The 144,179-nt window shown below is 31.0% G+C and overlaps 9 protein-coding genes and 1 long non-coding RNA gene across 11 annotated transcripts; 2 read left to right on the top strand and 8 right to left on the bottom strand.

Moving 5' to 3' along the window:
- Nucleotides 1-32,786: 32,786 nt before the first annotated feature.
- Nucleotides 32,787-45,575, bottom strand: LOC147805249 (uncharacterized). The gene is made up of 2 exons (XR_015428609.1): nt 45,462-45,575; nt 32,787-34,017 (listed from the first exon to the last, which is right to left on the bottom strand). It is a non-coding gene; the product is annotated as an uncharacterized LOC147805249 (long non-coding RNA).
- On the bottom strand, nt 35,550-45,465 carry LOC107440049 (alpha-latrocrustotoxin-Lt1a-like). The gene is made up of 2 exons (XM_087149762.1): nt 45,063-45,465; nt 35,550-38,348 (listed from the first exon to the last, which is right to left on the bottom strand). The coding sequence occupies exons 1-2, from the start codon at nt 45,397-45,399 to the stop codon at nt 35,635-35,637; spliced, it is 3,051 nt and encodes a 1,016-aa protein (XP_087005888.1). The 5' UTR covers nt 45,400-45,465; the 3' UTR covers nt 35,550-35,634.
- Nucleotides 45,576-57,586: 12,011 nt separating the features above from the next.
- On the bottom strand, nt 57,587-60,640 carry LOC122268876 (alpha-latrocrustotoxin-Lt1a-like). Its single transcript, XM_087149393.1, has one exon. It carries the CDS (start codon nt 60,638-60,640, stop codon nt 57,587-57,589), a length of 3,054 nt encoding a protein of 1,017 aa, XP_087005519.1.
- Nucleotides 60,641-65,317: 4,677 nt separating this feature from the next.
- LOC147805248 (uncharacterized) lies at nt 65,318-65,746 on the top strand. The gene has a single exon (XM_087149392.1). It carries the CDS (start codon nt 65,318-65,320, stop codon nt 65,744-65,746), a length of 429 nt encoding a protein of 142 aa, XP_087005518.1.
- Nucleotides 65,747-68,094: 2,348 nt separating this feature from the next.
- On the top strand, nt 68,095-68,634 carry LOC147805247 (uncharacterized). The gene has a single exon (XM_087149391.1). The coding sequence runs from the start codon at nt 68,095-68,097 to the stop codon at nt 68,632-68,634; it is 540 nt and encodes a 179-aa protein (XP_087005517.1).
- Nucleotides 68,635-75,665: 7,031 nt separating this feature from the next.
- On the bottom strand, nt 75,666-78,713 carry LOC107440051 (delta-latroinsectotoxin-Lt1a-like). Its single transcript, XM_016052830.4, has one exon. It carries the CDS (start codon nt 78,711-78,713, stop codon nt 75,666-75,668), a length of 3,048 nt encoding a protein of 1,015 aa, XP_015908316.4.
- A 3,031-nt stretch (nt 78,714-81,744) lies between these two features.
- Nucleotides 81,745-104,589, bottom strand: LOC107440045 (delta-latroinsectotoxin-Lt1a-like). Its single transcript, XM_087149761.1, has 2 exons — nt 99,272-104,589; nt 81,745-84,921 (listed from the first exon to the last, which is right to left on the bottom strand). Exon 1 carries the CDS (start codon nt 104,457-104,459, stop codon nt 101,406-101,408), a length of 3,054 nt encoding a protein of 1,017 aa, XP_087005887.1. The 5' UTR covers nt 104,460-104,589; the 3' UTR covers nt 81,745-84,921; nt 99,272-101,405.
- LOC107440043 (delta-latroinsectotoxin-Lt1a-like) lies at nt 86,942-89,995 on the bottom strand. The gene has a single exon (XM_087149389.1). The coding sequence runs from the start codon at nt 89,993-89,995 to the stop codon at nt 86,942-86,944; it is 3,054 nt and encodes a 1,017-aa protein (XP_087005515.1).
- A 6,019-nt stretch (nt 104,590-110,608) lies between the features above and the next one.
- On the bottom strand, nt 110,609-110,956 carry LOC147805246 (uncharacterized). Its single transcript, XM_087149388.1, has one exon. It carries the CDS (start codon nt 110,954-110,956, stop codon nt 110,609-110,611), a length of 348 nt encoding a protein of 115 aa, XP_087005514.1.
- A 7,366-nt stretch (nt 110,957-118,322) lies between these two features.
- stau (double-stranded RNA-binding protein Staufen) lies at nt 118,323-143,288 on the bottom strand. 2 transcript variants are annotated; one of them, XM_087149759.1, is made up of 12 exons: nt 142,717-143,288; nt 138,533-138,617; nt 136,674-136,927; nt 135,141-136,010; nt 133,485-133,631; nt 132,956-133,099; nt 131,980-132,034; nt 131,252-131,371; nt 130,170-130,259; nt 125,657-125,799; nt 122,714-122,898; nt 118,323-120,507 (listed from the first exon to the last, which is right to left on the bottom strand). In XM_087149759.1, the coding sequence occupies exons 2-12, from the start codon at nt 138,606-138,608 to the stop codon at nt 120,384-120,386; spliced, it is 2,208 nt and encodes a 735-aa protein (XP_087005885.1). In that variant the 5' UTR covers nt 138,609-138,617; nt 142,717-143,288; the 3' UTR covers nt 118,323-120,383. The 2 variants fall into 2 exon arrangements, with proteins under 2 accessions (XP_087005885.1, XP_087005886.1); XM_087149760.1 differs by having other exon boundaries at nt 133,485-133,625.
- Nucleotides 143,289-144,179: the final 891 nt, after the last annotated feature.

Here is a 144,179-nt window from a genome sequence, read left to right as displayed (position 1 = left end):
TTCTGATTTTCACCGGTGAATGTCAACAATCACATGGTCGCTTTGATGAATGTCCGAAATATTTGTTACATTCGATTTGATATGAATTTATTCGTGGATACAATTACAGTTGTTTGATATTTTAATACTTACTGACGATAGATCAGAAGAAACATCAGTGTTTGCAGTATCAGGCCAAACATTTACATTTGCCCGGAATTTATTTGCCCGGCATACCCTACACTGATGCTTTTTAAGGTAAAGTGCCACTGCCCGGTATACACCAAGTATCGGGCAAATATATACCGGGCAATGGCACTTGACCTTAAAAAAACATATGTGAAGGGTATACCGGGCAGTGGCACTTAACCTTAAAAAAGCATCAGTGTAGGGTATGCCGAGCAAATGTATACCGGGCAGTGGCACTTAACCTTAAACAAACATCAGTGTAGGGAATACCGGGCAAATGTATACCGGGCAGTGGCACTTAACCTTAACTGGCTCGGTATACCCTACACTGATGTCTAATCTATGGTCAGTAAGTATTAACATTATAAATATATCAAATAACTATAATTATATCAACGAATAAATTAATATAAAATTGGATATAACAAATATTTCGGACATTCACCAAAGCGACTATGTGATTGTTGACATACACCGGTGAGGGTCCGAATGTACAAGAATGTAATGAAATATTCGATCTTTCACCTACGTATTCGGTGTTTCTCCAAATTCACCGGTGAAAGTCAACAACCACTTACTTCGGTCATTCACCGTAACACACACACACACACACATATATATATATATATATATATATATATATATATATATATATATATATATATATATATATATATATATATATATATATATATATATATATATATATATATATATATATATATATATATATATATATATATATATATATATATATATATATATTTATGTATATGCCGACCAGGTGGCCAAGTGGTTAGCGTGCCTGACTGCGCAGCCGATGGTTGCGGGTTCGAATCCCGCTCAGAGCATGGATGTTTCTTTCTCTCTCTCTCTTTGTCCTAAGTTCTTTCTCCTTTGTGTGTGTGATTGTGTGAATGTGATCCGCCCTATAAACGGGTCTGTGGTTGTGTGACGTAAGCGACGCTGTTCCACCGCCGTGGCTTCGCCACAGGTGCCCACTGGGAAACGAGAAGAGAGTAGCAGTTCTGGCATTCCTGAAGCCAATGGGTCAAGGTCCAAAGTGTCCGCCATTGGGAATATATATATATATATATATATATATATATATATATATATATATATATATATACATCCCATGCAGCATGAAAGGGCAAATAAACGTTAAAAATCCGTTCGTCCGTTATAAGGTTTTGGGCTTACGTTAAAATTACGTTAATTTCACGTGATGATTTTCACCATTTATTATGTATTGTTATTATGTAAAAATTGATTCACTATTTTTTTATATTGCAATTATCGCTCACCATACGAGTTTATAAAAAATAATTTTAATATTATAATTAGTATTTTCTACTTCAATCAACATGAAATAGAAACGATTATTTTTGGTTAATTTTGCTAACATTTATTTATTAATTTCTTACTTTGCAATAATCGCTTACCGTATATAAGTTTTTTCAAAATAATTGTCAAGAAATGTGTCTACTTTTAAATTCCATGTTCTTACTGCATGAAAGAGGCATTTACTTTATTTTAAAATACTGATTTAATTTTTTTTTCCTTCCAAAAACTTCATAAAATGTAAAAATAGAATTAAAGTATTTTGAAAAATTTATTAATCTTGATTCTTTAATGTATATAATATTTATTAATGATAAAAAAATATACATATCAAAAGACAGGTAAAAAGATAATTCTCATAATTAGTTTTCGTAATAAAATTTAGTGTGGGAAGTAAAATATTGGTTGTTATTAAAATACGTTTTTACACACAACAACGTTTTTACAAATTTATTAAATTTTGCTTTGAATCTTGAATTTTATAATCTGGAAATTGTTTAATTATAAAATCTTAATTGCAATAAGTAAATTATTTATGAAAATCATATATAGTAAAAAATAATATAAATTTATAAAATATAAAAAATAATATAAAATAGCATAAAATATAAATAATAATTGTAAGTTTTGTTGTAATGTCAGAAAAATAATTTTTTTTATAAGCGCAAGTAATGATAATTCTTTATTTCTTTGCAAAATATTATTTATGAGTGAGTTTTTGTGTATGTGAAATTGAAGTACTTTTAAAAATAGTTAGAGCGTTAGTTCGGTTTATTTTTTCGAACTGTCAGTTTCAGGCTTTCTTGCATTAAATAGTCTGTTTTTTTTTTTTTTTTTTTTTTTTTTTTTATCATATCGGGCAATAATGTTACATAACAGGGAGTTTTAGTAAAATTTAGCTAGAGACACAATGCTTGGAAGGTTTTAAATAGTTAATGAAGTTAAATAAATTGTTTTTAATTATTTAAATCATATAAATAAAAAAGAAAAGGATTTAAGTAAGGAAAAGAGAAAGCTCCTCAACAATTGAAGTTAAGACCTAAATTTTGCAATGCTAATACCTAGTCCCTAAAAAAAACCCACCTTTAAGAAGAAAAAAAAGGTCCCGCAGTGGACTGATCGTTAAGACACGGTTCCCAGTAGATCACCGAAGTCAAACATCACTGGCTGCGGTCAGTGTGCGGGTGCCACTTGGATCAGTCTGCGTAGGGACCGAGGGTGTGCGGTATTGGTCCTCGTTAAACTGTGCTACCGTAAAGTGCTCGACTTCCCGCGCATGTCGTCGGGCTACCGAAGCGGGGGTGCCATCCCCTCGCAGAGGATCAAAATTGTGATGGCATGTCTTCGGATCATCCTCCGGGATGTTTCCCAGACCATCGCCAATAGCCCATTGTGCAGTTCTAGTGCGACGTAAATTAACAACAACAACAAGAAAGAAAAAGAAGAGAGAAATTAAATATTTGTTTTTTCATATTTTGACATTAGTGCGACAAATTTTTTTCTTTGTTTTTTGACCAAGATTTTTTCATTTAAGCTTAGTTCCCGGTTATTAGGGGTTTTAAGGGCCATTCTAGTCCTTGACGGGGGCGGTGCTCGATCCTCGACACCACCGAGTACATGCGATATATGTGCTATTAAAATCTGTGGAATCGAGAGGCCTGTGGTCGATCGCATTGCTGTGCCAAATGTACAGGGATCTGGAGAAAATTTCCTACCCCTTCAGATTTAAGTCTAAATGGATGATAAGCCTAATGTACAGCTCTAGTGCGACGTAACTAAAACTCCTACCTTCATTAATTCGTTGACACATTATCTGTTTACACTGTGTTATCTGGAAATACAATTTCAACAAAATCTTTTTAATATATACATACATTGCTTTTAAACTGAAGACAAATATCAGCAAGCGAAAAAACAGATTCATAAGAATTTACTTTTTTTTTTATCTAAAGCACTGAAGAGGGAAACGGAACGTTTAACGAAAATGGATCCTTCCAGCTAAAATTAAACATAAAATTTTTAATATATTATATGAAAATAACTTGATCCACTAGAAATGTTAACAACTTGACACCCTTTTTTACCCTTATTGTTATAATCAAGTTTTCAAATCCATTATATTACCTCTTTTTTTTTTTTTCTCCAAATGAAATCGTGATTTAAAATGTGCTTTTTATTTAAATGTGTATTTTTTTATGTAATAAATATTTTATGAATTTTTTCAAACTATTATTTTTAACACGGTCATCACCAACAACTAAAAATGATACCTAAATCATGAGACCATGCCTTTATGCATGCCAATTAATGTATGTAAAATCTTCACCCACGCAGACAAGAAAAACAAAAAATAAGCACGAAATTTGAGAAATAACATGTAATCATGATATAATAAATAAAATTAATCAGAGATAAATAAATGTACATGTTGATCCCATATTATGTTAATCGATAAAACTTTTACATTGGTGGATGTAGTTAGATTAAATCTTTTTGATTTGATGGAAGACCTAACGTAGAATGTATTCTACAATATCTTTCTTACTCTCATTTCGGATTAAATGCAAATCCTACAATTTATGGTTCATTGATCAGCCTATATGATGCACAAAAAAATCAATGTATATTTTTAGTTTTACAGTTTTAAAATATAATATAGTTAATGTCTCATTTAGTTAAATTACTATAGTACGATCCTCTAATTCCTAACGATTGGAAATGAAGTTCCTGGTTAGAGGAAGCAAAAAAGTGTAAAGTTTTAAAATAAATAATCACGGATTTTAAATAATCTTGTATGTCTTCCGAATCAGTGATCTTAATTTATAATATTTATTCATGTTTATCTTTTAATAATAAATTATTGTTATAATAATTTTACATTTCCAGAGCATAAAACAGCAATTTTTATGAATTCATGAATTCATAAAAATTAAAAAAAATCATTAAAATCGAGTTTTTTTATGTACAAGCTATTCAAATAATATTACACTAGTTAAAATAAAATACTATTATATCTCTGTAATGAAAATAACATTACATAACAATATAATTCCATTTTTCTTTAAGTCATGAGGTAAAATAGTAATAATTTTTTAAAAAAGGCTTGACAGTAGGCTTAAAAAAGGCTTTCTCTAAAAGAGTTAGACTGACTAGTTTTCATTAATTTATTATATTTTCTTGCATTTTACTGTATACATTTAGCATACTTATGTTCCAACTTTTTATTTTAACAAAAACTATTAAGTAAAATTTACGTTAAATGTCTAATATTGCAGAAAACTTATATATCTTGTAAGTTAGGTAGTTCATGCAATGGAAATTATCACTACTACAAACTATATGAATTACAGTTTGACAAAAAAATATATATTTGTTTTGGCATCTTTAAATAAGTTTTAAAAAAATTCGATATATCTGCTCTATACTTGTTCAAAAAATTTTTTTTTTATTTTTTTGCAAGGGTGTGGAATGTTGGTAATTTTGTTTTGCTCATATATATATATATATATGCAGCATTAAAACAGATAATTTCTAATTAGTTCCAAGCATAAAATTATTATTTTTTGAAACAATTTTAAGTTTAAAGCTGTTCCTTCGTATTGTTTATATAGTCCAAAATTGCTATACAGCATTACTCCAAACATTCTGTCATGTTGCTACAATTAACTAACACCATTGTGTTCCTTTCATTTAATCACATTTTTCGAAGAAATATTTATTAAAATATTTCTCCAAAAACTGTGTTTTGTGTGTGAAGTTTTTTTTTGAAATTTTTTTTATCCAGTCCTTTTAAAGTGGTTTAAACAAATAAAAGTTTTTACTGCCCCCAAGCAACCTGATAGTAACATACTAGGGTCAAGGAACACAGAACCTATTTTTCCCACCCTGGAATTTAATGCCCCACCATTACTAAGAATTCCGTTGTGGAAATGAATTTCTAAATCACCAAACAGCTTTCTAATGTATTTTGGAGTAAAGTGTTACGTTTTAGCAGCGATTTTCCAGAAATTAAAGAATTTTCAAAATAACCATTAACCATTCACCAAACAATCATTCTTCACTTGAACTAAATAATATATAGCTTAACAAATTACTGAATTTGTTAAAATTACTCCTTTTGTATATTAAAGATACTGTTAGTGTTAAAAGGCATAGTATTTTTACTGTTTTAATAAATGAGAAATTAAAAATTACGTAACTGAAACTAATCGAATTGTGTTTCTGAACTACAAAGTTCTTGCAAAATATTCTGAAGAGGAATGAAAGTTGCAGCCAAGGAGCAATAAAAAAATGAAAAGAATGAGAGAGGAAAATAAAATTCTGATGATAAGTAAATAAACAGAAAGTATAGGACAGCTTTTAGGAGTACTTTACCTGACAACGGGCGCATGTCGTGGCAAGTACTGCGGTTATGAGAAAAAGTAATTTCAAATAGGGGTGTTTTGTGAATAGTTTTGTCTTGATTTTAGGTCAGCGTGGGTAAACCAATTGACACCTTTATTCCTTCATTGTTCCCCCATTAGAAATGTGCTCTTACTTGTTTCCAAAGCAGCCGACAGCACCAGACTAAAAGTCTGGAGGAGTTCTCCTCAAAGCCTCACGAAAAATAATTTTATGTTTTGTTTATAACTTACTGCTGGCTTCAATGTAAGATTTAGTTAGGATAAAAAAAAATTATGCAATATTCTAATTCAGATTTGTGCTGTATATGTATGTAATTTTGTCGTGTAATATGTGTCTAAAATTTGTAAAATAGATTTTCTTATATCTAAGTATTTGGATGTACTCAATCGATATATACTTAGTAGAAATTCCATGAAAATAATATACAGTTTTAATATTTTTTTTAAAATTTTTATTTAACTGTATTTAATCTAGTCAGTATTGCTTCGTTTCAGAAATCTACTGTTGGTTGTAACAATTTAATATTATTGTCCAGTATATTTTTTTTTCATATGCTAAAATATTTCTTTGTTTTCCAGGAACATTGCAGTGAAGAGGTGATAGTAACAGCGGGGTGGAAGAAGTTATGAATGTTTCAGATCTGTGGCGATGTGTTATAATTGTAAATCTATATATTGTAAATATATTGTATGATAGTTGTAAAATAAATAAAACTTAATAAATCTTATTTGATTTAATGTTTTTTTCTGTATTTAAAATTATTTAGTTAACTGCTCTTCTGGATTAAAAATTGTAATTTTACGAACATAAGATTTTAAAAAAATTATAATTTTACGAACATAAGATTTTAAAAAATTTTAATTTTTGTAAGTAAACAAATCAAATGGTAAATTTGGTTAATATTTTTTTTTTTTACTTCGTGTGTGTGTAAAAGTAAATTTTAGTCAAATTTTTCAAGCTAAAAACTAAAATATATGCATTAAAAAAAATAATGAACCCAAAAGCATTCTAGAAGAGTAGATAATTTCCAGCAAGCAATTTGGAAACATGGACTTCAGGAGAGCAGTAGATTTCTTAATTATTAATTTAAACTAAAAAAAAAAAAATATTTTTTCCATAGGGGTTTGGAAAATCATGTAAGTATTGAGTCATTTTTTCTTGTACCAATTCTTTATATTACAAACTTTTAGGAATGAAAAATGTAAAAAATTCCTGAGAGACATGAAACTTCGTAAATAAACCAGTATGCTGCTGTGAAGAGGTAGAAAGATTTGCATTCCATATTCGTTGAGTTATAATTTGAATTGTAAAAATTTACAGAAAGTGTGAGATTAAAAACAAAAGCTTTTTCTGGGATTCTAAAAAAAAAGCATGAATTTCGGCTATTCTCCATTATTTTAGTTTTAGTTCGAAAAGAATTAAAAGTTTTTTTTAAATAAAAAGTAAATGCTATATTTTTTAGTGTAATTAGTGCAGCGTAAACATTAAAATACGGAATGGTTTCTTTCCTTCTTAGTTAAAAAGAAAAAAACTTAAAATATGCTATTGTTAACAATTCGGTTAAAATTACGATAAATTGAAATTAATTTAGTTAAATTTACGCGAAAAATTTATTAATTCACCTAGCTCAAAATAAGCGTTAAAAATATTGATATATAAGCGTTAATAATACGTAAATAAAGCTCAAAATAAGCGTTAATAATACGCAAATAAAGCTCAAAATAAGCGTTAATAATACGTAAATAAAGCTCAAAATAAGCGTTAATAATGCGTAAATAAAGCTCAAAATAAGCGCTAATAATACGTAAATAGTATGGATAAAATACGTTTGTATTTTGGTTAAAATAACGTAAAATGTACGTTATTTTAATAAAAATAAGCGTTAAAAACACGTAAATATTCATGGTGAAAATAACGAATTTATAGAACCAAAAATATACGTAAATAGTTTGGTGAAAAAAACGTAAAAAATACGTTAAAAATTGGTTACGAAATTCACCTTAGTCAAAATAACGGCAAAAATCGGTCATTTTTACGTTAAAAACAACCCAAATATAAACGCTTTTTTACCTAATTCGTGACTACCACTCGAAACGGAAATAAAACGTTTTAAATAAACGTTTTTTTGCTCTAAACCTTGAGGCATATTAACGTTATTTTCGCGTAATTAATACTTATGTCTGCTGCATGGGATATATATATATATATATATATATATATATATATATATATATATATATATATATATATATATATATATATATATATATATATATATATATATATATATATATATATATATGTGTGTGTGTGTGGCCCTTGCTAGATCTCGGGGGGTTTAAATTAAGGGAAAAAGCTTAGTGCCAAATATTTTATTAATATACATATAGCACACGGACAAACAAATATAAATTTAATTAATTAAGAAAAGGAGAAATAAGTATAAGGTCCATTCAGTTCGAAGTCTGAGCATTCACTGGCTTGTACGTGGTGGCGCTGTTGTAGCTTAGCGATGTGGGTGCTACAGTCTCCCCCTCTGGCTCCGACGACGTCTCGGTGAGGAGCCAGGAAAACTGTTGGGTAATAGGCTATTTGTTTACTGTAGGAGTCTTAGGAGGTCGACCTCTTCTTTTTATAGGATTGATTGGCACGTTTGCTTGGAAATTTTCATGGCAAGGACGCAGGGCAGATGTGTGATAAGCTCCAAGAGAAACGTGTGGTGTATCAAGGTTTGCTATTTCATAGCTTGTTGGAGAACGTTGCGCTAGTATCACGTAAGGTCCATCTCGACGAGGTGCAAATTTAGCGGTGATCTTTTTGGCCTTGTTGCTATGAGGATGTAAGGTTACCCACACGCGATCACCAGGTGTGTATTGGGGACATTTTCTTCTTTCTCGATCTGCATATTTCTTTCGTTGATCTTGTTTTTGTTCAACAATGTCCTGAATTTCCTTCGAGATATTAGCGAAGTTTTTTAAATACGGGGTAATTTCAGCAACGAAGTTGTCATTGTTGATGATAGTTCGTAGATCATGTTGGATGTCATCAAGGGTTCGAAGCTCTCGTCCGAACTGCAGAAAAGCCGCTGTGTGTTCTGTGGAGGAATACCTTGCTGTATTTAGGGCAAATCGAATCATTGGGAGTTTCTGTGCCCATTCATTATGTTTATCACCAACCAAGATTGCCAATCTCGGTTTCAGATCGCGGTTCTTCCGTTCCACGGGATTAGCCTGTGGAAAGTAAACAGGAGTAAGAATTTGGGTTATGCCAAGAAGATGGCATACTTGCTGAAGTACAGAACTGACAAACTGAGGTCCATTGTCACTTATGAGTCTTCTGGGAATTCCGTACCGTAGGAATACTTCTTCCATTAAAACAATAGCACACTCCTTCGCAGTGGCATTTTGGAGGGAAAAGAGTTCTACCCACTTTGTAGAGGTATCTTCTACGATGAAAATCCATTTTTTTCCATTTGATGTTTCGGGCAGAGGACCAAACAGGTCAATCGATAAGGTTTCAAAACGTTGAGAGTGTACTGGGGTTCTTAACAGACCTGCAGGTTTTTGATTGTTTGGCTTAAATCTATTGCAATCGGGACAGTGTTTCACATAATCAGTGATGTACTTGCGCATTCCAGGAAAGTAATATCTGGTTGAAATTCTGTGAAATGTGCCCTCTGCACCATAGTGTCCTGCGGTTGGGGCATCATGATGTTCCTTCATCACTCTTTCTCGTTCGTGAATGGGGACGACTAACTGCGCTTCTTCCGAATCAGAATCTGGGGCGTAACGGTGTAAGACACCTTGGTTCATGACATAACCTGTTTGAGTCCAATTTGCAAAATTTTCGTCTCTTGAACCACTTTCAAAGCTGTCTATTATTTTCTTCACATCTTCATCCTTTAACTGTTCTGCTCGAACATCACTGGCTCTTTTAGTTGGTAAGTCCACGATGATTGTACAGATTTCACAGGTCGCTTTTTCATGCACACAATTAGGACGGGAAAGCATATCCGCAATGACATTCGCTTTACCAGGGATGTATTCAACTTTTAAGTTGTAGGATTGTAGCTGTAATGCCCATCTTGCAAGACGACCTGTAGGGGATTTAAGGCTCAGAAGCCATTTCAAGGGCTGGTGGTCAGATGCCACAGTAACTTCCGCTCCTTCGATATATCCTCTAAACTTTTCGAGTGCCCAGACCACAGCAAGTGCTTCCCTTTCTGTTGTGGAATAATTTCGTTCTGCTGGAGTTAGCAAACGGCTTGCATACTCTAACGGATGCTCATCTGGACCGTGTCCCTGAAGAAGAACAGCACCTAATGCATAATTGGATGCATCGGATCGTATGACAAAAGGTTGTGACTCATCAAGTTGCTTGAGAACTGGTGGAGAAACTAAACATTTCTTAAGGAATTCAAATGCAGACTGTTCCTCTTTACCCCACTTCCACGTGGTCCGCTTTTTGGTAAGATTGCTCAAAGGACAAGAAATCGCAGCAAATTGAGGAATGAATCTTCGATACCAGCTGCATGTTTGTAAAAAGGATTGAATCTGTTTCACATTCTTTGGTGGCGGGATACTAGCAATGGCCTCAACTTTGGCAGGGTCTACTTCGATACCGGAGTTGGTAATATAATGTCCGAGGTATTTGACTTTGAAACAAGAGAAATTGCACTTTCCTCGGTTAGCATACAAGTTGAATTGTTGAAGACGTTCAAACACTAAACGAGATGATCTTCAAGTGTGGGTGACATTACTATGATATCATCTAAATAAGCAAGGGTGTTTACCTTTAAGCCATTTCGAAAAATGTCTATAAGCCTCTGAAATGTTGCAGGGGCATTCTTTAAACCAAAGGGCATTCTTTTGAATCGGAAAACCCCAAACTGGCATACAAAGGCAGTTTTATCTTTGTATGCCAGTTGATGCATGTTTATCTGATAGTAACCGGAACTCAAATCAATAGTTGACATGTATGATGTATGTTTGGCTTTATGGAGAAGGTCGTCCATACGAGGTAATGGGTATGGATCTGCTTTGGTGACCGCATTAAGCTTGCGGTAATCGATGCATAAACGGAATTCTCCATTTGGTTTTGGAATGAGAACTGCAGGTGAGGCATAAGGAGAGTCACATTCCTCGATAACTCCTGTAGCAAGGAGTTTTTCAATTTCTTTTCTTAAGATTTCTTTTCTGGCAGGAGAGAGTCTATAGAGTGCCGATGCAATTGGAGCTGAATTCCCTGTTTCGATTCGGTGTTCGATATATGGTGTAGCATCTCCCCCTGGACGGAAGATATGCTCGTAGTCATTCAATAAAGCATTGAGTCGTCTTCTCTGGTTAGAGTTAAGGTTTTTCCCTTCATGTGGTTGAAGAAAAGTAGAATTCTTTGTCTTACTGGTCTCAACAGAGTCGGCAAACTGTTCTGTAACCCCTGTTTGGAGTGGAAAACTTTCTGCTGGTGTAACGTTATTCGTAACTTCAAAGAAAGGGTCTTCAGCTTCTGGCAGACTTTTGCAGAGATTCGCTGGGGTAGCGTCGTCCACAATTGCTGATAAATGATTTTTGACTTCCGGTTGAAGTACAGTCGGCAAAAAAAAAAGATATCACCCTGAATAACTTTCGTTCTAATGATCGGATTTTCACGAACTAATTGTTAATCTTAATGGTTCCTGGGGGTGACCTCAAATATGCTAATTAATTAGTGCTAACTATTAATTAAGTTACGAAATCAGACACAAAAACGTACTTTCTCTGAATAAACATATATTTTTTCTTACATATTTGGATTTTTAACCTTCAAAATATAGGGGGTAGCCGCAATCTGGGAAATATGGTCCCCATAGTTTGGTCAGGAGAGCGATCCAAAGTTCGTACCCCTTAATGTTAATTTCACTTTTTACGTTTTTAGTCATATTTTAAAAACTAATAAAGCAATTCGAAGAAAATTTCACCCAGTCATAAAACTCATTTACCCAAAGATAATTTAACGAAAAAAATACTTTTTAATAATTGTTAATTATTTTTTATTATTTAATTAAATTAAGGATGAAAAATTTTTGAATTATAAGGTATGAATTTTTTTATACCATATTAATCTACATATTTTTCAAGTGAAAAATCTAAAGTTTCAACTGTTTTTATTTATTAGAAGCTGAGAAAAATTAAAATTAATTATTTTTAAAAAAATAATTTGGCGACAATGAAGAAATGATTAAATGGAGCGATTAATATTAAAATGTGATAAACTTGCGAGGAACTTGACTTCGCGCGCTTAGCATAAAATTTCATTCATATTTTTTTCGCTAATAATCGTTTGCTTATCTTTTCATTTTTATTTTTTTAAGCTATAAAATACGATGTTTCTTCTTTAGTCGTCTAAAATTCTATTTGCAATTTAGTAAAGAAATTTGAATAAAACATTTTATTGAATAAAATACATTTTATTCAGAGAATGTGGAGTTTTATAAAAGCATGCTTCTGATAGAATATGATTATACAACAGATTGTGCTTCTTTAATGTGATTATTTTTTTTTCTCAATAACTGATAAAATTTCAATAATATACATACGAATGAATAAATTTGGAATAAAATATTCATCAATTTCTTGAATATATATTTTATAAATATTAATAAAAGTACGCAGTTAACATTTTTAAGCATCTCTCACAACATCGCAAATTTCTCAAAATCTTATAGGGTAAACTAACCAGTGAAGGAATACTTAAGCTTAGCTTGTCTTTAAAAAAAATCATAAAAATTTCAAAATTTGTAATTTTAGCTAAATGACGTATTTGTTATTAAATGCATGTCGACATATTTGTTATTAAATGCAAATTATGTAAAAAAAATTTAGATAACTTACATAATATTGTTTTAAGCTTTTGGTGGTTTAAATAATAAGTAGTAAGATAACCAAGTGAAGGAACAGTTCTTAAATTGAATAAACACTAAATTTTCCAGTGAATGAACACTTAATTTTGAGAATGTTTGATGCTCGTTAGGAATCCTTAGGCAACACAGATATCTGTCGCCCTGTAGATGCCTGAATTGACTGATGTTAACACAGGCGGGCATTAGGAAAAAAAAATCTTTTAAGTTTTCGTGCCCCCATTTCAGTAACTTAAGGGCCTTACGAGCTCTGTTTAAAAAGAGAGTATCATATCAGATATATATATATATATATATATATATATATATATATATATATATATACAAGTATATATATATATATATATATATATATATATATATATATATATATATATATATATATATATATATATATATATATATATATATATATATATATATATATATATATATATATATATATATATATATATATATATATATATATATATATATATATATATATATATATATATATATATATATATATATATATATATATATATATATATATATATATATACATATATATATATATATATATATCATAGTAGCAGTTTTGGTGGTAAATGTAGCTTATCGTTGTCAGTCGTAACCTTTTACAAAAGAAATAACGCAAAATTCTACAAAAACTAATTCACCATTTTATTATTCTTTTTCATCCATTGTTCAAAAAAAAACCAAAACAAAAAAAGAGATGATCATATCTATAATATCAAGCTTTTAGCTCGCAACATCAGAAAATGCGTGTTATTACATCACGTGACCCTGACACCTTCCCCCCAGAGTCATATTAGATCCAAAGATCGAATATGGCAAATAATTTAAGGGTCACACTTTACACATAAACAAACTATGTTTCACATTCACCCAAATATTCACTGAATCTTAGGTTTAACTTAACACTAGGTATTTACTTTAATCACCTAATAATAATAATAGGAAAAAATGTTCGGAGTCTTATTTTAGTTTATATTTACAGTCTGGACAATGCATCTGCATTACTAAGTTTCGATCCTTTGATGTGACTTGCCTCAATATCATGGCGTTGAATGGCTAACGCCCATCTCTGCAACCTCGGGCTTTGGGGTGTCGCACTCGTCAGAAATACTAGGGCAGGGGTCCCCAACCCTATGCCCGCGGGCACCATGGCGCCCGTCGATCAGTCCAGGTGTGCCCGCTGCCTGTGCCCAACGATAAAATATTTCAGTTTTCCATTTTCCCCTAAAATGCTATGCAAATTTTTTTTTGCTTTTTCAATATTGGTGATAAACACATCCAAAATAGAAATCGCCAGGAAAACGACCTCCATCCCCCAGATATAAGCACAAAGCATTTATTTCATCATTTTCTCCAAATAATGAAGCGCTTGCCAGTGAAATACAATGCCAAAGATCACACTGACTTTATTTTATATATTTTATAAATAATTTTTATATTTCGTATGTTTTGAAACCTTTTAGTAATCATTTATTTTGCACAAGAATATTAATACTAATTATATTCATATGTTAAATTAATTTTTAAAGTTAAGTTTCTTGTGCATTATATGTAGTGCGTCGTTCATCGATCGTTGTTGTAGAACTGGGCATCTGAGGCCTAAATGGCCCTTATGTAGTGCGTCGTATTACCTATGTCTACTAACTATAAATTTATCTTGAAAAAATAAATGGTACCCGCCATTCAACCAATATTCTGGTACTTGCTCTTAGGTACAAAAAGGTTGGGGACCCCTGTACTAGGGGATTATGATCAGTTAATAAAATAATCTTAGCACCACAGAGTAAGGTTTCAAATCTCTGCAAAGCCCAAATAATAGCATAAGCTTCCCTTTCAATTGTAGACCATTTCTGTTGAGTTGAATTCAGCTTCTGGCTACCGAAAGCTATGGGACGAATATTTCCTTCTTCATCTAACTGACCTAAACAACATCCGACCGCATTTTGAGATGCATCCGTATGCAAGTAGTATGGTTTCTCTATGTCTGGGACTTGTAACTCTGCGATCTTACATAGCGACGTCTTCAATTCCTTGAATGCCTTCTCAGCTTCTTCGCTCCAAGGAATCTCATTAGGAACTTTCTTTTTAGTAAGCTCTGTTAGTGGAAGAGCAATCTTTGCGAACTTTGGAATATACTGCCTGTAAAAGTTGCATAATCCCAAAGCACTTCTCAGTTGTTTTTTGGTTTTGGGTGCCTCTAATTTCTGTATTACTCTTATTCGTTCTTTGTCAGGAGCATGTTTACCTGAACCAATAATATGTCCTAAGTATTTAACCTTTTGTCTAGCAAATTCGCACTTTCTCAAGTTCACGGAGAAATTAAAATATTCCAATCTCTTAAAAACTTCTTCAAGATGAATCAAATGTTCCTCCCACGTATCAGAAAATACTGCTAAATCATCGATATAAGCACAAGTGAAATCAGACATGGACTGAACCACTTTAGACATAGCTCTTTGGTAGGTTGCAGCAGCATTTCTTAATCCAAAGGGTAATACATTCCATTGGTACTGGCCTCGGTGAGTTCGGAATGCTGTGAGGTGTTTGCTGCCGTTCTCCATCGGTATAGCCCAATATCCCTTCAACATATCTAGCACAGTAATGAATTTCTTCTTTCCTACTAAGAAATTCAACTCCATCATATTTTGCATTGGATATGCATCCGGAACGGTAAGAGCATTCAAACTTCTGAAATCAATGCATAACCTGATTGTTCCGTCTTTCTTATGAACACATACTACCGGGTGTGCTATCTCACTTACCACCGGTTCAATCAGTCCTAACGCTAGCAATTCATTGATCTGTGCATCCACTTTCCCCTTTAAGTTTTCTGGTATCTTATACGTTTTTGGTTTCATCGTATCCTCCTCAGCTTTCAGCTTTATCGCATGTTTCCCAACTTTAGCTATCCTTATCTTCCCCGAAAACAACGTTTTGCGTCTATGTAAAAGATCTTTCAATTGATTTTGTTGCATTTTGGGTAAGTAATCCAAATTTAATCCTTTCAATGCTTCATAGCTTTCCACATCTGTAGGAAGAGTTGGTGTTTCGTATATTTCACCAAATTCATCATCAATATCATAGACAACTCCAACTGTTTGAATTCTCGCTTTGTATTCTCTCATTTTGTTAACATGCAATAATCTTAAATTTCCTTCAGGCATTTGCAAATAATACGAATTCGGTTTCACTCTTCTAATTACCTTTACTGGACCTATCCATCTGGCATATAATGAATTGGATGAATCATGCATTAGCACAAGTACTTGATCTCCTGGCGCAAATTCCCGGTATTTTTTCCTTCTATTGTAATATTTGGCATAATTACTTTGTTGCACATCACTTGTTAACCTTGCCTTTTCGGTTGCTATTTCTAATTTTCCTTTTAACTCTTTTAAATATTCCTCCGCTGATCCTTTCATATTCAAAGGTAAAAACATATCTCCGGCCCAAATTGACTTCAAGATAGATAACGGGCCTTTCGGTTCTCTCCCGTACATTAGCAGAAAAGGTGGTACTCCTGTAGTTGCATTTGGAACTTCTCGATAAGCCCATAGTACAAATGGTATATGTCGATGCCAATTTCTTCCTACTTCTCTAATAATGTGATGTAGCATATTTTTGAAAGTTTGGTTCCATCTTTCAATCAATCCGTTCCCTTCCGGATGGTATGGCGTTGAAAATCGCGGACAAGCTCCTAAAACCTTCAAAAACTCTTGCGTTAAACTTGCCGTAAAATTTGTCGCATTATCCACCACGATTACTTCTGGAATTCCTGTCCTACAGAATATTTCGAGCAGTGCTTCACATGTATTCCTTGCCGTTAACGATTTGAGCGGGACTGCTTCAGGCCATCTTGAATGTTGGTCCATCAAACAAAGGATATATTTATGTCCTTGTGCTGATACTGGATCTAGAGGACCAACTAGATCTACGTTCACCACTTGGAATGGAAGTTCAGGACGTGACACAGGTGTTATCGGAATTTTGTCTACTGAACGAACAACTCTTCTACCTTGGCACCCATGACATGAGCTACAATAAGCTTTAATTTCCTTGACCATCCCTGGCCAATAAAAGGAAAATTTAATTCTTTGAATTGTTTTACGAGCTCCTAGATGTGCTCCGAATACTGACTCGTGGGCAATTTCTAGTATTTTACCTTTTCTAATTTCGGGAATTACTAATTGTTGTATTCTATTCCCGTCCAACAGCTCTTCATGGCATAGTATATTATTTTGTATCACATACCCTCCTTTATTTTGCTTCCCCAATTTCCATGCTTCTTGGAGAGTATCGCAACTTTGTTGTTGTATCTTGAATCGTTCGGTTTCATTTCCATTCTTTTTATCACCGCATTCACCTACTGTTGGCTCCTGCTGCTCTTCTCCGTCACTTGCACTCATATATAACTGCTCCTTTCGGGAATCTGATCTTAGCTTCATAGCAGCAGTAAAACTGGGATTGTATACTCTTTTTTGTTCTAATAATGCCTCATAAGTTTCAGCATCCAACAAAATGTCAGCATTTAACCCATTGACGGCTGCTATCATCGTTTTAATTATAGGCGTAATATATCCTTCCGTTACCAAAGCGATTTCCACTTCTTTTAATTCAGCTTTTAGACTTTCGCCAAACGCAGGTTGTAGTATTATATGTCCTTTGTAATCCACTTCCTTACCCACTATATCGTTTTTAAATACACTTATTTGTGCACCAGAATCTACTACAGCTTCGTATTCATTTCCATTATATGAAATTCTAACTTTCTTAAGGGCAGCTATTTTTGGTTGAACGCCTTTACATTTTTTGTTTCCTATCATGACTTCACCGTTAAATCTTGCAGTGACTACTTTGCTTTCGATATTTCCATTTCTGAGTACCTTAACTTCGGATACTTGCCCTTCCGATACTTGAACCTCGGCCACTTTGCCTTCAATGTTTCTTCTCCTCTCTTTATTATCTCGACAAAATCGTGCCAAGTGTCCTACTCGTCCACAATTAAAACATGTGACTGGATTTTGGGAAGAACTCCGCTTATCAATTCTGCCATGGTTGTTATGCTCATGTTTATATCCTTCTCCCAATGTATGATATCTTCTACTAACCATGTTTGGTTTTTCCCGGTATAAGTTCCTATATGGTTGAGAAGCAATGAATTTAGTAGTTTGGTTATATTTCCTTGCATTCTCGTACTCATCTAACTTCTCAGCAAGTGTGTCAACTGAGCAAATTCTACTCCACTCATCAATAAAATGATTTTGTATGTCTCCAGGTACTCGTTCTTTTATCTGTTCGACAATGACAAGTTGTTTCAGGCTGTCGAAATCATTAATTTTTAGTCCCGAAACCCATTCGTTAAAATAGTTCGCCAATTCAAATCCAAAATCTCGCCAAGTGCTCTCAGCCGCTTTACAATGTCTCTTAAACTTTATTTTAAATGCTTCTGGGCTCAATTTAAACCTTTTCAATAACATACATTTTACATGTTTATAATCATTTGCTTTTTCTTCAGGCTCCCTTGCAATTAAATTCGCCATTTCTAGAGGCAATAATCCAACAAGATGCGTTACCCAATCTTCTTCTTTTATATGGACTCTTCGTGCTTGTCTTTCAAACAATATTAGATAAAAACTTATATCACCTTCTTTTGGATCAAAAGTACGCATTAATTTTTGCAATCCACCAGGTACCTGTTCTCTTGTTTCTTCATTTCGAGAGCTGCTCGTCTCTCCTATAGTACCAGTATGTACCAATGAAGCTTCTATCTTCAACCTCTCCAATTCATATTCCTTTTCTTGCCGCTTTAATTCATCTTCCCTTTCCTGTTCTCGCCGCTTTAATTCACCTTCCCTTTCCTGTTCTCGCCTCTTTAATTCATCTTCCCTTTCCTGTTCTCGCCGCTTTAATTCGTCTTCCCTTTCCTGTTGCTTAATTTCATATTCTTGTCGCCTAATTTCATCTTCTTTTTGTTGGCGCTTTATTTCTTCTCTTCCACTAACTATTCTTTTTAATAATTCCTTCACAAACTCCTCTTCGTACTCCGTACTTGCCAATATAATCTTCTTTAATTCGGTAACTCTCATGTCTTCCGTTGCCGTTTCTACTAACTCTTCCGCCAAACACTTCAAATCTACTTTTAAAGCTCTTCCTAAAAATGCCATTTTTCACCTACTACTTTCTAAACTGCACCTTCTTACAAAAAAAAATGCCACTTCCTAAACCAATTTCAAGACAATCTAAATAACTCACTATCTTCCATCAAACAACTTGAAATTCATAGAACAAACAACTACCAATCTTTTATTTCGAAATCCATTGGGGTTTCCCCGCGCATTTGTCAGTCGTAACCTTTTACAAAAGAAATAACGCAAAATTCTACAAAAACTAATTCACCATTTTATTATTCTTTTTCATCCATTGTTCAAAAAAAAACCAAAACAAAAAAAGAGATGATCATATCTATAATATCAAGCTTTTAGCTCGCAACATCAGAAAATGCGTGTTATTACATCACGTGACCCTGACAATCGTAATTGAAGAATATGCTGTGCGACATTTTATGGTGAATTTGCGAACGTAAGTTTCAGAATGTATCGAAACATGTGGATGCTATTTGTTAATCATCTTTATCCAAAGAAAACCATGTAACGTAAATATCTAGCAAAATGAAGCAATTTTTTAAACAATGAATCATACAATATGCAACATATTATTTCAATATCTTATTCTTAAACATAACATATTTCAATGTTTTTAAAATGCCACTAAACATTCAGCAATTCATTGAGTTATAGAAAAAAGAAATCGTAAATTACAGAAAACCTTGTGAATGTGCATTAGAATTACTATACAATCTACATTTTATTTTTCATGCACTTTTTTTTCCTTCAAACTTTCATGCCTAGAAGACTCGATTAAAGCTGTAAAAATCATTATCCCTAAAATTTTGTATATAGCTATTATAAGTTATGCTAATTTGATTTTAGTATGAAATCCTCGAATAAACATAGCAAAAATAGCATAATCTAAATAATATCAGATAAAAAGTTCATGTATTTAAATTCTGAAAACTTATAAATCGATTCAAATTTTCTTTTCAAAAGAGATTAAAATAATTTTTTATTTTATTTATTTATTTATTTTTTTTCCTTTTTGGACATAAATGAACTTAAAAATTGTCTATTGCCTAGAAACTTCGAGGTGTTTTCTATTAACTATTAATTAAACCTCTCAGAGCAATCACAAAACATTATTTCAATTTTTTTACAGTCAGAAATTGGTTGCCTAGCAACCTAGTAAAATTAAGCGTTTCTCTTTTGAATCAGTAAAGGGTTATCTTAAAATATTTATTTGCGCAGGCGACTTTTTTTGGCGGTTTTCTGGACTATCGCCAAATATATAAACCTTTATTGCAACCCAATTTACGACCCAATTGTTTTAAAATTTTGTCTACCCCCTCTAATTCAAGTGTCTAGATTCCAAATATGTAAAAAAAAATATATGTTTATTCAGAGAAAGTACGTTTTTGTGTCTGATTTCGTAACTTAATTAATAGTTAGCACTAATTAATTAGCATATTTGAGGTCACCCCCAGGAACCATTAAGATTGACACTTAGTTCGTGAAAATCGGATCATTAGAACGAAAGTTATTCAGGGTGATATCTTTTTTTTTTTGCGGACTGTACATCAGGATTTTCTGAAATATCGAGTTTCACAAATGGGAAAGTTTTATATGGCCTTTCCCTGAAGTTACGAATTACACTGGCGCCCAACGTCTTCTGTTCGAAAATAGTCTGAGCGTTTGCTCAATAATTTTTTCAGGTAGAAAACCAGGGAAACCCTTTCCAGTTCATCAGTTGTTTCGGAAAATCCCTTTCCTGCAAGAAAACAAACGATTTGTTCTGTACCAGTGGTACTGGTTTACCTGAAGATTGAATAAAAATACTGTACAGGGTCCCGCATCCGTTGATAAGTATACTTTTATAGTAAAATATTAAGTTAAATATTTTCAAACTATTGAAACTTTATGAAAATATTAGTGTTATGTTTAAAGTGTATTTGTGCAAAAGTTTAGAAACTGCATTCTATATATTTAAGCATTGAATTTTCTTCTTAAGCGATGTGGGTGCTACATATATGTATATATATATATATATATATATATATATATATATATATATATATATATATATATATATATATATATATATATATATATATATATATATATATATATATATAAATAGATCCTTCATTTAGATATTTTGAAATTCTGCATGTATTGCTAACTAACACGTTTGTAACAAGACAGGCGCAAAGTGACAAGTACAATGCACACAATAAAAAACGGACCACCTTGAAAAACTTTTAATCTAATGATCGGATCTTCACGTTCTACGACTCATTCTTATTAGCTGGAGGGTGTGACCTCAAATATGCTATTAGTAAATGTAGACGATATTTTAAGTTAGGATGTTAGATACAAAAACGTGCATTCTCTGAATAAATATACCTTTTTTTCGTCCGATTCGAGTTTCTGACCCCCAAAATAAAGGGGGTCACCTTAATCAGGGAAATATGGTCACAATAATTTGGTCAGGAGATCACTCCAAAGTTTTGAACCTTTAATGTTATTTTGACTTTTTGCGTATTTCTCTACATTTGGAAAACTTTTTAAGTAAATTCAAAAAGTTTTGCTCACAATTTTAAAATTCGTTCATCCAAAGGTAAAGCCATGTAGTAGATATTTATTATTTTATTAATGTTTTTTTTAATAATGCTCGAAAAATTTTTTAATTGTAAGATATGCAATTTTTGCATCATTTTGAAGAATATAAATTTTATATGGCAAAATACAAAATTTGAGCGAAATCGGTCGAATAGTTGTGGAAAAATCGAATTTTAAATATCTGACTTTCTTGAAATTCAATTTCTCAAGTACTTTTCGACCGATTTCGCCAAATTTTATATTTCGTCATTTAAAATTATATTCTTTGCAAAAATGCAGAAATTTTATGTCTTACAACTCAAAATTTGTTTGACCATTATTAAATAAAATAACAAAAAATAATAAATATTTACCAACAGTTATGGTGTAGATCGAATTATCATTGGATAAACGAATTTTATAATTATGTACAAAAATTTTTCAATCCACTTAAATAGTTCTCGAGATATAGCGAATACGCAAAAAGTAAAATTAACATTAAAGTAAAATTAACATTAAACTATGGAGCGCTCTCCTGACCAGGGAACATATTTCGCAGATTGCGGCTACCCCCCCCCCCATCCGCTATGTTTTGGAGGTGGTCAGAAATCCAAATTCGTGGGTACAAAAAGTATATTTATTCAGAGAATTAGTTGAACAAGAAAAAAATTTGTTTTGTTTAATAAGATCAGTAGTCTGATCAGAAAATAAAACTGTCTGGAATAAATTATTCGAATTGAATAATAAATATATTTTCTAATCAGTCTGAAACAAGATCTCAAAAAATATGTTCTGTGGAGCCCTAGGGTTCCATGGAAGCATCACAGGGGGTCCGAGAGTTTAGACTTTTTTTTTTAAACTTGTAATATCTTTTAAAGCAAGGAATTACATTTTTCTAATGAATGTTTGGAAATGACAAAACTTAAAAAATATATATATTTTTGCCAATAACAACATAGTGGACAAATTAGGAAAAAAATGCATACTTATAAAAAAATTCTATTAGTATTTCTCATCAAAACTTGCAATTCAAAATAAAATAATCAATACCAGTTAGAGGGTTTTTTTTTTTTTTTTTTTTTTTTTTTTTTTTTTTTTTTAAGTAAGGGCAGTTTGAAAACAAAACCCAAACGGGAAAAATTTTTCAAGAAGAAAATTTATTTTCAGATTGTACATACATTTCTTCTTTTTTTTCAGCATAGTTGCCAAGTTTGTTCAAACGGTTATCATACCTCACAACTAGACTTAGAATACTCTCTTCATATAAACTTGCCGCCTGCTCCATTAACCAAGAGGTCACGGCTTTTTGATGTAGTCGGCATCGTTGTAGTGTTTGCTGCAAAACTGATGTTTGATATAAGATGAAAATCCCACAGCGCAAGATCTGGGCAGTATGGAGGGGTGGTCCAAAACTTCCCAACCAAAAGAGTCCAATAAAGCTTAGATCTAAGCTGTGGAGAGAGTCATTGCCTTAGAGTAGCAAAATTCCCTTTCAGCATGGCAGGGAAATTCGCTACTTCACAAATCTGCCAGTGAATGTATGCAGCAGACAGGTTTTTTGCCGATTAAAGGCGTGCGTGGTGGACGATTTGTTAAATTTGAACATTTTAAAGACACAGAAATGACAGTACAGCTCACCTGCACGGCTTTAAACTGAGCACAGCAGCTCTCTAGGAATGCCGGGACTCGACCCAGGCCCTTGTTGCTGCGCACGCGTCGCCTAATAGTCTACACAGCAAACGGCCCTTAAAAAACTACCCTCGTATATAGGATTCTTTTTCTTTGATAACCCACTCTAACAATTCCTTTTCGGAAACCATAATTATTCCTTTTCTTCTTAAAAAGTTTATTTTTTATAAGTTAGCATTTAATTCTATATCATAAAAATTAGTTAGCCTTGAAAGGTGAGAAGAGGTTTGGAGATGTTATTGGAGAAAGCATGTTTTTTTTAGTATCACGCGGATCACAGACCGGAAATTGCCAAGACTTGTCGATTATTTTGCCATAGATTACGATACGGAAATCTCCCCCTATATTAGACGAATTATATTAAAAAATCATACCCTATTTCTCCACCCTATTTCGAGAGTGATAAGTCCGAATTTGACAAAAAAAAATTTCCTTTTTTAGAAAATGTGCGTTTTTTTGCCAAAATAAGTATATTCCGCCACAGTTACAGTTAATTCTTATGCATATGACTGAAATGGGTGGTTGTTGACTTCCGCCGGTGAATGTTGACAATCATGTTGTTGCTTATGGTCACATATGATCACATATGAACACGGTGATCACGTATGGTACACATTTGTCCGGTATACCCTACATCAATGTTTAAGGTCAAATGCCACTGCCCAGTATGAATTTAATCGGTATTCCGAACACTGATGTTTCTCCTTATCTATCCTCAGCAGATATTAAAATATAGAATAAATATAATAATATCAACGAATAAATTAATATCAAATCGGATATAACAAATACGTCGGACATTCACCAAAAGCGGCTATGTGATTGTTGACATTCACGGTGAAAGTCGACATACTCTTGACTTAGTCATTCTCTGTAACACATTTAAGAGATTTATTTGAAATATTGCCAAAGTATTTTCAAGAATGAAGATCCGACCAGCCGTTCGAAAGCTATAAAAATGACCCAATATATTTTCTTTTTTTTTTCTTTGCTGATTGTTGACTGTACAGTCCGCAAAAAAAAAAACGAATCACCCTGAATAACTTTCGTTCTACTGATCGGATTTTCACGAACTAAGTGTCAATCTTAATGGTTCCTGAGGGTGACCTTAAATATGCTAATTAATTAGTGCTAACTATTAATTAAGTTACGAAATCAGACACAAAAACGTACTTTCTCTGAATAAACATGCATTTTTTTTTACATATTTGGATTTCTTATCTTCAAAATATAGGGGGTAGCCGCAATCTGGGAAATGTGGTCCCCATAGTTTGGTCAGGAGAGCGATTCAAAGTTCGTACCCCTTAATGTTAATTTCGCTTTTTGCGTTTTCAGTCATATTTTCAAAACTAATGAAGCAATTAAAAAAAAATTGCACCCACTCATAAAACTCATTTACCCAAAGATAATTTCATGCAAAAAATAATTTTTAATAATTATTTATTATTTTTCATTATTTAATTAAAGTGAGGATGAAAAAATATTGAATTATAAGGTATGAATTTTTTTATACCATATTAATCTACATATTTTTCAATTGAAAAATCTAAAGTTTCAACTGTTTTTATTTATTAAAAGCTGAGAAAAATTAAAATTAATTAATTTAAAAAAAATAATTTGGCGACAATAAAGAAATAACTAATTGGGGCGATTAATATTAAAATGTGATAAACTTGGGAGGAACTTGACTTCGCGCGCGTAGCGTAAAATTTCATTCATATTTTTTTTCGCTAATAATCGTTTGCTAATCTTTTTATTTTTATTTCTTTCACACTATAAAATACGATGTTTCTTTTTCAGTCATTTAATAATTTATTTGCAATTTAGTAAAGAATTTTGAATAAAAAACACTTTATTCAACAAATGTCTAGTTTTAAAAAAGCGTGCTTCTGATAGAATACACCAGATTGTGCTTATTTAATGTGATTATTTTTTATTTTTTTTATTTTGTTTTTCAATAACTGATACAATTTCAATAATATACATGCGTATGCATAGATTTGGAATAATATATTTATCAATTTCTTGAATATATATTTTATAAATATTAATAAAAATACGTAGTCAACATTTTTAAACATCTCTCACAACATCGCAAATTTCTCAACATCTTATAGGGTAAACTAAACAATGAAGGAACACTTAAGCTTAGCTTGCCTTTAAAAAAAATTCATAAAAATTTCAAAATTTGTAATTTTAGCTAAATGATGGTGTCGACATATTTGTTATTAAATGCAAATTATGTAAAAAAAGTTAGATAACTTACATAATATTGTTTTAAGCTTTTGGTGGCTTAAATAATAAGTAGTAAGATAACCAAGTGAAGGTATTATAACATTAACGTGGAAAATGTTACTTTTTTCAGGCATGGAATGGAAAGTAAAATATGTTTGAATACATAATTTTAAAAAAATGTTTTTCATTTTTTTCTCACAGTTTAATAGTCCGTTCTAAATTATGAATGTTTATCATTGTGTAATCTGATGATGCTTTTATTATTATTATAATTCGATAATTTTTTTGTTTAATCTTTTCCTGATATTTTTTAAGCTTTTTTTAAAATCTTTTTAAGTATTTTTTCTCTCTTCGTCATGAGTAATTTATTTCTTTTTCTTTTGATTTAACCTTCCTCTTTTTTCCAAATTTTTGGCCAATGTAAATGTATCTTCGAAATTTCTTTTGATTTTCCAGTTCCATTTCCAGAATTCCTCACTGGATAATAAATGAGAAAAAGGAGTTTCGAAGTTTGAGTAAAACCCATCTCTCATTGACTTATATCTAGTAGTTACTTATGAAACCAATCGTTTTTGCAACTAACAATGCCTCAAGAGGACTTATCTCAAAATCAGTTTTCAAGATACTTTCATTATTAATGTTAGTTGTCTCAGCTTCAGAGCCAAAATTTGATTATACAATTGTTCTTTTTGAAATAAATTCTTCAATATTGAGAAAAGCACAGGCTATTGGATATTTGGGAGATTAAACTTTTCTGTTAATGTTCCTTTAAAAATTTGCAACATAACTTGTGAGATTTCCTTCTCAAGCTTCTGAAGAAATAGCGCATCGTTACTCTCGAAGCATGTGTTTTGTTGATAAGTTGTCTTGCTCATGAACTCTTGGTGTCTGTTTTGCATGCATTTGTTACAGTCAACGTTTTCTACATGGAATGAAAAAATATCGCATTTCATAAAAGCATTTTAACTTCATCAGTTGATGCCTCAAATCTTATTTAAAAATGGATGTAAAATTTTCTAGACATATTGTTTTACAATTCTTTTGTTTTCAAGATCTAACGAGATTTCCAAGAATTACGTAGAAAACTAAATCAGAAAATTTGTTTTGAGGAACAAAACTTGCTCAGTTTCAAATTGATATGAGATTTATACCTATCCAGAAGAAGTAAAATATGGAATTTGATTGCATTTTTAATTAGCCATGGGTAGAAACAATTGCAATATATTTGTAAAATGTTGCTGCGGTCATCGTTTCATTTCATGAATAGCTTTTTCCAATGAAATATGTAGCAGGGACTGATTCTGTAATATCTCAACGAATTCTTCTGTAAGGAAAAACTACCAATGGAGGTACTTTTTCTTTCCTAGGTACTTTAGAATATAAATCCTTATAATTTTTAAGGCCGCAGATTTTTCCCGTTTAAGGGCAGTATTCAACTCTTGTTTCATTCGCATTGTAAATGCAATCACTTTATAAAAGGATGCCAGGGCTACTTCCTTCCTAAAGATTCTCTGAAGTTCTTAAAACCAGTATTTCGAATATTATTCTCTAAGGGAAGTTTTGCCTTTTGAAATTATCTTCGCATTGCACTGAGTTATCGGTGGATGTCACCTTAAAAAAACTTCACCCATTTTTCACCTAGATAATTGTCTTTAAATGGATTTTTTCTACCAGTTCCCGTTAGGACAAAAAGAGACGGCAATAGGATAATAATTTAGCTAATTATTGGCACAAAATCCTGCAAAGATTCCATTCAAGCTTTTATTATTATATTTAGTTATTATATTTGGTTAATAAACATAGTTTATTAAGGTGTCTAAGGTATGATGTAATAACTAATCACTACATTTATAAAAATAAATAATGAATTAATTATTATTATAATTCTTTAAATAAATTTAGCAATTAAATTTGCATATTTAAATGAAATTGTTATAGGAACTATTCATACAACATTTAACTGAATTTTAGGAGTCCTCTATGTCGCTGAACTACTAATTATCCATGTAAAATCATATTTCACACATACTATTCATTCACTGGGAAATCTATTCTCAGTGAAGGAACATGCCTGTTCCTTTACTGGTTAGAAGTTTTTTTTTTTTTTAAACATAATTTTGATTTATAATGTGACAAAAGGTACAAGAAAATTAAAATTTTTCTTTTATTTTCATTAACTTGAAAAAATCCCAGTAAAGGAACACTTGTTTATACATTGGTTTATACATTGGTTTTTCATCGTTCGGTAATCCAGTTAATAAACACCCCCTAATCTCAGTACTTGCTTCTGTTATGATGCTTAAAATAAATAAAACGTAACTTCAATGACCATATTTTGAATTCTTTTTTTCACAATGAAAAGAAAAAGCAGTATTATATGCAATTAATTGTAGTTTAAACGGATAACAACAAACACTGACCTTATAATTTTGTCAAAGAAACAAGGCATTGAACAGATACTAACAAATTCAAAACTTTTTCCAGAGAAGACTCAAAGACCAGATAACTAAATGCATTGTTAGAGGACTTCCTATTGTTAGGTAGTAAGCTACTCTTACCAATCAATCTAAATTGAAACGTTTAAAATCTTATTTCTAAGAAATATCTATGAAATGCTCCTTCATTTATTGGTTTACCCTTTATCATCCTAATCTTAAAAGAAATTTCCGGAAGTGTATCACAGAACTATTTTACCAACTATTTAATAAAATTTTAACATTTTAAAATTCTTATTCTTTTCCATTTTACGTTTATTATTCCTTCATTAATATACTAATAATTTTTTTTAGAACTTTAATTTAGATTTTCTTTAATTTAGGTTTCCTTTTCAAATTATAGTCAAGTTTTTTTAAAGAATTATTGTCTGCTAGCTAAGAATAAAACCTTGTTAAGAAATTAAAAACATTCAGCTGTTTAAAATTATTTAATGCAAAACAGCTGATTATTTACTTAGCATACTATTTTTTTGAAAAAAGAATATAAATTATTGATTGTCTTTTTTTTTGTTTCTTGTGACTTCAACTTAGATTATCTAAAATAGTGTTCATGTTTTATAAGTCACTACAAAGAGGATAAAGATACCGAACATAAAAAGCTGTGGAATACGTAGCCAATTTTTTCAGTGTCTTAAAATATCTCAGTATCTTAAATGTCGTCCTACTATCTTAGTTGTGAAATTAAATTTTTAATTATCTGACCACGTGTGATTCACTAATTATTTCATTATATCTTTTACTCTTTATGATACCAAGTAGATTTTTTTTTCTGATAATATACTAAACTATTTAGTTTAATTTTTTACTTTAGCATGATTTCCAAGATATTATTGTAGTATAATTTGTTATCAGGAAAATGCCTTATTTTGTTAAGCAGGAAATACTAAAAATTGAAATTTGTAAGGATTCCGAAGCTGTGCCAATTTTAGAGTCATCTGATTTTTAAAAAAAAATGCTATAAAAAATACACAATTTCCGACCTTATTTTAATAAAAAAATTTAAAAAAAAAACGTGGCAAGTAGGCTAACATACTTTTTACAGAAACTGTGAAAACTAATTTTTCCTATATTTCGTCAAAAGAGGATAAGAATGATATTGCTCCAAGGGACCTACTCAATAATTTCACTATTTCCAGAATGAAATCTGTTTGATCGAAACATGTTATTCCTTGAAAATTAAGACGAGGGAAAAATTAACTTTTATTACTTATCTAAGCTTATTTCATTTATTTAATGATAGCGGTATTAAGGTTAAGGATATGCGTCGGAAGCTCCGTTTATTATTATACTATAAATGCATTAAATCATGTAGCTTGAATAATTTATTTTAAGTAAATTATTTAATAATTTTAAGCAAATAAGGGTGTAAAAATAAACTCGATCGAAATACTCCGAAAGTATACCCTGAAATATATGTCGAATAAACTTTGGAATCGCTATATAAAAAATACCTTTTAAATAAAATTAAAAAAAAAAAATTTTTTTTTTACTGCATTAATTTTTTTACAAAGTAGTGAATTATTTTTTTTTTCAATCTAAGAACCTGTGCCTATAACATATGTAAAACTTATTTTAATATCGAGTGAAATAATTTAATATGTTGTGTAACTAAATGGATAATCCCAAGAAACTGAATCGAAAATATAAAAACTTCATTGATTTAAAAAAATAATAGATGATAATAAAAATAGACATGTTTTGAGCGTCCAATAATAAAAGTCACAAGTTATCCAAGCCTGACAAGTCTTGAGAATGGGCGATTATATTTGAAAACTCGAAACATGTCGACTTTTACTTCCCTCTTCATATGTTTTGAAGCCAGTTGAGTTTTTATCGTCAATTATACTGTTTTACATTTGGGTCTTGATTATTATTTTGATAAGGATTTTACACTAGTTAAAGTAAACATATGCATTTTAATATTTTATCAGGATTCATATGGTCTTTAAAAATGTAAGAACATCAATATTGCAAAAGTTATATTTAACTTAAAGATTAACATTTTGACACCAGATATTTTGAGTTAATGAAATTAAATATTTTATCTCTTAAGTTTTTGTGCCCCCATTTCAGTATCTTAAGGATCTTACGAGCTCTGTTTAAAAAGAGATCATCAGATATATATAAGAAAGCAAAAATAACCATAGTAGCAGTATTTGGTGGTAAATGTAGCTTATCGTAATTGAAGAATATGCGGTGCGACATTTTATGGTGAATTTGCGAACGTATAAGTTTCAGAATGTATCGAAACATGAGGATGCTATTTGCTAATCATCTTTATCCAAAGGAAACGATGTAACCTAAATATCTAGTAGAAGGAAGCGATTTTTTAAACAATGAATCCTACAATTTGCAACATATTATTTCAATATCTTATTCTTAAACATTACATATTTCAATCTTTTTAAAATGCCACTAAACATTCAGCAATTCCTTGAGTTATAGAAAAAAGAAATATCGTAAATTATAGAAAGCCTTGTGAATGTGCATTAGAATTATTATATAATCTACATTTTATTTTTCAAGCACTTTTTTTTCTTCAAACTTTCTTGCCTAGAAGACTCGATTAAAGCTGTAAAAATGATTATCCCTAAAATTTTGTATATAGCTATAATAAGTTACGCTCATTTTATTTTAGTATAAAATCCTCGAATAAATATAGTAAAAACAGTGTAATCTAAATAATATCAGATAAAATGTTCATGTATTTAAATTTTAAAAACTATCATAAATAATTTATAAATCGATTCAAATTTACTTTTCAAAGGAGATTAAAATAATATTTTTTTTGCTTTTTGGACAGAAATTCCCTAAAAAAATTGTTTATGGCCTGGAAACTTCGAGATATTTTCTATTAACAATAAATTAAGCCCCTCCGAGCAATCACTGAACATTATTTCAATTTTTTTACTATCAGAGATTGGTTGCGTAGCAACCTAGTAAAATTAAGCTCTCCTCTTTTGAATTAGTCAATGGGTTATCTTAAAATATTTATTAGCGCAGGCGACTTTTTTTGGCGGTTTTCTGGACTATCGCCAAATATATAAACCTTTATTGCGGCCCAATTTACCACCCAATTTTTTTAAAATTTTGTCTACTCCCACTAATTCAAGGGTCTAGATTCCAAATATGTAAAAAAAAATATATGTTTATTCAGAGAAAGTACGTTTTTGTGTCTGATTTCGTAACTTAATTAATAGTTAGCACTAATTAATTAACATATTTGAGGTCACCCCCAGGAACCATTAAGATTGACACTTAGTTCGTGAAAATCCGATCATTAGAACGAAAGTTATTCAGGGTGATTCGTTTTTTTTTTTGCGGACTGTACATATTGAGCGTTGTTTGAGTAGGGATTAAATGACGACCTTGAGAAAAAATTTCTTTTCTGTCATACAAAAAGTTCTCGCCATCTATTTTAGTTTCAGTACTTTTCAAAACTAAGAACTAATAAATGATAGTGGTAAATTTTTGTTCTTTTTCTCTCGGATCGTGCGGATACGAATACCCTGTAAAATTCCGAATCAAGTTACGGTAAAAGCTACAGGCTCTCAGAGTGCCGGCTCTTTTAACACGTTCACGCCGGGGTGACCCACCGGCGGGTCGCGCTAGATTGTCTCATCGGGCGGCGCACCGGAGTAAAAAACTGGTAACAAATAAATTTCATTTTTTAGTTCTTTTCCTGGAATAATAAGAATCCATAACTACCAATTGTTTTTAACAAATGCAATTTTTATATTGAATTGCTTCTTCGCCGTGATAAATTTTCTTGCAGGGAATTGTTATTGTTGAGAATAGATTAACTCCTCCCGAATATTATCCAATATTGAAATAGTTCTAGCAATATTTTCTCTTTTCCGTCCCGCTTTCAGGCGCAACACCCGACGTGTTGTGAAATCCATTTTTTCCGGAGCATCTTGCAGACTAAAAAAAATCTGATTTGTCGTAATTTGTACAGTAATAATAAATTGAATTTGGCAGTAATAATTAACTGACTCACTCTAATTAAAGAAATATTATTGTAAAATTTAATTTTGCGGAAAAAATGGATTTTACGAATGACACCCAAATTACCGGTACTTTTACCGTCATTTGAGATACAATGTAGTAGCGTGACCATCCATTACATTAATTTATAAATGGCTTAACTCTCCATTCATCTAGAAATAAGTGCAGTCTGAAATGCACGTAATCTTGATTAACTATTTAGAAAAAGCTTTATTAGTCTAATTAAGTATGTTCAGTAAGATTTATTTTTAAATTTGAATCGCTATGAAATATTCAACAAATTCGATGACCAAATTTAATGGTAAGCCGAATGCAGTATTTATATAGAAAGCTGTAATAATTAATTGGATGTCAGTGTTTTGATTAATGCTCTCATCGAGTTTTCTCAGTTGATGATTCAAACCATTCATATTTTAGAGATACAATAGTGAAGTGAGCAAACTGTTTTTTGACAATTTGATGACAGAAATTTACAGCACATGATTAAAAATTTAAATCACTTAATTTACAATATATATAATTAATCACTTTAAAATCGACAAAATTTTAGAACCATCAATGCAATTTTATTCAGTTTACAAAGCTAGGAGGTTTACAAAATTATAGGCGATTGTACTTATATTCTATAAAGTAAATATTACCTATCCATGCATAATAAAATTATACGCTTTTATTTTTTTGACAATATTTTAAAATTAGGAATTTATAGAGTTTAACCAAACTGGAAAATTAAAAGGTGCATTAATTAATTAACCATTGATTGTTAATCCAGCAGATCAAGCCTTTTGGTGGATTTAAAATAAAGACATTTCAGTAAAACTGGTCGAAAAATGTCATTTTAAAAAAAAATTCGATAATTTGATTTCAAACATATATAATACTTTTGGAAATCAGCAGTATACACAAATTTTCATCTTCAGAAGGGAATTACATTATTCTGTGTACACTATTTACACATCATTCTGTTATGATAGCTAAAGATATAAATGGAAGAATTTGCTGAATAACATTTGAATGAATAATAATAACAGGAAACTGTTTGCAACACATCTTTTCCTATTGAGATTACCTATTATTCTCTTTTCAATGGTAGTTGATTTTACGAAAACAAAATTGATTGTAAGCAGAAATATCTATCTTTTCTAGCATTAAAATTTCCCAACTGCTTTATTGAAATACAAATTCATTGTAGATCTTGATAGGACTTAAGAGAGCTAAAATGGTAAATACATTAGATTTAATTACTGAAATCTTCCAGTAATTACGGAAAAAAACACTTTCATTTTCATTTTATTGAAATTTAACATTTTGCTTTACTTATCTAATCTCGTAACATCAAAACATATGGAAAAAATTGAAATGTTCTTTAGGATTATCAAAGTCATTTAGCATCATCCATCTGTTCTTGTAGCATCAAAACATAAGGAAAAAGACTCGAAATATTCTTTAAGGTCATCAAAGTCATTTTGTATCATTTAACTGTTCTTGTAGCGTCAAAACATATGGAAGGACTCGAAATGTTCTTTAGGGCCATCAAAGTCATTTTGCATAACTCATCTTTGATGTTCTTGAAACATCAAAACATATGGAAGAATTCTAGATATTCTGCAGAGTTATCAAAATCATTTTGCATTTGATATTACTAAGATCAGAACGTATAAATGGTTTCAAGATATTCTTATATCTACATCCTATCCAATTAGGTGCTGAACATTTTTAACGAACAATTTAGTAGAAGGGTTCTGGAAAAGTTTTCTGGTCTTCAAAGTTTTTAACTTTTTTACTTTTTGTGCATATTTTTAAACAGAGCATGAGAGAGGACTAAATATTGTTCTAGATCATCCTGTTATTAACTTAAAATATTTAATAATGCTATTTTTGAGACCTTCTACAAAGAATCTCGAAAAAAGTATAGGGAATCCAATTTAGCTATCAAAATATAGATGAAATAAAATAATAAATTTGCGCTTGTTCTTTTGCCTCTGAAAATTAGACCTCTCATTTAAATATTCATTTTAGTTAATTCCTCATTTCTCTATTGAGTTTTCTAAAAAGAAACATAAAAGAAAAAGAAACAAACTACAGCAATAATTTAATGAAAAATATAATTACAATGATAATTATAATAGTAACTATTAATAGTAATCATTACATATATAATGATTTATGTGTGTAAAAATAAACTAATCAAATAACTTAAATCTTACATTCAAAAATTCATGTCCCCTAGTATGTCTTTTAAAGTATAAGAACAATGCAAAAGCTCATGAAAAAAGTTAAACGAAAATAAGATTATTTCTACTTATAAAATTAATATTCACAATTACATATTCATTATTATATAAATGTTCATTGGACATAGTTCTGAGGATTAACCATTTACTTGAACAAATAGAATATAAATTATAAATTTATCTTTCCTAATAATTTTACATTTAAAATAATTATTTCCACCATTAGCATAAAGCAAATAGAAAAATATTCTGTAAAAAACACGTGACAAAAATATTTATTATTATACAGTTTGTGTCTGCTTAATGGAAAAATGAATACCAATTACTCAAAGTAGAACTGAATATAACACATAGGTTACTAAGTCTAACAATAATGTGCTTTAAAAATATATATGAGTTTCTGTGTACAAATTGTCAAAAAATCATTTTTTATTAGCAAATTCACACTTTCCTAAGCATATGAAACAATTTGTAAAGGAAAAAGCACTTTATGAATAGTCATTATTCATATAAAGTCTCATTCTTTTCTATTATTTATGGAATAAATAAACAAGAAATTTACATTCTACATAAAACTTTTTATAGTACACTCTGTCCCTTTTTTATAAAAACGTTCTTACAAAATAAAATATTTAGGCAAAAATATATTTGAGGGTGCCCCCTTAGCGAAATTGGCGACTTTTGTTTGGTGCCATTCCTGTTCGCGCAGAACACATAATAATGAACCAAACAATAACAAACTAAACAATAATAATGAACATAAAAATGAACCAAAAATAATGAAATAAAAATTAATAATTAGATTAATAAAAATTAACCAAAAAAATTCATATTTCATGATAATATAAAAACGAGGTAAGCAAATACTATTTACATTCCATTATTATTTACTTTTCAAAGTTTAGTGACACTTTTTATTTTAAAATTTTATTTTTCTGAAATTTAATTTTCTATAATAATTCAGAACTTATTCAGTTTTGTGAAACATGCATAAATTATACTTTCGCCAAGTTTCGCGTATATGTATTTCCCTCTAAATTCTTTCAAGTTTTTAGTTATTGTCTTCGAAGTTCTAATTAAATTTAAAATAAGTTAACTAAAAACACAGCAGTAATGCAGAAAGCGCTATTATGAAAAGAATAACCTAGCTGTTTAAATTAATTTGATTTACTTATATACCATCTTCCACATAGGTTTTTAAGAAATCACAAACTCAATACTTTTGGAGTCTAATTGGAAATTTTATATTGATACAATTATCACGGTGCATGCCTTTTTTAAAATTAACCTCCTTGATTTATTTAGCCAATTTTTTTCAATCGAAGAAAAAAATTCTTGAACTATAATTAAGTTAAATTATCTTTCTATTATTAATTTTATGTAATAATCTATTTTCGTTTAAATCAGGCTTCCTTTAATGACGGAAGGATTTAATAGTGATTACGATAACAGGCCTGCGCGACTAAGTTTTCAAAGTTACCTTGAATTATTTTCTTGGTAATTTCAGCTGATTTATTTTCAACCATTGCAAAAATAAACTTTTCAACTTCCTGTGGTTCTAAAGTGGAGTACTTGTTTAAATAAGTGCATATTTCTTTTACAAGTTTGTAATCATTTCCGCTCATAAAAGCCTTGTATATCTTTGAATGAATGTCAAACAGATCTCCATCATTTCCTGCCATTTCCATGATCTTTTGCAAATTATCCGTGATGTTTAAAGCTAGAGCTCGTGCATCTAACAACGATTCAGAACCAATCACTGCAGAATTGTATTTTTCGTTCGTCACTTTCCGTACGAAGAGATCCAGTAAAAGCAAGGCACCGTTTACATCTACTTGTGTTAGAGGTTTAATATTTTTGAATTCCAAATTCTCTTTTGGTTTATTCGAAATTAACAAAGGTCTTAAACTATTGTTTTCAAGCATGCCAGTAAGAGTGAATCCCCGAGCAGAGTTTTTAGAATTTGATTCAATCGAGCGGCGGAAATTGCCACAGCGATTCTTCTTCTTTAGTAGATTTAACATCTCTCCCTTTGCTAGTTGACACGCCTTAGTATCATTTTCTTTAGCAGACTTTCCATTATTCAATTTTTGATTTTTTTCAAATGTCAGCAAATCATCAATAACTTCTTTTCTATTATGCATAACTGCGAGATCAAGAGGTGCATTTTGTTTCTTCGTTTTTTCATACACTTTTGCTCCATTATCCAGAAGAATTTTAACAATATCTTTCAAGCCAGCCCCGGCAGCTAAGTGCAAAGGAGTCTGATTATCGACATCTTTAGCATCTACATTGACCTTTGATACCACATTTTCATGCTGCCCAAACAGATACTCCACCCAAGCAGTTTGCTTAAAAAATACGGCAAAATGTAAAGGAGTCCAATGTTTCTCGCCTGCTGCATCATTAAGCTTAGATGCTTTTTCATCAAACATTAAAGAAGATATTAATTTTTCAACCTTATTTCCTTTCATAGCGTCGTAATGAACAGCTAACATTTGTTGATTATCCTTTGCATAGATATCAAATCTGTTATTTTGAATAGCTAAATCAATTACCTCTTCCCATCTATTCAGTATGGTTGCATAATGCACAACTGCTAATCCATTGTTATCCTTTGCATTTAAATTTGTTTTTCTATTTCGTATTAGTGTAAGGAAAAGCTCTTTATTGTAATTTTCATCGGTTACAGCATAATGCAAAGGAGTGAGACCGGCTACGTCTTTTAAATTTGGGTCAATTTTTGAGTTTTCCAACAAATCTTCTACAATTTCGTCGGCATGGTAACGCACAGCCAAATGCAGAGGGGTTATTTTATATTCCTGTCCTTGTAAATTAACGTTTGCTCCGCGATTAATTAGCCATCGTGCAAAAGCGGTCCTTTTATTTTCAGCAGCTAAGTGAAGAGGGGTGAAGCCGAGTCTATCTGGTTTATTAATGAGAGAGCGGTCTTTTTCTAATATCTTACGTAACATAACAGATCGTCCAGCAATAGCTGCCGCTTGAATAACGGTTCGTTTACCCTCAAACACTGCCTTAACATTCGCGCCCAATCTAATGAGTCTAACCATGTTACTTGAAACCTGAGACTCGCTGAGGGAGTTTTTAAAAGCTAAATTATATAAATCCCTGTGGACATCTCTAAATTTTACTTCTGAGCCGCCAGGGAGGATATATGCCAATTCTGCATCACCATCATCAAATTTTCGGAAAACTAATCTATTCATATTGCTCGATTTCCGGAATACAATATCCGGGTTGGCTATGTTCACTATTTCCTGCGGTAAAGTCCAGCCACTAACTTTAGAATACTTACCGTCTTTTTCGAACTGCACCGCGTAGCTCACCTGCGTGCCTTTTTTCCAATCCAAGAAGTTACTACTACTGCGTTGATTCCCAGTTCTGGAGTTGAAATCAATATCCATGTTTTTATCTGGGGTGGTTTCGAGTACATCTAATGAAAGTGCTGCAATCTTTTGCTTTAATTGATTAAGTTGGGTGATGTATGTTCCAATATTTTCGAACAATTCTTCGCCAAGATCTTGCTTGCTTTTGTTTTTTTTCGCTTCGCTTAATATCTTTGTAACTCGGTCGATTATACCTTGCTTTTTTGAGGAACCATTAAGAATTAATTTGAAATAGTTGAAATCAAAAATAAGACGACTGAAATAGTTGTTGAACTTATTCAAATCGCCCTTTTGGTAAACATATTCCGACATATATCTAAGTTGCTGAACGAGAGTAATAACAGTTGATGCGTAAGTCGTAACTCCAATGTTGAGTCCGGGAAGGGCGATGTTTGGTTTGATGGTATTCTTCTTGTTAATCACTGCAAAAATGGCCTTATACAGACTACCTTGGAGTCCGATGTGATTGTAAAGAGATGAGTCAGATTTAGTTGCTACTTCTTGCTCGATGATATAAACGTATCGATCAGGAGTCGCTAACCTTTTGTTTTCTTCACCAAATGAAATGGATTCGATCGCAGTTTTTATTTCTGAAACTGGATTACTAGCATCTAGATCCCCTATTTCTTTCAATACCCTCTGAAAACTATCGCTCATTTCCTTTCTTGCCTCTTCTATGTTCTCGAGAGTTTGGGTTACTTTTGCATTCACTTCCTTCAAAATTTCAGTTTGTTCCGTGTAAGAATCGTCGACAATAGATGGCGCTGCGAGATACGAAAAAACTTAAGAAAAAAAAAGAAGCTGGGGGGTTCTCTAGCTTGGTGTGAGAAGACTGGAATGTTCTATGATGGAGCGCGAAGTTTCATCGATTATGTGATTAATTACTATTATTTTCTATATACTTCATGTTTGTGTCGTGGCATAAGTATGCATCTAAATAAAATCGTTTATGCCAAGAAAGGTTTATGGTGAAATCATTTCACATTGAAAAATCTGAAAAAGAACCTGCGAAATATCACTGGCGCAGCCGCCGAAGATGATGCAGAACCAAAAACCAGGTGAGAGCTCACTTTATATTTGTAAATGTATGCTCCCATAAATAAGTAATTATAATTATTTGGGCGAAAATTATGCAAAATGGAAATTAAATGTTTGTGTTCCGACATGGAACATTAATTTAGTTTACTCGTCAGAGTACGAACACGCCAGTGTTCTAAAGTGAATTCTTTTACTCGCCAGAGTACGTAGATAGCATATTTCTAAAAAGAATTTGGTTGTTCTTGTTGTTTTGATTTTCGTCCCAAATAATTGAAAATTTTATTTCATTATATTGAATTTATTGTGGTTTTTAAGTTCTGTTTTGGAAATTGTTGGAAGCACGCCAGTGCATAACATATAGCGTGGTATCGTAATTGAAAATTTTATTTGATAAAATTGAATTTATTGTGGTTTTTAAATTCTGTTTTGGAAATTTTTGGAAGCAGCATAAAATATAACATTGCAATCGTATTTCGAAAATAAAGAATGCTGAATGATCTATTATTTATATCAATTAAGATTTATTAAACCAAACAAAAAAAAAGCATAGGTTGTATCAAATAACGGAATATAATTTGGCGTCAACCAACCTTGGAAGTCTCATTCTAAAACGATTGTTTTGTTTCTTTTATTTTTGCATAAAATGTTTTTTTTTATTTCTGAAAGAAGAGGCAAGTGTCTTTTAATAAGAAAAAAAAAATACAAAACTGAGTTTGTTTTATTCTATTTGATTATTTTGATATTGAATTGTATCATTGTTGAATTTTTTTATACGTATGATATATTTTGTTTTCGTACATTTTAATGAGAAATTTATACGAAAGTTATTTATAAATTTCTTATCGCATTTAATGATTTAAAATATTCAGTTAAAGTTTTCATTCTCACGTAGAATTTGATTTTTGTTCTAAGAATAATTATTTTGGTTAAAATAATTTTTATGTTTTGAATTTGTGAACTTGTAGGAAAGTATATATTATATCTAGTGTAAACAAAGTATTGATTTAAAATGTTCATAAGTGTTAAGGTTTATTATATAACAAATCGATAACTGAATATTACAAAGTATTCTCAGTATTTTGAGGTTGTTAATTTCGTTTTGAGGTTGTCAAAAATAGACATTTTCTATAGATTTGTGAATGATGTTCATTTATGTGTTTTCTTTTAAGAAATTATTGGAATATTAATTAGGAAGTAGTCAATTTTTTCCGTTAATTTTTTTTTTATGATTGAGAATTATTAAATTTAAGGCATGGCATTTTTGGGAAAGGGTAAAAAGGAGGATTTGATAACGTTGGCCACCGAATTAGAAATTGATGTGGATCCAAGTATGAAAATTATAACACTAAAAAACAAAATAACACAAAATGACACATATGATGAAGCGTTTGCCAGAGAAATGTTTTTCTCAATTGTGGAAGAGAGGAAAAGGAAGGAAGAAATTGAGGAACAGCGAAGGAAGAAATTGAGGAACAGCGAAGGAAGGAAGAAATTAAGGAACAGCGAAGGAAGGAAGAAATTGAGGAACAGCGAAGGAAGGACGAAATCGAAGCTCAGCAGAAAAGAGAACAAATGGAATTTGAGTTGAAAAAACTTGAAATTGAATCCCGTACTCAACTAACTCAAACTTCATCGCCCAATGGAAACGGACAACATAACGTTGACTTAATTAAGCTCATTCCTAAATTCAAGTTAAGGGATGATGATATCGTGATTTATTTATCTTTATTTGAAAGACAGGCTAAAAGAACAGGGATTGATTCTAAAGACTGGGTGTCATGTTTATTAACTTTATTGCCTTCTGAAATCATTCAACTAATTGGTAGAGAATCTGAAGAAAAATTTGAAGACTACGAATACATTAAGGCCATCTTATTAAAGAGATTTAAATTGAATCCTGAAAGTTTTAGAAAAAAGTTTGTGATGCACCAGAAAAGCACTGAAAAATCGTGGAGGGATTTTTGTTATGAAATCACGAATTATTTCGAAGAGTGGATTGATGGACTTGAAATCAAAGACTTTGCCAGTTTAAAAAATCTCATTATCACTGATCAACTTAAGAAAAAGGTACCTCATGAAGTAAGAGACCACCTTCTTGATGAGTGGGCAAATTTCGTTTCTCCAACCAAATTAGCGGATAAGCTTGACGAATATGACAGTGTACGTAATGATTCAAGGAAAACAACTGGAATTCCCTCAAAAGACAAAACTAATGAAAAGTGGCGACCTCGTACTCCACCTTCAGAAAGAAATTCAAGAAACAAATCATTCTACAAACAGGGCTCATCAAGCACATATACACCCCGTAAGAGTGATGAACTACAGAGGTCGTTTTCCAAACTATCTTGTTATACTTGTGGAAGAGAAGGCCATACATCCAGATTTTGCCTTAAAAATCGGCAACCTAGAAACACTCCTACAACTGCCCAAAACAATTTAATCCAATCGTCACCACTCCCTTTAGAAAAAGAAAAACCAGAAGTGCTAACTGCCAAGATTTCTATTCCTGTCTCAAAATCCGTGGATATATCTGGAAACATAGATGATTTAAAACTCGTCAGAGTTAAATGCGGAAACGTGGTTCTAAATGGCATTGTAGACACAGGAGCCCAGATATCGGTAGTCCGCGAGAAGTTAGTCGCCGACATACCTTGTGAAGGAGAAAGTAAAATAGAGATATCTTCTGCTTTCGGAGAAAGCGAAGTCACTCCACTGAAAATTTTCCAAATGAAAATAAATGACGAACTTCATGGTAGTGTACCTATCACCTGTGCTGTTTCAAAGAAGCTGGTAACCGATTTGCTGCTAAGTTCTTCAGCTTATGAGATACTGTGTGAAAATATTGAGCTTTGTCACAGTAATCTTCAATGGAATACCTCTTCAGAGGGGGAAGACTCTAGCGACGAACCATCACCATTGAAAGAAAATACTTCAAATTGTGCTGTCATTACCCAAATTTCACAAAAAGACATTAAGAATGCAAGAATGGAAAATGACACTAAATTGGATTTTAAGACTCTTCAAGAACAAGATGAGAGTCTAGAAAAATGCTTTGAATGGGCGAAAAGGAACAAAAATGCTTATACAGTTCAAAACGAAATTCTACTTCACTCGGAGAATATTTGTGGCGAAAACATCAAACAAGTTGTGTTACCCTTAGAGAAAAGAACAGAAGTTCTGAGAATGGCTCATGAAATTCCTCTTGCTGGTCACCTCGGTGAGAAAAAGACAACTCAACGAATTAAATATTCATTCTTCTGGCCTACTATCAAACAAGACGTTAAGAAGTTCTGTGAAAGCTGCAAGGAATGTCAATTGAAGCGAACAATCACATATAAAGATAGAATTCCAATCCAACCTATCGTCAGACCAGAAACACCCTTTGAAGTATGGAGTGTTGATTGCATTGGACCGTTAGAGCCACCATCCAGAAGAGGTCATCGGTTTGTGATATGTGCAATTGATTTATGCACTAGATGGGCAGAAGCCATCCCTGTTAGAGAAATAAGTGCAAAGACCACATGCAACGTCCTGATGAAGATTTTTTCTCAAACCGGATTTCCAAAAATGATTTGTTCCGATCAGGGAACTAATTTCACAGCCAAACTCACCCGATCTTTTGAAGACTTACTTGGCGTATGTCCCAGATTTTCCACTCCCGGACACCCCGAGAGTATGGGTGCTGTCGAACGATGGAATAGGACTTTAAAAGAAATGATGAATAAAAATATCCAAGAACATGGAAGGAATTGGGACCTACACCTTCCCTATCTTCTGTTTGCCTATAGAGAAGTGCCACATAGCACCACTGGTTTGTCTCCCTTCCAGATGGTGTATGGAAGACTGCCACCGGGACCTTTATCCTTATTGAAAGAGATTTGGACAGGCGAACGTAGCGTTCCAGTCACTGCATCCCGCTCAATTGAAACTTACCTACATGATCTTATCGGAAAAATAAGAAAAGCTCATGACATTGCAGCTGAAAACTCCAAAATCTCTCAAGACGGATACACATCAAGATACAACTTACGGTCTAAGGATAAGACTTTGAATGTTGGGGACAAAGTCCTCGTGCTAATTCCATCGTCATCTCACAAATTGCTCAGTACTTGGCAAGGACCAGCTACTGTAATCGAACGTACCAGACCTCACTCTGCCAAAGTCGAAATGGAAAACGGGAGTATAAGGGAACTCCACATAAATAAATTAAGGCCTTATATTGTTCGAGTGGATCATATTGGTATCATTTTCGACCAAGATGAAGACTTTGGAGATATCCACTATGCACCAGCGGATCTTATGGACAAATCTACTGAAGACTTATGGACCCACTTGCAAAATATGAAAGGTGACCTAAAATATTACCAGCGAAAGGAACTATTCAATGTGTTAAAATCATACACCGATGTTTTTAGTAGCAAACCAGGTCAAGCCCATGTCGATGGTCATGACATAAAAGTTACAGCAGACTGCAGTCCGAAGAGATTAAAACCCTATCGTGTCCCCATTTCGCTACAAGACGAAGTTGATCGCCAAGTTAAGGAATTACTAGAATGGGATCTAATAGAGCCCAGTGACAGTGAATGGGCACATCCTGTGGTATGCGTTGCAAAAAAGGATGGTAGCGTTAGACTGTGCATTGACTTTAGACTTCTGAATAGCTTTACAGTTCCTGACGCATATCCAATGAAGATCGCAAAAGACCTACTTTTTGAAATAGGTAAAGCCCACTTTATAACAGTAATCGATTTAACGAAAGGGTACTGGCAAATCCCGATGAAGGAAAGCGCCAAACCATTTACAGCATTTGTCACTCATGCTGGCCATTACCAATGGAAGGTCCTTCCGTTCGGTTTAAGGAATGCTGGAAGTACCTTTCAGAAATCCATGGATAAAGTACTAGCTCGCCATAGACGCTACTGTCGCTCATATATTGATGATGTGGCGATATTTTCTAGATCCTGGGATGAACATCTCTACCACATCGACCAGGTGGTTCAAACTCTGCGAAGTGTTGGTCTAACCGCAAATCTAGAAAAATGTGATTTCGGAAGGAGTCACGTGAAGTTCTTAGGCCATATAATAGGTTCTGGCACTCACTCTCCAGATCCTGAAAAAGTAGTAGTCATCCAAAATTTGTCTAAGCCTACCACCAAAAAGGAAGTTAGAAGTCTATTAGGGCTGGTGAGCTATTATAGAGAATATATCCAAAATTTTTCTGAAATAGTTCTACCTTTAACGAACCTTACTAAAAAGAATGTTCCGAATAATATTTCATGGGACTCGAAAGCAGAAGCATCCTTCAACAAACTTAAAGAAGAGCTGATTAAAATGCCGTCACTACATACTCCAGACATCGATAAACCCTTTCAACTCTATACTGATGCGTCTGCGTTTGCAATTGGAGCATGTTTAGCTCAAAATAATGAACAAGGAAAAGAGATGCCCATCGCATTTTTTAGCAAAAAACTAAATCCTTGCCAACAACGATGGTCAACCATTGAGAGGGAAGCATTTTGTGTCATCGAAGCCTTGAAAAAGTTTGATACTTGGATTTTCGGTGCCAAGGTACAAATTGTATCAGACCATAATCCCCTTACTTACCTGACCCGAAGTACCCTTCATGGGGCTAAACTCTCTCGGTGGGCCTTAGCATTACAACGCTATAATATGACTTTAACATACCGTAAGGGCAGTTCACATGGAAATGCCGACGCATTATCAAGGTTAACAGTTAATTCCTAAAGAAATCATGTATATATATTTGTCTTAAACTCGGAACAAAACTTAAATGTCAGGGCTGTTTAAAAAAAAAAAAGTGTTTTTTTTTTTACATTGATAACGTGTAAAAGAAAAAATATATAAATAAATAATTTTTTTTTGTAATATTTTGAATTGTTTATATTTATGTTTTTATTTATCATAAGGAATATAGTTTTACTTATATATACTTATATATATATATATTTATGATTTTTGGGAGCTGCATATTTTGGAGCTCTCACTTGAATTTCATCACCTGAATAGAAGCTGTGTTGCTGTTTTTTTTTTATTGTATTTTTCAGGTTTTCTCTCTCTCTCTCAGCAGCATTGTCTCTAAGGTGACGAATGTGCTTCCTTTGGGGGGACTTGTAAGAATCGTCGACAATAGATGGCGCTGCGAGATACGAAAAAACTTAAGAAAAAAAAAGAAGCTGGGGGGTTCTCTAGCTTGGTGTGAGAAGACTGGAATGTTCTATGATGGAGCGCGAAGTTTCATCGATTATGTGATTAATTACTATTATTTTCTATATACTTCATGTTTGTGTCGTGGCATAAGTATGCATCTAAATAAAATCGTTTATGCCAAGAAAGGTTTATGGTGAAATCATTTCACATTGAAAAATCTGAAAAAGAACCTGCGAAATATCACTCAATTTTTCTATCTGTTTCTTCTTGTCTAGCTTTCATTTTTTCGTCTAACTCTTTAAAAGGGACATCAGAGCATTCTCTCTCAATTTTCTCGTCTGCTGTCAAGGCCTTGGCAATCAATACATTAACCAAAAGCGCAGATGCGACCACGAACAACAACGGCATGGCAAACAAGGTTGCCAGTCCTAATGCTACGCCTGCCACACCAACTATCGTTGTCAGATAATTTTGACCTTTTTCTATTTTTTTGCAATTTTCTCCTTGCTGCTTTAGGGTCATCTCCCTCGTCATACGCATCAACGCTTTACCAGAATAGTCTTCATTTGAATCCAAACCCATGTTTAGTATTTATAAAAAAATTGTATACTTACTAATGCGTCCTGACACCAATGGATACTTACTTTATACAAGAAAGAAAGGGCGAAATTGCAAGAATCTGTTCAAGCCTCTTTTGATCCGGATATTTATACTTGACTAACTACTAAAATATCCTAATAAACCACCTGGGCTTGATTTGTTCCTCTTGTTAAATGACTTTAAAATGTTGAAAACTAAACAAAGCGTTGTTCCTAAGATGACAAATCAGCAGCTGGTTTTGATATTTAGTTTGAGAATAACAGACAGAAAATTCCCAATCTTTGATAATTTTACTTATGCTAATTTTGTTAGACAATGTGAAATATCATTAAATACGATATAACTGCAATATATGTTTTTCTTCTTTGGTGGTAATGTTTCTTCAAATAAGAAAATAAAATATAAATTTAAAAAAAACCTTTTTAACTAGATAAAATAGTGAGAAAATTATTTTATTTTCTTGTCGATCTTAAACTAAACTCTACTTGCTTCAGTGATGGTAGTAGTACTGTAAAAATGATACTACAGGTTTGCTGAATCGCAAAGAGTGGGAGTTTTATTTCTTAGAGTGAGGATTTAATCGTGATAAGTGTTAGATTGATGGGGATAGGTTAATGGAGATGGTATTGGTAAAAGTAGTGATAGATTGATGTTGATAGATATTGAGTGCGAACGCGATGCTCAGTGCGTGTACTATTTTATGTCTTACAAAAAATCTTCAATTTATTTCATCTTTCTTAATTTACTTGGAAAAAATTGTTGTAAATTGTTTTATTCATTTTTTAAGTTTGCCTTTATGCCGAATGTAGTTTTCATTGAAGATGTAGCTTTTATTAAAATGCTTGTTTTATTTTATTATTATTTTTTTTCACTAAGTGGACTAAATTTCGATTGGTGAACATTTTTATTTCACTCCATTAAGAGAGCTTTCACTTAAATTATTAGTGAACGCAGAAATCCAGTTCACTTTTGAAGATTCCAAGTATTTGGAAAGAAGTGGAAATTCATAATGACTATAAATTCATCACGATAATAATATGACAATAAATTTTGGTTGTAGTGATGAGGATTTTCATTGACGATAAATTTTATTTTATAATGAAATGAAGTAAATTATAATCGCATTCATCAGTAAACAAATAAGTATCGTTCATAATCATCAAGAAAAGAGCTCAAGTAGATCCTTCAGAACTCGAACTAATCGGAAAGTGGTTGAAATTTTAATTTCAAGATTTGACCATCAGTGACAGGGAAGGAGATTAACAGAAAAGCGTTAGAAATTAAAAAAAAAAGAGATTATAAACAATTGAACATTTTATTTAAACTATTGATAAGCAAACCGATGCTCACCGTCTGAACCATTTTGAACCGGAATTATTGACATAAATAGTTGAAATTGGAGATAAGAATGTTTTAGGGAGCACTGTAAACAAACTATTACCGAAAAAGTTATCGAATTTGAATATAAAATTGTATAGTTTATGTGAATACAATATATCGCTGCCAGAATTTTATTGCTTCGTTTTTTTCCCATAAGAATTAAAAAAATTATTTTTGCTCGTATAAAAGTTCCTATGAATTAATGCAAATTAGTGTTCATGGTGACACGCAAGCACCATTTTCATCATAGTTTTTTAGAATGCCTGTCAGAGAAATATACATATTAGGAATAACAAATAGATGTAAATAAATGCGCATGATGTTCTGTAAGCATCGCCTTTAACATAGCTTTTTAGAATCTTTGTCAAAGAAACGTACATAGTAGGGTAAAAATAAATTAACGTAAATAGAACACAAGGTTTGTACAAGGCATTGCACAAACAGTACCCATAATATAAATTTTTAGAATCCTTTTCAGAGTTATGTTCACTCTAGGGGTAGCAAAACAATGTTTTAAAAAAAGAAGAAGAAAAAAAAACACTTTAAAATTTTCACATTATTGGAAAAGAGGTCGAGCCTAAAAACATCAAAACCAGTTCGATTGCTTAATGATTTTTTGAAGTCTTCCTCATAACCAACCTTTATCTGCTCTGTGTTTCGTTCATTAATCAAATAAAATTAATTTTTTTATGATTATTAAGTTTCAGAAGTAATTCTTTAAATTTCGAAAGCGTTTTATGTCTTTTTTACCACTTTCGATAGGGATTCTTAAAATATATATTAAGGACGGTTATTATGAATGGCCCAGTGTTATAGCTTGATACTAGATGTCGCTCTTGTTTTATAGTGACTAACTAGTACTTTATTAAAATCGTATCTGACTGGTGTGAGTGGTAATAATTCCTACAAATTAAATGCCTGTTATTGACATTTCACAAAAAACAGTGCCGTGTCTAAATTTTATTATGTTTCGTGAGAGTTATGCTTATAAGCAGCCTTCACACTTATTTTTATTTTTAGTGACCGAATTCAAAATTTAGGTGAGTCAATCACTATCGAGGATTTTGTGCTCACAGACTTCTTTTGCGAATCGTTTATTGTTTAAAGCAGTGACACGTTTTTACCAAGAATAGCGAATGTTCAAGTGGCATTGCTGTCTTTATTGGAATGTCGTATTCCTTAGTCAATGAAGAGTTTTCTGAAGAACATATTAATGCAGTTAATAACTACGCGGTAATCAAATTCAACAGGATAACTTAAAAGTTCGCAAGCAAGAAAATGGTTGGTAAGCCTCTATTTTGAACTGTAATAAATCACCGAAATGTTCACCGACAAGAGTCACAAGAAAAATGGCAGTAAAGTGAGAGAAAATTCAATTCCAAATTGAACTTCGAACATTTATTTTAAATACCTAAAGTTTATTATCCAAAACATCATAAAAAGAACACGCTTTGTTACTCGCTAAAGAAGCGTTTCAAACATTTCAAGTAACATAAAAAGTTTTTGTGCTAAAAGTGAAAACCAAACATTTCATATAATTTCTAAGATACTTTAATCGTAATTTGTTTCTTAAACTGTTGCTTTCTCAGATGATTAAACAAATTTAAATTAAACGTTTATTTATATAGAGTGTAAAAACTGTGATGTACAGTTCCCAAGAAAATAAACGGACCGTCCTGAATAATATTTCAATTAATGATCACGTTCAATGACTCAATCTTAATGTTGCGAGGATGTGACTTTAAATATGTTAATTAATTAGTGCAGACAGTATTTTAAATTACAAAATCAGATACAGAAACGTACTTTCTTTTAATAAATGTGAATTTTTTTCTGCGAATTTTGATTTCTAATCACCAAAATATAGGGGGTAGTCGTAATCAGGGATATATGGTCTCAATAATTTGGTTAAGAAAGCGATCCAAAGTTTGGACTCTTATACGTTCATTTTATTTATTTTTATTTTTTTTCTTGGATTTTAACTTATCTCGAGAAAATTTTATACGAATTAAGCCTATGAAAAGATAAATTTTAGTAAATATTTGTTTTATTTTATTATTTTATTTAATAGTAATGAAACATTTTTAGTTGTACAATATACATCATTATTTTCACATCATATTGAAGATCGTGATTGTAAATGGCTAAATAAAAAATTTGAGGGAAATTGGTCGAATAGTTCCTGAGAAACCGAATTTTAAATATATGTTGCTGTTTTCTTTTTACATTCGAATTGAAACTAATAAGTATTTACAAAAAGCTTTTTCTTATAGAATTATATTTTAATAAACGAATTACTTAATTTTGAGCAAATTTTTCATTTCGAAAAAAGATTTTTCAAGATATGGCGAAATACAAAAAAAAAAAAAAAAATGAATTTACATTAGGGGTCAAAACTTTGGACAGCTTCACTATGGACCGCTATACTATTCTCCTGATCAAACTACTGTGGCCATATTTCCCTGATTGCCTTGATTGCCAAAATATTGATGACTCTCTATATTTTGGGGATTAGAAATTCTAATCCATTAAAAAAAAGTATCTTTATTTGGAAACAATTCGCTTTTGTGCCTTGTTTCGTATTTTAAGACATCGTCTGCACTAATTAGCATTTTTGAATTCACCCCTTCAAACCACTAAGATCGAGTTCTCGATCCTATCCTATCTTTGGATCAAAAGTTATTCAGATTATTCCGTTTATTTTTTAGCTCATTTTTCCCTTAAAATTAACACCAATTCAAGCTTTCATTTACAACCAAAGGGTGTAAATAAATCTAAAACGCTTATAAGGTGCAACGTTTACACCGAAATCACGTGCATTCACATCATTCGTTGAATAATTTCGTTTCCCAAAATAAGAACGATGGCGATATCGTCTATGGATTATTTATTACATTTGAATACAAGTTGATTCTACAACGAGAGTTGATTCTGTTGAATGTTGCCATGCATTTACTGAAAACAGACTATCACCTCTGACCATAGTTTTTAATTGTGTAATGAGGATATTTTAGTTTTTAAGTCTCTGTAAATACTTTTATAGTGTATAATTTCTACGGTTCTGTTAAACAAATCATCGTTTCTCTTATGTTTGATTTACTAACTAATTTTAATTCGAAAATTACTAATTCTATATTGTTTTGTACTGACTCTTATCTTACTTTAATTATAAATATTCGTGTTACTGGTGGCAGCTTTGTAAGGAACATTCTTGGTGTTTCACAATCTTTGCTTCTACAGCGTAGAGTAGTAATCAACGTTTTTTTTAATTTATTTATAGTGTACTATCGATTTATTATATATATATATATATATATATATATATATATATATATATATATATATATATATATATATATATATATATATATATATATTGTACTATCGATTATAAAACTTAACATTAAATTTCCTACTCGGGTGAACGTTTTGTTTTCTGAAGTGAATATCATTAATTCAAATCAATTCAATTTCAGCGAAACAGTTTCATGCACAAACCTTTTATTAGTTTATTTAATATCAGAAATTTACAGCACATTATTATGAATTTATATTCAATAATTTACAATAGATATTATTAATCATTCAACAATTAGAAACAAATTAGTGAACAAAATATTTTCCATTCTTTAAGGCAGGCAATGGCACAAAATTTTGAAATATTATTTTTCCTGAAATATTTGTAAGTATCATGCAACAAAACAAGTACATGATCACAAAACACATCTTTTATTAATTTGACAACATATTAAAACCAGCAATGCAATTTTATTAAGTTTTATTACCCTCAAATTTTTAAAAGTTCATCAATTAGTAAATTAATTATTAATCGATGCACATTTTGATGGAGTAAAAATATAGCAAATTTATTCAAGCTTTCTTAAAAATATTATTCTTAAAAGAAAAATAAGAAAAATGTGCTAACTCGTACGATAACAATAAAAGTCCTGAATATTCTTAGGAATAAACAGTATTCAAAAATTTTCGTCCTTAAAAGGGAAATACATTCTTCTATAATATTATACCTACATGACCAAGGGGGAAGAACTGTTCATGTTCACTTTTCGCCAAAATGACAACTGGATCCCATCCGTTAAATTTTGAGTAATCACTAATTTTTGACAATTCAATAGCGTGAAAAATCAGTTCTCTTCGAACAATAAAGATGAGTCGTACGATGGAAAAACCCTTCTTTTCCACCCGCAAAATCGTTTTTCTCCGAATCAGCGTTTTTAAGGACAAAAACCGTTCTTCCCTTGTGGTCTTCACATTGCTCCATTATATTTTACACTGTGTTGCAATATACATACATTATTCTGTTAGATTACACATTTTATCACATTATACATTCATTATTCTGCTTGTTTTTACGTTATTCAGACATTATTGTGTTAAATTATGCATGCTTATTGTTATTATGATTTTTAAAGAGATTAGTGGAACAACAAATACTGTTTGAGAAAATATTTTCTTTGTTAAAGGTTAATATTTTTCAGTTCCAAATTCTCTTTTGGTATATTCGAAATTAACAAAGGTCTTAAAATATTATTTTCAAACACGGTAGATTTCTCAAACAAATTAAATAATGTTTGAGAAATTTTACAAAACATCTTTTCTTTGGTGAAAGAAGTTTATGTCAGATATATATAGCTATTTTTAATTTTGCAATTGACTTGAGAATAATTTTATTTTTCTCACGTCACTCACAAGCATAAAGGTATAAAATCAGAAAATATTGAACAATACAAATCGCATTAAAAATACAGATAAATCAATCCAAAATTATATTTGCATGATGTACCACCAGTTTTGATCATCTTAATTTTGAAATCAATCATCTTGAAGTACTGGATAATTTTTTTCTTCTTTCATCAAAACTTTCGAATAAACAAATTTTTTTCGTCTTTTCCTCTTTTTGTAGTTATAGAAGTAAATCACAATTCAAAATTTTTAAGGATATTTGATGCTATAAACTTTCTCAATACTTAAATCGTAAAGCTCTATTTTTCAATATTTATTTTTAATAATATTTTATCAAAACACAACTGACAATAAGCTGAAAAAACTTTCCTTCCTTGAAAACCCTTCTTTAATCAAGACACTCAAAATCTGGATTAAAGTAATTATCAGAATGTAAGAATAATTCTTACATTCTTGTTATAGTTCTTGTAAGGATAAAACATATGCAAAATTTCAGGATATGCTTCAACCCTTAAAGACCAAACTTAAACGATTGTACTGGTTAGACATTTATTTACCCAATCTGTTCATGATAGTAATATATTAATTTGAAACCAAGTTTGAACTGAGTGAAATTTTTCATCTCTCAGTTATCATTTTAATTTCAAAATTACCATAACTGCTTCATTACAAACACAATAGATCTAAATTTAATAATATATTCCAGTGCACATAGACTATCCTTAATTTGTTAGATTAATGTATGTAACAAAATAAATTTCAGTACTTTGTAGAATTTGAACTATTTATGCAAGAAAAACAAACAATTTCAACTCACATCAGATCTTAAAGGGTTAGTTCATCAAAGGTCCTTCGTATTAAACATCTTTTCTAGTAAGAACAGAACACATGAAAGATATTGAGATGGTCTCCAAGGTTATCAAAGACAATTTGTATCATTCATCTGTTCTTGTAAGAGCTCATCACTTAAAATATTTCGAAATGGTTCATAATGCCAACAATGCCGTTTTGTGTCACCCATCTTCTCCTGTAAGAACAGATCATATGCGAAATTTCAAGATAGACTTTGAGGTAATCAAAGTACTTCCGTATCACTCCTTTCTTGTAATAAGAACAGATCCCATGAATGATTTCGAGACAGTCTTTGAGTGATCAAAGTCGATTTGTATCACTCATCTCGTTCTTGAAAAAAACAGAACATATGGAAGATTTTGAGATAAGCTGTAAGGTTATCAAAGTCTTTTTGTAACACTCTTTTGTTGTTCTAAGAGCAGCACATATGAAAGATTTTGAAAAGGTCTTGAAGGTCAGCAAGGTCATAATTTCTCTACAATCAGTTCTTGAAATTTTTTAAGCAAAAATCTAACTGATGGATGCTGGAAGAATTTTTTTTATTTTTCCTCCTTAGTACAGTATTGAAAAATGAGCATCAGTGAATATTTCTCAAGTACAGAAAATCTAATTTTGTCATTGAAATAAATGTCACATAATTATAAAATTGAAATAAATTTTCTGCACTTATGGTTACTTGTGCAAGGAAGCTAGTAAGGTTACTACATAATTCTTTTGTAGTTTAAAATAAAAACATATTCTTTCATTAAAATGTGTATATTGATTTTAAACATTAAGATTATTCTTTCACCAATATTCCAGATAAATTTATTCCTTAATTCTTCACTGTGTATAGTAATAAAAATTTATAGCAGTGAACAATGCAGGACAGTAGAAAAGAACAATTTAGTTTAAAGCATGATAGTAAATCAATAGGAAAACTAAAGCTTTACGGTACAGTCCATTAATCTCTTAAAGTATGAGAAGAAGGCAAACAATGCCAAATCAAATTAAAAAGAAATAAGAGTACAGTCATTAATAAAAATAGTTAAATTGAACATTTTTTCAATGCTGTGTGTAAATATTCGAACAAGTGGAAAAATTATCATGAATCTAATTGTTCTTCAAGTTTTAACTTTAAACACAATTGAACAAAGAAAAAGAAATTCATTTAGCTTGCACTTAGTATTACTAAAAGAAGTGCAGTTTTGTATTTTTATGCGATTCAATAAAAATATTCAAGAGTAAACAAATGTGTACTTGAAAAACATATTTATTCTTACGCATGAAAACAATTTAAAGTTAAAATTTTAAGTTATATTATCACAATGCTTATTATAATGCAATTTATCTTATATTATACACAATTTATATTATATATAAAAAATTTTATATTACATCATATACAATTTATATAAAGTTTATTATAACATTCTATAGTTATATAGTTATAATTTCAAGTTATAAGTTTATAGATAAGTTATTTAAATAAGTTATTTAAATAAGTTACTGCATAATGTTTTTCTATATAATATATTATAAACAAAGTTATATGTTCGGAAACATATATAAATTAATAAACACTAAATAATCGTTTAATTATCTTTGAAGTTATTTTTACACTTTTCTTTTTAAAATATTGCATCAATAAGCCTGAAGTTTGATATTTCTTAAGTTTTTACGTCGATTTTTAAATATGTTTTTAGTCAAGTTTTTAATGCTTCATAATTTTTAGTCCTTTAATAATTGTATGAATTTATTCTAAAATGCTGACAAGATAATTTATTTTATATCCACGTTACAATTCTTGAATATCGATTCCTTTAGGTAATTAATTTTTATTGTTCTAAAGATTTTAACTCTCAGGTCCACTTAAAAAACAATAATATATCTATTCTTATTAAAATTACAAGTATTTTACAGAACTGTAATAAAAAAAAATAGCTAATGTTTAAAAAAATTAATTCCTCATTGTTTGAACAAAACATATATATATATATATATATATATATATATATATATATATATATATATATATATATATATATATATATATATATATATATATATATATATATATATATATATATATATATATATATATATATATATATATATATATATATAATATATATATATATATATATATATATATATTGGTCATATTTTGCACAATTTTACTAAACATTTAATTTCTTGCTTAAATTTAAATATACTTCTTGATTTAAAATACTAAAATATTAATCAAATTCGCAAGATTAATATTAATTTTGTCTTTATCTTTAGCCAAATTTTCTGGAATAAACCAGTTTTTCCAAAAATGAGAAATTTATTCCTCATTTTTGTTAAATACAATTTTCTGTTGATGATATTTTTTCAGTATTTATGCTTTTCTTGTTATGGATAATTTACTTCATTAGATTAATGTAATTTTATACATCTTTTGCTACCAGCTTCTTTTGAGGTAATAGTTTAACTTGCACTTTTTTAAATAATATAAATTTTATTCTTTTGAAATAATAACTTATAAATTTCTTATGTTTTAACTTACATCCAAATTCAATTTTTGCTTTATAATATCATTTTTTAGTCTGGCGTTTTCCAATATATCTGTTGGAAATTTGAAAGATTAAATGTGTTATCCTGACAATGCATACAATTTAGACATTTCCGTAATAAAGATCTCTGTATGTTTTGTAACAGCTGGAATTGAATTCTTAATATTTTTAGATCAGAAAAATATTTCCATGAAGAATTTTTGATTTCTTAATTATTATAGTTTTTAATTCGAAGTAATGAACTGTTAATTTCTTACAAATTTATTTTTTCATAAGTACATTTCTAAATTTTCTCTTATTTACTTTCGATTTCAAAATATCATAAACATTTTTATAAAAATAGTTAGTTTCATTCGACGAAATTTCGTTTCTCAATTAAATTAGTAAAGACAATAGTAACACAATTTTTTAAACAATAAGGGACACTATTTTGTATATAGATTTGAAGTCATACATATTAATTTTGTTCGTTTTTATATTTTTCAATGCGTTTTCCCCACTTAACTTTAAAACGCAAGTTTATGACGCGTGACGTTACAAGCATCAAGATTTGGCTTTATATATATAGACGGTAGTGGAAATAACTCCTATAAGACTGATTATTGACAAAGCGTCATTTGCTTCGAAAATATTTAAGGAGAATAACGTTGACATATTTTGCGCACTCAAAATTGGGCGCTCATTCTCAAGACTCACCACAAGTGAATTTCACTCTTAAGGCTGTTTTTTGAAGGCACTGAAACCGCTGGATATAAATCATTCAAGTAAATGATGTGTTATTTTTACATTACTGTGCAACAAATTGCAATCTTGACAAATAATTTATACGAAAATCAGTGGTGGAATATAAAAATATTTATGAACATGCGTGCTAATCGTAATTGGTAATAATCGTAAATTAATTTTTCATTTTTTTTTAATTATTTAGAATTATTTTTTAATTATATTTGATATTTTTGAAACAGAAAACAGTCTCGAAAATAAAAAATTCCTCTAAAATAAAAAATTTTGCGATAGAATAAATTTTCCTTATGTTCGAATATTTTCAATTACTCTGTGAAGCCGCTTTTTAGAAAATTTGAAAAAACCAACAGCAAAATTAATTTGAACCTAATTGATACAAAAAAAATTTCCTTACAAATCAAAATTTTCTATTGAAATCTGTATATCAATTAATTTCAATCAATTTATCTAACTAAAATTTATCAAAACTCTCAATTATACCGTATTCAATAATTATCCTTATGTACTTTGATATTCGCAGTTCTTTTTTATATGTTACCGATAATCTTCGTGTCATTATCGTATTCGGTAATTATTGTTACCAATAATGCTCACGATATTATCGTATTCCTTACGTATTGTTATCTACGTCTTTATGCGTCTATGTTATTATCTATGATATTATGCCTTTGTTTATTATGTATTGTCGATTATCTGTGTGAACCAGAATTCCGCACTATTTCTGCAGATTGCCAGATTTGGCTTCATGGGACCTATGACTTATAAGAATCATTTTTTTTCTATTTCAAACAATCTCTTTTAAAAGTTACAGGCTAATAAAACAATATTTTTTGGTACTAAGCATCCGACTATGATTTGACCTACGAAAGTAGTTTTTTTTTCATAAGAACTGAACGTGTTTTTTAAATTATAATATCTTCATTTGTTCAGAAAATGACTTAAAATCAAATGCATCATATCCCTTTTTCCAAATAAAAACTATTTCGAAAGAATGTTTGATAAAATTAATAATTTTACAAAAAGGTAACAACAAACGGCTTTGACTTAGATAACAACAAACGAACTTAGCCTGTACTTCATTTCTAATTAATCCGATTTCAGAAAACTTTTTTCCGTATTTAAAATTATTCATATGGATCAAGTTTTGAAAACCAGTTTGACAAAAGGAAGATAAAAATGAAGATGTAGTTTGTTTGTTTTTTCAAATGCGTAAAGCAAAAAAAAAAATTTAAAAAATAATATTTAAGAGTGAGATAGTACAATATAAAAATAAATAATAGATATATGTAGAGGGAAAATGTAAAAAAAAATGATAAAATAAGTTTATTGCATATGAATTAATCATGAAAGAAATTTTTTGCCTTCTTTCAGATTTTGTAAAGAAATATTATATTGAAACAAACATAACTCAACAGTTTATAAATAATTTTAAAATAATCATCATAATAATCGTTTTTTACTTTTATTTTTCAGTTCAGAAATTCTAACTTTAACTGACCAGTACTGCTCTAAATTCATTACTTATCGTGAAAAAAAAAGCAAAAAAAGGTGGGAAAGTCCATAATATAATAAAAAAGGTCTAGGAAAATATTATTTACACTGCGTAATCAATTATTTAAGATAAAAAAGAAGTTTAAATATGTTTCAAATTTATTTCTGAAAGAAAACTGTAATTCCAATATCTGTAACTAATTAACTTTGATTGGCTAAGCTTACATAATTTCAGAAAAACATTTTGAAAATATATTTCGAGTGAACTTTATATTAATAATAAATCCTTTGGCTGTCTCGTATTTTCTATAATAAAAACTCAATGACAAAACACATGTACAACCAAATTTTTATCATAATTAAGAAAAGAATAAAAAACGGATAGATATATTTGTTAGTTTTTAGTGAACAGTTATTTTCGATTAAACTAAATTTACTTGCTCTGCCTTAAAATAAGGAAATATTTAAAAGTTATTTCGATAGCAGGCCTGAGCGATTAAGTTTTCTAAGTTACCTTGAATTGCGTTCTTAGTAATTCCAAAAGATTTATTTTCAACCATTGCAGAAATAATGTTTTCAACTTTTTGTGGTTCCAATGTGGAATACTGGTTTAAATAGGTGCATACTTCTTTTACAAGTTTGTAATCATTTCCGCTCATAATAGCCTTGTATATCTTTGAATGAATGTCAAAAAGATCCCCATCATTTCCTGCAATTTCCATGATCTTTTGCAAATTATCAGTGATATTTAAAGCTCGAGCTCGTGCATCTAACAAAGATTGAGAACCAATCCAAGCAGAATTGTATTTTTCGTTAGTCATTTTTCGAATGAAGAGATCCAGTAAAAGCAAGGCACCATTTACATCTACTTGTGTTAGAGGATTAATATTTTTCAATTCCAAATTCTCTTTCGGTTTATTCGAAATTAACAAAGGTCTTAAACTATTGTTTTCAGACATGCCGATGGGCGCAAATTTCCGAGGTGAGTTTGTAGAATTGTCGTCATTGGAGCGACGGAAATTACCACAACGATTCTTCTTCTTTAGCAGATTTAGCATCTCTCCCTTTGCTAATTGACACGCCTTAGTATCATTTTCTTTAGCAGACTTTCCATTTTTCAATTTTTGATTATTTTCAAATGTCAGCAAATCATCAATAACTTCTTTTCTATTGTGCATAACTGCGAGATCAAGAGGTGTATTTTGTTTCTTCGTCTTTTCGTAAACTTTTGCCCCATTAGCCAGCAACTCTTTGACAATTTCTTTCAAGCCAGCTGCAGCAGCCAAGTGCAAAGGAGTTTGATCATCAACGTCTTTGGCATCAACATTAATCTTCGATACCACATTTTCATGCCAATGAAACAGGTATTTTACCCAAGCAGTTTGCTTGAAAAATGCAGCATAATGCAAAGGAGTCCAATGTTTCTCGCCTGCTGCATCATTAAGCTTAGATGCTTTGTCATCCGCCATCATAGAAGATATTAATTGTTCATTCTTATATCCTTTCATAGCATCGTAATGAACAGCTAACATTTGTTGGTTATCTTTTGCATAAATATCAAATCTGTCACCTTCAAAAGTTAAATCGACTACCTCTTCCCAGCGATTGAGTATGGTTGCATAATGCACGACTGCTAATCCATTGTTATCCTTTACATTCAAATCTGTTTTTCGATTGGTTAGTAGTGTAGTGAAAAGCTTTTTATTGTAATTTTCATCAGTAACAGCATAATGCAAAGGAGTGAGACCGGCTATATCTTTTAAATTTGGGTTAATGTTTGAGTTTTCTAACAGAGCTTTTACAATTTCCTCGGCATGGTAACGCACAGCCAAATGCAGTGGAGACACTTTATATTCCTGTCCTTGTACATTAACGTTTGCGCCGCGATTAATTAGCCCCTGTGCAAAATCTGTCCTTTTATTTTCAGCAGCTAGGTGAAGAGGGGTGAAGCCTAATTTATCTTGTAGATTAATGAGAGAACCTTCCTTCTCTAAAATTTTACCTAACATAACAGTTCGACCAGCAATAGCTGCAGCGTGGATCACTGTTCGTTTACCCTCAAAAACTGCTTTAACATCTGCTCCTAATTTGATAAGTCTATCCATGTTACTTTCAACTTCCGCTTCACTGAGGGAGTTTTTAAAAGCTAAATTATACAAATCCCTGTGAACGTCTCTAAAGCTTGATTTTGAGCCAGGGAGGATGTATGCCAATTCTGCTTCACCATTACCAAATTTGCGGAAGACTAATCTATTCATATTGCTCGTTTTCCGGAATACAATATCCGGATTGGCTTTCTTCATTATATCCTGTGGTGAAGTCCAGTCACTAACTTTAGAATATTTACCATCTTTTTCGAACTGTACTGCGTAACTGACCTTGGTGCCTTCTTTCCAGTCTAAGAAGTTCGTATTACTAAGCTGATCACCGGTGCGTGAATTGAAATCAATGTCTAAGTTATTATCTGGAGTGGATTCAAGTACATTTAGAGACAAGGCTGCAATCTTTTGCTTTAATTGATTAAGTTGAGTGATGTATCTTCCAATATTTTCGAACAATTCGTCGCCAAGATCTTGCTTGCTTTTGCTTTTTTTAGCGTCATTCAAAATTTGAATAACTTGGTCGAGGATACCTTGCTTTCTCGAAGAACCATTAAGAATTAGTTTGAAAAAATTGAAATCGAAAATAAGACGATTATAAAAGTTGTTGAACTTTTTCAAATCACCCTTTTGGTAAACATATTCCGACATGTAACGTAGTTGCTGAATGAGAGTAATGACGGTCGATGCGTAAGTTGTAACTCCAATGTTGAGTCCGGGAAGGGCAATGTTTGGTTTAATGGTATTCTTCTTGTTAATCACTGCAAAAATGGCCTTATACAGACTACCTTGCATTCCAATGTAGTTGTAAAGAGAAGTGTCGGATTTCTTTGCTACTTCTTGCTGGATGATGTAAACATATCGGTCAGGAGTTGCTAACCTTTTGTTCTCTTCACTAAATGAAATTGATTCGATCGCTGTTTTTATCTCCGAGACTGGATTACTGGCATCTAGATCCCCAATTTTATTCAATACCCTCTGAAAATTATCACCCATTTCCTTTCTAACATCTTCTATTTTGTCGAGAGTTTGGCCAACTTTTTCATTTACTTCTTTCAAAATTTCATTTTGTTCTGCAATTTTTCTATCTGTTTCTTCTTGTCTAGCTTTCATTTTTTCGTCTAACTCTTTAAAAGGGAGATCAGCACATTCTCTCTCAATGTTCTCGTCTGCTGTTAAAGCCTTAGCAATCAGTACATTAACTAATACCGCGGAGGAAACCACAATTAGCATTGGCATGGTGAACAAGGCAAACACTCCTAACGCCACCCCGGCTATACCAAGTGCCGCGTCCATATAATTCTGACCTTTTTCAATTTTTTTGCAATTCTCGCCTTGTTCTTCTAGGGTCATCTCCCTCGTCATACGCATCAACGCTTTACCCGTCTCCAAATAGTTTGCATTCGAACCCAAATCCATGGTGATAAATTATAAGAAATCGATATACTTACCTATAATTTTCGATACTTACTGTATACAAGAAAGAAAGATAGAACTTAATGGGATTGAGTCTCTTTTAATCCGGATATTTATACTTAGCTACCCATAATTAATATCCTAAGAAGCCAACTGCCATCTGGCCTTGATATGTTCCACAAATTAATTGGATTTAGGGTGCTGAAGTTAAACAAAGTGATTGTCGTATGATGATTTGTGACAACTCAACAGCTGGTTTTGACATTTAATTTAAGAAAGATAGACATGTACTGTTAAAAATTTTCATTCCTTTCTTCGCCATTTTGTAAGGCATAAACAAATTCTAATTATTAAGATAAAGCAAACTTTTTTTTACTCTTAATTTTAATGTTACTTTTAAAAATAAATTAAAATGAATAAAAAAATTTAAAACTACGTTTTTCATGTTGGGCTTGTCCCCTGTGAAAATGTTAGAGGAATTTTTAATGTTGATGGACGTTGAGAGCAAAAGCAATGCTCCTTTCGTTTTTTTTTAGGTCCAACCGAAGTAAAGCCATTTTTTTATTTTTCTAATATGCTTTAAAACATAATTCTTAAATTTTTTTATTGGGTTCATTTTTTCATAAACAGAACTAAATTTCGATAAGCGATAAATTTTTTCCTTGAGGACTTATTTTAATTTAAATTAGTTAAATTTAATCAAAATTTAAATAAATTTAACTTAAATTAGAGTTGAATGCAGCGATGCAGTTCTTTTTGAAGATTTCATTTGCAGAAATTTGGATTGACAATAATTTTCTTATAGTAAAAATATGGCAAATTTTCTGAAAGTGATGAAGATAGATTTTGATTGAGGATAAATTTTATTTTGCGATAATATGAAGATAAATTATATTCGTAGCTATCAATGAAGCATTAAAACGTTCCTCATCGTCAGGCAACAAGCTCAAGAAGAGTTTACAAAGCACGAGATATTTAGAAAGTGTTTGAAATTTTAATTTCAAGATTCCGTGACACTAAAAGAAGTTAACAGAAAAATTTTATAACATAAAAGATAGGCAAAAGGGCGTTTTATTAAAACAATGTGTTGTTACTGAGATATTTTATCCCGGCCCATTGAAACTATTGATAAGCATACCGATGCTCATCGTATGGGTCAATTAGAACCAGTTTTATTCACATAAATAGTTGAAATCGGAAATAAGAATGGTTCAGGGAGCATTGTAAAGAAATTATTAAACTAAGTTTTTAAATCTGAATAAAACATTTTATAGTTTTATTCAGAAACATTTTATAGTTTCATTTTATTGTATTTTCTTTGCTATTGCACGCTCCGAAACAAACTTTAAGCTTTCAGTCACTAATGTCAATGATTTTTTAAAGTTTTGTTCCGTAAGCACCACCCTTAACATAGAATCTCTATCAAAGAAATGAACGTATTAGGGGTAGCAAATGTATTAGTGTAATTTAATGGAGATAGAGTTCCCTAAGCACGACCTTTGACCTCGTTTCTTAGAATCACTGTTAAAAAAATGTGCAAATTCGATTTCGCAAATTAATGTCTAAAAAATAAAATCGCATTATCAGAAAGAGAGAATGGGAAACTCAACTTCTTTGCTGGTTGTATTTCGAAGGTGTGTAAACAATACCCCTTTGTTTCCTCCAGCACTCAAATTTTAATAATCAAATTTTAAATCTTTTGCTTCTCAATAATGATTCAATATCAAGATATTAATTTGTGAAAAAGATTTTGAAAATATATTATTAAGGGTAGCCTGTTTTATTAGATTTTGTTTTATTGCAACCCCTGCATTTATGGAATAACTGTAATGGATTGCATCACTAAACATTGACATCACTTATTGTTCTCGATCTTAATGTTATTTTATTGCAACCCCTGCATTTATGGAATAACTGTAATGGATTGGATCACTGAGCATTGACAACACTTATTGTTCTCGTTTTAAATGCAGGGTATCTGCTCACCTGGAAAGTTATGAGAAATTATGGAAAGTCATAAATTTCGGTATCAAACAAAATTTGTCATGAAATGTCATGATTTTAAATATTTTTCTAAACAAATCATGAAAAGTCATAGATTTAGGTCACCGAAAAATCTAATTTTTAAAATGGAATTATTCCATAGTTTTAAGAATCATATTACTTCAAACATTAAAATAAGCAAAAAGTATACATAAGTTTCATAATTTTATGTAATTTAATTTTGTAAATAAAGTTTTTTGACAAGTAATTTTATCAAAAAATTTTAAGTTTTAATAAAAAGCATTATTTAGAAACTGAAAAACGTAAAGTAAAGAATGCTTACGATACAAAAAAAAAAAGAAAAAAAAAAAAAAAAAAAAAAACTATTCTAAAAATTCCTTATATTAAAATAAACAACTTTAATGTTTTTTCTTTTTTGATTCATAATCGGACGTAGAAAACCATTCTATAGAAAACTATCATCAAGAAAAAAACTACTTAAAAGTAAAATTTTATTTTATTAAAATTAACACTTATCTGCTTTATAAAACAGAAGAATTCCAAAATGATTTGTTCTTCGATTTTTGTTACCATTTTTTAGTGCTACGAAAATGCGTCTTTGCGATTTGCCAAAAATAGAACAAGATGCAATTTTATTTTTTCTGGAGCGAAACATTTTGCCCATTGTCCACTGAAATCCGATAAACTACTTTGATTTTAAATAAAGTGTTTCGTTTTATGATTAGTCACAAAAATTTTAGGTGTAGATTGGCGGCACTTAAAAACAGCCAAATCTGTAGCTGTTGTGGCGTCAATACGTAAGTACCGAATTTTTATTCATACTTTTCTGAATCATATTGCTTGAAACATTAGAATATGCAAGAAGTATACATAAACACATAATGTTATACCATTTATGTTTTCAAAAAGAGTATTTTGACAACAATTTTTATCAAAAAATTATAAACTATAAAACGAAAAATAAAGAATTCTTAGGATGAAAAACGATTTTAAGAATTCTTTACATTGAAATAAAAACTTTCATATAGTTTCTTATTCTTATAGTTCTTAATCAGACGTAAGAAACCATTCTGTAGAGAACTATCATCAAATAAGAAAAAAAAGTTTTACAAGCTAATTTTTTATTATAAAAATCATAACACTTACCTTCTTTATAAATCCGTAGAGTTCCAAATGAAATGTTCTTTGTTTGAAAGTTTTATTTTCAAATAATATGTGCATAGATTATCCCTTTATTACTTTTAGATAACATACCACACATCAAAATTTTATAATTGTAAGATCTCGATATGAATTTGAATATGTATCTTAAAAACAAAGCAGCTCAATTCTAGTTGAAATTATCTATTCTTTCAAAACTAAGAAATACTTACCAAGAAAACGATAAAAAATTTATTAATCATCAGCACAAATGACACTATTTCAAGTAATTTGGTTGATTCTTTATTGTTGTTTTCCGAATTTTGTAGATACAGAAATACTGTTCTATAACAAAGAAGAATTCTATAACTATTGCAGTTCTTGACGTTCTGAATTCACATGTCTTTATTGGAATGACGAAAGCAATGTTGACTTCATTTTAATTTGTAATGAATTGAAGACAGAAAAAATTATTTTACCGTAATATACACATCTGTAACAGCAAGTGATCATGAAATTGTAAGTTATGTTGTTGGTAATATAAAGGTAAAAACTATGAGAAATTGTTCTTCAAATGCTTGGCGTGTTCTGCTTCAATGTTCTGGTTAGTTTTTTCAAGTTCTTCAGCTGTTCCTTAGGGAAATTTTGATTTTTATTTGCTGCTAAGAAAATGGCGTCTGTCATGGCCGATGATTTTGATGGAACTAAATGAAAACGTGATAAATTAATGTCTGATATTTACAGGCTCCCGATAGAGGGCGTACTCGAGCGTTGCGATCGCGAATAGTCTGCATGTCAGCGGAAATAAAGGAATACGATCGCTATAAAAGCTAACATTATGGTGCCGAAATACTCAAACCTTCTGCAGACCAGGATTTGAGAAAAAAAAATTACGTTCCTGAGTTTAAAGAAGTGAGAATTTATTTACGTAGCTTCATTTTTATTTCCTTTCCACTTAATCAGAATGACTTCAACGCAAAATGATTCGACTGACAAAATGGCGCTATTAAAGTGCAAACGTAAAACAATTCGAGCTAATATTACTCGCTTCATTAGCTAACTAAAAGAGACTTTATATTCTACGTCGATTGCGGATATTGAATTCACTTGTAGTCGTCTGGCCGAAATACTTAATGGCATGTATATAGTGGATAATGATATCCAATGAATAGGCGTTACATCCATCTACTCCAACTAATGTTTCATGGCTCGCATTCCTGAAAAGAATGAAACTGGCTGATCCTTACGATAACTTACAAAATCTGCCTATACAAGTTTTGATTGGTACTGATTTCTACTGGCAAGTATTGAATCATGAAGTTCCGGTTATGCTATCAGAATCCCTTGCATTGGTTCCGTCACCTTTAAGGCGGATTCTGATTGGCCCTCGATCATACGCAACAGTTTCCAATGTAGCTACTGTAAACTAACTCAACACATTCACTCAACAAGAACCTATCAATGAAAGTGTACTTTGCTTCTGGGACTTGGAAACAATTGGAATCACCACTTCCCAGTATAGAGAAATGTCTAAACATGATTCGACTGGTTTTAAAGAACTTTCCTGACTCATTTAAATTAGTTGATAATCGTAAAGTCGCGTCATTTCCTAGGAAAGCTATGGTCTCAACATTACCAACAAACAAAACTACTGCTGAGAACAGATTTCAATCACTTAAAAAAAGACTGACATCAAATGAATCTTTGAAGACACAGTACGAAAAATACATTTTGAATTACATTGAACAAGGACATGTTGAAGTTTGCCCATCTGCAAATGAAACTGAAAACACCGTATACTATCTGCCACATCATGCAGTGAAAAAGAAGCAGCAAGATGATATAAAGTGGCGAATCGTCTTTGACGCCTCATCACATTCTCCTGGCATGCCATCATTAAACAACTCTTTAGATGTTGGTCCCAATCTTCGACCTGAGACTGTTGGTTGTCTTCTACAATTTTGACAGCACAAATTTGCCCTAACCTGTGATGGTAAACAAACTTTCCTACAATTGTTTTTGCATCCAAAGGACAGAGATGCAACAAGATTCTTATGGTACAAGCAAAAGAAGGGCTCTTCAAAAACAGCTACATTTATAGATGAAGTAACTACATACAGATTCACTCGCTTACCATTCGGCATGTCTTGTTGTGTGCTACTACACGAGAACTAGCAGCCAATCATATAAATGACTTCCCTACTTCTGCAGCTCTTTTAGATAAACACCTATATATGGATGATTTTGTGGCTAGTCTAGAAACTGAAACACAAATAAAGGTATTAAAAAGGAAATCAAAGATTTGATGTTACTCATAAAACTACCGATGGAAAAATGGGCTACTAACTTTTTGAAGCTTCAACACTTTGCTAGAAACTACACTGGTCGACAAAATTAAGAGATGGAAGACATTTTTCCAAATATCTCAAAAAATACTGAATATAAATAAATGAAATTTGGTATGGATATAGCTTATTCCATGATAATAGAGTATGCAAAACGAAAATGAAAGTGCCATTCACTGGCAAGACCTATTGCCAATAAATCCAATGTAGTCTGAACTTAAGGAGAAAAGATGACAATAAAAGTGAGGCTTGCACAGTGTGTGTTGCCTCTAGTATGGTGTATGGTCACCCCTGACAGACAGCATGCACAACGAGTATGCATGCTGTTAATAAGGGAGTTAAGGAAGACTTGTGGAAGATCCTCCCATTCTTCCACCAGAGAAATTTTTAACTCCAGATAGGTTCTTGGGGGAGGTTGGTGCATCGCAATAGCTCTCCCAAGAGCATCCCAAACATGTTCAATAGGATTCAGGTCAGGAGATTTGGCGGGCCAATCCATTCGTTGAATATCCTCGCCTTCCAGATACTCACCAACCATGAGAGCCCTATGTGGTCTCGCATTGTCGTCCATAAAAATGAACTCAGGGCCAATAGCGCCCCTGAAAAGACGCACATAGGGTTATAGGACCTCCTGCCTGTACCTCTGGGCATTCACGAAACCATTGTCAAACACATGGATCGGTGTGCGGGTATATTTGCATGATCCCTGTCCAAACCATGAGTCCTCCACCAGCATAATGGTCCCTTTCGATAATGTTGCTGGGATGGTATCGGGTTCCAGGTTCCCTCCATATCAATAACAGTCCAGAAATAGCGTCATAGAAATGTGCGTCATAGAAGAATATAGTGTCATAGAAATGTGCGGAAATGCTTTCCATCTCTTAATTTTGTCCACCAGTGTAATAAAGAAATTTTCAAAACCAAAACTGCGGTTTTAGGCATTGGTTGGAACACGAAAACTGATACTTTGAGCAACGCTTTTGAGACTTCACCTTGTGCTTCTCTAGATAAGTCACTTACTAAGACGTAGTTACTCCGCTATGTCGCAAGTTTGTACCATCCCTTAAGACTGTTTACATCATTCATGATAATTGGAAAGATACTCTTTCAAGGTAATTGGATTCTTGGAATCAATTGGGAGGAAATCTTGAGACAATTGGCTACTATGTGGCATACAGTTACAGCCCAGCGGGATGCCATTTGCTCTAAAGAAATTCCTCGTTTCATAGGAATTCCATCGCTTGCTTCCTTTATTATTCATATTTTCTGCAATGCATCTGAGTGAGCTTATGGTACAGTTTTGTACATAGTTACTTCTCATAATAATCAATCAAGTATCCATTTAGTATGCAGCCGCAATAGATTTGCACCTATGAATAAAGTTATTCTTCCCCGCTTGGAGCTTTTAGCAGCTGTCATTGGTACCAGACTGCTGAAATATTTTTGCAATGAAACTGGATTGTCGCCATCCACTGCCACATTATGGAGTGACTCTGAAGTCACTCTTGGTTGGATTCGGTGGTAATCCCAACAGATGGAAAACATTTGTGTGCAGCTGGGTAACAGAGATCATTTCATACACTGACCCCTCATAGTTGCGGCATTGCCCGGGATAAGACAATCCAGCGGACAAACTAGTAAGAGGCGTTCCACCATCTACACTGAAAGATCTCAACATCTAGTTGAATGGACCAACTTGGCTGACTGAACTAACAGAAAGCTGGCCAGATTCTAAAAAAGTTTGCTCTCATAATTTGGAGGTAAAGAAAAATAACGAAATTCAAACATTTCATGTTACTACTTTTCAACCCACCATAGACGCAAAGACCTACAGTTCCTACACCAAACTGATACGTGTTACTGCATGGATTCCACGCTTTATCTCGAACTGTATATCTCAAGACAAGAAAGTCGGAGAACCTTGACATTGCAGCAGCGGTATATGATGCAAGAAATTACTGTATACAAATGGTTCAGAAGGAGTCATTTCAGTCAGAATATGAAGCTTTATCAACATCCAAGCCACTGCAAAACATTTCAACCATTACAAAATTCAATCAACTATTTAAAAATAAACTAATACGTATAGGTGGTAGATTGCAGTTTTCGAGTTTAGCAGAGTCCCCAAAACATCCAATTTTGCTGGACGGATCTCATCATTTCACAAGCCTGCTGATACGTCAAACACATATCAAAATGCACCACCTAAGTGTCAGAATAGTGTTTTCAGAACTACGTTCAAATTTTTGGATTCTACGAGATCGTCAGGCCATCAAACAAGTGATTTACAAATGTTTACGATGCAAGATGTCACGAACAATTCGCTGCACTCAAGTTGAAGCTCCTTTACCAGCTGATAGAATTAATCCAGTTACACCATTTTTCACCACAGAAATAAATTTTGCCTGCCCTTTACATACTCGCACTTTGAATCCTTCAGATGCAGTTTACCTGTGCAACGACCAGAGCCTTACATCTCGAACTTGTGTCAGATCTTTCGACAGATAAGTTTCTGTTAGCATTGCAGCGATTTGTGGGTCGTAGAGGACTACGACATACCATCTATAGTGACAATGCTGCCACTTTCCACGCTGCAAATATGGAGCTAATACTTCCATGGAACAATCTTACATCGACTAAAGTGCAACAGTTTTACGCTCATAATGGCATTATTCGGAAGTTCATCGTACCCAAAGCGGCTTGGTAGGGAGGCTTTTTATTTTATTTTACAACCGCTGCTGAACAGCTGACCCAAATTTATGGGTTTACGACAACTAATGTTAACTCCGTAGCTTTGTAATGTTGAACCCAATCCAGAAGACACTCCTGGATCGAGTATTGGGGAAAAAAATTGCCTTCGTGGAGGACTTTTTTGATGAAGCTATCCCGCATTGCGTTACATGGAGAGAAAGACCGCGAAAACCTCCCACGGTTAGCCTGACGACAAGGGGACTCTAATCCATGATTCGTCTACCACTGAACATATTTCGCGTAATCACTGTGATCGGTTCAAGTCGGATGCGTAATTCGTATCGACTGGGATTCGAGCCAGGTTCTCCTCATTGGAAGGCGAACGCTCTTTCCCCTGAGCCATCGCGGCTCAAGGTGGTGGGGAGGTTTGGTGGGAGCGTTTATTCGTAAATCTCTTGGTCGGGCACTATTAGACAACGAAAGTCTATCCACTGTACTTGTAGGGATAGAAGCCGCCCTTAACGGCAGATCCCTTGTATATGAAGAGGGATATGAAGACAAAACGGAAGCCTTGACACCGGCACATTTCCTAACGGTTGAAAATTAACAGCTATACCCACAAATATGAATAATAATCCAAGACTTACGAAACTCTACAAACAACGACAAGACGTGTTGAATATATTTTGGAAAAGATGGCGCGAAGAATATCTCCTTCAACTACGCTCTTATCACCAAGTTCTCAATATTCATAACTCCTTCAACATCCGTGCAGGAGATCTTATGCTACTACAAGAAGACGTCAGACCGAGACACGTGTGAAAAAAAGGACCGATTTACCAATCTAATTAAAGGACGTGATGGGGAAATTCGAACATGCGTGTTAAGAGTGGTTGGAAAGACTATATCTCGACCTATACAGCTGGTCATCCCTCTTGAGTTCACCAGGATGGGGAGGATGTTGCGACATCAATGGAGAGATAGTTTAAATAATTGTTTCAACATGGCTGGCAACTCTTGTAATTGTAATAATTATAACTTTGGATGGTTGCTGAACAACCAAATAACTTTCCTTTTTTTCTTGTTATTAATGTTTTTGTTTACAGTCTGTATGTCAGTGAAAATAAAAGAATACGATCGATGTAAAAGCTAACAATACCTATGATTTCAATTAATGTTATTATAATGCTTTTTTAAATTTCTTGTGTTTTTATCGGAGAAAATAACTTCGTTATGTCATGAAAAATTCTTGGAATTATTCATGGAAAGTCATGAATTTGAAAATCTAACCAGAGGTCAGAAAAACGACATTATTTTTGCAGTTTACTACATTTACAACTACTTTGTTAATAATGCAGTTAATTATTTTTTAAAAATGAAGTGACTACAAACTACTTCTGAATTGTGGTGATTACTTCGATACTTTAAAGAACCGAACTTTGCAGGAGAAATTAATTTACTCCTGTATAATTTACACTTCTGGAGAAATTAATTTATACATTACGTTTAAAAAAGTTTTGTATTAAAACATTGGCTTACATTAAACATAAAGAATTGCTTGGAAATATTTATTCCTTAACCAATTTTGTTATTCTAAAGCATTTTTTTCGAATTTTTTTTCATTAGAGTTCAACTTTTTATGCCCTTCTTGACAGCGAATATTTAATTTAAGAGATGCTAGAAAATTATCAAATACTTGCAATTTCTTTAAGTCTTTAATGCTCTTTTATTTCCTCAAAGAAATGAAGTTACATCGAAAATACGTTTTCTTCCTTTGAAATAACATCACTGTTTTACGAGTGAACATTCGCGTGTGATTATTATCGATTATTCATAGTATCGATTATTTATAAGTGATACATTATCGATTATTCATAATGGCTGACTTAAATATTTTTTATACATGACTCTAAATACGCAATTTTTGTTAAATCACAGTCACAGGGACATTTAAAATTGCGTCTTTTGACACACCCACTAAGATTAGCACCCATCAAATTCGAAAAATTGGCTGTGTTAGAACACTGTTCATGTACTAAACTAACCTAAAAAGTAGTTACCAGGAATCACTACAAACTACTGTTTTTATGTATCTCACAAAACTACTTTTTTAAAAAAGAAGCAGCGCACTACACTGCAAACTGCGAAAAAAAAGTCGCGACTACAGTGGTTTCAATACTTGTAGTGCGCTGATTCCAAACACTGTATAAATCTAATGATTCATATTTACAAGCAACAATAGTTTTATGCTCAGACATTTTATTAGACTATTGAGTATCAGCAATTTACAACACTTTATTATGAAATCAAGTCAATAATTTATAATAAATACCATTAATTAGTTGAAAATAATTCAATTAGTGAGCAAACTATATTTCCTATTTTAAGGCCGGCAATAAAACTAAATTTTGAAATATTAGTATTCCTATAAAAACAATTTTATTTGTGGTCCAGAAACGTGGATAATGACATATTATACATTTTTTTTTAACTTGACAACATTTTTAAAGCAAGCAATACAATTAATTTTTATTTAATTTTACTATGCTGAAATATTAAATGGTGTTAAATTTTGCCAAGTTGACTTAAAAATATTATTTCTAAAAGAAATTAAAATAATCAAAAATGTTCCAAACATGCATAGTACAAATAATTCAAAGTTTTAACAAATTCTGATCTCCAAAAAGAAAATATATCATTCTGTTGCATTGCGCATTCTGTTATATCATACACGCAATATTCTGTTAGATCATACATACTGTTACATTATACATACATTGTTCTGTGAGGTTATACATCCACTTCTATTATACATTCTGTTATGCATACATGATTCTGTGAGATTATACACCCAGTTCCATTATAAATTCTGTTATATTATACATTCTGTTGCATAATACATTCTGTTATGCATACATCATTTTGGTAAATAGCAAATTATACGTGTTTCATTATAAAATGATAATTGAAGAACTTAGTGGAATAACATCTTAAGTAACATTTGAGGAACTCGCCGTCCAATTGTATAAAAATTTAAAAAATCTGTTTACAAAACTCATTTTCCTTGATGAAAAAAGTTACATGAATAGAATATTTTGTATTTAATTTCAAGGTCAAACTTTATAAATCTCTTTGAACAAACAGATAAATTTATCGAAGATTATTATTTCATGATAGTGGGTATCATGTTTAACCACATTTTGATCATATTATTTTTCCATTGTCCTGTTACACACCTTTTTCTCTTTATAAATCAGAAAGAATAGGAAATTTGGAGACGGACTTTAAGGTCAACAATGCGGTGTTGTATCACTGATATTCTCTTTTAATATCAGAGTGTATGGAAGATTTCAAGATAGTCTTTAAGGTCATCAAGGTCATTCATCATCTGTTCTCGTAAGAAGAAAACATGTGAAATATGTTGAGATGGTCTTTAAGGTCATCCATGCCATTTTGTATCATTGCTCTGCTCTCGCAACATAGTGAATATTTCAAGATTGTCTTTGAAGCAATTCTCGATCACACATCTGCTCTTTTATGAACAGAAAATATGAAAGATTTCGAGATGATCTTTCAACAAACCTGCAACTCCTGTCCAATGAGCTGTTAAAATTTAACAAGAAATCTGCTTGATAGGTACTGAAAAGAGTGGTTTACTTTCCCTCCTTTTGTACAGTCTTTAAAATAGAACATGAGTGAGCACGATTGTTTGTATTATTATTATTTTTAAAGTCATTATGTCATATCAAATATTCAATCATTCATTTGTTTATAAAGTTTTCCCACTAGAATCTTTCAAAAAGTAAAAACACGGAAAATCTTTTTTAATCATCAAATACATAGTCTGTATATTTTGATAAATAGAATTGAGTCTTATTAACTGCCTAGTAGAAAATAACTAGTTATGTTTATAGTTCTTTTGTACAGAATTAAATTTAAACACATTATTTTATTAGAAAATTCCAGTTAAATGAATTTATTAATTCTTCACTGCGTTTTTTAATGCAATAAATATAATAGCAAACAGGATAAACCTGGCATAATAATGCACAAGAATATAACACTATACATAAATATATGCTGACTAACTTAGAACCGGAAAAAATATGTCCATTAATCTTTTAAAGTATGAGAAAATAATTTTAAAGTCAAAAAATTAAGAAGTCAAAAGATTAAGTATATACATAAGATTAAGAAAGTATTTATACAAATACTTTCATTTGACATTTTTTTAACAATGAATTGGAACAAACGAAAAAATTATCATGAATTTATCTTCGAGTTTTTATACTTTTATATAATTTCATAAACATATTCAAGAGTAAAAAAGAACATGTACATGAAAAATACATTAATTTTATACATGAAAACAATTAATGCCAATTATTCACAATAGAACTTATTTTCAGGTTTCCAACTTATATCATACAAGTAAGTTTCAGCATAATATTATTTTATGAACAAATTTTCTTTAAGGAATAAGCACTAACTATTAATGTTTGTATACCTTTCTATCATCACAATGTATAAAGTCCGAAATATGCATTATAGAATTTAATGACTAACACGCCACTGCAATTTTTTAGGAACGGCTTTTACATAGGCATGAATTGTTTTCGTTATAAATTTGATATAAATTATTTTTAAGGGGTCACTTCCTGTTTATCCACCTGAAATCAGGTCTCAATTTTCCCTTCATAATGAAGTTCAGATATTAACAATCGAAAAACAATTTTTTATTTTTATTTTCACTCATGATTAATATTAATGTATTGTTCTGATTTTTAAAAACTCTTTTTTCAACTCGTTAATACTGATACTTGTGTCTTTTTGCTTGAGACAGCAAACTTGAGAGCTTTTGCTAATGAGAGCTTTTGCTTGAATATTTCTTAAACATCTTTTATCAGTTTAGCGGTGATGCTTCAATAATTTTTTTCCTAAAAAAATCGTTTAGTCAGGATATTAATTAAAATGTCGTTTTTTAATATTACGAATAAGGAGATTCAGTTTCATGAAGTGACCCCTGCAAAGCTAGCAGTTAGAAAAACTTCATTCGCTTCAAAAGTATTTGTAGAGGAAAAAATTTAAATATATCGAGCTTTTCAGTTAGAATTATCACCGATTTTTTGAAATAAAAATTTTTCATGACATTATTTCTTTGAAACAAATTTTGTAGAGGAAAAAGATTTCGTTAAATGCTCGAATGTTTTCAATTTTTTCCTGCAATGTTTTGTTCAGGTTATCTAATATTTGTTTATGATTTAAATTCAAAATTAAATTCCAATAAAATCTGATTCTGATTTTTAAAATGCTCATGCAAAAACTGAAAAGAAAATGAGTACGGACATTTTGATAACCTTAAATTTGGTTTTTTTTTCCAATATTGTCTGACTAAGCAATTATTTTAAATAACTAAACATTCGACAATGATTTTCTTTTTAAACCTATGAATATTTTCAAAATGTTACTGAACACATTCTTTAACTGTACTATTTTCAGTTATTCAGATAATAGTTCTTCGCCTTTAAAATCAAATCATGTATTTACAATAAATCTTTTTTTTTTAAAAAAAAAAACAGTCTTTTTGAAAATTTAATTAATATTTTTTTATAGTACTAAACATCCCAACTGTTTTTCTTCAACTTGTGATATCTTCATTTGTCTAGAAAATGTTTCAAAAACAGATAAGATGCCCGTAATTTATATTTTCTAAATAAAGAATCATTTGTTTCGAAGGCCTGTAATGCTTAATAATTCTTTTATCGTATTAACAACTGACAATGACCCGTGAAAATATTAAACATAATTATAAACGCTTCGAATTATTGTAGCTTCGAATTTTGAGGAAAACGTTTTCCTGTTTTGAAAATCATCCACATAGATCATGTTTTAAAAAAACCAAAGAAAAATATGAAAGATTAAAAAAACGATACAATTTTTTACCACGTGTTAAAGGAAAGAAAAGAAAACATTTAATTTTTAAAATTAAGTTAATCAGTTTAAAAAACCAATAGATAAAAGTTAAAATGTAAAATAAAACTAAACTTTGCTGTAGCCAAAGGTATAAATGATGTGAAATATTTGGGCTTTTCTGTAATTATGTATATGAAGTAATACATTTAAAAGTGCCCCATTCAATAGTTTCGAAATATTTTAAAAATAATTTATGAATATATTTTCATAGAATATGCATTGACGTGAATCAATCACGTCTTACTTTTATTCTGAGTAAAGAATTCCTTACTTTGAACCTAGCCGTACTACTTTAAATTTTGCACTCATAGTTAAAAAAAAAATGTAACAAATTAAAAAAAAGTCTATTAAGGGCCTGAGAAAATTTTATTTACATTCCGTTATTATTCGGACATAAAGCAATGCTTTAAAATTTAAGCATTAATTTCTGCAAAAATTTAATGTTCTGCATTAAGTCTGACTCGAATATAATTATTAAAAAAAGTGTTGCGTAAATTTTCCTTTTTGTTTTTAAGCCTACTCCATGATAAAGATTGAATAAATATTTCAAATGAAAACAATCGTAATGTGTCAATTTTTAAATCCTCTGGGTATTTTTTATTTTTATTTTAGCTTTCACTCAAGCTTTTTGAAATCTTGACTCAAAGCAAACAGTACAAAATTGAAAGATTCATATTTCTAATAATCATTTTGTTTGCCTTTATATGATAATATAATATACATATTGCCAAATTTTGTTATAATTAAGAAGAGGCAATAACGAATAGAAGAGAGTGCAATGTTTCAAAGAAAAATTATATTGTGTTAATTTTCTGTTGCTGGCTATTTTCGTTGCCAAACAGTTTTATTTGCTCTGCCTTAAAATACGGAAATATTTAAAAGTGATTTCGATAGCAGGCCTGAGCAATTAAGTTTTCCAAATTACCTTGAATTGCTTTCCTAGTAATTCTGGCTGATTTATTTTCAAACATTGCAGAAATAAATTTTTCAACTTTTTGCGGTTCCAAAGTGGAATACTGGTTTAAATAAGTGCATACTTCCTTTACAAGATTGTAATCATTTCCGCTCATAATAGCCTTGTATATCTTCGAATGAATGTCAAAAAGATCTCCATCATTTCCTGCCATTTCCATGATCTTTTGCAAGTTACCCGTGACATTTAAAGCTCGAGCTCGTGCATGTAACAAAGATTCAGAACCAATCACTGCAGAATTATATTTTTCGTTCGTCACTTTCCGTACGAAGAGATCCAGTAAGAGCAAGGCACCATTTACATCTACTTGTGTTAGCGGTTTAATATTTTTGAATGCCAAATTCTCTTTTGGTTTATTCGAAGTTAACAAAGGTCTTAAATTATTATTTTCAAACATGCCAGTAAGAGTGAATTCCCGAGAAGAGTTTTTAGAATTCGATTCAATCGAGCGGCGGAAATTGCCGCAACGATCCATCTTCTTTAGTAGATCTAACATCTCTCCCTTTGCTAATTGACACGCCTTAGCATCATTTTCTTTGGCAGGCTTTCCATTTTTCAATTTTTGATCTTTTTCAAATGTCAGCAAATCATCAATAACTTCTTTTCTATTATGCATGACTGCGAGATCAAGAGGTGTATTTTGTTTCTTCGTCTTTTCATAAACTTTTGCTCCTTTTTCCAAAAGTGTTTTAACAATATCTTTCAAGCCAGCTGCAGCAGCTAAGTGCAAAGGAGTCTGATCATCAACGTCTTTGGCATCAACATTAATCTTTGATACCACTCTTTTTTGCTGCCGAAACAGATATTTTACCCAAGCAGTTTGCTTAAAAAATACGGCATAATGTAAAGGAGTCCAATGTTTCTCGCCGGCGGCATCATTAAGCTTAGACGCTTTGTCATCTTCCATAGCTACTAATTCTTCAACCTGATTTCCTTTCATAGCATCATAATGAACAGCTAACATCTGCTGGTTATCCTTTGCAAAAATATCAAATCTTTCTTTTTTGTAAGTTAAATCGATTACCTCTTCCCAGCGATTGAGTATGGTTGCATAATGCACAACTGCTAATCCATTGTTATCCTTTACATTCAAATCTGTTTTCTTATTATCTATTAGTGTAGTGAAAAAATATTTATCGTAATTTTCGTCAGTTACAGCATAGTGCAAAGGAGTGAGGCCTGCTATGTCTTTTAAATTCGGGTTTATTTTTGAGCTCTCTAACAGGTCTTCTACAATTTCATCGGCATGGTAACGCACAGCCAAATGCAGAGGGGAAACTTTAAATTCCTGTCCTTGTAAGTTAACGTTTGCTCCACGGTTAATTAGCCATCGTGCGAAAGCGGTCCTTTTATTTTCAGCAGCTAGGTGAAGAGGGGTGAAGCCGAGTCTATCTGGTTTATTAATGAGAGAACGGTCTTTCTCTAATATCTTACCTAACATAACAGATCGTCCAGCAATAGCTGCCGCATGAATAACGGTTCGTTTACCCTCAAACTCTGCCTTAACATTCGCTCCCAATCTAATGAGTCTATCCATGTTACTTGAAACCTGCGACTCACTCAGGGAGTTTTTAAAAGCTAAATTATACAAATCCCTGTGGACGTCTCTAAATTTTACTTCCGAGCCAGGGAGGATGTATGCCAATTCTGCATCACCATTGCCAAATTTACGGAAGACTAATCTATTCATATTGCTCGATTTCCGGAATACAATATCCGGATTGGCTATATCCACTATATCCTGTGGTGAAGTCCAGCCACTAACTTTAGAATACTTACCATCTTTTTCGAACTGCACTGCGTAACTGATCTTAGTGCCTTTTTTCCAGTCTAAGAAGTTACTACTACTGCGTTGATTCCCAGTTCTGGAGTTGAAATCAATATCCATGTTCTTATCTGGGGTGGTTTCGAGCACATCTAATGAAAGTGCTGTAATCTTTTGCTTTAATTGATTAAGTTGGGTGATGTATGTTCCAATATTGTCGAACAATTCATCGCCAAGATCTTGCTTGCTTTTACTTTTTTTTGCTTCGTTTAACATCTGCGTAACTTGATCGATTATACCTTGCTTTTTTGAGGAACCATTAACTATCAGTTTGAAATAATTGAAATCAAAGCAAAGACGATTGAAATAGTTGTTGAACTTTTTCAAATCACCCTTTTGGTAAGCATATTCCGACATGTAACGTAGTTGCTGAATGAGAGTAATGACGGTCGATGCGTAAGTCGTAACTCCAATGTTGAGTCCGGGAAGGGCAATGTTTGGTTTAATGGTATTCTTCTTGTTAATCACAGCAAAAATGGCATTATACAGACTACCTTGCATTCCAATGTAATTGTAAAGAGATGAATCTGAATTTTTTGCTACTTCTTGCTGGATGATGTAAACATAACGCTCAGGAGTTGCTAACCTTTTGTTCTCCTCACTAAATGAAATGGATTCGATCGCTGTTTTTATTTCGGAAACTGGGTTACTGGCATCCAGATCCCCGATTTTATTCAATACCCTCTGAAAGTTATCGCCCATTTCCTTTCTTACATCTTCTATTTTGTCGAGAGTTTGGCCAACTTTTTCACTTACTTCTTTTAAAATTTCAGTTTGTTCTGCAATTTTTCTATCTGTTTCTTCTTGTCTAGCTTTCATTTTTTCGTCTAACTCTTTAAAAGGGAGATCAGCACATTCTCTCTCAATGTTCTCATCTGCTGTTAAAGCTTTGGCAATCAGTACATTAATTAATAGAGCGGAGGAGACCACGATTAACATTGGCATGGTAAACAAGGCTGCCACACCTAATGCAAAACCGGCTATACCAATTGTCGCGTCCATATAATTCTGACCTTTTTCAATTGTTTTGCAATTCGCTCCTTGCTCTTCTAAGCTCATCTCTCTCGTCATACGCATCAACGATTTACCCGTCTCCGAATAATTTTCATTCGAACCCAAATCCATGGTGATAAATTATAAAATATCGATATACTTACTTATAGTTTTCGATACTTACTGTATGCAATAAGGAAAGATGAAACTTAATAGGATTGAGTCTCTTTTAATCCGGTTATTTATACTTAACTACCCGTAATAAATATTTTAAGAAACCAACTGCCATCTGGTCTTGATATGTTCCACATATTAATTGGAATTAAAACGCTGAAGCGAAACAAAGCGATAGTCAAAGGATGAATTATGACAACTCAACAGCTGGTTTTGACATTTCATTTAAGAAAGATAGACATCTGCTCCTCAAAATTTTTCATTTCATTTTTCGCCCTTTTGAAGCGTATTAAGAAATTCCAATAATTAGGACAAAGCAATCTTTTCCTTCTTCCTTGGTTTTAAAGTTATTTTTAATAATAAATTAAAATAAATTTAAAAAATTTAAAACTGCATTTTTCAAATTGTCTAAAATCGAGAAAATTGTTTTACTTTTGCTAGTATCAAACGAAAAACCTTGGGGTTGTCACCTGTAAAAATGCAGGAGAAATTTTTAATGTTGATCGACGTTGAGCGCAAAAGCAATGCTTTTTTCGCTTTTATTTATTTATTTATTTATTTATTTTTTGTCAAGCCAAAGTAAAGCTATTTTTTTCATTTTCAATATACTTAATAACAGAATTTTGAATTTTTTTTTCTGAGGTTCATTTTGTCATAAAGTGAACTAAATTTCGATTAGCGATAAATTTACTCCGTGAAGGCTTAGTTTAATTTAAATTAATTTAATTCAGCTTAAATTTAAATAAACTTAAATTTAACTTACATTATCATTGCAGTTCTTTTTCTGCAGATTCCATATATTTTTAAAAATTGCAGAAATTTGGATTGACAATAAATTCCTTATAGTAAAAATGTGGCAAATTTTCTTAAAGCAAGTAGGATGGATTTTGAATGAGGATAAATTTTATTTTGTGATAATATGAAGATAAATTATCCTCGTAGCTGCCAGTGAAATATTGAAACGTTCCTCATCATCAGGCAAAAAGCTCAAGAGGAGTTTACAAAGCACGAGGTATTAAGAAAGTGTTTGAAATTTTAATTTCAATATTCCACACTCAGTGACACGGAAAGAAAAATGTTATAATATAAAAATGTTATAATATAAAAAAGATCATAAACAAAAAGACGTTTTATTGAAACTATGTGCTGTTGTTTCTAATGCTACTTGACAATTACAGCAATCCTACTTGGTGAAACCAAGCGAATTTGAGGCAAAAGGTGCGTTTCTTGTTTCTGAGTAGCGAGATCTATGGCCAAGAATACGATTTCTGTCAGACACACATGTCACTGCCTGTTTCTAAGGGGCGGACTCATTCATACATCCATTCATCCACAGATCGTAACTTTGACCTGTATCAGAGAGCGATCAATCTCCAATTCAGTACCCTCAGAGGTATTGATCTGTTATGGGCACTTGGAGGACTTCATGGCCCGAGAGATTTATCACGCACCAGTTACCATTTGCAACACGGGAAGTCTTCGACCGGCGGGAATTAAACTCACAACCCTTTGACATGGGCTCAACGCCCTGCCAACCATTCCATCCCAGTTTGTTGAAACTATTGATAAGCAAACCGATGTTCATCATGCGGGTCTGCTAGAACCAGATTTATTGTCATAAATAGTTGAAATTAAAAATAAGAATGGTTCAGGGAGCATTGTAAGAAAATATCAAAGATAGTTTTCAAATCTGAGTAAGAAAAATTTATAGTTTATGTGAATACAATACATCGTAGCCAAAATCCAATTGTTTCGTTACATTTTTAAAAATAAAAAAAAATCCATAAAAAAAGTACTTTTTTGCTAGTTCACTTTACTGTATTAATTATTTATTTTTAACTATATAATATTTTTATGCTATTGTATGCTCACAAGTGAACTTCAAGCTTTCAGTCACTAATGTCAATGATTTTTAAAGTACGTGTCGTTCCGTAAGCACTAACTTTAACATAGAATCCCTGACAAAAAAATGAATATATTAGGGATAACAAATATATAAACGTAATTTAATGTACATGGTGTTACGTAAGCACAACCTTTGACATAGTTTCCTATAATCACTGTTAAAGAAATGTGCATGTTAGATTTTTCAAATTAATGTCCAAGAAATAAAATCACTGTATTGCATTCGGAAACTGAAAAATAAAACTTGTTTGCTGGTTGTATTTTGAAGGTGTGTTAGCAGCATCTATTTATTTCCTCCAGTACTCAAACAAATTTTAATTTCTTAACAAATTTCTTATTTCTCAGTAATGATTCAATAGTAAATATATATTGATTTGTGAAAAAGGATTCTGAAAATGTATACGAATATTAATTTGCGCAAAAGGATTCTAAAAATATATATGAATACTGTGAAATATATATGAATTTGTGAAAAAGAGTTCTGAAAATTTATGTGAGTATTAATTTCTGAAAAAGGATTCTACAAATATATGTGAATATTAATTTGTGTAAAAGGATTCTGAAAATACTAATTTGAGAAAAAGGATTCTGAAAATGTCTATGAATACTAATTTGTTAAAAAGGATTCCGAAAATTGATATTAAAGATAGCCAGTATTACCAGACATTGGATTGCTTTCATTGTAACCTGTATTTATAGAGCAACTCTAATGAATTGGATCATTTAGCATTGATATCACTTTTCCTCCTCGATCTGAATGTTATTTTTCTTGAGCAAACTGTAAATCTAATGATTCATATTTAGAAGTAACAATAGTTTTATGCTCAAATTTTTTTTATTAGACTATTTAGTATCAGCAATTTACAACATAGAATTATGAAATCAAATCACAATAATTTGCAATAGACACCATTAATTAATTTTAAATAAATTCAATTAGTAAATAAAAATATTTTTCCTATTTTAAAGCAGGCAATAAAACTAAATTTTGAAATATTAGTATTCTTAAAGTATCTAAGAAGGATTGCAAAATTATTATTAATTTATACAGTAAACACTATCTCATGTAGGGACCAAAAACGTGTTAATCTGACAATCTTTTTAAAACAAGCGATACAATTAATTTTTATTTAATTTTACCATGCTGCAATATTAAAAGGTATTAAATTTGATCTAGTAAAGTTAGAAATATTATTTTCAAGAGAAATTAAAATAATTAAAAATGTTCAAAACATGCATAATTCTAATAATTCAAAGTTTTAACAAATTCTTGTCTTCAAAAAGAAAATACAATATTCTGTGTCATTCTGCATTCTGTTATATTTACCATACAATATGCTTGATTATACATACTGTTATAATATACATATATGATTCTGTGAGATTATGAATCCAATTTCATTACACATTCTGTTATATTATACATACATGATTCTGTGAGATTATACATCCAGTTCCATTATACACTCTGCTCTTTATACATTCTGTTGCATAATTCATTCTGTTACACATACATTATTTTTTTAAATAATAAATTATGCATGTTTCATAATAGAATGATAACTGAAGAACTTAGTGGAATAACATAGTTAAGTAACATTTGAGAAACTCGTTGTCCAATTGAATAAAAATTTGAAAAAGCTGTTTACAAAACTCATTTTCATTGATGAAAAAATTTTATGTTTAATAACTGCAACTGTTTTTCTCTAAGAAGTTAAGTATAACACAATTTCACTTTTTCTCACTCTAAGATTTCAGTATTTCTTTGTTTTACATGAATATTTTGTATTTAATTTCAAGGTCGAACTTTATAAATCCCTTTGAACATCCCTTAGACATATAATTGCATGACGGTGGGTATCATGCTTAAGCATTGGCTTTGATCTTCTTATTTTAGAAATCTTGTATGTCCAGAAGAATTTTTTCTTTCGATCAAATCTTTCGAATAGAGAAAATAATATAGGAAAACTTTATTTTTTAACATTCATTTTTTAAAAATATTTTACAAAATCACAACTAACTATATGCTAAATATCTGTCTTTTTTTAAAAAAAATCACAGCATACTGTAAATCATGATTGGATTTCAGAAATAATCAAAATATAAATTAACCAACTTTAATCATTGAATCAATGAAACTTTCTGGCATCAACAGAAATATATAAAAAAATATTTTTTTTCTATTGAATTCTGACACTTGTTTGCTCTTATGAAATCAGAAAGCATCGAAGATTTGGAGACGGACTTTAAGGTGATCCATGCCATGTTGTATCAGTGATCTCTTTTAATATCAAAATGTATGGAAGATTTTAAGATAGTCTTTAAGGTGATCAATTCTATGGTATATCACTGATCTTCTCTTTTGATATCAGAATGTAGGGAAGATTTCAATATAGTCTTTCAGGTGATCAATGCCATGTTGTATCACTGATCTTCTCTTTTGATATCAGAATGTATAAAAGATTTCAAGATATTGTTTAAGGTCATCAAGGTCATTCGTCATCTGTTCTTGCAAGATGAAAACATATGAAATATGTCGAGATGGTCTTTAAGGTCATCCATGCCATTTTGTATCATTGCTCTGCTGACACAACATTGTGAATATTTCAAGATTGTCTTTAAAGCAATTCTAGATCACACATCTGCTCTTTTATGAACAGAAAATATGAAAGATTTCGAGATGATCTTTCAACAAAGCTGCAACTCCTGTCCAATGAGCTGTTAAAATTTAACAAGAAATCTGATTGATAGGTACAGAAAAGAATGGTTTGCTTTCCCTCCTCTTCTGTACAGTCTTAAAAATAGAACATGAGTGAGCTAGATTGCTTTTATTATTATTATTTTTAAGGTCTTTCTGTCATATTAAAAATTCAATCATTAATTTGTTCATAGGGTTTTACATTTAGAATCTTTAAAAAGGTATAAGTACGGCAATTCTATTTTAATCATCAAATACATAGTTTGTATATTTTGATAAATAGAATAGAGTCTTATTATCAACTAGTAGAAAAAAACTACTTATGTTTATAGTTTTTTCATACAGTATAACATTAAAACACATTATTTTATTAGAATATTCCAGTTAAATTTATTTCCTAATTCTTCACTGCGTATCATATTTTAATAGAAAAAGTATAATAGTAAACAGGATAAATAGTATATAATAGTGAACAAGATTATAACAGTATACATAAATATATGCCAACTTAGATCCAGAAAAAAAATGTGTCCATTAATCTTTTAAAGTATGATAAAATAATTTTAAATAAGTCATCTTTAAATAAGTCAAAAGATTAAGAACTCAGAAGATTAAGAATATACGCAAGATTAAGAAAGTATTTATACAAATACTTTCGTTTGACATTCTTTCAACAATAAATAGGAAAAAATGAAAAAATTATCATGAATTTATCTTCCAGTTTTTGTATTCTTATATCATTTCATAAACATATTCAAGAGTAAAAAACCATGTACATGAAAAATACATTAATTTTATACATGAAAACAATTAATGTCAATTATTCACAATAGAACTTATTTTCAGGTTTCCAACTTATATCATACAAGTAAGTTTCAGCATAATATTATTTTATGAACAAATTTTCTTTAAGAAATCAGCACTCACTATTAATGTTTGCATACCTTTCCATCATCACAATGTATAAAGTCCGAAATATGCATTATGGAATTTCATGATTAACATGCCACTGTAATTTTTTAAGAACGGCTTTTCTACAGGCATGAATTGTTTTCGTTATAAATTTGATATAAATTTTTTTCAAGGGGTCACTTCCTGTTTATCCACCTGAAATCAGGTCTCAATTTTCCCTTCATAATGAAGTTCAGATACTAACAATCGTAAATTTTTTATATTTTTTAATTTTTACTCATGCTCAGTACTAAGTATTGCTATTTAAAAATTCTTTGTTCAACACGTTAATACTGATACTTATTTTTTTTCTCTTTTTGCTTAAAACTCCAAATTTAAACGAAAACGAAAACAACACCTAGTAAATGATGTTACCTAGTAAGTCTGATGTTTCTTTTACATCAATCAACCTAAATTTTTATATTAATTTTACTTAAATTAATTTCATAATGGCTTTCTTTTACTGGAATATTTCTTAAAGACTCTATCATGTGTTACTGTTTCACTTCACCAATTTATTTTCCTAAAATCTTTAAGTGAGGAAATTACTTAAAATGTTGTTTTTTAATATTACGTATGAAGAGATTCCCTGGCAGGAAGAACTTCATTTGCCTGTGAAGAACTTCATTTGCTTCAAAAGAATTTGCAGGGGGGGAATTGACTTATTTCTAGCTTTTCAGTTAGAACTATTATTGATTTTTGAAACAAGAATTTCATGGCATTATTTCTTTAGAACAAATTATGTGGAAGAAAAGATTTTGCCAAATGCTCGAAGGAAGGGGTCAGTGGCAGGAAGTGACCCCTGTAAAGCTAGTAGTTAGAAAAACTTCATTTTCTTCAAAAGTATTTGCATTGATTATTTCGAGCTTTTCAGTTCAAACTATCACCGATGTTTTGAAACAAAAATTAATTTTTCATTGCATCTTTAAAATAAATTCTTTTGAATAAAACGATTTCCTCAAACGCTCGAATGTTTCAATTTTTTCATGCACTGTTTTGTTTTAAAAAAAACTTCAGGTTATCTAATATCTGTTTATGATATAAATTCAACATTAAATTCCAATAAAATACGTTTCTGATTTTTAAAATTCTCATGCAAAACTGAAACGAAAATGAGTACGGACATTTTGATAACCTTAAATTCAGTTTCTTTCAAATACTGGGTGACTAATAAATTATTTTAGATAACTTTAAATTCAACAACGATTTGCTTTTGAAGCCTATGAATTAGAGTATTTTCAAACTTCTACTGAACATACTCTTTAACTGTATTATTTTCAGTTAATCAGAGAATGTTTCTTCGCTTTTAAGATCAAATCAGGTATTTACAATTAATCTTTTTTCTATTAAAAACATTCTCTTTTGAAAATTTTCAGATTAATAAATATTTTTTCATAGTTTTAAGCATCCCCACTGTTTTTTGTTTTTCTTTTCAACTTATAATATCTTTATTTGTCTAGAAAATTATTTAAAAACAGATCAGATGTCTGTAACTTATATTTTCTTAATAAAGAATCATTCGTTTGGAAGGCCTGTAGTGCTTAATAATTCTTTAATCGTATTAACAACTGACCATGACACTCGTAAAAAGTTTAATCATAATTATAAAAGCTTCGAATTATTATGGCTTCGAACTTAGTGAAAAAGCTTTTCCTGTTTAGAAAATCATCCACATAGAGTTTTAAAAAACCAAAAAGAAAACGAAAAGATAAAAAAAAATATGTAATTTTTTACCATGCGTTAAAGGAAAGAAAATAAAACATTTTATTTTTAAAATTAAGTTAATCAGTTTAGAAAACAAAAGATAAAAGAGAAAATGAAAAATAAAAAAAATTTCGCTGTAGCGAAATGTATAAATGATCCATGATATTTTGGCTTTTTCGTAATTTTATAAAGTAATACTTGCCCAATTCAATAGCTTCTAAATATTTTAAAAATAATTTATGAATATATTTTCATGAAATATACATTGACGCGAATCAATCACGTCTTACTTTTATTCTGAGTAAGGAATTCCTTACTTTGAACCTAACCGTACTACTCTAAATTTTTTACTCATCTTTGAGAAAAATGTAACAAATTAAAAAGAAAGTTCATAAAAGGCCTGAGAAAATTTTATTCACACTCCGTTATTATTCGCAATTAAAAGGATTCTATAAAATTTAAGCGTTAGTTTCTGTAAAAATTTAATATTCTGCATTGATTTAAACATCATTTTTAAAACAAGTATTGGGTAAATTTCTCTTTTTATTTTTAAGTCTACTCCAAAATGGAGATTGAATAAATAATTCAAATAAAACAATCGTAGTATATCGATATTTAAATCATTTGGGTATTTTCTTAAATTTGTTCTTACTCAAGCTTTTAGAAATCTTGATTCAAAGCAAACAGTACAAAATTAAAAGATTCATATTTCTAATAATTATTGTGTTTATCTTGTTTTTATAGGATAATAAAAACTACACATATTGCCAAATTTTATTATAATTACGAAGAGTATCAAACGATGGCAATAACGAATTAAAGAGAGCGCAATGTTTCAAAGAAAAATTATAAAGAGTTAATTTTTTGTTTGTCGGCTGTTTTCATTACTAGCTAGTTTTAGTTGCTCTGCCTTAAAAAACGGAAATATTTAAAAGAGATTTCGATAGCAGGCCTGAGCGACTAAGTTTTCTAAGTTACTCGGAATAGCTTTCTTAGTAATTCCGACAGATTTCTTTTCAACCATTGCGGAAATAAAGTTTTCAACTTCTTGTGGTTCCAAAGTGGAATACTGGTTTAAATAGATGCATACTTCTTTTCCAAGTTTAGAATCATTTCCGCTCCTAATAGCCTTGTATATCTTCGAATAAATGTCAAACAGATCTCCATCATTTCCTGTCATTTCCATGATCTTTTGCAAGTTATCCGTGATGTTTAAAGCTCGAGCTCGCGCATCCAACATAGATTCAGAACCAATCACTGCAGAATTGTATTTTTCGTTCGTCACTTTCCGTACGAAGAGATCCAGTAAAAGCAAAGCACCATTCACATCTACTTGTGTGAGAGGTTTAGTATTTTTGAATTCCAAATTCTCTTTTGGTTTATTCGAAATTAACAAAGGTCTTAAATTATTGTTTTCAAACATGCCAGTAAGAGTGAATCCCCGAGCAGAGTTTTTAGAATTCGATTCAATCGAGCGGCGGAAATTGCCACAACGATTCTTCTTCTTTAATAGATTTAACATCTCTCCTTTTGCTAATTGACACGCCTTACTATCATTTTCTTTAGCAGACTTTCCATTTTTCAATTTTTGATTCTTTTCAAATGTCAGCAAATCATCAATAACTTCTTTTCTATTGTGCATAACTGCGAGATCAAGAGGTGTATTTTGTTTCTTCGTCTTTTCATAAACTTTTGCTCCTTTTTCCAGAAGAATTTTAACAATATCTTTCAAACCTGCCGCTGCAGCTAAGTGCAAAGGAGTTTGATTATCAACATCTTTAGCATCTACATTGATTTTTGAAATCACTCTTTCATGCCAATGAAACAGGTATTTTACCCAAGCAGTTTGCTTGAAAAATACGGCATAATGCAAAGGAGTCCAATGTTTCTCGCCTGCTGCATCATTAAGCTTAGATGCTTTGTCATCCGCCATCATAGAAGATATTAATTGCTCATTCTTATTTCCTTTCATAGCATCGTAATGAACAGCTAACATTTGCTGGTTATCTTTTGCATAAATATCAAATCTGTCACCTTCAATAGTTAAATCAATTACCTCTTCCCATCTATCGAGAATGGTTGCATAATGCACGACTGCTAATCCATTGTTATCCTTTACATTCAAATCTGTTTTCCGACTTTTGATTAATGTAGTGAAAAGATGTTTATTGTAATTTTCGTCAGTTACAGCATAGTGCAAAGGAGTGAGACCGGCTACATCTTTTAAATTCGGGTTAATGTTTGATTTATCCAACAGGGCTTCTACAATTTCTTCGGCATGGTAACGCACAGCCAAATGCAGTGGAGTCACTTTATATTCCTGTCCTTGTAAGTTAACGTTTGCTCCGCGATTAATTAGCCATCGTGCAAAAGCGGTCCTTTTATTTTCAGCAGCCAAGTGAAGAGGGGTGAAGCCGAGTCTATCTGGTTTATTAATGAGAGAACGGTCTTTTTCTAATATCTTACCTAACATAACAGATCGTCCAGCAATAGCTGCCGCATGAATAACGGTTCGTTTACCCTCAAAAACTGTCTTAACATTCGCTCCCAATCTAATGAGTCTATCCATGCTACTTGAAACCTGCGACTCGCTGAGGGAGTTTTTAAAAGCTAAATTATACAAATCCCTGTGGACGTCTCTAAATTTTACTTCCGAGCCAGGGAGGATGTATGCCAATTCTGCATCACCATTGCCAAATTTACGGAAGACTAATCTATTCATATTACTCGATTTTCGGAATACAATATCTGGATTGGCTATATCCACTATTTCCTGTGGTGAAGTCCAATCGCTAACTTTAGAATACTTACCATCTTTTTCGAACTGCACCGCGTAACTCACCTTTGTGCCTTTCTTCCAGTCCAAGAAGTTAGTACTACTGCGTTGATTCCCAGTTCTGGAGTTGAAATCAATATCCATGTTTTTATCTGGAGTGGCTTCGAGTACGTGTAATGAAAGTGCTGCAATCTTTTGCTTTAATTGATTAAGTTGGGTGATGTATGTTCCAATATTGTCGAACAATTCTTCGCCAAGATCTTGCTTGCTTTTGCTTTTTTTTGCGTCGTTTAACATCTGAGTTACTTGATCGATTATACCTTGCTTTTTTGAGGAACCATTAACTATCAGTTTGAAATAGTTGAAATCAAAAATTAGACGATTGAAATAGTCGTTGAACTTTTTCAAGTCACCCTTTTGGTATACATATTCCGACATGTAACGTAGTTGCTGAATTAGAGTAATAATGGTCGATGCGTATGTTGTCACTCCAATGTTGAGTCCGGGAAGGGCAATGTTTGATTTAATGGTATTCTTCTTGTTAATCACTGCAAAAATGGCCTTATACAGACTACCTTGAAGTCCGATGTAATTGTAAAGAGATGAATCTGAATTTTTTGCCACTTCCTGCTGGATGATATAAACATAACGCTCAGGAGTCGCTAATCTTTTGTTCTCTTCCCCAAATGAAATGGATTCAATCGCAGTTTTTATTTCGGAAACTGGATTACTGGCATCTAGATCCCCGATTTTATTCAATACCCTCTGAAAGCTATCGCCCATTTCCTTTCTTACATCTTCTATTTTGTCGAGAGTTTGGCCTACTTTTTCACTTACTTCTTTCAAAATTTCAGTTTGTTCTGCAATTTTTCTATCTGTTTCCTCTTGTCTAGCTTTCATTTTTTCGTCTAACTCTTTAAAAGGGAGATCAGCACATTCTCTTTCAATGTTCTCGTCCGCTGTTAAAGCCTTGGCAATCAGTACATTAACTAATAGCGCGGAGGAGACCACGATTAGCAGTGGCATGCTAAACAAGGCAAACACTCCTAATGCAACGCCTGCTATAGCAACTGTCGCGTCCAGATAATTCTGACCTTTTTCAATTTTTTTGCAATTCGCTCCTTGCTGTTCTAGGCTCATCTCCCTCGTCATACGCATCAACGCTTTACCCGTTTTCGAATAATTTTCATCAGAACCCAAAACCATGGTTGATGATTAGGAAAATCTGTATCCTTACTTAAGTGTTTTGATACCAATAGATACTTACCTTATGCAGGAAAGAAATAGAGGATTTATGAGTAACTGAATGAGTCTTGTTTTAGTCCATATATTTATACTTAACTTCTCTAATATTTAATTTCCTAAGGAAACACCTGTGATTTGATTTGTTTTACATGTGAATTGGAATCATAAGAATAAAGCTTAACACAACAGCTGGTCTTGACGGTTAGTTTTAAAATGATAGACAACAGATCTATGATTTTATTTTATCTTTCTGGTGATTGTATATTCCATTCATCTTCATTTTACACAGTGTACTAACATGTTTTATTAAACTTGCCAATCTTTTCTTCCTCGTCGCGGAAACGTTATTTTAAAAGAAATAATTTCAAATAGACTAAATAAAAAAGAAATAATTATATTTTTGACAGAAGAAAGGAAGTAGGGTACTTGACTTGTCAAAATGTTAAAGAAATACTTAATAGTTATAAAAATTTATTAGAAACTTCGTTTTTTGTGTCAGATTAGACCAAAATAAAATTATTTTCTCCATTTTAGTTGTTTTTTCTTTTTTTTGAAAAATGTAATTTTTAAAATGTTATTCCTCTTATTTATTTTTTCAGGTTCATAATGCCTGCTAGCTTGTTTCAGAAAGTAAGCAAAATTTCAGTTAGCGATAAATTTTGTTTGTACCCTATAGAAAACAATTTTAATTTAACTTATAATTCAAAATAAGTCACTAATTAGGTTTTAAAAATTCCTAGTTGTCTGATTGTGGTAGAAATAGAAATATGGTTTGACGATGTCAATTCATTTTTGGGGATAATATGTATACAACTTATCGTTCTGTTCTGCATAGAGCATCAATTTAATTTTAAATATTCCAATAGTCAGAAAATGCTAGAAATAAGGACTGATATAAATTCATTTCTAGTGGATAATAGGCATACAATTTATCATTCTACAAAGAGAACCTATTCAGTTTTAAATATTCCAATAGTCAGAAAATGCCAGAAATACGGATTGATATAAATTCATTTTTGGGAATAATATGTATGCAACTTATCATTCTGCGAAGAGAACCAATTCAGTTTTAAATATTCCAATAGTCAGAAAATGCCAGAAATACGGATTGATATAAATTCCTTTTTGGGGATAATATGTATGCAACTTATCATTCTGCGAAGAGAGCCAATTCAGTTTTAAATATTCCAATAGTCGAAAATGCTGAAATATGGATTAACGATATAAACTGATTTTGGGGGATAATATGTATACAACTTATCATTAATAATATATCTACAACTTATCTTCACACTAAATTTAATGAGACCAATTCCAAGATGATCAAAATAGTTTAGAAGTTATAAGTATTTTATGTATAAAAAGTAGAAATTTGTACTTGAACCTATTTACGTTTTTTGATATTGCTAACTAAAACAGTAACATATTGTTTTCTTTGCATTCGTGTATTATACACGAGTCAATAGAAGAAATTTAAAAGTTGAAATTTTTTTTATATATAAACAATGCTTTTTTTTAAAGCACGTACTGAGGTATACACTTTATACTGCAATGTAGAAACTATCTGAACATGTAATATAAATATTCCGATGCAATTGTTCATGCAGTTACATGAGACCAATCACAAAACAATTAGGCTAATAGTTTAGTACTTTTGTACCTTCTCTTATGTACATACCTTACATTGCTACACATATAAGTGAGGTACTGTATCCTATGTATTTCTTATGGTTTAATGAAATGAGACAAAAACGCGAATCGAAAGGTCTGCATTTCTAAAGTTGAAATGATAAAAGGAGAGTTTTCAAGTATCACTTATATAATTGAATTTTTTCGAAAGAAGCATCTCCTGTTTTTTCTACAATTATAGGACTATTAAATCAGAGCGAAGAAAATGTATATCCTTAACGTTACTGAAGAACAAATTTCTGAGAGAAAAGAAATTGTGAAATCAGTGATCGAGAAGTACAATATATGTTTAAAAGTTACCCAGAACAGCATGTAATATGGAAAAGAGACTATTAAACCTTTTTTAATAACGACGGGTAAAATTTTCAAAGCATTGTTAGAAATTAATTTACAGAACAAAAATTTTAACACAAACGTTTTAAAACTTTTTATTTCAACTTTTTTCAGTACTAAAACTAATTTAATGTGACACATGTTACCTTGCTTTAAAATCTTAATGGAAAAAAGTATGAGAAATCTATATTTTAAATATAAAAAGGTAAATGAAGTATGGTATGTTGTTACTTCTTTCTAATGAAATTTGTCGATAGAAAGTCCTCGGTCTTTCCATCTGCGTTATTATTCTTTTTTATAATTTTTTGTGTTTTGTTTCAAAAAGTATATTAATTTTTAAATATTTTTATATAGGAAACCTTTTAGATCTTTTCTTCTTTTTTGTATGACAAATATTCTTAAAAGAACGCACTGATTTAACGAAGGAAAAATTGTTTGAACACTATTATTGAAATCAAGAGTTTTTTTAATAAGTATTTGAAAAACATTTTATGCTAATGCTGCATTTATTAATTTATTTCATATTTATTACATTATTTACATTTATTAAATTAAAAACTTTAATCAACCGGTAACGTGGCATTATAAAAAAAAAAAATAGTGCGTGGAGTCCCTCTGCGCGGAAGAAGTTAAACTTCGTAACCTGCGACGTTAATTGTAGAAGAATCAGCAGCCGTAGAAGGATCACTAGTTCTATTCAACGACTCTTTTTCCTGCTCCTCTCGCTTCCGTGCTCTGTAATCACGGTGATATTGTGCATTTTTCCCTCGTGGACCTCTTAAACCAGTGGAAGTGCTTGTGGTTGCCTCATCGTCTCGCCCTGGAAAATGTATTTGTATTAATAATGTATGTGAATGCGTCATAATGTAATTTCAAAAGAGGAACAATCAATTGATATTCACAAGAGACGTAACCTTAAATCCGTCGCATTGTCCGTGGGATTGTTTTCACTCATTTTTTACAATTGTTATCCACTAAATTTGAAAAAAAAAAATACTACCCTATTAAATTATATGTGTATCAAATCAAACTAAAAAATTTTTTATAGAAAAACAATACTTTCATGACTTGCGTGGCAGCCGATTACATCCACTCAATTTAACCTTTTTTCTTTCATACACTTAGAGATGTTTACTTTCTTTCTGTGTAATGAGACTGTGCAAATAATTATCGACTATGTTAACCTTCATCTAACAAAAGCTACGTAAAGAAATAATTAAGTCAACAAGTCTTATATACTAGTGATTAAGTACTTAATATTTTGTAGTTGTAGTTATGACACATTTCTCCTCCTTCAGAATTGCATTTGCGATAGAGTTCGCTGAACGAATACCACTACCTGATTACTGCTGTTTATTTATTTATTTTTTGGTGCATAATATTTATTATTTATTTTTTGTAATTGGCCGGGAGAATTGTGCTTACATCACCAGATTTGTCAGCGGTATTTAGTAAGGAAGTCAACTATTCAATGTGGACCATCCATCGAAGTTGGCGCGTTCATATCACGTCCAGAGATCACCTATGTAATATCGACTACATTAATCATCATCTGTCCATAGGTATCTCTAGAGCCTGACTAAGGCAGGGGCTTACGGGACAGTTGCCCCGCCCCTTCACAGCTGGATGACAAAATTAACAATCAGAAAACTGCATTTGGCATGATGGACATAGAATTGTCAGAAAATTAATAAAATCGACAGAGCGATATTTCGTCTGACCATTGGAGGTGAGGAGGGGGACTTTATAGCTATTCAATTCTAGACAATTTTCTTGTTATCTATAATGAGGTGAAAAATTTAAATACCTCCGTAAAGTTTGGTTCTTTGTTACTGAAGTGGAGGGGGGGGGGGCAAAGAAGCTTTTGCCCCGGGCCCCAATTAAGCTAAGTCGGGGTTTGGGTATCTTAAGATAGAATCGAGTTAACATATCATAGTCAATTGGTATTTAATATTTGCAGTGGAAGTTGCGTCACAGGACCACGAATCGTCATTACAGCTTCTATTACGACACTAGCTATATTACCAAACAATGTGCATTTAGCCAAAAATTACATACTAATGAGCAGGAAATATGACGCCAGATTCTGGTTAACAGAGGCCATCAACTACCAATAATTCTCCCCAAACACGACAATTTCGCTTAAATAATCACAATATTATCCATAATATTATCTCGAATATTATACTCAACGATAATTACTGAATACGTTATTATTGTGAGTGTTAAGCTTAATTTGGGTAACAAAAATGTTGACAAATATGCATAAAAAAAAAATAATAAGCTAAATTGAAAAATATCGCGATATATTTTTCAATTTAAGTATTTTCAGACAGTCCATCACGATATTAAAATTAGACAATTTTCGGTTACTAAGAATGATTTATATTGGCGACAAAAACAGTCTCCAACACATGGTCCCTATCACCAAAAAGTACCGAATAGTTTTAAAAATACTTAGCTATCAAATTTTTCGTTAAAAATAAGTTAGCCATGGTGGCTTATAGGATAGAGCGTTTGCCTTCCTATGACGTGAACCAGGTTCAAACCCAAGAGATGGCTGCTCGATACAAAATTAACACCGACTACAGTGCTGACGTAAAAATATCCTCAGTGGTTGACGGATCATAAGATAGTGTCCCCTTGCCATTAGGCTAACCGTGGCAGGTTTTCCTCACCATGGAACGCAAATGCATGTTAGATCCATCAAAAATCCCTCTACGAAGCAAACTCCCCGCCTTACTTGATGCAGAAGTTCCCTTGTTTTCTGGATTGGGTTCAAAATTACAAGGGAACTGAAAAATAAAACTTGCTTGCTGGTTGTATTTTAAAGGTGCGTCAGCAACATCTATTTATATCCTCCAGTACTCAAACAAAAAAAAATTCTTAACAAATTTTTACTTCTCAGTAATGATTCAACAGTAAATATATATTAATTTGTGAAAAAGGATTCTGAAAATATATATGAAAACTAATTTGCGCAACAAGATTCTAAAAATATATATGAATGTTAATTTGTGCAAAAGGATTCTGATAATATATATGAATACTAATTTGTGAAAAAGGATTCTGAAAATGTATATGAATATTAATTTGCCAAAAAGGATTCTGAAAATGTATCTATATGATATTAATTTGTGAAAAAGGATTCTGAAAATAGATTTAAAGGTAGCCTGTATTACCAGATTTTAGTTTGGTTTTATTGTAACCTGTATTTACAGAGCAACTGTAATGGATTGAATCATTTAGCATTCATATCACTTCTTCTTCTCGATCTAAATGTTATTTTTCTTGAGTGAACTGTAAATCTAATGATTCATATTTACAAGCAACAATAGTTTTCTGCTCAAAAATTTTATTGGACTATTTAGTATCAGCAATTTACAACACTTAATTATGAAATCAAGTCAATAATTTGCAATACAGACACAACATTAATTAATTTTAAATAAAATCAGTTAGAGAATGAAAATATTTTTCCAATTTTAAGGCAGGCAATAAAACTAAATTTTGAAATATTAGTATTCCTATAATATCTATAAAGAATTACAAAATTATTATTGATTCATACAGTAAAAACTATCTGATTTGAGGACCAAAACCGTGTATAATCACATATTACAATCCTTTTTTTAAATCAGAAAATCTTTTTAAAACAAACGATACAATTAATTTTTATTTAATTTTACCATGCTGGAATATTAAAAGATAATAAATTTGGTCAAGTAGATTTAAAAATATTATTTCTGAGGGAAATTAAAATAATTAAAAATGTTCCAAGCACGTATAATACCAATAATTAAAAGGTTTAACAAATTCTTCAAAAGGAAAATTCATTATTCTGCATCATTGTGCATTCTGTTATATTTACTATACAATATGTTTGATTATACATACTGTTATATTATACATATATGATTCTGTGAGATTATATATCCAGTTCCATTATACTTTCTGTTATATTATACATACATGATTCTGAGAGATTATACATCCAGTTTCATTATACACTCTGCTATATTATGCATTCTGTTATACATGCATCATTTTGTTAAATAATAAATTATACATGTTTCATAATAAAATGATAACTGAAGAACTTAGTGGAATAACATGTTAAGTAACATTTGAGGAACTCGTCGTCCAATTGAATAAAAAGTTAAAAACGCTGTTTTTAAAACTCATTTTCCTTGATGAAAAAAGTTTATGTTCAATAACTATAGCTGTTGTTCTCGAAGAAGTTGAGTATAACACAATTTCACATTTTCTCACTCTAATATTTCAGTATTTCTTCGTTTTTACGTGAATATTTTGTATTTAATTTCAAGATCGAACTTTATAAATCCCTTTGAACAAACAAATAAATTTATAGAGACTTATAATTGCATGATAGTAGGTATCATGTTTAAACACAGGTTTTCGTATTCTTATTTTTGAAATCTTGTAAGTTCAGAAGAATTTTTTCTTTCCCACCAAATCTTTCGAATAAAGAAAATTTTACAGGAAAACTTTATTTTTTAACATTCATTTTTTAAAAATATTTTACAAAATCACAACTAACTATATGCTGAATAGCTGTCTTTTTTTTAAAAAAAAATCACAGCATACTGGAAATTATGATTGGATTTCAGAAATAATCAAAATATAAATTAACTAACTTTAAGCATTGAATCAATGAAACTTTCTGTCATCAACAGAAATATATAAATAAAAAAAATTTCATTCTATTGAATTCAATTCTACCACTTATTTGCTCTTATGAAATCAGAAAGCATCGGAGATTTGAAGACGGATTTTAAGGTGATCAATTCCATGGTGTATCACTGATCTTCTCTTTTGATATCAGAATGTAGGGAAGATTTCAATATAGTCTTTCAGGTGATCAATGCCACGTTGTATCACTGATCTTCTCTTTTGATATCGGAATGTATGGAAGCTTTCAAGATAGTCTTTAAGGTGATCAATGCCATGTTGTATCACGGATCTTCTCTTTTAATATCAAAATGTATGGAAGATTTTAAGATAGTCTTTAAGGTGATCAATTCCATGATGTATCACTGATCTTCTCTTTAGATATCAGAATGTATGGAAGATTTCAATATAGTCTTTCAGGTGATCAATGTCATGTTGTATCACGGATCTTCTCTTTCAATATCAAAATGTATGGAAGTTTTCAAGATAGTCTTTAAAGTGATCAATGCCATGTTGTATCACGGATCTTCTCTTTTAATATCAAAATGTATGGAAGATTTTAAGATAGTCTTTCAGGTGATCAATACCATGTTGTATCACTGATCTTCTCTTTTGATATCAGAATGTATGAAAGATTTCAAGATATTGTTTAAGATCATCAAGGTCATTAGTCATCTGTTCTTTGCAAGATGAAAACATATGAAATATGTCGAAATGGTCTTTAAGGTCATCCATGCTATTTTGTATCATTGCTCTGCTCTCGCAACATTGTGAATATTGCAAGATTGTCTTTAAGGCAATTCTAGATCACACATCTGCTCTTTTATGAACAGAAAATATGATGGACTTCGAGATGATCTATCAAGAAAGGTGCAACTCCTGTCCAATGAGCTGTTAAAATTTAACAAGAAATCTGCTTGATAGGTACTGAAAAGAGTGGTTTACTTTCCCTCCTTTTGTACAGTCTTGAAAATAGAACATGAGTGAGCTCGATTGCTTTTATTATTATTATTTTTAAAGTCATTATGTTATATCGAAAATTCAATCATTCATTTGTTTATAAGGTTTTCCATTTAGAATCTTTAAAAAGGTATAAGTACGGAAAATCTATTTTAATCATCAAATACATAGTTTGTATATTTTGATGAATGGAATAGAGTCTTATTGCCTACTAGTAGAAAAGAACTAGTTATGTTTATAGTTCTTCTATGTAGTATAACATTTAAACTCATTATTTTATTAGAATATTCCAATTAGATTTATTTCTTTATTCCTCACTGCGTATTTTAATATAATAAATATAATAGTAACCAGAATAAGCAGTACATAATAGTAAACAAGAATATAGCAGTATACATAAATATATGCTAACTAACTTAGATCCGGAAAAAAATATTACCATTAATCTCTTAAAGTATGAGAAAATAATTTTAAAGTCAAAAGATTAAGAAATCAGAAGATTGAGAATATACATAAGATTAAGAAAGTATTTATACAAATGCTTTCACTTGACATTTTTTCAACATTAAACTGGAGCAAACGAAAAAATTATCATGAATTTATCTTCCGAGTTTTTATACTTTTATATAATTTCATAAACATATTCAAGAGTAAAAAAACCATGTACATGAAAAATACATTAATTTTATACATGAAAGCAATTAAAGCCAATTATTCATAATAGAACTTATTTTCAGGTTTCCAACTTATATCATACAAGTAAGTTTCAGCATAATATTATTTTATGAACAAATTTTCTTTAAGAAATAAGCACTAACTATTAATGTTTGTATACTTTTCTATCATCACAATGTATAAAGTCTGAAATATGCATTATGGAATTTCATGACTAACACGGCACTGTAATTTTTTAGGTACTGCTTTTCCATAGCAATTTCCATTATACAAATATGCATTATATTCCGAAATATGCATTATACAAATATGAATTATATTCCGAAATATGCATTATTCTACAGGCATGAATTGTTTTCTTTATAAATTTGATGCAAATTCTTTTGAAGAGGTCACTTCTTGTCTTCAACCCGAAATCAGGTTTCAATTTTCACTTCATAATGAAGTACAGATACTAACAATCATAAATTTTTTATATTTTTACTCATGCTCAATACTAAGTATTGTTATGATTCTTAAAAACTCTTTGTTCAACTCGTTAATACTGATACTTGTTTTTTTCTTCTCTTTTTGCTTAAAACTCCAAATTTGAACGAAAACGAAAACAACACCTAGTAAATGATAACGCCTAGTAAGTGATGTTTCTTTTACATCAATCAACCTAAATTTTTGTATTAATGTTACTGAAATTAATTTAATGAGAGCTTTTGCTTGAATATTTCTTAAACTCTTTATCAGGTGTAACTGTGATACTTCAATATTTTTTTCTTCCTAAGATCATTAAGTTAGGAAATTACTTAAAATGTTGTTTTTTAATAATGCCTATAAAGAGATTCCCTGGCAGGAAGTGACCCCTGAAAAGCTAATATTTAGAAAAACTTCATTTGCTTCAAAAGAATTTGCAGAGGGGAAAATTGACTTACTTCCAGCTTTTCAGTTAGAACTATTACTGATTTTTTAAACAAAAATTATTTTTCAATGGCATTATTTCTTTAAAACAAATTATGTAGAAGAAAAGATTTCGCCAAATGCTCGAATGTTTTCAATTTTTCCATGCACTGTTTTGTTTTTAAAAAAATTCAGGTTATCTTATATCTGTTTAGGATATAAATTCAACATTAAATTCCAATAAAATATGTTTCTGATTTTTAAAATGATCATGAAAAACTGAAACGAAAATGAGTACGGACATTTTGATAACCTTAAATTCCGTTTCTTTCAAATACTGGCTGACTAAACAATTATTTTAGATAACTTTACAAGTCCCGCAGTGGACTGATCGTTAAGACACGGTTCCCAGCAGATCACCGAAGTCAAGCATCACTGGCTACTGTCAGTGTGCGGGTGGGTGATCACTTGGATCAGTCTGCGTAGGGACCGAGGGTGTGCGGTATTTTTCCTCGTTAAACTGTGCTACCGTAAAGTGCTCGACTTCGCGCGCAGGTCGTCGGGCTACCGAAGCGGGGGTGCCATCCCTTCCGCAGAGGATCAAAATTGTGATGGCATGTCTTCGGATCATCCTCCGGGATGTTTCCCAGACCGTCGCCAATAGCCCATTGTGCAGCTCTAGTGCGACGTAAAGTAACAACAACAGCAACAGATAACTTTACATTCAACAACGATTTGCTTTTGAAGCCTATGAATTAGAGTATTTTCAAACTTCTGCTGAACATACTCTTTAACTGTACTATTTTCAGTTAATCAGAGAATATTTCTTCGCTTTTAAAATCAAATCATGCATTTGCAATTAATCTTTTTTCTATTAAAAACAGTCTCTTTTGAAAATTTCGCAGATTAATTAATATTTTTTTTTATAGTATTAAACATCCCGACTGTTTTTTTTTCCAACTTATAATGTCCTCCTTTGTCTAGAAAATGTTTCAAAAACAGATCAGATGTCTGTAACTTATATTTTCTTAATAAAGAATCATTTGTTTGGAAGGCCAGTAATTCTAAATAATTTTTTAATCCCATTAACAACTGACAATGACCCGCGAAAAGGTTACTCATAACTATAAGCGCTTCGAATTATTACAGCTACGAATTTTGAGAAAAAAGTTTTACTGTTTTGAAAATCATCCACATAGATCACGTTTTAAGAAACTAAGGAGAAAAATTATTTAAAAAAAGATACCATGTGTTAAAGGAAAGAAAATATAATACTTATTTTATAAAATTAAGTTAATCGATTTAAAAAACGAAAAATGAAACTAAATTTTGTTGTAGCCAAACGTATAAATTATGCATAATATTTCGGCTTTTTTGTAATTATGTATATGAAGTAATACATTTAAAAGTGCCCAATTCAATAGTTTTGAAATATTTTAAAAATAATTTATGAATATATTTTTACAGAATATACATTGAAGCGAATCAATCACATCTTACTTTTATTCTGAGTAAAGAATTCCTTACTTTGAACCGTACTACTTTAAATTTTGTACTCATCGTAGTGAAAAAATGTAACAAATTAAAAATAAAGTCTATAAAAGGCTTAAAAATTTTATTTACACTCCCTTATTATTCGCAATTAAAAGGATGCTGTAAAACTTAAGCGTTAATTTGTGTAAAAATTTAATGTTCCGCATTAAGTTTGATTCGAACAAAATTTTAAAAAAAGAATTGTGTAAATTTTCCTTCTTGTTCTTAAGTCTACTACAAAATGGTGATTGAATAAATATTTCAAATGAAAACAATAATAGTGTATCGATATGTAAATCATCTGGCTATTTTCTTATTTTAGCTTTCGCTAAAGATTTTAAAAGTCTTGATTCAAGCAAACAGTACAAAATTGAAAGATTCATATTTCTAATAATCCTTCTCTTTATCGTGTTTTTATACGAGTATGATAATAAAATATACATATTGCCAAATTTTGTTACAATTAAGAAGAGTCTAAACCGATAACGAATTAAAGAGAGCGCAATGTTTCAAATCAAATTTATATTGTGTTAATTTTCTGTTGGCGGCTATTTACTAAACTATCCAGTTTTAATTGCTCTGCCTTAAATTGCGAAAATATTTAAAAGTGATTTCGATAGCAGGCCTGAGCGACTAAGTTTTCCAAGTTACCTTGAATTGCTTTCTTAGTAATTCCGACTGATTTATTTTCAACCATTGCAGAAATAAAGTTTTCAACTTTATGTGGTTCCAAAGTGGAATACTCTTTTAAATAAGTGCATACTTCTTTTACAAGTTTGTAATCATTTCCGCTCATAATAGCCTTGTATATCTTTGAATGAATGTCAAAAAGATCCCCATCATTTCCTGCCATTTCCACAATTTTTTGCAAATTCTCCGTGATATTTAAAGCTCGAGCTCGTGCATCTAACAAAGATTCAGAACCAATCACTGCAGAATTGTATTTTTCGTTCGTCACTTTCCGTACGAAAAGATCCAGTAAAAGCAAGGCACCATTTACATCTACTTGTGTCAGAGGTTTAATATTTTTGAATTCCAAATTCTCTCTTGATTTATTCGAAGTTAACAAAGGTCTTAAATTATTGTTTTCAAACATGCCAGTAAGAGTGAATCCCCAAGCAGAGGTTTTAGAATTCGATTCAACCGAGCGGCGGAAATTGCCACAGCGATTCTTCTTCTTTAGTAGATTTAACATCTCCCCCTTTGCTAGTTGACACGCCTTAGTATCATTTTCTTTAGCAGACTTTCCATTTTTTAACTTTTGATTTTTTTCAAATGTCAGCAAATCATCAATAACTTCTTTTCTATTATGCATGACTGCGAGATCAAGAGGTGTATTTTGTTTCTTCGTCTTTTCATAAACTTTTGCTCCATTATCCAGAAGAGTTTTAACAATATCTTTCAATCCAGCCCCGGCAGCTAAATGCAAAGGAGTCTGATTATCAACATCTTTAGCATCTACATTGACCTTTGATACCACTCTTTCATGCTGCCGAAACAGATACTCCACCCAATCAGTATGCTTAAAATATACGGCGTAATGCAAAGGAGTCCAATGTTTCTCGCCTGCTGCATCATTAAGCTTAGATGCTTTTTCATCCCCCATCATGGCAGATATTAATATGTCAACCTTATTTCCTTTCATTGCATCATAATGAACAGCTAACATTTGTTGGTTATCCTTTGCATAATAATCACATCTTTCTGCTGTAAAAATTAAATCTGTGACCTCTTCCCATCTATTGAGTATGGTTGCATAATGCAGGACTGGTAATCCATTGTTATCCTTTACATTAAAATCAGTTTTCCGACTTAATTTTAATGAAGTGAAAATCTCTTTATTCAAATTTTCATCAGTTACAGCATAGTGCAAAGGAGTAAGACCAGCTACATCTTTTAAATTCGGGTTAATATTTGATTTATCCAACAGGGCTTCTACAATTTCTTCGGCATGGTAACGCACAGCCAAATGCAGTGGAGTCACTTTATATTCCTGTCCTTGTAAGTTAACGTTTGCTCCACGATTAATTAGCCATCGTGCAAAAGCGGTCCTTTTATTTTCAGCAGCTAGGTGAAGAGGGGTGAAGCCTAATTTATCTGGTTTATTAATGAGAGAACGGTCTTTCTCTAATATCTTACCTAACATAACAGATCGTCCAGCAATAGCTGCCGCATGAATAACGGTTCGTTTACCCTCAAACACTGCCTTAACATTCGCTCCCAATCTAATGAGTCTATCCATGTTACTTGAAACCTGCGACTCGCTGAGGGAGTTTTTAAAAGCTAAATTATACAAATCCCTGTGGACGTCTCTAAAACTTACTTCTGAGCCAGGGAGGATGTATGCCAATTCTGCATCACCATTACCAAATTTTCGGAAGACTAATCTATTCATATTGCTCGATTTCCGGAATACAATATCAGGATTGGCGATATCCACTATTTCCTGTGGTGAAGTCCAGTCACTAACTTTAGAATACTTACCATCTTTTTCGAACTGCACTGCGTAACTCACCTGGGTGCCTTTTTTCCAGTCCAAGAAATTACTACTACTGCGTTGATTCCCAGTTCTGGAGTTGAAATCAATATCCATGTTTTTATCTGGAGTGGTTTCGAGTACATCTAATGAAAGTGCTGCAATCTTTTGCTTTAATTGATTAAGTTGGGTGATGTATGTTCCAATATTTTCAAACAATTCTTCGCCAAGATCTTGCTTGCTTTTGCTTTTTTTTGCTTCGTTCAACATCTGGGTAACTTGGTCGATTATACCTTGCTTTTTAGAGGAACCATTAACTATTAGTTTGAAATAGTTGAAATCAAAAATAAGACGATTGAAATAGTTGTTGAACTTTTTCAAGTCACCCTTTTGGTAAACATATTCAGACATGTAACGTAGCTGCTGAATTAGAGTAATGACGGTCGATGCGTAGGTTGTAACACCAATGTTGAGTCCCGGAAGGGCAATGTTCGATTTAATGGTATTCTTCTTGTTAATCACTGCAAAAATGGCCTTATACAGACTACCTTGAAGTCCAATGTAATTGTAAAGAGATGAATCCGAATTTTTTGCCACTTCTTGCTGAATGATATAAACATAACGCTCAGGAGTCGCTAATCTTTTGTTCTCTTCCCCAAATGAAATGGATTCGATCGCAGTTTTTATTTCGGAGACTGGATTACTGGCATCTACATCCCCTATTTTATTTAATACCCTCTGGAAGCTATCGCCCATTTCCTTTCTAACATCTTCGATTTTATCTAGAGTTTGGCCTACTTTTTCACTTACTTCTTTCAAAATTTCAGTTTGTTCTGCAATTTTTCTATCTTGTTCTTCTTGTCTAGCTTTCATTTTTTCGTCCAACTCTTTAAAAGGGAGATCAGCACATTCTCTCTCAATGTTCTCGTCTGCTGTTAAAGCCTTGGCAATCAATACATTAACTAAAAGCGAGGAGGAGACCACGATTAGCAATGGCATGGTAAACAAGGCAGCCACTCCTAATGCAACGCCTGCTATAGCAACTGTCGCGTCCAGATAATTCTGACCTTTTTCAATTTTTTTGCAATTCGCTCCTTGCTCTTCTAGGGTCATCTCCCTCGTCAAACGCATCAACGCTTTACCCGTCTCTGAATAATTTTCATCAGAACCCAAAACCATGGTTGATAATTATGAAAAACTGTATCCTTACTTGACTGTTTAGATACTAATAGATACTTACCTTATGCAGGAAAGAAATAGAGGATTTATAAGTAACTGACTGAATCTTATTTTAGTCCATATACTTATACTTAACTATTCTATTATTTGATTTCCTAAAGAAACACCTGTGGTTTGATATGCTTTACATATGAATTGTAATCATAGGAATAAAGCTTAACGCAGCATCTGGTCTTGACACCTAATTTTAAAATGACAGAAAACAGATTCATGATTTTAATTTATCCTTCTGGTGATTCTGTATTCCATTCATCTTCATTTTGTACGGCATATTAACAAATTTCATTAAACTAGCCAATCTTTTCTTCCTCTTTGTGGAAATGTTATTTTTAAAAAAATTCAGAAAAGAAGAATAGAATTTCAAATAGACTAAATAAAGAAGAAATAATTATATTTTTGACAGAAAAAAAAAGTAGGGTGCTTGACTTGCGAAAGTGTGAAAAAAGTTCTTATTAGTTATAAAATTATATTAGACACTTCATTGTTTGTTTTAGATCAGACCAAAATAAAATTATTTTCTCCATTTTAGTTTTTTTTTTTTTTTTTAATTTTTTTTGTCTGAAATAAATATTTTATAAAATTTTACTACTTCTTTCACTTATTTTTTCATGTTCATAATGTCTGCTAGATTATGTCAGAAAGTAGGCAAAATTTCAATTGGCGATAAATTTTGTTTTTACTCTTTAGAATTTGAATTTAACTTATACTTCAGCAAAAGTCACTTATTCGGTTTTAAACATTCCAAGTAATGGATAGATAAGGATCTCTTTTTAAGGTAATATGGATAAAACTTATTCTACAATTCCATTCCATTTCAGTTTTAAATATTAAAATAGACGGTAAATGCTAGAAATATAGATTGGCATTATGAATTCATTGTTGGGGATAATTTATCATTCGGCAAAAGGGCATTAATTCAGTTTTAAATATTCCAATAGTCGGAAAAAACTGGAAATATGGATCGATGATATAAATTCATTTTTGGGAATAATATGTATACAACTTATTATTCTACAAAGAAGCACCTTTTCGGTTTTAAATAATTCATTGACGATATAAATTCCTTTTGGGGATACTATGTATATAATTTAACAGGCTGCAAAGAGGGAGACAATTCAATTTTAAATATTCCTATGGACGGAAAATAATTGCAGCTTGTTTTGTCTTCTAGCACAAAATTCCAGTAAAACTTTGAATGCTGTAGCAAGTCAAGTAGCGGTCAAAATGTTGATTGACAATAAATTTTAGTATAACTTAGTTGTATTACTTAATTACTTTTTATTCGTTATGTCAGGTTGCTTGAATATAATGAACGTGATCATGATAACATAGGCAGACTACGTCACCAAAGTAGTATTCCTTAGGTTATCTGAAGCTACATTATTATTTTGTTTATAGTTTTGTTTTTGTAAGCTTTTTACTGTAAATCTAAATTATTAAGAATCAACGGTCATTGAAATAAAAGAGATAATTTGTTCTGAAAAGCAAAATTAATGGCGTAATGGTACTAATTACACGTAAAGAGCTCCAATCTATATATTGATGTCAATGATAATAATTATTTTTAATATTTACTAATTGAAGTAAAATAATAAGCTATGTACTAAAAGGCAAAATCAATGGAGAAATGTTAAAAATTCGTTTAAAAGAGGGTAAAAAATCTTATGCGCACAAATAATTTTGGTATATAATTGGCTTAATTAATTTTGGTAATAAGTACTAATATGAAATAAAAACAAAATTAATGAAAAAAAATTAACTTATTCGTTAAGGAGATTCCTTAAAAACTCCGTGAAAAGTCGCGTTGCTAATATTGTTGTTCAATTTTGGTAGTAGGTACTACTGCCATTATGGTAATTGCTACAGTTTTAAATGGTACAAAACATATTCTTATATCGGTACAAAGTGTTCTGTGAGTAAATTTGATGCCGATTACAGCTGCACCAATACTGTAAATCAGGGGTCCCCAACCCTATGTTGCCGTCGATCGGTCTATAGGTGCGCCCGCTACTTGTGCCCAACGATAAAATATCTCAATTTTCCATTTTCCCATAAAATGCTATGCAAATTTTTTTACTTTTTCAATATTGATGATAAACTCAACCAAAATCCACTAATTTTCCACACCTGAAATAAATTGAATTGGTTCATTTTTATAGTTGCCGTACTACGAAGGCGTTTTTCCGAAACTCGTCTCGAGAAAATCACACTGAAATTGCGTTCATTCGTTTTGTCTACTTCTTTTTCGATTCATGGTTTCTTTTTTCATATTTTTTGTATACAGAGTTTACTACTTTATTATTTTTAAATACTTCCTTTGCGTGTGTTTACACTAAACTGAGTGGATCAAGCAAAAGACAACGTACCTATAATTTTAATTCCGAATAGTGGAATCATATTGCTTCGTCAATTTAAGAGATAAAAGTATTTGGTTGTTATGTGGAAATAGTGTTGTTGTGCCGAAAAAACATAATGTTGAACGTCATTTCCAAACAGTTCATTCTACTTTTAATGCGAGCTATCCACTTATAACTGCAATTCGAAAAAAGAAAATAGAGCAGTTAAAATCAAATTTTTCGGTTCAACAGTCACTTTTCACAAGTACTAAGATAAAATCTAAAACTCCCACTACTGCTTCTTTAAAAATTTATCATGTGCTCGCAAAGCAGAAAAAGCCTTTCCAGGATGGTGAGTTGTTAAAAAAAACATTGCTTACTGGTGCTGATTGCTTATTTGAGGGAGTTTCCAACAATCGTGAAACCATGTCAGTAATACAAGACTTATAGTCATCAGATAATTCTGTTACAAGAAGAATAGGCGCCATTTCAAAAGATATGCAAAAGCAGTAGAAGAGTTATTTGGATATATGTGAGAGGTGAGGGATTCTTACTACAGTTTGACGAGTCTACAGACATATCACAGTTAGCAGTTATGGGGAGAATGGCATTTATTGATTTTACAGTAAAAGAAGATCTACTAAAAATATTGTATTGAAAAATACTAAAAATATTGTAAATATAGTAATGAAAATTATTACCGAAATAGTCAACTTAATTCGAACAGCTCCTTTGCAACATTGACTTTACAAGATCCTGATGAAGCTGGCCTCATTTTACATACTGAAGTACGCTGGCTCAGTAAAGGCAAAGTACTTGATAGAGTTATGCATTTAATTGAAGAAACAAAAAAAATTAACTTGCAGCCAAAAATCAAATATTTTTGGAACTAAGAGATCCTCTTTGGCTAGCAGATTTGTCTTGGATAAACTAAATAATTTAAACTTGGAGCTGCAGGGAAAGGACAAGCATATAACAAGAATGACCTATAAACTCGTTCAAAGCTAAGTTAGTTTTGTGGATATCACATTTGAAAATGAAGTCACTTGCGCATTTTCCAAACATGAAAAAAGGGATAGGCGACAGTGAAATTGACTTATCAACACTAGTTATTAACCTCCAATTGCTTCAAGATCAATTTGAAAAGCGGTTTCTACAATTTAATATCATCGAGCCTATGGTCACATTTTTTGTAAATCCTTTTACCAACCAAATAAACGTAACCGAAATAGCAACATACATTTCAGAATTTTTTCAAGTAAGGCGAGAAGAAGTGGAGATAGAAATTTTGGATCTTCAGAATGAAATTACCCTCAAAACTATTGCATCGAATGAGAAATTCTGGAATATAGTTGACAGAAACACATTCTCAAAAAGAGCAGCATATAAAATAAAGTCGTTTTTTGGTTCCACCATACTTATGTGGATCATTGTTTTCGACAGTGAATATCATAAAATCAAAATATAGATCACGACTTACAGATGAACACCTTGACGATTGCTTGCGAGCAGGAATTTCATCATATTCTTCCAATTATGATGCGCTGGCCAGTGAAGTGCATTGCCAAAGATCACATCGACTGTATCTATCTTCTTCTATATTATATAAAACGCTAATACGTACGTACGTATGTATGTATGTATCAATAAAACCGATGATATTTCTTTTCTCGCGCTGGCAACAGTTTTCATTTTTAATTGATTGGATTCGGCGCGCAAGAGCACGTAGTGAGCAACCAGATAATAATAACCAGAGTGAGCATTATCAGGTTGTTCAATTCAGATTCATGCACTAAAAACATGACAATATTTAATTTAAACTCAATTAGAAATTAATTAATTAATTGAAGTGAGAATGCTTTAAAAGGCCGCTGTTGAATTGATATTTTTCTACTGGGAGCTACCTAAACGTCTAAAAAACGTTTAAGTGTTTGTATTGAATGCATTGAATTTTTTTAATATTTCGCGTTTATTTATGCATTAAATTTTCACGCTTTAAAATGCAGAATATCAGTGAAGCAATATTTGATAATTTATTTTGCTAATATGTTTCTTATTTAGCTAATGTTTTGATTTTTTCACCATGTACAATCTAAATAGCTAATATACTTTTTTAAAAGCCAATAAGAACATTGGTAGAAATCTTCTACATAAGTACAATACTATGTCTTTGATGATAAAATACTATGTCTTTGATGATAAAATACTATGTCTTTGATGATAAAATACTATGTCTTTGATGATAATATATTATGTCTTTGTGCTAGAACATTGTGTTCATTGGCGAGCGAGCCATGGTTCACGGCGTGAACCACATAGGATTGCGTAGCAATTCTCGGGGGTTGGCGAGCGTTAGCGAGCAGGGGGCGGAGCCTCCTAGTTTTAAATATTTTATAAATAAGTTTTATACTTCGTATGTTTTGTCAGCAATTTAGTAATAATTTATTTTACACAAGAATATCAATACTAATTATATTCATATGTTAAATTAATTTGTAAAATTAAATTTTTTGTGCATTATATGTAGTGTGTATTATTAATGTCTACCAACTATAAATTTATCATGAAAAAAAAATTTGGTGCCCGCCATTCGACCGATATTTTGGTATTTGCTCATAGGAACTAAAAGATTGGGGAACTCTACTGTAAATTGTCAGACTACGAATTTCAACGAACGGTAAAAAATTCGAGAAGAAAGAATGGTTCGAGTAAGAACAGTGAGTCAGAAATCAGAAGTTCGAAAAACCACTGAAAGGGAGAATTCGAACATTTAAAAATATTTTAAAGACAAAATTTACATATTAATTTTAGGTTCATTATGTTTTCAACCCCCATTATGCAAATGTTTTTATTTATTTATTGGACGTTAAATGTGCCGGTATATATATATATATATATATATATATATATATATATATATATATATATATATATATATATATATATATATATATATATATATATATATATATATATATATATATATATATATATATATATATAATACACTATCTGGCCATTAATGACCGGACACCGCTCATTTCGGATGCATGAGGTGCTAGTATCAAGACAGTAGGGCGTAGGGCCGCCACGCGCCTAAATCACAGCTTTAACCCTTCTAGGAAGGCTATCCACTAGGTGTTGGTACACGGAGGCAGGTATTGCCCGCCATTCCTCCTGTAACATGGCGAAGAGTTGAGTGGTGGTTTTGGGGCATTGTGGTCTGGCCCTCAACCGGCGCTCCAACTCATCCCAGAGATGCTCAGTTGGATTGATGTCGGGACTTTGGGATGGCCGGTCAAGGTCTTGCACCTCCATTTCATCAAACCAGTCCGTGATGGCATGTGCTTTATGAATGGAAGCGTTATCGTGTTGAAACACAAACGGGCCATTACCGAACTGTTGCAACAGGGTGGGAAGCGCCGAATTGTCCAGGATGTCTCTATACCCTTCTGCGTTCAGGGTTCCACGCACTAACACCAAGGCTCCAAGGCCAAACCATGAGAAACAGGACCAAACCATAATTCCTCCACTGCCGAACTTCACAATGGGGACAATGCACTCCGGTAGGTACCATTTTCCGGGCATTCGCCAGGTCCACACTCGTCCATCAGAGTGCCACAACATGTAGCGTGACTCATCACTCCACATAACGCTTTTCCATTGCTCTACTGTCCACTGGCGACGTGCTTTGCACCACTGAAATCGGTGGCGGGCGTTTGATGGAGAGATGTTTGACTTATGTGCTGCTGCTCATCCATGGAATCCTTGTGCAATCAGCTCCCGACGAATGGTACGTGCACTGGCAACATTGCCAGATGCAGCCCGGAAGTTGGTAGCGACAGTGTCCAACGACATTTGTCGGTTTGCCTTCACTACACGTCGAAGAGATCGTCGATCCCTGTCGGACATTATTTTGGGCTTGCCGGGTCGGGACTGCGGTTTTATCACTCCCTCTCGTTCCCATTTCAGCACGACGTCACCAACTGTTGACTGTGGTACCTGAAACTTTTCGGAGACAGCGAGTATGGAATGACCAAATCGGTGGGCGCCTATGATCATGCCCCTTTCCGCCTCATTCAGCTCTCGTCGTCCACTCATTTTCACTGTTAACGCTCGTATGGCCGTCGCCTGCTTGCGAGTGGTCTTTCCCCCATCACAGGTTCCGTATTTATTCCGCCAGGACGAGTCCACCTGCCGTTCAACGGGTGTCCGGTCATTAATGGCTAGATAGTGTATATATATATATATATATATATATATATATATATATATATATATATATATTCAGTTAGTAATAAAATAAGGAATTTGTGTGTATACTGATTTGCAGTTATACCGTAGGACGTAAAAAAATACGACATTCAACATGAAGCTTAATGATTTCGATTGCACTTTAAAAAGAAGACCTCTCATACCCACACATGTGACCTAAGCGCCAGTTAATCTTTATCAGCAAAATGGCGTAATAAAGTTGAGCTAAGTTTCTCGACAGAAGTCAAAATGTCTATTAACAATAAGTTAGAGCCGTATCGTACATCGAAGCAGTTGAAATATAATTCTTTCTCGTCTAATGGTTTTTAAACCATACGTGACAACTGATAATCAGCATCCACTCATTTTAACCTTTTCTCTTACATACACTTTTTTTTTCTGTGTAATAAGACTCTGCATGCAAATATCAACTATGTCAACCTTCATCTAACAAAAGGTATCTGAAAGTTAACTTGTCATATATACTAGTGAACAGGTATTTAATATTTGTATTTATGCTGCATTACTCCCCTTCCAGAATTTTATCTGTAATGGAATTCGATAAGCGAATACTACTATCTGATTCATGCTGCTTTATTTATTCATTTTTTTCGCTTATTATATTTATTAAATCTTTATTTCCCTTTAATTGCTATTGGCCGGGAGAATTGTGCTTACTTCACCGGATTTTTGTGAGCAAATCAAATGTTCAATGTGAACCATCCATCGATGTTGGCGAGTTCATATCACGTCCAGAGATCACCAATTTGGGGAGCGTAATATCATCTACCACATTAACCTTCATCTATCAAAAGGTTCACCAAGATAGAACCTAGTTAACATGTTTAGTAAATTGGAAGTTAATATTTGCAGTGGTGGTTACGCCACAAGACCACGAATCGTCATTACAGTTGCTATTAAGACACTTGCCATATTACCAAACAATGTGCATTAAGCCAAAAATTACATACTACTGAGCCGTAAGTATAACGCCAGATTCTGGTTAAAAAAGGCCATCAGCTACCAATAATGCTCACCAAACACGACATTTTCGCGTAAATAATCACGATACCATAATTATACTCACCGATCATTACTGAAAACGATATTGTGAGTATTGATAAACTTTATTTGGGTAACGAAAATGTTGACTAATGTAAAAATAATATAAATTAGCTAAATTGAAATATAAACTATCGTGATATATTTTTTAATTTAAATATATTTAGACAACGCATCGCGATATTAAAATTAGACAATTTTCGGTTTCTAAGAATGATTTATGTTGGCGAAAAAAACAGTCACCAACACATGGTCCCTGTCACCGATAAATACCGAACAGTTTTCAAATTTTTCATTAAGAGTTAAGTTAGAGCCGCGATGACTCAGGTGATAGAGCGTTCGTCTTCCATTGAGGTGTACCGGATTCGAATCCTAGCGATGGCTGTTCGATATGAATTCCGGATCTGGCTTGCACCAACCACAATGCTGACATAAAATATCCTCAATGGTTGAATCCCCTTGCCATCTGCCTAACCGTAAGAGGTTTTCCTCGCTATACGAAGCAAATGTGGGTTAGTTCCATCAAAAAGTCCTGCACGTAGGCAAATTTCTCCCGATACTTGATCCAGGAATTCCCTCGTCTTCTGGATTGTATTCAAAATTACAAGGCTATTGAGTTGAACATTAGTAGCCGTAAACTCAAAATTTGGGTATGCTGTTCAACGACGGTTATAAAATAAAATAAAAAGAGTTAGCTTTTTTCAAAAAAAGTAGTTATTATAAGAAAAGTACTAAAACAATGATGTATTAAATTCAAGTATTTTTATTGTAGTGATGAATATTTTTTTATTCAGATTTAAAAATTTTTAAGATGTATTTTTGAACCTTCTATTTCAACTTATTCTCATACATATCATTGCAGATTTTTTGAGTAATTTAAATATATTTTCTCTTTCAACGCTTAATAAGACAAGAACTGGATGTTGCTATGCAGCGCCAAATTCAAGGTAAAATCTTACATACTGAGCAAAGCTGCGCGAAGTTTTCTTAAAAAAAAAAAATTTTAAAACATTTTTCACCCTAAAAAATTAAAACATAAATGTTCTTTTTTTTTTTCATCTAAGAAAACAAAAAAAATTCGAAGTAAAAATTTTCAATAATTTTTTTAATTACATATGGTCTGAACGTACTATGATTGTCAGTTTTAATTTTCTTGTCAAACCATGCTTGTTATCTAAAAGTCAATTATCCAGAAAGTAACTAAAAACACATTTTATCCTTGTATTGAAACAAGAATTCAATAAAAGCATGATTTGAAATTGATAGAAATAATATCACCACATTTGCTTGTAGTATTGTCCTGTCTAACCGAAACTTCATTTGAAGATTATTAGTCATACATCCAATTTTGCTTTTGATTGATCGGAAACACATGTCGCGGAAGCTGATCTTTTCTTTAATACATGTATAAAATCTAATACATATTATCATTTAGAGCAGTGGTTTCCAACGGGGCCCTTTTTTTGTGGCCCACGAACTAAAATATATTAGTTGTCATTTTTTTGCGGACAATTTTCATAAAAAATCTACATGAGTTTAAAATACTTTTCTCGTTAATAAAACCTAATTTCTTCGTTTCTGTGAAATTTATCATACCAACGGTGCAAAAAAAAATTATTTCTCAGGTTTTGCATCCAAGAAAATATTCATTCAAATACAAAAATAATCGTGTATGTTGCTCTTTTTTATTTAATTTTTTTGTATTTTGTGAACATAATTTAGCATATGTGTATTAGAAATTTTCTCGAAGAAATTCTCCGATTTAACTTTTTGAAACCATTCCTTTTGGACGAAAATATTTACACACACATTTGTAAATTTTAAATGTAAATATCTATTCTCTTGTGGTTGCAGCAGACAAATCTCAATTTTTTCATTGAACATTTTGTGTGCTACTATGTAAGTTTTAATACCAACCTTTTTAAAATTTTATATCTTAACAATTAGATATCTGTTGCAAATTAATTGTTTAATACATGGGTGCACATTAAAGTTATTGTAGCCCAAATTTTTTAATACGCAATTAAATATTTTTAAAAATCTACTTCTTATTTTAATTTGTAATTCTATACTTTTGTTTTGTACAACTTGGTAAAAATCTGACAGTAATATTCAATTTTCCTTCAAACATAAAAGAGTCCTACATAAAATTTTGATAAAGTTGCGGCCCGCCATTTGATTTGTGTTTTTAATTGCGGCCCCCGGCCTCATGTAAGTTGGAAACCCCTGTTAGAGGAACCATGCGTTGTAAAGTTACTACAAACATTGGTATCTGTAACCGATAAGTATGGATTTTCTTATCGAGATGTTTTGACAAAAAAATATCGATATTTAACAATACCTTTTTTTTTTTTTCAATTTGACTAATTTATACTACTTTATGTCAATATTATCGCTGCTCACAGAAAATTAATTACCAATCGCAGTAATATCGCATTCAATAATTATTGATGTAGATAATAATTACCATACTATTTTTTTTTATGTTATGTAATCGATAACGATCGGGTTATTATCAAATTCGATAATTATAGTTATCAATAATAATAATGGCGATATTATCGTCGATAATAATAATGGCGATGCCGATTGGTATTATCTTTAATGATCGCAATACTGTCGTATAAAATATACTTATATGTAGTGCTAAAAAAAAAGGACCACTGTGAATAACTTTTGATCAAATGATCGGATCTTCGCGTTCTAGAGCTCAATCTTAATAATTCTAGGAGATGATATGCGAATTAATAAGCGCAGACGATATTTTAAGTTGCGAGATAAGAGACAAAAACGTACTTTTCAAAAGACAGATTCGGATTTTTAACCACCAAAATATAATCTAGGAACTATAGTCCGAATAGTTTGCTTAGGAAAGCGGTCCAGAGTTTTAATGTTGATTTAACATTTTGCGTATTTCGTAATATCTCGTGAAATTTTAAAAGGAATTAAAAAAATTTTGCACGCAATTATAAAATTCATTTACCCAAAAACAATGTCATGCGAATTAAAAATTTTAGTAAATATTAATTATTTTACTTATAACAGTCGAAAAAATTTTGAATAGTAAGGTACACAATTTTTTACATCATTTTCAGGAACGTAATTTTACATTGTAGAATACCAAATTTAAGCAAAATCGTTCGAATTGTTCCGAAGAAATTGAATTTTAAAAAAGTGTAGAAACAACTTTTAATGTCCTCTTTCAAGAATTCTAAATGTCTTTTAATCTTGCTCCTTCAGGTTCAAGTTTTGTGTTTCACTGGCCTTTTCATCTAATCTCTTGCATATGATTTTTTTTTTTAAATTCTGAAACAGTAACTCTTGCTTGACAGATTTAAGAACGTCAAAAACGTAAAGGATGCTATAGTTAAAAAGCATTCCGTAAGACGACTTAAAATTTGTTTTGCAACTAAGTGCATAAGTTGCGGCAGATAAAGGTTATTTCAAAACATATTGAACGGGTATAGGTAATTCACTCATCATTTAAAAGAGTTAATAGATCAGTCATTAGGGAGATTTTGCGTTAGCTTCCGAACGTAAGATTAAAGCAACTGTACAGTCGTCTTAAAAAAAAAAAAAAATATCACCCTCAATAACTTTCGTTCTAATGATCGGATTTTTACGAACTAAGTGTCAATCTCAATGGCTTTTGGGGGTGACCTCAAATATGCTAATTAATTAGTGCTAACTATTAATTAAGTTACGAAATCAGACAGAAAAACGTACTTTCTCTGAATAAACATATATTTTTTTAACATATTTGGAATCCGGACCCTTAAAATAGGAAGGGTCGCAATAAAGATGTATATATATTTGACGATAGTCCAGAAAAGTCGCTGCCGCAAATGAATATTTTAAGATAACTCATATACTAATTCGAAAGAGGAACACTTAATTTTACTTCGTTGTTTAGCAACAAAGTTCTGACTGTAAAAAAATTGAAACAAGATTCTGATTGCTCGGAGAAGTTTAATTAATAGAAAATATATCTAAGTTGCTAGGCAATAGACTTAACATTTTTTAAGGACATAAAAAATAATCCGTTTACAATTGAAATTTCAAAAGTTGAATGTGAGAATGGAATGTCCCTTAGCACCAAGAATCGAAATTAAATAGTTACAAGGACAGCTATTTCAAACAAGTTAGCGTTTCCGTATACTCGAAGTTGCTTGAAAAGGTCTTTTTTAATTTATCGATTCCAAAGTTCTTTCTGCATATATTTTCGTATATACTTTAGGAGCATTTTGACTGAGTTTATTTTTACACCCTTATTTGCTTAAAATTATTAAATAATTTGCTTAAAATAAATTATTCAAGCTACATGATTTAATACATTTAAAGTATAATAGTAAACTGGGCTTCCATCACATATCCTTACCCTTGATACCGTTATCATTAAATAAATGGAATAGGCTTAGATAAATAATAACAGTTAATTTTTTTCTCGTTTTAATTTTGAAGGAATAATATGTTTAGAACAAACAGATTTCATTCTGGAAATAACGAAATTATTGAGTATGTTCCATGGAGCAATATCATTCTTATCCTCTTATGACGAAATATAGGTTTCAGTTTCTGTAAAAAGTATGTTAACCTTCTCGCCGCGGATTTCTTTAAATTCAAAATAAGTTGAAAATTACGTATTTTTTATTGCATTTTTTTAAATCAGATGATTCTAAAATTGGCACAGCTTCGGAATCTCTTTACAAATTTCAATTTTTAGTATTTGCTGTTTAACAAAATAAGGCATTTTCCTAATAACAAATTATACTATAATATCTAGTGAATCGTGCTAAAGTTGAAAAATAATTTTATCAAAAGTGATTTTTTTCAACACCTATTTTTTAAAAGAGCAATTTTCTTAAAAATAAGAGTAATATATAAGTTTAAACGTCAAAATAAAATTCTGTTTCTACTTTGTTCATTTAAAAAAACAAAGCAAAGAATTGTGGTTCTTTGAGTTGCACTAATATTTATTTACTTTTCACAAACCAAACAAATAAGAAACAGTTATGTAAATAAAAAATTTATTTGTCCAATCTTAGAGAAAAGGGTGCACCTATTTACTATGATCAGTCAGACGTTTTGCACTGAGTAATTTTAACATAGAAAATGTTTTTAAAATATTATCAGATAACTGGCTATAGTTCTGATACTTAAGAAAAACTTAGCAATTACTTAACGAGTGTTAATTTAAGAAAAACCTGTAAGTACCAATAAAAATAGCTTAGTATATTATTCAGAAAAAAAATCAACATGGTATCATAAAAAAAAAAAAGAGTATAATGAAATAATTAATTGGATAGTTCTGTGATTCACTGGTGGTCAGATAATTAAACATTTAATTTCACAACTAATATGTTAGGACGACATTTAAGATACTGAGATATTTTGAGAGGCTTAAAAATTTTGGTAACGTATTCAAGAGCTTTTTACTTACTCCTTGTAGTGACTTATAAAACATCAACACTATTTTAGATAATCTATATTGAAGTCTCAAATATCGAATCCAGACGAATGGTTTTATGAATAATTCAAGTAATGTATAGAAACTTTTTAACTAATAAATATTTGGGTTTAAATTAATAATGCAACATAAAAAATTATTTATATATATATATAAAATATTTTATTCAACACAAAATATATTTGAAATAGCTGTAATCATAATGATGAAATTATTCTAATTTACTTTTAAATATTATCAGTCATATATAAGTAAAAAAAGTGATATGAAATTAACTTGAGTTTGGATGAAACCTTCAATAACTAAATTCAGTTCCCCTGGAATTTCGAACTACAATATAACAATCTGAACGTTTTGGAGATGATGAACCACATTAAAATAATCTGAACGTTTCAGGGATGATGAACCACATTAAAATAATCTGAACGTTTCAGGGATGATGAACCACATTAAAATAATTTGAACGTTTCAGGGGATGATGACTGCCTTCATGTGTAATAAATAACAAGAAAAGTTGAGAGTGACTATCGTGTAGTGATTAATAAACAAGTTTTTAATTGCCATCTTTCAATCCATAGCTTTTCTTTGAAATTAACATACTCGAATCTAATTGAACGTGGCGTTTTAGGAAAATCTTTACAAAACACAGGTAATGACAAAAGTTAGAAAAGAAAAAGAACCAAGTATGTTTTTGCAATTTTATTGAAGTTTCTACTAACAGAGAATGATTAGACATGAAGACAACAAGCTAACATATAAAAATATGAATTAAAAGAGCAATGCAGTTCGAAGTCTGACAAAATTTTGAATAATTAAAAAATATTTTTTAAAATAAAATGCACATTGAATATTCTCAACCTTCTAAGTCCCCTCAAAAACTGAGTAATATTCTAAAGGCTGGTTTTCTTACAATATTCAAAATTTCACCATGAAAAATGCAAAGAAAAATGCTCATGAGCCTGAAGAGTAAACATAACTTTTCTTTTTTTTTTTTTTTTTTTTGAGAATGATTCAAATCAATTTCTCAAAACTATAAAATTGTCAATAAAGTCATTCATAAAAGCCCAAGTTCAATCAAAACATTAAAATGATCACAGAGGAAAAGAAAGTAATAATTCTGTTTCGCATGATGAAAGTTGGTAAGCATTACAATAAAAAAATTGCTATCGTCAATAAAAATAATTAAAAATTCCTTCTTTTTGTGAAGAACCAGAAAAATAAATTACTAACTCTAAGAGTGACACGCATAACCTGAAATCAATCGATTATTTGAATTGTCAAAGAATCCAAATTTTTCAGTTAATCTTATACGGAAAGAAAAAATTGTTTATAGGTGACACTTAAAAGCCCATCTATTTTTGCCTTATTTGATAATTCTAACTGTTTTATCAATCCTCAGTGAGTCACCTGATTTACATTAAAATTATCCAAAGAAATCACTCTTTGACGTTATGGATTAAAATCATTCTCCGTGGGAGGCCCAAACAACATTACGATGTGCATTTTTCAAATGAAACGGAGCCACACACTGCATTGCTCTTTCTTGTTATACAGCAAAACTTCACTAGAGTTAAAGTCTTAAAAAAGTATGGATGCACATACACATTTGTAAAGTGAGAAATATTCACAATTTTTTTTTCTTCCAAAGTACATGCCAACATCTGCCATGAAATTGACAAATTCTGTAATATGTAAGGAGAAATCAAAGCTGAATGCTTTCAGTTTCAATAATATTATAGTTACCACACTAATTTTACATAATAAAAAGTTTATTATCTCCTAATTGCACGTTACATACCATGAGTTATATATATATATGTATATTCTAAATCAGTGCTACTAGTTTTATCTCAATTATTAACCCTCCAACTGTAGGGGCAAATTTGTACAAACATTTTTCTGCAGGGCAGACTTATTTTCACTGAACAAACGAAGAAAAAAATTAGCTTGTAACATAAGTCAAACAGGGTTCTATTTAGTTCGACATAATTAAATGCCCGATACATTTAAAAAGAAAATATTTTTTGAAGGTTTTTTCCCAATCACTGCCCTTAAAATATATCTTTATAATACTTGTGATGAGTGAAGTAAAAAATAGACGTATATTAAGGGTTGCAAATTAGCGGTAAAGCAAGAGAGAAAAAAGCTGGATAAAACCAATTGAACTTGGAGGCATTTCTGATAATCTCTTTGGTTTCACTCTTCCTCGATAGTTAGAGTTTAATTTGTCTATTTTCCTTCGCTTTATTTGCAACCCTTAATCTATAAGCCTTTTTTTATTTTACATGTAAAAATACATTTTTAGGGCAGAAAAAAACCTGTATCTAAAGAACTGTTACATGCGACTAAAAAAATTAAATGAATGACAAGGAAAAAAAATTCATTTTAAAAAAATTAAATCCATTGATATAAAAAGAAGTCGGGTATAAATTTCAAAGAATGGAAATGTCATATTCTATTGTCCACCCAGGACATATTTAAAAAAAAAATCAGCACAAAAAAATTTAGAAGTGCCTAGGGATATAAAAGAGAAAGAAAAAGAATTCCTGCCTTTTCTCATGGCAGAATTAGCAAAAATGACAAGTATAGAAAAATGACACATTCAGCCACTGTTGGGCTTTGTTGTCTTCATATGTGATCATAAAAACAAAAGGAAATAATAATCAAGCGATAATATCAGTGCAAAACACAGAAGTGGAGGCAGAGAGCTTCCACTGCTGGGTATCGAATAGCATTATCACTCGTTCAGTGACTGTCCTTGGCAGTAATTGGAATGGTGGAGTTTGGGCTAGATTTAGGATTACTGCCAAGATCAGTAGGAGAGTTGGTCAGCTTGGGTGCAGGACCTTGTCCAGCATTCAGATAAAGCCTGCAAAATTCAAACATTCATCAAATAAAATAGTTATATCATATACAGTCGGCTCCCGACAATCCGGTCTAATGTACCGGATAAGACGGAGTTACACCATTTTCTCCCCTCTCGCATATAATTTACATATTAAGCATCTTAAGCTTAACGATTTATGCAAAAGTACTTGCTGTTAATTAATTAAAAACAAATATGAAAAATTGCAACAAAAAAGAGTTAAATTTTACAGTTTTTCACTATGCATACGGCCTGCTGATAGGAAGGGGTTGGTAGCTTTAGCATTCCTCATTTTTTACTATGCTGGATTATACAGAAGCTGGATAGTTGCGACTCATATAATCAAGAGCCCACTGTACATGAATCAATCTATGGATACAGATACATGCATACAGATTAAATACAGATAAATTTCTGAATTTAAGTTGGTTTCAAAAGATAGTTCGTTTTAGGCAAAAAATCTTATGATACATTTTTAAAAAAATATATTTTAGATATTATATTTTTTTTTTTCTTATGGGTCTGTGCAGAGTATTTTTACACATCTAATGCTGCTAGCAATAAAAGAATTATTTTTTTAGAAAATTTCGAAGCAACAGACATAATAATTAAATATTTTTGCAACTGATATAGCAAAGTTTAGTAAAAAAAAAAAAAAAAAAATTTAGTATACACAATGGTTTTTGTTTCGAGAAAAATTACAGGGAAGAATCAAGGATATCAATATTTTCCTTATATTTCTATTAAGACTTTTACTGGATAAGTTGAACTATTCACTCAAACAGAAAAGGCCAGAATCGATCATAGGTAAAGGCAAAATACTTCAACACGATAATTTGAGTTCTTGTATAAGCTTTCAACTTGCTTTTATACATGCAAGCTAAAAGATTTTACAGCTTGAATTGGATGCACTACTACACACACACAACATGTTCACTCCAGATTTAGCACCTTCGGATCACTACTTAAAATTCTAAAAATTTTTAAGATTATAAAATCTAAAAACTTCAGCATGAAGAGACGGCAAAAAGTATAGGGGTCACAATGGAAAATATGTAATTCATCTTAATATATAAATAAAATCATTGCACTTATTTTTTAAGCAATCCGATAATTCTAAAAAAGTTCTTTTTTTACCAGGTAAACTACCTCGGAAACTTTTTTTACCAGGTAAGACAGATCATTTTCGAATATTTTTACATCTTTCAAAATAAAAATAATTATTTTATAAAATAAAAATCATTTTTAAACATTTTTATTTTTTTTAATATCATAATTAAGATGTTAGATTTTTTCCTTCCTATTGTTGAAAGTTCTTTCTATATAAACAGGTATGCATTACAAACATATAAAAACTGTTTGTGGAAAATGTAATGTCAGCGGGGAAAGTTTTTCAGTATCACTCACTCATTATAGAAAAATTAATTTCTGTAACCGATATTCTTCCATTTTCTACCCTGCAGGCAATATTTTTTGTACTGTTATATACATGGGTGCAAGTTGGAAAAAAGATTAAGACTGAAAATTTTTTGACTGAAATACCTAACATACACAATACCCCCTTGACATATGCAAACTATCTAAGAAAGCTTTCAATCAATTGAAAATCAAGTTTAAATACTGTACAAAAAATATTTATTCATCTGTCTTTTGATAAAATAACAACAGGACATAAGAAAGTAGACCAATAACGTAGACCTAAAAAATATTTTTAAGGACAGAAAAAAAAAATTCCAATTTCTGTCTTCGAGTAAGTCTTGTTTCCGTCTTACTTCCGTCCGCGGACATTTTCGAAAGACGGAAATTCAAAGAAATATATGTTGGTATATATAATAATCAAAACAGAGTTTTATACAACTTCAAACACTTTCATGTTCTCAGAAAGTTTTTTCTTTTATCAATATGGAAGATGGCATGCAGAAATGGATCGTGATTTAATGACCTGTGAAAATGTTGAAGGAAACATTGTGAAAACCATGCTTTTTGGGTAATTCATGGCAACAATAGACATGACAAGGAAAAGTCTCGTCTTGGAAAAAAGAAATAAAGTTAATAATAATAATATTTACAACACCCAATGAGAAACACACCTTTGAAAGCTTTTAAGAAACGAAAATCAAAAGTATTTTTCAAAAACACTACACATACCCTGTTCAAATCATATTTCTCTCTGAAGCCTAGCCATAGAAAATATTATTTATTTACTCACCCATCACCGCTTTCCTTTTTTAGTCCATCTGATGATACTGCTTCCATACCAAGATCAGCAAGACAACGCAAGGCCACTAACGCAGCTTGATCATGAGCAGCTTCCACTGTTGTTCCTGCACCATGCTTCACTTGGGGTGGATTAATTGCCACTGATACCAAACAGAGGTGTTCCAGTTTCGCCCCCTAAAACATTCAACCTCTTTAAATGTTTTCTCTCCAATCATTTTGAGTGTTAAAAACTGCATGGATGCCAGCACAACATCAGATTTAACTAAATCATATACAAACTCTTATGCGAAATTGGTTTCATAATTTTTGAAAATATAAAAATCTAATTTATTTAAGTTGGATTTTTTTTAATATTTTCCCAAAGAACTTCAGTCTTATAGATATATCTATAAAATTTATGGATATATATGTATTTTTATTTCTATGGGCAGATTAAAAGACAATTGTGAACAGAAAAACAAACAATAAAAGTAGAACAAGAAACAGAGATAATAGTAACAAAACTGAAACTATAGTAAGTCTCGTTCATCCAAACTCGCTAGTATTTCTCCAGAGTCCAAATATATAAATATAAAGATATATTTTTGTTTTATAATAATACAAGCACGAGTCAATTTTATTGAAAATGAAATCTAAATGCATCATATTTACTATTGAAAACATGAATAAAACAAATTACAAAATTAATACTTGAGACATATTTTTTCTTCAAAAACTGAAATGAAGAATTAATTTGATTATTGCATTTGCTTAGAAAACAGAACTATTTGATTTGTCAACTTTTTAAAGGTGATGGATAATTTTCAGATTGGAAACAAAGTGATTTGTTTCCTGAGGGGCACTTGATACCAGGGCTAAAGAGAATAGAAGGGCTGGTTCACTCCTTTGAGGTATCTCTCGCCGCGCCGATCCTGCGACGTCACTCTAGTGACGTCACTTTGGCGCAAAGCTCGCACTTTTACTTCAAGAACGGAGCGTTTGGCCTTACTAGCTCTAACTAATATTGGTTCATTTCTTTTTGCGAGATATTCTAAGACATTTGTTATTTTCTATAATGACTTTCCTCAGTTTTTGCAGTGAATTTACAAGAATATAAAACTATTATCGAAATGCCAGTTTGCGCGATTGCAACTTGCAAAAATTCTGATATAAAAACAAAAGGAAAAAGTATAATTTTTCGAGTGTTCCTTAAAGTAAATGAACAACTATGTAAAGAATGGATTCCGAAATGACACAGTTAATATAAAACAGCAATACGTTTATTCTGTCGTAAAGAACTTTTATAAAAATTCATTATCTAAATAGAAACCGCCTCGTTACTTCATAAAGAAAGGCAGGTGAAAAGAATTAAAAAATAGATAAAGTCAAAGAAAATTAAAATGTAAGTAAAAAGTATAAATAAAATATATAGTATATAGTTGAAATGCTCCTAATTTCATAACATATTTTTTAATGTAGTTATTCTAAATATTTATGATTTTTTTTAAAGTATATTCTCTTCAATTTAAATATCTATAAATTATACCATCGTAAATTTAAATGTCTATAAACAATTGTAAAATTTCTAATGTCATTATGTACCTAAATTATTATTTTGTTTCAGTAATTAGCGTTTAAGGTTGATGTTTCCTAATGATTAAGTATGATCAAATTGCTATTAACGACATATTTTAAAATCAGGGATTCAAAATTTAACTTAACTTATCTTTATAAAAGAATATGTAGACAAAAAAAGTGTCGATATATGCCTTCATTTTTCTTAATAGTTAAAGTTAAAACTGAACTTTTTAAAATAAAGTATTTATCGTGTCATTTTCACCAACTAGCAAAACATTTTTATAAGTTTAAAATGGTATTTTTTTAATATAATAACCAAGAAAGTTTTTTTTGAACTATGTTTATGAACGGAAATAATGTGTTAATTACGTAAAGTTTGAAGTCTAATAGCCAGAAAAAGTCTAACTTATTTTTACAAAGAGAAAGATGCAAAGTTATCATATCTTTGCTTGCGATCTCCGAGATCTGTGGACACAGTGACGTCATGAGGAGGGAAATCGTAGCTTCAGCTCTAAGAGCGGAGTGAACTAGCCCTTGTATTCTCTTTAGCCCTGACTTGATACACCCTAATATATGTTTTAAAAAAGAAGTTGGTCATTTTTGCATCTCTGAGACAACACATTTGCTAGATTAACGGTTCCTAAATGGTGTAACGCGGAAACCCAGGGTTCCGTAGAAGAGCTAAAGGGGTTGTGACAGTTTATACTTTTTATACAGTTTGTACTTTCAGTTAGTTAGTACTTCTTGTAATCTGTGATTATATTTAGATCCAACCTATACTTCATAACTTACTTTTTCGGTTGCCTTTATGAAATTTTTTCAAGTAAAATGCCAATGAATATATTTCTAATAACAATTTATTGAATTAATTATGAAAAGAACAAATATTTCACCTTGTTTTTCAAATCAAAATGAAATAACAAAATTCTTTAATAAAGAAAAATGCTTCCCGAATAGCAATTTTTAACGTTATAACAGTTCTTTTAAGTTTTCATTTCAAAATAAATCATAGTTCAGCGTATTTTAATCATTTTCAGTTTATGTATATACACTAAAATTAAATTCATAACTAGAGTAATTGTAGCACAAGGGCACAAATTTTACTGACAGACATAAAACATAATTTATTATTAACAATAAAGAAATGAAAAATCTTCATTCCTCTAATTGAATATTTAAAAAAAATAGTCATTTATAGGTCATAACATTAAAATTATCTAAATAAACTTTATTTGTAAAGTTTGGGTTTCGCTAAAAGAAGGTTGACAATTTAGTGTACTGTGGCCAAAAAAAAAAAATTGGGAATGCTAGATTATTTTTTCATGTCACTAAATTATTTAAAAACAAAATTTATGAGACTTTTAAATGAACTTACTTTAGGGAAATCTGTAAAGTGCACTGCAAAACCTAAAACCTCAGCCAAATATAAAAGTTTCTGCTTGAATCCTCCCAGAGGCTGGTACTGAGTCATAGGTTTTAGACTAGCTTTTCGTATGGCTTCAGCAGTAGGAGAATGACCTATATAAACATCAGATATAGTGTTTTATTCAGTACATTTCAGCTGCTATAAAGTAATTCTAAAAAAAAATTTAAAAAAAAAAAGAACTTGCTAATATAATTAAAACTGCAATTGAACTTAAAATAAATAGAAGCAATGATTAGTCTAAAATTTGCCTTCATTTGAAAGGCTTGTAATTTTCAATAAGATAAAAATGATTTGCTTTAGAAAATTCCTCTAAAAACTGAATACACCAAGGGCAAATTTACATCCGTAATTACAAAATCTTCATTCCCAAAAATGCTGGTGAGCAAATTTCATCTTTTAAAATGTTGAAATTTAAATTAAACTAAGGACGTTTAGATTACAGTGAATAAAGCTTAGATTATAATATGTGTTAATGTTTAGAAAATAAGCAACAGCATTTCCTATTTAGAACAAAGAATATTAGGTCACCCACTTTTCACTTACAAAACGATTGTTTCTGGAATCATTGAAACCTTAAAATAACCTCTTTTTGATTTAATATTATTGTTACAAATATTGCTTTTTTTTTGCATTCTTTTATGGTTTCAGTCACAAAAACATCTTCATATCAGATCTGTCAACATTTTAATAATTGTTTATATATATATACTTTTTTTATGAATGTAAAATAAAGGCTAGAAATTTTTTAGCTTGGGAAGTATCTTCAGAACTGAAATTTCATGCCATGCTCAATATGTGCATTACCACGGGGGAAAAAAAAAAACCAGAAAAACACCCTGGAACAAATTTTACAAAATCAAAGTTAACTAAACTAGCTACCTTAAATCAAAACTACAATAATAAATAAAATGTTAACAAAATTCAAATTATGCAATTCCCTACTCCTTAATTTCATTTTTTACAACTTAATTCTATAAAGGTATAAACAGGTTTCGTTCGTACATATCAGGAAAAGTTACGGAAAGCGGGGAAATGTCAGAAGAAACAATTTTACCTCCATAACTGGAATTGTCAAAAAAAAATTTCCTCTTAAATTTTGAAAAATCTATACACATATAATACATAATACAAAATAAATTTTCCAGTTTTGCCATTTTTAAATATTTAAGTCTATATAATGACTGTATTGAATTAACAATTTAATTAAAGAAAATTTTAAATTAATACATTTCAACTGGGGACCATTTAACTTATGCAATCTGATTTTACATAGGTGTTCATTTTACTCTTAATTCACGATACATTTTTATCTTAAACGATTGTTGAGGTAATATGAAAACTGAGAATTTTAGTGTTGAAAGTCTTTAAGAAGAGTGAACAATTATAAGTTTTATATTATTAAAAATTTAAGTGTAAACCATTATAGTTTTTTCTCCTCTTTATTATTTTAATTCTTGAAAAGGCTTTGATTCTGATAAACTTTTATGTTTGGTACTTTCTTTGTAAAGAGAATTAAAAAAAGGTACTTAAGTTTTCTTTTCTTTTTTAGCTCAAGTACCAAAACTTTTTGCATAACCATTACCTGTGCATTGTAAATAGTCCTTTTATTATAATTGCTAAATTTTTAAGTTTATCTAAACAAGCAAAATTTTTTTTAAATTAATTTAGAAAGATATTTTTAATGAATTATCTTAATCATTGGTTTCAAATTGATTCTTTTTTATTGTTTAGAAAATCAGATTAGTTAATTTACTAGTTTTAATCATTTAATTTAAATCACTGACCATGTTAAATTTATTTTTCATTTTATTATACAATATCCTATGATTATATTTATTTCTCTTGCATCGAACATTTAATACTTTTATTAAATAATAATTGTTCTGGAAATATTTCTTTCAGTATGAACCTTATGTATACATGATATTAAGCAGAAGTTTAAAATTAAAATAAAAAAATAACACTTTAGTGTTATTTTTTTTCCCCTTTTAATATTAGCTGCATGCAAAATAGTTTCATAACTCTCAATAGTTTGGGAAGAAACAAATTATTAGCAAATTCTCAAAAACCATTATCTTTATTACTGAAACATAATACCATAAACTTCAGTCACTATGAAAACAAAGTAACTGAAAATAAATCGTTACAATTGGCACCCCTGTGAAGTTAAAGAAGCTTTATACCTTCTAAATACCTTAATTTCGCCGAGATAGGCCACCTTGGCTCATACGCCACAGCCATGAAATTTGATTTGAAATTTTTTTTTAATTAGATACGCTACACCATCATATATGACGCTCAAAATTTTATCATATCAACAAGGGTACAGATTGCAGACTTGGCACACGTTACACCGGCAATCGAAAATCGTTTTTTACAAATAAACAATAAATCCAAATAAATTTTGTCCAAAGAAAAAATTTTTTTGAATTTGTATATCATTGTACGTAAAATTATATGGCGTATATTGTAAATAAAAATATTCAAAATCTGATCAATTTTCCATATCAGAACAAAACAAGTTCATTGCGTAGTTTGAAATCACTCACATTTTCCAGGCATTTTCACATTTACATCACTCGTTCCAGAAGATTCCTGTTTTTTTAGAAGCCATTTACGACTGTCGCTTCCTTTATAGCCCTATATAAATGGGACACCTATGCAGCAACGTCTTCATAAGTTGTCTACCACACATGGCCAGATTTATTGTAGGAGTGGATGCCGAGCTCCATCTAGTTCTCCCATAGCTGCCTCACTTCTTGTTTGAAAATCAAGGGGTCAAATCAAGGATCAGTCAGATCAAGGGGTCAAAGTTCATTTGTAAGGCCATCGGGGATCACAGCAGATGCAGTGGACAATTTTTTCCCACACAGGTCATTACGTGATGAAACAGCAGCAAGTCAAGGATCAACAATCTGGGAAAAGCACCTTTACACTTTAAATATACGAATTCCAGCATCATTTTCTCGCACATCTACCACTTTTCATTCGCTTCGGTGAACACAGCTTTCGGAAAATCACCTTCGGGTAAAGTTTACAGTTTGAAGATCAGCGATGGTGTAAGCTTTTCGTCAGTTGCTGGACATCTTAAAACACAGGTGAACTACATCTTTTGTAGTAAGTGGTGACTTTGGCTACGAATTTCACTGCCGTTTCATTCACAGTACAGTTGGGAGGGCAATCTAACAAAACCGGGACTTTGTCTATGTCATGGTTTCCACTCAATTTCAGAAGAAAAAATTACCTGACTTTTGCAGGTATATCAGGTATATTTCAAAGAAAATTCATACCATATTTCATCTATATCCTGTAATTTTTCATCAGAAAACTTCTATATTTATGTCCAATATTAAATTTAGTGAGCAAAAACATAATAGAATGATATTGAAAAAGTTTCACTAAAAAGTGTAATTTCATAAAATAATTGTAATAGATGTTAAAATCATTTTACTTGAATCTTAATAACTGATTACTATTACTGGCAATTCTAAGACAGGTTATTTTCAAGGTATGATATAGGAACTTTCCAAGTTTTTTGTGAAAAATCGAGACTTCCCCTGACTATTCCTTGCTTTTTCAAGTTAAAATAAAATTGCCTGATAAATCCAGGTTTTTTCCGACTTGTGGGAGTCCTGCATGCTGATTAATGATTTGTAACTCAGGGCAAGTTTCTCTTTCACTTTATAGACAAAGGCCAAAAATACAGGCAGTCATTGGCCAATTTTTGACCTTACACTGCCTATAGCAGTGGTTACCAACTGGCGGTTTACCAGTGTGGCATGGGCAATGCTACTCGCCTCCGCGACTTAGGTTCACAAGTGCCTACCGGGTAACGTTAAAGAGCAGCACAGCAAAATTTTCTTCCTTCTGCTCTTTTAATAGCAGCCATCTAAAACACGGCAGTATAACTTTTTCTCATAAAGGGAAAGATTCAAAATACTTAAGGTTCAAATTATATTACAATTTGAACATTAATGAACAGACAACTATGACAGAAATACAAGTAATGAGGGTGGGTGAAAGAGCTTGCTCAATAATTTAAATTAAGTTTCTATGCTCCCCCTACTTTTTCTTTTCAAATTATGTTGCAGAAAACTGCTCTTTTTTATGATTAAAAGGTCTTTCTTTTTTATCTAGCTTGTGCAGAATTCTCACCCATCTTTAAATTCCTGTCTTCATTTAAAAGTTTGAAAGTCTTGAGTATTTTTATTGTAAGTATATTCAAGACTACCGTTGAGAATCTTTATTCACCAAACATTGACTTGCTTTTAACAGTCAGCTGAAGAAAGAGCAACATTCTTTTACCGACAAGAACCATAAGAAGAAATTTTATAGAAAGAGCAGAAATGTGCACATTCCTAATTGTTGTCTCTTTTATGTTTCTCTCCGCCATGCCGTGATGTATCTCTACGAGATTCAGGTAGTACATTCAAATACAGACATCAAACACTTAATGACTAACCTGTATCAAGTAACTCTTTAGCAATTATGGATACAGTCTGAACCATTTTATTTACACCTTGTATTGGTCCTCCAGGTGCTCTATGAAGACCTAAAAAAAAGAAAAAAGATAAACATAAATGTATAAAGTACAATAGATTAAGTCAACCAAATTTTAGTTCAATTTATTTTCCAAAAAATTCAGTTTGATATCAGATTATCCAAACCAAATATTTTAACTATATATTCACCAATCTTTTAACACTCACCAAATATTTTAATCACTTTTTGAGAATGGCATTGTTCACTTATGTTGTGCAATAGCAGCATAACTCAAAATCATTAATTTTACAGGATAAAAATTTGAATACATTACTGACAAAATTATCCAAACAATTTTATGATAATGTAATCTTCATAATTTGACTATTGAACAGTGTGCCTTTCTGATGCTTAACTTTTTATGCATATATATTTTTTTAAACTGAATAATTAACAACCTTAATTGTATTAGAATGTTTATGAAAAATTAAAAAGATGTTTCTCAAAATACAAAGTCTGTAATAAAAATAGAGTTGTGACTTTGTTGTCCTTAGAATACACAAAAGAGGACATAGCACAGCAATAATACTTTTTTTTAAAAGATTTGTTTTTTTTATTTATTTTTTAAGTTATGACCTTACTGTACTGAGAGGATGCAATATTAGGGCTAACAAAAGCTTGCACAGATTTCGAAACTTTTTTCTCTTCTATTTACAGGTTGTCTCATAGTGGATTAACAATACCACTGTGAAAAGTGCAAATAAGATAACAGAACAAGAGATACTTTAAGTTTTTTATGATAAGATACCTTTTTTATAACACAGATAAAATAATTTATTAATTCAGGAAGCATAGATTGTTACAACAAGTTTAGTTATAGCTTGAATTATCTGTGCAAATAATTTAAAAATAAAAGCATAGAAAATTAGCAAGTTTTCAGAATATAATTTTACTTATATTCTGAAAAACATATGCATTCTAAGCATACATATTATTTTATAACAGCATATATATTTAATTGAATATTTTTTCTTAACAAATCCTCAAATGAATGTGTTTTACCTGAATTAGAAATGGAATAACCGGGAATATTATTTTGTTCAGCAAGAGAAGCATCTGGCATCAGTAACAAACCAGGCACGAGCTGACGACCAAGTTTACCTTCATTGTCTAGTTTTTCAGCTAAATATTAACATTAATAAATAGACAAATGAATAAAACAGCACATGTGATAAAATAGTTTTAAATTAATGCTAAATTTAGTTAATCTCCCCACATACCAATATTTAATGAAAATTTGTAAACAAGTTTAAGATTTTCTTAATTAAAATTTGTGATCAAGTTCAAGATTTTCTTTATTAAATAGTTATAAAGTAGATTTTCAATATTCTTGATACAAAAACACAGGGAATTGCCTTTTTTACATTTCTGAACAAAAGTAATTTAGTGAATGATATTTCAAATCAACTTATTTAATAATTAGTTATTCTAAAAATTCTATGCAAAACTGTTATTTGAGTTTTTCATAAGAATGATTGAATTCCAAAAAGTTTGAAAGAATGAATTCTGTGGGTAAGGCTACATGCTTGAGACATGTATAAAATTCATGGATAATCCCTAAGTTTAAACTATATACTAGAAAAGAGAAAAGCCTAAAATAAGACTGAAATTGCAAAAACTATCAAGTAAAATACAGAAACTCTTCTTCATTTATTAAACTTTTAATTTAGTACAATCATAAAACAATAATTAAATGGAGGAAAAAGAAAAAAAAAAGAAAAGACTTTTACCATCATGTTCCACATACACTTTTCGTTTATCTTGATCTTGGTAAATGTGAGATACCTACAAATGAAGGGGGGAAATCTCCATAATAAATACTACACAATACAAAAAGCTTTTTACAAACAGGGAAATAATTATCCTTACAAGAGTTATAAAATAAAATTTGAGGAGAATATGTAAAATTGGCAACTTATCATACAGGTCAATCTGTTTGAGACAGAAATTTGTAGACACCTGTAGAATACATCATTTTTCAGAGACAAGCCTAGTTTAAGGTCAGCCACACACTGAAGAGACATGCGGGAAGGAATAAGGAAGGTGAGGTAAGTTTGTTTCCACTAGCAAGGACAAACTGAGGGAGTGAAGAGTTTTTTCCTTCAGGAAGCAAACAAACTTCTCAAATAGGTTCGCCTCCCTCAAAATCTGGCCCCCTCTTTGCACAGTATTTCGTTATGCTCAAAATGGGGAACGATCCCAAAATGAATTAACAATATTTGTAATGAATTGAATGTAATTACTTTCGACTGAGAATTTGAAGTTTAAAAAGCCTGCACTAGTTTTGTACTTTCTATTTTCTAAAAGCATTTTTATGGCAAATTGAATTACATTGAATAAAAACTTAGAAGAGCAATTCTGTGCATCCAAAATTGCTCTTAAACTGTTGTTAAGAAATATCAGTAATCAGTATCAATTAAAATATACCTTTAAAAACAAGCTGTTTATCGTTTCATTCGAAAGTTATTTTCTGTTTAAAAATAGCTTTACATCCCCTCCTGAGAATAAAACCAGAAATCCTTTTTCCCAGTTCATTTAGACTTTATTAATATTTTCTATATTGCAAGGCATATATATATATATATATATATATATATATATATATATATATATATATATATATATATATATATATATATATATATATATACCCCAACATGCAAGATGAAGAAAGGCATACAATGAGAAACAAAGATGAAGACAAACCTCTATAGGAGCTGCTTTAACAGGGAGTTTTCCTGCTGGCGGTCTTGAATAGCCCATAAGCTGTAACATTGCTTCAGCTGCATTACGTTTAGCTGTCTTCTTATTTGGACCCGTACCAGTCGTCGACAAGTCACCCAAGGAACACTGAAACATCATTATTCATTAAACGGAAATGAATTTTTTTTTTATTTTTACAGCTTGCCTATTTATAAATAAAGCACTGATTATTCGACTTAAGACTGATCAGTAAATTAAATACTTACATACTTGGATAAGGAATTACCAAGGAGAAAAAACATGCATGTGTACTCTAGCATATGTTTCAAAATCAAATGAAACTGGAAATGCATTTTATGCTTCAAAAAAGGTAAAAACTTGTCACTTTACAAAAGAAACTAGTTCCCTCTACACTGCGTAGGACTAAGAGAAAAAGGTCCTTTCCAATGGCAAATGAAACAATATTTCATTGAAAAAAAATTATCAAAAGATATTAATAATGAAAAAGTAGAGGAATGAAAGGTAAACTCACCTGCATAATGAATTCTCTTTGTCGCGGTTCTCCTCTCTCATCTATAACTGTATAGACGGGCTCACGTTCTTTTTTAGCTTGCTGTATTTGAATGAGGCGACTAATGGGATTGATCCCTTGTCCGTACTGAGGGTCTGCCTTCTGTTCCTACGACAAACACGCCCCGTTAATTCATGAACATCATGCGGAAATATTATTTTGAAGGGAAAACAATTAGTTTACAATTACCCAAGTTTCATTATTGATGATCTTAAGTTCACTTAAATAATGAATCCTAACTAATGCAATAATTCATCCCCTTTCAAGTCAATAAACGTGAGCAATCGAGTTGTTCTTATTATATTCTGGTTCAAAAAAAAACTATTTAATATAATTGAGAATAGCTCAAAACACTTAAAATAATTCATAACTAAATGTTGAGAAAATCTAATAGGGTGATAAATTTAGCCTGACTAAGGTCAGGACAGTGTTGTGGGAATTGCAGGGTAGTCCGAAAAAGTCAGATTCTATTACAACTATTTATCACTCTATTTCCTGCATTTATCTATGGATCATTATATAAATACAAATTTTCTAGCTTATTTTTTGGAATATTATTCATTTCATTTCTTTTACTTCTAAAAAGTTTTATATGAAATTAAATAAACAAATTAAATTTAACTATTTATACTTAGAGAAAATTTAGTAAAAAACAGATACGAGTTTTTGATTAAAATTTTTTTTAAGAAAAAGATTCAGAAAATTTCAGTTTTAGTTTTCTTTAGTTTTGTGCATAAATGGATTATGCACAAAACTCAAATGTTGAAACGTATGACCAAATCTACAAATATAAGTACAAAGTATTATATTGGTAATTATTAAAACAGCATCAATATTGAGCAGTTTCAATGTAGATAATATGGAAATAGGTGTCTCACGGACCCTCGAAAGGGATAAATAACAGAATTTCATGCCAAGTGATATTGAGTAAAGTTAATCCTATTTTAATGGGATGAATTACAAAAAAAATGTGTTTTACTTAATTTAATAACATAAAGCCTGATTTCCTTCTCGGCAGAGTTTAAGGGATGAGCCGTTCCGTTTGCATGAAATATTTCTGCCCCGCACGGACTTTGAACCTGATTCAGTGATCAACATATTTTTTAAAAAAAGGTTTACTCGTGTTGGAACTACAGGGCTTTTTGGGTAGTTGAGCTATCACTTTTCAACTTGTATGAAGCTAGCCTACTACGTTGTAAAAAGTTTTTTTCTAGTCGTTTTTCAGTTTGACTATTTTTTTCTCAGTATGTGCTTTTTAGTTTTGTGCATAATTTCAAAGCATTGTTCAGTGCTGATTTATTGATTACTTTCTTCCTTTATTTAATAAAATTTCATTATTTCTGTTTTTTTGAAGAATAGTTTTCAGCTAGTAAGGTATAAAATGAAAACAAATTCTAAAAATATTAATTAATGGCTCAAAAAAAAGTAAGGTATTCATATAATACTTCATAGGTTAACATAATGACTTAAAAGTCTGTAGAACCTGATTATAAGAGACCTTTCAAGATTTAAAAAAACTGACAAACAAAACAGTAATCTCATACATAAATTATGTAAGAAAGTATAATCAAATATATATTTTTGAAAAAGAATAAGATAAAAAATATTTTACATCACCTTGATTAAATTTCTGTTTTTCTTCTTGATGATAGGTTTTTTCTTAACCTTCTGTTGAGCTGGAGGTAGAGAGGGTAATTTCTTGAGCTCTTCCAGCATTTTCTCAGCAGCCCGTTTCTTGGAAACCTTTTTACCATTCCCTTCCCCTTCCGTTGTAGTGTCTCCGACGATGCACCGGGTAATGAATGTGCGCATGTGTGGGGGGCCACTTTCTTTGGTAACTTCGAAATTAACGGCCAGACTACGCTTCAAAGCAATTTCATGAACTAAGCTTATAGGTGACTTGAGATCGTCGCTCTCATCATCGTCGTCGTCCTCTTCTTCGAGTTGTAGCGAAGGTTCTCCATTTGTTTTTGTGAGTGCAGTTTGTTGTTCTGACGGATGTTTCTTAACATTATCCGGTATATTGCGAAGAATGGCCAAAGCCTCTTCGGCCGCAGCGTGGCGGGCCGCTTGTGCAGTTCGACCCTCTCCGAAAAACTGTCTATTGCCTACTTTTAATGATACATAATAGGTTGGCACTTTAGGATAATGGTACCTTTGATGGTACATTCCACGGAAATTTAAATTTGGTATGTACTGAGGTCGTTGAGGTTCGATCAACTGATAAACAGCGGGCTCTCCTCTCTTCATGGCCAGAGCATTCAATTCGACGGTGGGGGTGATGGGACCAAGAGCTTTACGCTGACTCTTAGGAGGAGGGTGTTTCATGATGGTTTGTTCAAGAGCTATGGCAGCAGCTGCATGCTGTGCTTTTTTAATACTTGGGCCAGAAGCAGTATACTCTTCAGTATCCAGTTTCAGCACGACGGTGAAAGTCTTCTTGTGAGGAGGACCAGATTCATCCACAAGTCGATACTGATGCTGGACCTAAAGATATCAGTCACTTTCTTAGTAAATAAAATAAATCTACATGTACATTTGATGAAACTTCGTGATACTGGTCATTTTGAATAATTAACTTACAAATGGCAACATAATAATTTTTAAAAAAATTAGAATTTCATCTGGTCCAAAAAAATATAATATCCAGCTACATGAAAGGAATATTGAAAACATCAGTTCATCATTGCTGAACTAAATAGTAAATAATTTAAAATTTATTAATTGATTTATAAATAGCTTCAGGACTAACATTCAGAACAAATGTTGAATTAGATGCAATTTGTTATGTTTTAACACTTTTCTCCAGAAAAAAACATTCACTTTGAGTAAAACAGTGAAAATTACATTACATTTCAAAGAGGTAACAATTTTAAAAACAAAGTTGTTTTTTATTAGTTCTAATACTTTAGAAAATTTTCACTTTCTCAATAAATAATACTTAAGTGCACATTTGCATTTGCTAGCATTTGTATTTAAAAATTAATTGAAAGCATTTTAAGATTGATCTCTTAAAAACAAATATATAAAATTCTATAAAAGCAGTGCGTCACAAGGTATAGGTCGCGAAGATCTACTGCATAAACATATTAAAAAAAAACTTGTTTGAACCGTAAGAAATCAGTTCACTTAAGAACAAGTAATAGATACCTTATTAAAACGTGCTAATTCATTAATTAAGCACATGGGTGTTTTCTCTTTCATGTTTGCCATGGTTACGGTGGACTGAATAACGCACCCACCAGCAGAGGGGGCAGTGCTGCTGGGGTCTCCGACAGTAGTCACAGGTGGTTGGCCTTGATGAGGAGGTGTCAGAGGGTCTCCCAACACTTGTCCAGAATTTGGAAGCAAAGAACAAGGAATTCCCCCTGGGCTCATATTCACACCAACAATTAAGCCACTGCCTAAAAATAACAATCATTATAATTTACAAGTGTAGAAATAAATCTAAAAATAACAGGATTTTTCCAAAAAGGGACATCAAATATAAATAAAAGTAAATATAAAAAAGTATATGTAGTATAAAAAGTATTAACTTCCAAAATAATGAACATATTTTAATATATAATATATATATATATACATTGTATTTAAGAAATTTAACCTTCAATATTATAACAATAGCAAAACCTTATTTTGTAATTAAATAAAGAACTGTTAAAGAATAATCAAATTTCATTCGTACTATTAAATTAACAAATATTACTAAACAAATATTTCTACAAATCACTATTTAATTCTTTAGAACAAAACAAATAGCACATTACTGTTAAGAGTGAAAACCAAGGTGGAAGAATGATTATGCCCATTTTTCACAAAAATTGCGTTTGGATTGCCATCCGTTGTATTTTGAGGACTACTAAGTTTTGGCAAATCAATAATGAAGAAAATTGGTCCATCCGGAGAACCCCTGTGGCAGAAATTCAAAGAAGTCTAAATTTAAATCAGGCTCACACTCAGCTGGCCTTGAACATTCAGTAAAGAAAATTGCAAAAGGATGGGGATGTCTAGTATTTTGCTTGCTTTTTTGTAGGAAAGATACTCCAATTATTTTGAAAATTACTCTGACAAAATCAAAAACTTTTCAAGGACTATATCACGGAATTCAAGGATTCCCCCCCCCCCAAATAAAATTCAAAAACTTATAAGGTTTTTCAAGTATTGCAAGAACCCTATACAAAAATAATAGCATAATAATAATCATAGTATAATAATAATAATAGTAAGTTTTACATAAAAAAAGCAGATTATAACAAGTGAATAAGAATTACAGATGCTCTAAAGTTAATGGTGATAAAATATTGCACTTGTGCTTTTAAATGTGCATTTTCTAAAACCATAGATGACAGTACGAAATTCAAGCCAGTTTCAGTTCTAACAACCTAAGAAATGTATTATTCAGCAAAAAATATTTGATCAAAAATATTAGAGCTGGCATTAGTGCATATTCCAAAGTAATCTGTAAAAAAAAAAATTAAGTGACAGTAGGACAGTGAAGTCACTTTTAAATTCAGCATTTTAAAAAAATATAAAATCTTATGCAGCAGGAGAAAAAAAAATCTTATTTTACAGATTCATGTTACCAACATGATAATACCAAGTAATATTAACATTCTAAAAGTTTAAATAAGCACATATAAAAAACTTCACAAATGGGTTTGTTCCAGTTTTAGTCCACCAGAAAGAATTAAAATTATAGATTCTTTTTTTGAAAAGTTCAACATTTATAATGCAATTTCTAAAAGATAATGCAATGCTGAATCAGTTAAATGTTCTTTCTTAAGATTCTTTACCTTCATAGATCTAAAATAGAATAAAATCTTAAGATGAAATAAGTTCTTACATTTAAAAGTATTAAAAGTCACATATTAGTCAAGACTATTTTAAGCACTAATTGTTCAAAACTATTTTCTAAAACTATTAATCTCCAGTACATGGTACATATATTTAAAACAGTGAAAAGGTAGAAGATTTTCAATCTAACTGAGAAAACTATGAGTAAACATTACCTGGATTTGCATTAATATTTTGAGGCAGAATTGCATTAGCCATTTGTCTTTGTAGAATACTGGTATTAGGATTCATATTTCAGTTCTAAAAAGAATAAAAATCTGAATTATTTTTTTTATTATAACTCTATACACCATTGATACAATTTCAGTTCATATGCGTTATTTCAAATAAAATTTTTAAAAAATGCACTTAAGCAGGATTGCCACTCAAATCTGGAAGAAAAATATTCACTGAGTTTTTACCCTGTACATATTATACACAATATATTAAGAGGAAACAGCAATTACTGTGCTCATGTGTGAGACATATTGGGCTGACTATATTAATTAGCTTTAATAGCTGGAAAAACAGCTGAACATACTTAAATAATGCTATAGTTAAATGGAATAGTTTTTAGTATAGCTGAAATATCAAGGCTTAACATCCCATAGATTACACTTTGAGTGGTCACCATTTTTTAAAAGACAAAAATAAGAGACAAAATTCTCTGTATTTTCCCAATTTGTAAAGAAAAAATCAAAATTCCCTGTTATATTAGGTGAATTTTAAGTTCCCTGTATTTTACAGGTTTTCCCTGTTCTCCCTGTGGAGTGGCAACCCTGTTAAGACACAGTAAGAAATTGAGGATATTAATATTTACAAATTTAATATCAGGATCCTTATTCGCTAGTCGAATGAACAGTGACTAAACAATATTACTAGTTCATACATGTCTTCCCTGGTTTGTTTACTTATTTTGATTAGATTTTTTGCTAAAAAAAAGTTATTAAAGAGAATTTATATTATTTAATTATTATTGTAATTTATGAAAAATTACAATACAAAGAATGTGTAGTGTTCCCAATTTCGATTGAATATGCAACAATAAGTCAGACCAACACATATAACTGAAAATCAATAAACAAAAACACTATCCCTTTGCATCAATTAACTGCTGGTCAGAAACCCACTGATTATTATTTTATAGTGGTCGAACTAAGTAAAATTTTAATGGTCCCAGTTTGAGCTGTAATGTTTTTTAATATTTAATCATTATGTTACAGGAAAGATATCTAATCCTGCAAATCAATTAAAACTAAAATTTCTCCTTTCTTGACACATAGTAAAATCACAGATATCATGATTTAAATTGCTCATTATAATAAAAACATTGATGAACATATGTTAAACATTTGTCAGCTCATCAAACGATTTTATAGCTTATTAACCAGGGGTCTGTATAGGCCGAGTTTACTACCGTTTAGCGGTACCTTCACAAATTCAGATTTAGGAAAAACGGTAGTTTCACAAATTCAAACTTAGGAAAAACGGTAGTTTCACAAAATACTTTTTCTTAAAATTTTATTTTTGTATCCCATAAGAAAAGAAAAATCCATAATTTTGTGTTGATTTTTTAATATAATTTTTAATTTTCACAAAATAGGTATCTTTCAGAAAAACCTAGAAAGACCCCTGTTAACTATTCTTAAATCTCTGAAAATTCGTGCGCCCTCTGGACGCTCAAAAAAGGGGAAGATTCAGGGGGCTGTCTAGGTTTTTTATGACGTATCTATTTTGTAAAAATTTAGGCATAATATGTGAGAATAAAAAATTATATTAAGAAATCAACACAGAAATAGTAAAAAAAAGGAAATATTTTCACTACAAACAAAAAAAATAAATGGTAATTTTCTACATATATTTCTCCAATATGTTCAAAAACAATATTGTTACTGCAAAATTTTAGGTTTAAAATAGTATCCAAAATTAAAAATTCATAAAAATCCTTGTCCTCAGTTAAATTTAACTTGAATTTAATAAAAATATACATTTAACAGTACAGTACTAGAACTAAAAGTTATCATTATGAGAAAATTTTCGACTGGGTTATGCAGAAAAAAGTTTCACAGCTGTTGTTGTTGTAGTTCATTTACGTCGTACTAGAGCTGCACAATGGGCTATTGGCGACGGTCTGGGAAACATTCCTGAGGATGATCCGAAGACACGCCATCACAATTTTGATCCTCTGCAGACTGATCCAAGTGGTCACCCACCCGCACACTAACCACAGCCAGCAAGGGCGTCAGCAGAATAATATAAAAGGGGGTGCAACCGGCAACCCTCTAACAAACTACCCCCCTCCCCCCCAAAAAAAAATTTAAAATATTCTGTTATTGCATTTTGCTTTGTTATTACATATACTTTCATCTGTTAATTCTTTTTAAGATACATTTCTTCATTGTTAACACGATATTTTTAAAAAAAGTGTGAATTTCTTGTACTTGCAAGGCCACGAGAAACTGTATTGATGGCGCTGTCATAGCTACTGACTTTGAAACACAAATAACTACTAGCAGTAGTATCGTATACTAACATGTTTGTGCACGCTTAACATTGGTAGTTATTGTGTTGATAAAGTTTTCCAGTTGTGAGAAGTCAGTTTGTGTTATACACTTTTGCTAAACTAAATAACTAACAGAAAATATAATATTTATATTTTATTAAATGAAATTTAAAAATATAGCTTAGATATCTGTAAAGTTTGTGCATGCTCAGTGTGCATAAGAAAAGAATCAAAGATGACTCAAAATTCATTGAAAAAGTTATAAGCAGATTTGCACAGCAAACAAGACGATTACAATTCCTGTTTGATCAAACAATTTTTTAATTGTTATGTATCAATAATTACTTAATTATTTGTTTTTGAATAAAAATATTTTTAATAAAAAAAATTTATAACAAAATTTGTTTTTCTATCTTTTTAATGGTTTTTAAAAAAAAAGCTAGGGGAGTGCAAGTGCACCCTCTTGAACCCCGCTTTCTTTTTTAAAAGAATTTTGCGAAAATACCGTTTTTCCTTAAGTTAAATTTATGAAGGTAAAGCTAAACAGTAAATTCGCCCTGGACAGAAACCCAGAGATTCATAACCCTATCGTGATCTGTGGTAGAATAATCGCCAAGCCTCAACAACTTTCGGGCAGCTGCCTGCGAGAAACTAAAAAAAAAAAACATCACAGAAAGAACTCAAAGGATATAACTCGTATCCACCCCTGGGCAATCTATACTTGTTTTTAAATTTTTCGAGTTTAAAATCAATTTGGCACCTTGACGATTGGAGTTGGAGTGAAAAATCATAAGGAAATATCCCCACGAAACATCAGTTTTACCTATAGAATAAACATGGCAGTTTTCCAGTTTCGATTTTCATCATTGCCCGCTGATGATGTCACGCAATTGTATTTCTGCATAAGAACGACAGTCATGCAAATTTGATGACTTAGTCTCCAGATGGAAAGCAAAATATTAGAATAATCTAATATTTTGCTTTCCATCTTTTTGACACTCTGCAGACATGCCATATCTGCAGAATGTCAATAAGTGATCATTAAAATTATGTGTATAATCAACATGAATTTCATCACTATAACGGAAATTTTTTAACATTACTCAAAATTAAAAAAGGTAAACAAACATATCACTTTTTCTTAGATGGTAACATCAGAAAGGAATTTCATCATAGTATTTTAATAGTGAATCATAAGCAAATAATTTAGTTTTAATGCTCTTTATTTCTGTACTAATATAAAATGAGTAGTGCAAGAAAGCAAGATTATTAAACTATAGAAGAACTCAAAATTCATTCTTATAAAAATAGCTTTTAGATGTCTGACAAAAGTCTATATATTGAATATAGACATTTTAGAGGTTTTTATTGAAGTAAAAATGAATTTTTAAAGATGGTTTTTTATTAGGTCTGAAGTCAAGATTTCTTAAGTATTGCAAACAGTACTGCTAGAAAATCGGTTGTGCGGTTAAGTAAATAGTTTCAATTTCATTATTATGTGGTTAGAGTGACAGAGTAATTACAGATAACACACTGGATCAATAGATCATCAATATAAAATAATGCTAATAAAAAAGCAATGAAATATGTGACGGTAATGAATTAAATAGATCCCTATTTCTTACTATTCAAAACATTCCCTATTTTGCAACTGTAATGAATAAATGAACAACTTGCTGTCAAATTTTATTTACACTCGAGACTGTCTTTTAGAGACTTTGTTAGATTTGAAAATTCAATACAATCACTTTATCCAATAAGTGATAATCAAAACAAGTTAACAGTATTTTAAAGAAACAGAAAGGGAAAACACAAACAAAGACTAAATTTTAAACGCTCTTAAAAAATTACACAAACCTTTCAGAGACTGTGATATCGATTTATTGTATATATTGTTAAAAGAATATAAGTCAGGCAGTGACGTAACAAAAAGGCCAACTCTAACTAGAAACTATCAGTCTGCAGACCACAGAACGATGGCAAACAATAAAGAAAATATTACATCAATTATTAAACATCTCCAGCACCCAAGATGCCGACAATCCTTGATTCCTCCATTAACATTAATGTTGCCAAATATGATTAGCTAACCTTGATAAAAAGTATTTTAAAGCCATCTATGGCAACGACGTGAAGGGATGTACCTCAGATGTCGTAAAATTGGAAGGTTCAATTCCTTACTGCACGTTCATTAGGCCATCCTCGCTCTCGCAGTATGAAAAATATTCGCTTATGAAAGAGAACCTGATTGGCAAATTTTTTCCATGTGACAAATTTTCATCAAAATGATTTTTATTCGCATTGAACCTTTTCTCGTGCCAAAAGTCAGTGACAATTATAAATCGAAGTAGGCTACAAAGGTGGCAGAAAGCCCAGAATACGTAGATTAAGTAGCGACAAGCCGCCATCTTGGTGACTGCAACTCGCTTGTGATAGCAACTTTCAATAAGCGATCGCAACGCTCGAACACGCCATCTGGGGAGAAGACCGGTTCCATGCCTTTGACCCTTCCCTCTCCTCCTCTTTTCAGTTGTATAGGAATGTACTACGATATTTTTCCCTTTCCTAATATTTTTCATATTTAATGGATGGTGTTTTTGACACTAGGGAGCGCTGCTAGCTGTATGCCGCTTATACTTTCAGGTTACTATTTCCGGTGTATTTTAAAGCCATTTGGCTCACAACGTGATCATCGTGTTTTAAGATTCTTGCAAACGTGGTATTATTGAATACTTATTACTAAACTTAATCTTGCTCCCCGAACAATATGTTAACAACTAACGTAAGATGGTGCACAGCTTGCAACACGAACAAACAGTAATTCGCGATCGCAACGAACTATAGGGGGCGTTCTTGTATGAGACTAATACCTGCGATTTCTATATGAACAGTCATTCAGTTACTCTAGAGACGTCGTTAATGTAGCACGTAGTATTGCAACGTTCCTTCTTTATTGTGGCTAATTAAATTTAAAAAAGAAAAATGCTTGATATTCTTTCTTATGCAAACGAAAACAAAATGGTATCTCTTTTTATTAGAGGAAGAATATCCAAAACACATCGGAAAAATATTTGTACATTAACAGAGAAAAATATGTATATTCTTATAAGAGTTAAAACCTAATGCCCGAGAAATAGTTTTACTAAATTTAATGATATAACATGAAAGGCCCATTTAAACTTTACATTCTATAGTTTTAAGAATCATTCTTCAAAAATTAAAATGAACAAAAAGTATACATAAGTCTCATAATTTTATGAAATTTAATTTTGTAAGCAAAGTTTTCTGACAACAATTTTTATCAAAAAATTTCAAGTTTC

The sequence above is a fragment of the Parasteatoda tepidariorum genome, chromosome 8, assembly GCF_982258835.1.
Source record: "Parasteatoda tepidariorum strain Cologne lab strain chromosome 8, Ptep-v5.0, whole genome shotgun sequence".
Lineage (NCBI taxonomy): Eukaryota > Metazoa > Arthropoda > Arachnida > Araneae > Theridiidae > Parasteatoda > Parasteatoda tepidariorum.
The sequence above is the reverse complement of the archived record's forward strand: the minus strand, read 5'-3'. Positions and strand labels throughout refer to the sequence as shown.

What these genes read in the sequence shown, in the direction of transcription:
- LOC107440049 (XM_087149762.1), bottom strand. Translation starts at nt 45,399, where the DNA reads ATGGGTTTGGATTCAAATGAAGACTATTCTGGTAAAGCGTTGATGCGT. An exon ending in AGAAACAGATAGAAAAATTG is followed by an intron (nt 38,349 to 45,062) that starts AGTGATATTTCG and finishes ACGATTCTTACA; the next exon opens with CGGAACAAACTGAAATTTTG.
- LOC122268876 (XM_087149393.1), bottom strand. Translation starts at nt 60,640, where the DNA reads ATGGATTTGGGTTCGAATGCAAACTATTTGGAGACGGGTAAAGCGTTG.
- LOC147805248 (XM_087149392.1), top strand. Translation starts at nt 65,318, where the DNA reads ATGATTCGACTGGTTTTAAAGAACTTTCCTGACTCATTTAAATTAGTT.
- LOC147805247 (XM_087149391.1), top strand. Translation starts at nt 68,095, where the DNA reads ATGGTTCAGAAGGAGTCATTTCAGTCAGAATATGAAGCTTTATCAACA.
- LOC107440051 (XM_016052830.4), bottom strand. Translation starts at nt 78,713, where the DNA reads ATGGATTTGGGTTCGAATGAAAATTATTCGGAGACGGGTAAATCGTTG.
- LOC107440043 (XM_087149389.1), bottom strand. Translation starts at nt 89,995, where the DNA reads ATGGTTTTGGGTTCTGATGAAAATTATTCGAAAACGGGTAAAGCGTTG.
- LOC107440045 (XM_087149761.1), bottom strand. Translation starts at nt 104,459, where the DNA reads ATGGTTTTGGGTTCTGATGAAAATTATTCAGAGACGGGTAAAGCGTTG.
- LOC147805246 (XM_087149388.1), bottom strand. Translation starts at nt 110,956, where the DNA reads ATGAGTGGACGACGAGAGCTGAATGAGGCGGAAAGGGGCATGATCATA.
- stau (XM_087149759.1), bottom strand. Translation starts at nt 138,608, where the DNA reads ATGAATCCTAATACCAGTATTCTACAAAGACAAATGGCTAATGCAATT. An exon ending in AATTAGCACGTTTTAATAAG is followed by an intron (nt 136,011 to 136,673) that starts GTATCTATTACT and finishes TGATATCTTTAG; the next exon opens with GTCCAGCATCAGTATCGACT. An exon ending in AAAGAGAATTCATTATGCAG is followed by an intron (nt 133,100 to 133,484) that starts GTGAGTTTACCT and finishes ATGATGTTTCAG; the next exon opens with TGTTCCTTGGGTGACTTGTC.